The sequence below is a fragment of the Centroberyx affinis genome, unplaced genomic scaffold, assembly GCF_046629955.1.
Source record: "Centroberyx affinis isolate AG114_WGS23_722 - 3 ecotype Tasmania unplaced genomic scaffold, CSIRO-AGI_Caff_v1 ptg003188l_1, whole genome shotgun sequence".
Lineage (NCBI taxonomy): Eukaryota > Metazoa > Chordata > Actinopteri > Beryciformes > Berycidae > Centroberyx > Centroberyx affinis.
The window spans coordinates 102,253-224,841 of record NW_027281231.1 but is presented as its reverse complement, the minus strand read 5'-3'; the positions used below and the strand labels follow the sequence as shown (position 1 = coordinate 224,841).

At 42.2% G+C, this 122,589-nt stretch overlaps 8 protein-coding genes across 10 annotated transcripts in view; 4 read left to right on the top strand and 4 right to left on the bottom strand.

Moving 5' to 3' along the window:
• Positions 1-1,215: 1,215 nt before the first annotated feature.
• Positions 1,216-18,117, bottom strand: LOC139659997 (DNA ligase 1-like; the record flags this gene model as incomplete). Its single annotated transcript, XM_071538037.1, has 18 exons — positions 17,977-18,117; positions 17,258-17,323; positions 16,214-16,394; positions 14,846-14,848; positions 13,704-13,866; positions 11,831-11,968; positions 9,638-10,006; positions 9,359-9,485; positions 8,145-8,231; positions 6,729-6,785; positions 5,910-5,968; positions 5,250-5,363; positions 4,900-5,066; positions 4,450-4,526; positions 4,139-4,230; positions 2,591-2,690; positions 2,289-2,374; positions 1,216-1,331 (listed from the first exon to the last, which is right to left on the bottom strand). Coding segments are annotated over exons 1-18 (2,019 nt in total), but the record flags the coding sequence as incomplete, so codon positions are not given.
• Positions 18,118-35,390: 17,273 nt separating this feature from the next.
• pip4p1a (phosphatidylinositol-4,5-bisphosphate 4-phosphatase 1a) lies at positions 35,391-47,813 on the bottom strand. The gene is made up of 7 exons (XM_071538039.1): positions 47,696-47,813; positions 46,375-46,568; positions 43,429-43,535; positions 41,768-41,873; positions 39,787-39,839; positions 38,969-39,059; positions 35,391-35,534 (listed from the first exon to the last, which is right to left on the bottom strand). The coding sequence occupies exons 1-7, from the start codon at positions 47,811-47,813 to the stop codon at positions 35,391-35,393; spliced, it is 813 nt and encodes a 270-aa protein (XP_071394140.1).
• A 796-nt stretch (positions 47,814-48,609) lies between these two features.
• On the bottom strand, positions 48,610-51,302 carry dnaaf6 (dynein axonemal assembly factor 6). The gene is made up of 6 exons (XM_071538041.1): positions 51,207-51,302; positions 50,720-50,792; positions 50,496-50,601; positions 49,752-49,848; positions 48,984-49,069; positions 48,610-48,739 (listed from the first exon to the last, which is right to left on the bottom strand). The coding sequence occupies exons 1-6, from the start codon at positions 51,300-51,302 to the stop codon at positions 48,610-48,612; spliced, it is 588 nt and encodes a 195-aa protein (XP_071394142.1).
• A 724-nt stretch (positions 51,303-52,026) lies between these two features.
• LOC139659998 (MICOS complex subunit MIC26-like) lies at positions 52,027-53,000 on the top strand. Its single transcript, XM_071538038.1, has one exon. It carries the CDS (start codon positions 52,030-52,032, stop codon positions 52,609-52,611), a length of 582 nt encoding a protein of 193 aa, XP_071394139.1. The 5' UTR covers positions 52,027-52,029; the 3' UTR covers positions 52,612-53,000.
• A 261-nt stretch (positions 53,001-53,261) lies between these two features.
• On the bottom strand, positions 53,262-56,193 carry eif3f (eukaryotic translation initiation factor 3, subunit F). The gene is made up of 8 exons (XM_071538033.1): positions 56,053-56,193; positions 55,532-55,602; positions 55,141-55,220; positions 54,916-55,053; positions 54,728-54,819; positions 54,373-54,509; positions 53,931-54,044; positions 53,262-53,436 (listed from the first exon to the last, which is right to left on the bottom strand). Exons 1-8 carry the CDS (start codon positions 56,162-56,164, stop codon positions 53,359-53,361), a joined length of 822 nt encoding a protein of 273 aa, XP_071394134.1. The 5' UTR covers positions 56,165-56,193; the 3' UTR covers positions 53,262-53,358.
• Positions 56,194-58,243: 2,050 nt separating this feature from the next.
• Positions 58,244-73,716, top strand: kcnj9 (potassium inwardly rectifying channel subfamily J member 9). Of its 3 annotated transcripts, XM_071538032.1 has the most exons (8): positions 58,244-58,547; positions 59,345-59,357; positions 61,459-61,665; positions 62,843-63,044; positions 64,827-65,019; positions 65,855-66,052; positions 72,335-72,465; positions 73,450-73,716. In XM_071538032.1, exons 1-8 carry the CDS (start codon positions 58,244-58,246, stop codon positions 73,714-73,716), a joined length of 1,515 nt encoding a protein of 504 aa, XP_071394133.1. The 3 variants fall into 3 exon arrangements, with proteins under 3 accessions (XP_071394133.1, XP_071394131.1, XP_071394132.1); XM_071538030.1 differs by lacking the exon at positions 59,345-59,357 and having other exon boundaries at positions 61,452-61,665; XM_071538031.1 differs by lacking the exon at positions 59,345-59,357 and having other exon boundaries at positions 58,244-58,551.
• Positions 73,717-89,519: 15,803 nt separating this feature from the next.
• On the top strand, positions 89,520-97,538 carry LOC139659996 (junctional cadherin 5-associated protein). Its single transcript, XM_071538036.1, has 3 exons — positions 89,520-89,845; positions 92,444-96,336; positions 97,504-97,538. Exons 1-3 carry the CDS (start codon positions 89,520-89,522, stop codon positions 97,536-97,538), a joined length of 4,254 nt encoding a protein of 1,417 aa, XP_071394137.1.
• A 21,381-nt stretch (positions 97,539-118,919) lies between these two features.
• The window catches only part of svilb (supervillin b), a 54,591-nt gene continuing 50,921 nt past the window's right edge, over positions 118,920-122,589 (top strand). The window contains exons 1-2 of the mRNA XM_071538035.1: positions 118,920-118,980; positions 121,699-121,747. Of these exons, the coding sequence (XP_071394136.1) occupies positions 118,920-118,980; positions 121,699-121,747 (110 nt within the window). The remainder of the gene's footprint in view (positions 118,981-121,698; positions 121,748-122,589) is intronic.

The window sequence follows — 122,589 nt, the reverse complement described above, 5'->3', positions numbered from 1 at the left end:
TTCCATGCACACATTTACGCTTATGGTGGTTCATCAAATCCATGCACACACACAAGCTTGTGTATGGTTATCTGTCAAATCCAAACAACCACAGACACACAGTTTCCTTGTCCACTCCTCCATCCTTACACACACACACACACACAGAGGGAGTGCTTAATTGAGCAGTGTACCATGAGTCCCTCTGCTGGATGTTTAAGGTAATGTCCACTGCAGTGTGGGAGAGAGAGAGAGAGAGAGAGAGAAGAGAGAGAGAGAGAGAGAGAGAGAGAGAGAGAGAGAGAGAGAGAGAGAGAGAGAGAGAGAGAGAGAGAGAGAGAGAGAGAGAGAGAGAGAGAAGAGAGAGAGAGAGAGAGAGAGAGAGAGAGAGAGAGAGAGAGAGAGAGAGAGAGAGAGAGAGGACGTCATAGTGCTCGCTCGCTCTGTCTCCATGTCATTTTGTCTCTCTCTCTTTCTCCCTCTCTCTCTCTCTCTCTGTGTCGTTCTCTCTCTCTCTCTCTGTGTCGTTCTCTCTCTCTTGTTCCCTCTCTCTCTTTGCACGTCTCTCCCTCTCAATTCAGCTCAGTTCAAAGACACTTTATTGGCATGACTGTCCAAAATTAACAATACTGCTAGAGGGGTTTACATTACAAGCCGTCTCTTGCCGTGTCTCTTCATGTCTCTCTCTCTCTACATTCCCCTCTCCCCACTGCAGTCTCTCGCCCTTTGTTTCTGTCCCTCTCTCTCTCTCTATGTCTCGCCCTCGCTCTCATCTCTCTATCCATGCCTCTTTCTCTCTCTCTCTCCCTCCCCCCCCATCTCTCTCTCTCTCTCATCCCCAATGGGAGAGGTAGCTCGCTCTACCTACAGGCCTAGGGCAAAAGCAGCACTACTGTTTATCTTGAAAGAATAGGCAAAAACACACACACAGTGTAAAGAAACACACGCACACACACACAAATTCAAGCGGACACACACAGCGAGCAGAAAAAAAATCAAAAAACAAAAAACCCACACAACAGCAATACCTCACATACACAATGAACACAGCCAAAAGGTATATGCATACAAAATTCAGCAGGCATATGTTCAGTGCCAAACACGAGAAAAACAAACAATTGTACTCCATCGCATCATGGCATATGCACGCCTACTCACTCACTCGCTCACTCACACACACACACACACACACGCACACACACACACACACACACACACACACACACACACACACACCTGCGCTCGCTCCCCATCATATTTGTACTCGCAGGTGAACGCCGCCTCGTCGAATTTCTTCATCACCTCGCCGACGCCCTTGGTGGGATGGGCCAACATCGGTCTCAGCGGCACACCTGGGGAAAGACGAAGAACTGATGTGAGAACTGGAGAAAGTAAAACCGCTAAACGGAGGGTAGCAACAGCGAGACACCAAAGCAACCAACACAGAGACGCAGTCATGCATTTTTCATGAATCATAAATAGTTAAGAAACTAATGTAAGTTGGCCCAGGAGAAGTTTTCTTCACTTGGCACTTTTTTTTTGCACGTGTGAGTGCGTGTAGGGGGGGGGGGGGGGGGGGGGGGGCGCTGGTGCCAACAGGCCTCCGGGAAGAGAAAGTGAGACAGATCTGGGATCCGTTTTGCCTTTTCGCAAAACCCAGAGCTGTGAAATTAGCTTCGATGACACATTCCCACATGACACAACAGCATCACACCCACAACTGTTTCTGTGACAAACCTATAGTTCAAATGATTTGATTTGTGTTCTCATTTGGCCCCAATTTGAGAGTTCTCTGACTCAGTTCCCCTTGGGGCGCACTGCTAAGTTAAGCTTCAAAAGCAGCACGGAGGTTAAATAATGAAATATACCAATAAAAAGCCTCTAATTGTGATTACAGAGCATAGTGCCAATCATGGCAGGAGAGTAACGCTTTTGTCCCCTGGCCACATCAGCCACTTTCACTATCTTACTATCTTATCTCTCTCTTAGAATAGAACAGGCCTCTGAATAATAATTGTGGATCTGCCAAGACAGAAGGTAGACTCATCTAACTGACCAGCCAAAATTTACTAGAATTCAGATGGTGACTGGTATTAATTTCCCAACTTGGTGCCAAGGGTCCTTATCACAATAGCTTGACAACAGCGTAATTGGGAGCTAAATCCTAATTTTAGCAGCACCTTGTATCTTTAAGTGATAAATGATTCAACTAAAATAACCGACTCACCTCCACTGAATGGATCAATAAACACAGACCAATCACCATGTTGAATCGTATAGCGTTCCGGGCCTCCTGACTGGCTGTTTACCTGGGGTGAGCTTGCAGTGATTGGGCAGCTGGTCTATGCCCTCCTTCAGCAGAACCGGGATGATGACATCGTAATTGGGCATCTCGCTGGATGGGAGAGCGGGGGAGCGGGTGGGGAGACACGACCGCGTGTTTGGGGAAAAAGAGAAAAAATCAATATGATCCAAAATTAAAGTCAACAGAATGAGTGTGCCAGGGAATGAGGGGGAATGAGGCAGAGGGCTTAAGAGGGATGAAGCATTGTGGTGGCGCCGATGAGGGACTGCAAAGTGAAATGAGAGGGTTTGTTTAGGCTTCACTTACCAGTAAGTCTGTTTGAGAATTAGACTCTTCTCTTCGATCCAGGCCCTCTTGCTCTCGGTGCTCATCCCCTTCCCTGCGTCGATCACAGCGGGGGGAAATCTATAGGGGAAGGAAAAAAAAAAAAAAAATTAATCTCAAACCGTTCTGTCTAAGTGTTTGAACATTCATATGACCCAACATTTGCTGGATGAAGGTTCAAAGGCACTTCAAAGGCCATGAGATACACAAGAATTAGAGCTGCGCAATTAATTGTATATAGCTATCTCCATTTTAATTTCCACAATGAATAATTGTTGAATTTAGAGATACTGACACGTTTCATGTAATTTATAATTTCCACTGTGGTTGAAAATAGTAAAGATGTTGCAAGCAAAGACACAAACTATTTTGTTCCCCAGATCAAGACTAATAATCATGATCACATTATATTCTGAACTATTACTGAATACTAAATTATGAAATATATGGGTATCGTGGTAAAATAAAGGTTAATTAAAGGAAATATTTGAAATATAAATTATTAATTCTAATGATCCATTTCCGCCCTAAAAACAACTTGCTCTTATTTGACCTGCCTGATTAAATAATGGTTAAATAAATGAAGAAAACGTTAAGAAAAACATTTCCAGACTAGACCACGGATCAATGCAAATTTCCCACCAAGCCTCTGGTCTAATTGACCCTTATTAAAGCATACCTCGAGTCGTGAATAAGCCACGAATACTAATAAGTCACCGATGCATTTATTTCACTTAGGTGTCTGTGGTAATGTGGCTCTGATCAGTGCTGAGAGCAGCGATAGCAGAGGGCGAGGGGCGAGGATGTCAAAATTTCCTCCTGGAGGTGTTGTGGAACAAATTCAACAAAACATCGGTGAGGGGAGGCGCCGGATTAATACGCCCAGTGACATACCTTGTCACCGCTGTTTTAGTTATTCTGTTCATCTGCCCTTTTGTATTTAGCATGTTTTGTAGTGGCATGTTTGCTGGTATAGTGGCTTGGTTACCCTGGTTTGTTCGTACCCTAACCAAGGATCAAATCCCATCCTCACCCTTCACCTGTACACACACACACACTTGTATTTAGTCGTTTCATGTTTCAAGTTTTGATCTAAGACTTTGTATTGATCGTGAAGCACTTTGTAAAGCTACTTTCACAACTGCTCTATAAGTTTCAAGTTTGTTTCTTTCTATAGCCCTTTATCACATGCATGTCTCAGAGGGCTTTCCAGAGAATGAGCCTAATTAGATCCGACTGATCAACAATCAACAATAGAACAGAATAAAGAAACCATATAAATAAAGGTTGTTATTATTCTCTGCTCTCACACTTTCCTCCCCCTTTCGTCTCACATCCCAGCCAGGTTTCTATTTAAATAGCATAATTCCATCAGATCCGGTGTATTGGTATTTCTCGTTCATTCGACCATAAAAAAAACCATCAATTTTTCAAACCCCAATTTCAAGAGGCAAACTGAGCGAAACCCCCAGCTCTTCCCGAAGCCCTGTGTCGGGGCGAGGGTGTGACGATTTTAATATTCCAGGCTACCTTGTCCAGGCGGGGTCAGGCAGATGGCCTGGCTCAGCGCTGCCAGGACGCTCTGCTCCGCCAAGCCTATCCTCAGCTTCCCCGCCAGGGACCTGTCAATCAAAACCACAAGGCCAATAGCAGTCAACGTTCACGCCCAAGAGCACCTGATATCCATGACGACGGCTGTATGCTTGAACAGACAAACAGACCTGCGAGAAGAAAGGCGTTGTGATATGTCTGTGTGTATAGACATGCAGATTTGTGTGTATGCGTGTGGGCGCATAAGCAGCAGAGTCAGTGTGTGTGTGTGTGTGTGTGTGTTATTTTACCTGACTATGTAGCGGGCCTCCGAGAAGCGGCACGCCACAAAGAGGCCTTTGATGATGTCGATTTTCTTATTCATGGCCTGAGGCGGCCGAGAGGAAATTGAGATTCACAGAGGAAGAGCGAGAAGAGACAGAATGCAGAAAGAGGGAGGTCACCAGCGAGCACACTACTCCATGTTTAAGAAAAAAGAAATACCAAACAGAAAAAGGAAATAATTTTCTCGAGACATTCCAGCCATCTGACGACTTATTCAAAGGCTGAAAAATTACCCTATTATCTTTCCTCCGCAGTAGACAAATAAACTAACAATTCCCTTTTGAAAACACACACACACGCATTAACATTATCTTTCTTTTCCCTCCCCGACCCCAATTTTAAGAGGCAAATTGAGTGAAAACATTATTTTCCCCAAGTCCGTTTTCCTCTAATGAAAATGTTATTCTGCGGCTCACCGAGTTCCCACTCATGTTGGCAATTTCCTTCAATTTGCCAAACACGCCCCCTGCCGTCAGACTGGCGGGCTGGAACATCATGCGCTGGTTGCTACGGGAACTCTCCGCCACCAGGCCCAAATCCCCTTTCTCCTGCGCCTCTGCCTTGATTTTGTCCAATTGTCGCCCTGGCAACAAGACGGAGACGGTAAATACCAGCCACCTCGCCGGCTGATGAGCATAGAAAGGAAGGGTTGGCAATTAAGCTGGGTATGTGTGTGCAAGTGTTTGGGTGCAAAAGAATGCGTGTGTGAGAGTGTGTGTGTGTGTGTGTGTGTGTGAGAGTGTGTGTGTGTGTGAGTGTCCGTTACCAGTTGCTTGGGCAACAGCTTTCATCAGCACCGTCTCTCCCACCCCCAGCTCCATCCCCAGGTAGGCCGGACCCAGCTGGTTCAGACACAGGTACACACAGCACAGCAAGTCGTCTGGAGAGGGAACACACACACACACACACACACACACACAAATGCATACATGTTATTCCACACCACACAGATGCATGCACAGACACAAATAAACAGGAACAAACACACAGACAGACACACAGATGCAGACTCCAACAGGAACACACAGACAGAGACACACACACACACGAACACCGACAAAGACAAGCACACAGATACACACACACAAATACTAACGCAGACACACCCCGACACACACAAACACACACACAGACACCACCAAAAAACACATCAATACAAACACACAGACTCGCAGCAAAAGGCATCCCACAGGTACATGCATGCACACACCCACACACCAACAAAGACACACCGATGAACACTAACTAACACACACACACACACACACACACACACACACACACACACACATCAATGAACTGACTCATCCTCCCACTTTTATGTGCAACCTGGCTTCATCATCATCTCCTTGATAGAGTGGCAGGCAGCCAGCTGCCTGTGTAGGTACATCAGCATGCATTATGGGAGAGATAAAATACCATTTACCTGGAGAGAGCAGCAGCACGGAGCGAAGCAGGTTCGACAGCGTCTCGATGTTCCTCAGCCTAGGAAATGACAACGGGAACGCTTTGAGACAAGGGAGACGAGTTAAACGAATTTTAAAGCCACCCTGTAAATACTTTGCGGTCGGAAATGAGATTTGTCTGGAGGTTTTAATAGGAAGTGGAAGCAGGGGATGTAGACGAAGAGTTCATTTCTGAAACGCTGTATATCAATTAGGAGGGGGCGGGAGGGGGGGGGGGGCAAGTCATTACCCGGAAGTTTGTCATTCATCAGCTTCAATATATAGAAGATGCAGTGTGTTAAGGTGTATCCAATTTGCCAACCAGACGACACGTAAGTCACAAACTCATTCAAAACTTATGATCTGGGTTCCCATCGTGGCCCTGATGTAAAATTCCATGACTTTTTCATGACTTTCCATAACTAAGTCGGTGCGATTCCACGACCTAAAAATTATATTCCTTCCTTGTTGTTTTTCAGCCCAGAAAAGTTAACCAGACTGTAGTTCCATTACAGTTGGGCTTGCTGTGGAGAAAAACAGCTGAAAACCACCAGCTAATGCAATGAATGTGTGAAACAAGTTGTAAAAAAAAAACACCATTCTGGTATATTCCTGTAATGTGACCCATTTGTAAAGTTTCCTGACTTCCCCAGAGAATTTATCAAATTCCTTGACTGTCGCAGTATTGAATACACCTTTCTAAATTTCTTGATATTCCAGAAATACCCAGTGGGAAACCTGTATATTTTGTCTTAAACTTTTGCTGTATATCCTCATTTTCGGAATAAAACTCTTCTTACCTGCCAGAATCCTCTTCGATCTTCTCAAAGGTGCGAGCCACAGCCAAGTACGGCACTCTGGAGAGGTGATGAGCATGTAGTTAGGCGATACATCTACACAGACAGATTTGCATTTTAGGCATTTAGCCGACTCAGCTATCCAGAGCGAGTGGAGCAGCAATTAGTGCAACAGCAGAACACGCTTCGATTCCTACATCGTCAACATCACATGCAACCAATAGCGAGGAGGTAAAAGGTCAATTGCTGCAGTGGCCCGACAACAGATGGAGCGAATGTTCCTGTGTCCCTACAAAGACTTTAATAGAGATGTATCAAGTTGGACACTCAAAGAAAACAGAAACAACTATTAGCCACCATATGGTAATAAAGCACAGTATATACAGTAGGTCCGCTTCACAGAACTAAAATTACCATACAAGAATTTCTCTGTAGAGCCATGTTCAGATGGACCCTGGGATTTAAACACTTTGTAAAAATGCTGAACATTGCAGTCTTCCAAATGGATCTCCAGGTATCCCGGGAAAACAAGTCCTGCTGTATCTGATAACATTTTGGGCATGCTCAGTCAGTCCAGGGTCCAGGGAAATTGAAAAATTATTCTTAGCGTTTATTTTTTATCTTCTTGGAGTACCAGATGGGCACGGTTTGCCACATAGGAGAATATGAAGTCCAGAAAGTTTAGACAAGCACAGTAAAGTATTTCAGTGTTAATTCACTTTTTGGCGATTGACTAACCCTAACCTAACCCTAACCCCAACAATGTCCGCATGCAGTAAACTCAACCCATCTGGTTCTCCAAGCAGGTTACAAACCCAAAACAAACTCAAAGAATTATTTGCATAAAGTATTTGACCCTGGTCTGGGCCCAGGGTGGTCAGCAGGGTTCCCACTGTGGCCTTGATGTAAAACTCCATGATTTTTTCAATAACTTTATAGTCAGAGTGCTACTCTGCCCTGAAAATTTTATTCCTCCCTCGATGTTGTTTTTCAGCTCAGAAAAGTTAAAAAGGGGTACAAAGTCTTGACTCCCACTGCAGTTGGGCTTGCTGAAAAAGGGGTACAAAGTCTTGACTCCCACTGCAGTTGGGCTTGCTGAAGGCCATACAAAGTAGAAAAACCACCATTTGGTACCATAAATGTGTGAAACAAGTTGGAAAATACACGCTGGTATATTCCTGTCAAAAGACCCATTTCTTTCTCAACTTATGGATCTTCCCCAACTTCCCCAAAAAATCTATCAAATTCCCTGACTTACATCCTATTTCTGTGAATAAACCTCTCAATATTCCATGATATTCCAGAAATGCCATGACCAGTGGGAAACCTGGGTCAGGGTATGTATATTGAGACACTGGGATCACATTTCTGGTTGAGGTGAGAGGTGAACAGGCTGAGTGAAAGGTGGGTTGGGCTTACTTCTGGCCCCGCCCCCAGCAGGCGTGGTCCACAGGGTGGTAGTTGGGCCGGGACGGGTCGTAGTCCGTCTGTCCTGAGGACTTCTCACTGTGGAAGAAGACAAGAAGAAAGAGAATAACTGTGTGGCAGTGACTGCTGTTTTGGACACTGGCTGCAAGACAAATTTCTGAGTAAACACACAATAATGCACAATATTATCCCAAGAATGACACATTTCAAACTGTAAGCAGCGTTGGAGAAGCTACTTTGAAAGGACACATTGGAACATTGGAAGAAGTTTAACTACAGCAAAGTTAACCTCAAGGGAAATATAGTTTTGTTAACTAAAGGTATTTAGAGAAAGTAGTTCAAACTACTTTGTAAAAAATTATCTTATCTACTTTGCCAATGTTATATAATACAAAATCACACGGCTGGAACAAAATCCACTGATTAGGATGCTGAAAAAATTACTTTATTTGAAATAAAGTGCAAGGAATTTTCACTTTGTTTATAATCCCATACTGCAAGAAACTAGAGTCAGACCAAATAATACAATCTAGGTCACAGGAAGAAGTGCAAAGTCCCTCTCTCCTCTCCCTCTCAAAAGAGGCAGCAACAAAAAGGTACATAAATAAAAAGGATGGAAAAAATGCAATTCCTATTTCTGGCCAAAAATAGTTGGTAGTTGCAGTAGCTAACAAAGCCTCAAAATGGCAAAAAAAAAAAAAGTAATTAACTGCTACTATGAGTTCAATTGCATGTAATGAAACCAATATGTAATGAATGTAAGACAGCTTTTGAGATACTGGTGTGAAACTATAATAATAATAATAAACTGACAGACAAATGGGTTGTCAGAAAGAGGAGGGCAAATAGACTGCAGAGCCAGAAGGACGACCGCCATGTAAATATGCAAAACTGGCAAACAGATTCAAGGCAGAAAGATGGTGAAGTAGGAATTAGGCCTATAGAGCACTTCAAAACACCATAGTGATTCATTCAGTCATTAGAAATTCACATATTCCTCTAAAGGCACTCTTGTAAGTACGTTACTACAGGGGTCAGAGGTCAAGGGTGGACACAGAGATCGATTTCTGTTGCAGAGATCGAACCCGTTACCCTCTGGTTACAGGACGGTCTGCAGCCACCAAACCAGGCAGAGAGACAGGCTCGGCATCAGGCCCATCGAGCCCGAGCTCTTTTCAACTTTCTCTTGTACTTTGCCTTCTTACCCTTTCTTGTCTTTGCTCTCCTCCGCCGCATTCTTCTCCCCGTCCTTTCTCTTCTCCCCGCTCGTCTTTTTCTCTCCGTCGTTCTTCTCCTCTGGTTTCTCCATCTTCACAGCAGCCTTCCTGGGAGCTATTGAAAAAAAATAAATAAAGGGAGGTGAGGGTGGAGCAGGGTGTGGGGGGCAACATTTTGCCGTCTTTCCTAACTGATAAAAGCATAGCACATTTACGGACACATTTTTTTTTTTGTGCAAGCACAGAGCTATGCAAATTCCTCCTCACCAAAGAAACTGCTGATGGGGGCTTTCTTGGCCGACTGCTTATCTTTCTGCTCTTTTGCTTCTTTCTGCTCTTTTGCCGTTTGACTTTTCGGGCTCTCTCTTCCCTCTCGCGTGTCCTTTTCAACCACCTCCTCCTTGGCAACGGCGGGCCCTTTCTCATCATCATCATCCACCTTCTTCTTGTTCTTCGCTTCATTTTTCTTTTCCGCCCCCTCAGCTTTCTTTCCCTTCTCCACCCGCTCCTCCTCCTTGGCCTTCTCTCCATCCTCTTTCTTCTTCTCCTTCACCTCCTCCGGTCTGTCAGCTTCGGTCACTGCTTTTTCTACCCTTTCTTCCTTTGCTCCCTCCTCCATGGGTTCGTCGGTGTTCCCTACACAGGGGAGAGAGGGAAAGGAAGTGGAGTCATTGAAGAGATAAATGCCAGTTTATCCACAGAGGGCAACCCAGTTTTTTGTAAGACCATGTTTGAACATCGTTTTCAACATAACAGCATTGTTTGCTAAATGGAGCGGGTTATTTTTTTGAGGTTTTCTTTCCCCCCGAGAGAGTCAAGTAAGAGAGAAAAGCCTATTGACATGACTTGTAGCACTTGTATCATCGAGTGCCAACAGATAGAGCTTGGTCGTGATACTGGCTGGTGGATGAGAAGGTTGATTTCCAGTGTGGCCCCTATCTCAGTCAAAATGGCCCGGTGGATTCTAAAATGCCACAGTCACTTTTGGTATTTTATCAGCCGCATTGCATTTTAGAATAGACATGAGAATGGTTGTTTACTTGCCAAAGTGTCTGGTGGACTAGACAAACCTGCTGGAAATAAACACTGGAATTGCAGAGGTGACGACCACGGCAGACTACAACACTATCTTGAAGATAGGTTGCTGTACACACTCACTGCAAGTCAAGTTAACCAAATGTTCTTTTCAATTTCGCCCTGAAGGAGACCAAAATAAATCACTGATGCATCTTTTATCAGAGAACATGTTCTTACAGTTTCTATTTCAAAATCACACACTTTTCTCCCTGCAGCTCAATTTCTAGACTGAAACTCAGAATTTGGCTGGTTTTGGATGCGTGTGCTCATAGTGGCAACAACTAAAGATGGGCAATACGAGTGTCAACTAGGCCATGTCACTCTGTAATTGAAGATTATTCTTCATGCCAGCAAACATCACAGTTAGGCTACATACAATGTGCAGTCATATGACTGAACAATGATATTCTTCCATACTTTTTCATTTATTGTGCAATTTCCAAACTGTTCATGACCTGGAAATTATCAAATTCATTTTCCAGACTATCCAAACCTGCACAGAAACCCTGGGAAATAGCCTAAAGCAGTGATTCTCAACTTTTTTCATATCATGGACCCTTAATTTGGTACACTTTAGGGCCACAGACCCCCATTTGATGAGATTTTGTCTCGCAGACCCAAATCTGAGAATATTTTTATTGTTAGTTATGATTTTGTCCAGAATCCCATGACTATCTTTATTGTAGTTAGAGAGATAACAGTGAATCTATGATCAAATCAGTCATTCTTCTACATTCTCTAATTGTGTTAAATTCTGGTAAATGAAGTAATGGTGAAGTTTATCACTTCATCAATTTGCTGGGGACCCCCTGGAACCCTCTCAAGGACCCCTGGTGGTCCCCGGACACCAGCGGTTAGGATTCCTACATATTCCCCATTTCAAAATTCCTTTTTCCACGACCTAAATTTCTTCTGAAGATTCTGGTCTGTGTTGAATTTGATATGTGCTGATAGTAACATTATAGGCCCCAATACTCTACATGATGACATCATGATATGGGAACCCACAGCAGGTCTTCCAATTTCACCAAATGGAGGACTGCACAATTAATTTTGGTTAATGATAAATCTCAATTTCCACAATTAATAAATCACAGAATTCTGGCATAGAACATGTCCATTTAAAACACCCACTGCAGTTGAAAACAGATGTTGATACAATTAATTTTTCACCCAAATAATGAAGTCTAATAATCATGATGATAATAACAAGCAGAATAACCAGGATCATCATTGGAGCCACAGTTGTGCATCACTGGTATAATACTGTGCATTGTTTTTTGAGTTTTTTTTCTTCTTTTCCCATAAATTTTCCTTACTTCCATATTTTGCTATCCAGTCCTGCATAGGAACCCAGTTATTACAGCAGAGGTGAAGCCTTACCGGGGCTGCTGGCCCTGCTCTCCACGCGGGGCCGTTTGTTTTGTTGACCCTGCACCTCCTTGGGCTCGCCCTCCTCCTTCTGGCTTTCACTGCCGCTCCTGCTCTCATCCAGCTTCCTCTTGGGGAACATCTTCCTCGCTGCGCATGTCAGGACAGGCAACAAACCCCCCCCCAAAAAAAACAATAAATAAATAGTGAGAGGCATCCCAACTGAAATCATGTAGTCATCAAACAGAAAGAGACTCTGAAGATGAAAACAGGACGAGCTGCTCTCTTACTACAGATGTAGGGCAAAGAAAAAAGGAGAATCAGAGATACGTAGTTTGCTAACGAAAACACCAATTCCATCCTGAAAGATATTATGCAGCAAAAGCAGCTTAAGATTCCAGTGTAATTTCCCTTGTAATTTTATGCAGCAGTGATGCTCGGGGGTAATTCTGGTTTTGGTTCCACATCCGCCTCCATTTTGGTCCCAGTTATGGTTCTAGTACAGGTAGCAGCGCAGACGTTTTCTTCAGATATCGTAATGAAAGCATCAACTCCTGACATTAAGACTGCACTTTTTGGTCTCTGGAGTCTACAGTTATTTTAATGTGATGTTTTCTCTAGCAGCGGTGGAAGAGTTGCTGTGGTACCGCACCGCTGCCGAATGTAAACACTGCAGTCATCAGACACAAAGAGAATGGGATGATGAAAAGAGAATGAGCCATTTTCTTGTCGCAAAAGTAGGATGAAGGAAACAAAGTGAACACTTCCCTAATGAAAACAATACTGAAAAGTAGCTTATGTTCTCCTCTCAAACATTCTTCATTTCTGCTGTAACCTGCTCTGAAAGATACATTATACACAAAAATGTTAGGATTCACCTTCCCAGTATTGAGTTGGACTCCCCTTTGCCTGATTGATTCCTCATTTGTTTCAAGGTTTTAAAATAAAAAGCTTCTTTAACCTGTCTCTCCTCCTCTTTGTCTACATCTCCTCTTCAGGACTAAAGGGGTTTTGATAGGTGAAATCAATAAGGGTTTTCCACTGAAGTCAGTTTGGCCAATCTATTTCATGTACAGTGTAAGTCATTTTAATGTTTTGTACTCACATCAAATAAAAAAAGACGGTAAACTCATTGATAATGACATGCATGGTAGGGAAAATACAGCAGCACTTCAATACTCTTATTTTGCGCAGTAAAATGTTTAAGCAGTCGTGTACAAAGTGCAGTTATCAAATAATAATGACTACATTTGCTCAGTGCTTCTCTACAGAAAGTTACCAAGCGCTGTAAAACAAAGAGGGACAAAATAAACATTGACAATCAGCTATAATAATGTGAAGACTTGCACTGCTGGTTCCATTAAGCCCCAGTCAGCACAAACGAAACAGCACAAGACAAAGTAGCAATAATATTATCATCTCAACGCATAGAAAAATAATAATGTAGGCTTGAAAGTGTACTCAGTGGTTCAGCAGTTGAGCTATATGACAAATAGTGCAATTCAATCTAGTCTGGTGGTTCTCAATCTAGGGGTTGGGACCCTTCAGAGAGTCATGAGAATTTAAAGAGGGGAGTGTACTAATTATTTCTAGTATACACGTTTCTTATGTATTGAATCATTGTGATAAATGCTTTTTTTTTTTCTTGTGAAATAATGACTATTTGCAGCCACTAGTTTTCTGCTAATGATTAATCCAGTAAAACAGCCTGAGACGGAAAAATCATCAATCCTCATTTGGTGTCAAAGTTCAAAATGCTGCAGCTTTACTCCTGCAACACCGGGGCTGTGAGGAGACCTTGTTTTGTTTTGGGGACTGCGGGCAGAAAAGGTTGAGAACCACGGATCTAGATTAAGTCTACGGTAAAACGGAACCAGATACTCACCGGTCTTGCGTTTGGGGATCCCAGAGGGGGAGACGGAGGTGGGGGTGCTGGGGGTCCCAGGCGTACCCGAAGAGGCCGGGGTGGCCGGGGTGGCCGGGGTCACCGGGGTGGCCGGGGCAGGTGGAGGGGACACGGGGGTGGGAACGGCCTTGAACACATCGTCCTATTGGAGAAGACAGAGACAGAAGTAATGGTTATCATTCTGATGACAAGACACACATTCAAATCAGAAGCTAGTGCTGCACTATAATGGCTGAAATTACTACTAATCATGTTTGTTAATGTTTGAGGTTCAAAATTACTGTGACTTTTACAAATTATGTCGACATCTTGACCATTTTAATCTACCGCTGACACCCTAAATTAAATTAAGTGTCTCAATATTCTAAACTAATATTAATTTGATTATTAATTGTGTAAATTAAAATCACAATAAACAATTGATTATACTCAATGAATTGTGCAGCCCCATCAGACACTGAGCACAGAAAGAAAAGAAGAAAGAACAGTATAGAACAATCTAGAAATATAACAATGTTAATTCATAATTGGGGCAGGAGCAGAATAAAGGTTAGAGAAGGTTTGTGACCGGAAAAGTCATGGGCTTGAACCACAAATGGAAAGATTTGGGTGGGTAAAGTGAATGAAGACTTTCCTTTAACAACTGCTATCAAGTTTAGCAAGGCAATTAACCCCATTTGCTCTGGTGGAGCTGCTCAGTGGCCAACAGTAGGAGATTCTACTGGGCAGCTCCCAGGTGTAAATGTATGTAACCATATGAATATGAAGCAGGACCATGCTGAAAAAGATCATACGCTTTAACAAGCTCTTCCCCAGATGAATGAATAATGAATCATTTCCGACATGTTACCAGAAAAAGAGAAATAAGGTAAAGAGGAAGTATTCATCAAACAGCAGGTGGTTGAGCGGCAGCCACAGTCAGTAATGATTGGTTTTCATAATGTGCCTTATTGTAAAAAAAATCCATTCAACATTGTGATTCATCATACAATAAACGTGCCTTTGTACAACAGTGTTTCCTACCATTAAATGAACAATGAGCACCACTCTGCCTAGAGGAGCTCCAACATGCCTAACATCGTCATCTGGATTGGTTACAATGGAGATTTGTAATGTTTCACGGTCTACATGATGTTTCAGAGACTTTTCAAAGCATCTAGGGAAAACACCGTTGTATTGTTGTTTACACACAGAATACGCCCAGTGAGCAGCAGGCCTAAGGGCTAATTCATCTTTAACACTCATAATGTTGAACAAATATACCTCTGCTCCTGATCCTTTTACACTACGATGTCTTGTTCTTCTTATACTGTGTATGTGTGCGTGTACCAGTATACAGTGTCTGTGAATTGTCAATTTGTTTCTGCACCAGGAAGAATGTTACCAAGAAATGTTGGTGCATGTATAGCACTTAGTGATAAACTCTTTTTGGAGCCATTTTCTGCGGACAAGGCCAAAAATGACACCCAAAATAAAACGGTTATTGTTCTTGAACCTCTGTGACTACAGGCATAATCTGGGTCTTTCCTGAAAGGTAAGCCTTGTTTGTTCTCCAAGTGTCAGAATTACTCCAAGTACTACTGAAACAAACAAAGTAACAGAAGCTCAAACACAGTGGAAATTGAATTTTTTTTCTCGCCTAAAAGAAAAAACAAAAGAAATTTTCAGTGTGAACAGCTGCCTGTGGCTGTGCTATTTCAGCATAGAAACTCAATGGAGCCACAGGCCCGACCACATCCTGGATCAAGGTTGATGGCAACACCACAAAAAATGAGCATTTGGCAAATGGTTGTTCTAAGGTAATGTCTAGGCAGATTTCCAAAAAGGCCATTTGGAGACTCCAAAAGGACACTTGGTAACCAAATGACATTATGGGTCTTTAAAGCTACATATTTTTGTATATTTCAATAAAACCAGACCAAATACTCGGGCTGGGCGATATGGTTGAAATCAATATCATGATAATCATAAGGATTTTTCTCGATATCAATATATATCACCATATGGTTCATGTACGCAAAATCACGTTAAATAAATAATCAAATTAATGTTCATCTCATTGAACCAAATGGTAATGTTAGGTGTGATGTCAAACAAAACAGAAATATTCAAATAATATTCCTACCATACCTCATTTTATAAGAGTTTTTAAGTCAAATTTGCTTGTCATCATCAATTTAGTCCGCAGAAATGTGTGTCACAATATCAAAATATCTTCATATCATCACGATATGATTCCATGGAAAGACGATAAATGATAAAATTGAATTATCGCCCAGCCCTAAGGTGATGTCTAGGCAGATTTCCAAAAAGGCCATTTGGAGACTCCAAAAGGACACTTGATAACCAAATGACATTATGGGTCTTTAAAGCTACATATTACATTTCATTAAAACCAGACCAAATACTCACATAAATATGTTCCTTGTCACGTCTCTTAAAGTGATTCCTACTAATGACCCAATCAGGAAATGTAAAGTAGCTTTTACCTTTTCCTTTTTAGCTGGCACGTCTTTGTGTCCTTGTCCCTTGGCAGCGACTTGCTCTTTCACGACCGGTGCCTCGTCGTCATCGCTGTCCAGGATTTGACGACTGCGCTTGACAACCTTCTTGATGGGCGAATCGGCTTCCTGGACGCCATTCTGCACCTTGAGAGGGCTCTTGACTGGTCTGGGGAGCAGACACAAAGTTAAAACACCGTGCAATTCAAATGAATACAGTCATAATAATAACCTTTATAGCGCTTTCCAAAAGCACAGTTACAAGATGCTTTACCAAAGGATAAAAAAAAACCTCATAAAAATCAACAGCAAAAGCAATAAAAGCAAGTAAGAAATATAAAATCAAGGCAAGACTCATAAAAAAGGGAGGTCAAAACAATAATAAAAGGTCACTACATAAAAGCAAGTCTATAAAAGTGAGTTTTAAGATCTACAAGATGATACAGATTACAGATACTGAATACACAATTGTCAAAGCTATAAGCAGAGCTCAGACCTGCAGACAGCCCCCACAGATAACAGAGAAACAGAGGTTACGGTCTCTTTCCTCAGTGTCTTGTGATAATCAACACTGACCACAAGAATTTATTGTGCAACACAGAATTCACTGATTCACTAAGACTGTAAAATAACAGCATATACTAACAAAGTGACAACTGTTATTGGGGTTCCAAGACAAAAATCTGTTTCAAAACAGATTTTGAAACCCTAACAGCATGCAGTGGATTGAGGTCAATGTTCATTATCACCAGGGATTATGGGCATAGAGAAAAAGTGCTGCTATTTAAATAGAGAGGATTTTTTGTTGTTACAATTCTACACAGACAATTCTACACCTGTCTACCTGTAGGCAGACGGGTATACTAAATATAGCCAAATTCATCTAGTCTTTCATTGAGGAATATTTCAAAAATATTGCTGAAATTAAACCAAGATTTGATTCACTTTGGGAACCATGACATGACACCTGCCAGACAGCCAGACATGGCAGCCACCATCCTGTGTGAATTGAACCACAACAAGCTTACTTACTCTTTCACCGGTTCATCACTTTTCTTCTTGATAGCTTTGTCCTTGCTCTTGGGCGAAAAGAAGGATCTGATGGAAGGAGGTAAAGCAGTTAGAAAGCAGTAGGCACAAAGCAGTATGGGGGAACGTTAGCCAACATGCTAGTCCAAAGAGACTTTTAAAGTGTATTTAAAACTAAAGTTGATGTGGATCTTCTTGGCGAAGGAATTTGTCAAATAAGAAACAACACTGCTGAGTTGTGTGCAGTGCATTGAGGGGTTAAACTAAGAAGAGGAAATCACAGTTAGCTATCTTGAAGTTAGCTGACTCGTTTGGATCACCCAGAGGTTCCCAAACCTTTTTCGTGTCAGTGACTCCAAAATAAATATGATTTAGCTCACACACTCCCTGTTTGATAAAGGTTTTCTACCCGGAAGCTTCATCTAACAAGACTTGTCCTGTCTGTCTCTGCTGTAGGGGCAGGGAGTTAAACCTCTTATCAAAACAGTTATATCTGACTCTCTCCTAGTGCTAACTTCTAGTGAATGCAGTAACATTTAAATTCAACTAATCCTCATTTTGTTGGGGGCCCCTGGAGCCACATGTAGGACCAATGGAGGTCCCTGAACCTTTAAAAAGACACAGGTTAACTGTTACAGCTTTAGATGCAGCCGTCAGTAAGCTAATGCTAGTAACCTAGCAAACCAAACCGAAACAAACCCAGCTGTCACTTCGCTACTTACGCGATGCTTCGCTGCATGTTGTCTCCAAACTCTTCCTTGCGTTAACACTAAATTGAGAATAATAATGAATTTACAACCGCAAAGTCCAACATACAGACACACACACAACACACACTCCCGCGCTGCAGAGTGACAATATAGTTGGAATATTCGGCGCCAAAATGACATCTGAGTCAAAGATTGTGTATATAAAAGAGGAAACACTCAGTAGTGGAAAAACTGGACCGTCTTCCGGTTAGCCGTTAACTTTCAGGCACACGCTCTCCTGCAGTAGTTTTGACGGGTAGAAACCTCTTTTGACACAACTTGACACTTATTTTTTACAGTCTCTGCATAAACACAGCAACAGATACAAACCTTTTTCCAAATATAGATACTACTCATCACAACATAGTAAATTCTATCTCCTGACATTAAAAATATCTTCGGCTTGTGTGACATTTGACCCAAAATACAGCTAAGATGTTTTTAACGAAAAGAATACATGCAACAGTAGGCCATATCTGACAATTCTGGTCGTTTTTGGTACGGGGAAATGCCGACAGAGTGACAGCTCTTCGTATTTTCCACCTCTCAGACTTTCTCCCGGGAAAAAAAACAGTGTTGTGAAATGTTGGGCGAACGTCAAATGCGCGACCGCCACCTGCAGCGGCGGGGTTGTAACTGCAGATGCCAGAGCTGGTCCTGATGCTGCAAGACTTGGAACGACGCCTCATCCTCCTGTCATGAAAATTTTAACATGTATATATAAGATGAATATTTCATCCACCTCTTATTATTTTCATGATGCCTGAAATAGAGGGAGAAGGCAAGACAAACAGCTAAATAATGTAAGTTGAGTGCGCTGCTTTATTTACTCAAACACAAGTGCCATGTTGTTAATTGTTTACAAGTGCAATTCCCCACCGCAGAGTGCTGAAGAAAAAAAAGCTGATTTCTCAACATTTCTATCCACAAAAGACAACGTGGTCTAACTTAATAAATACAAAGTCTGTATATTCTGAATCACAGGCAGTGAATAATAAACTACTGTACACTGAGCTCAAAATAACACAACAAGAATGTGTATTTGCAAGATTGGAGGAGGGAAAGCAGTCCATCTGGTTTGTTTTCATTCCTTTACTCTCTATCCCCCATCTGTCCACCATCCCCCGCTCTCCTCTCCTCCCCTCCGGTTCCAGTCCCGCTTTCCTTCGCGGCGCCGAACAGGCTTCTCCTGCCGACGTGGTTCAGGTCCCAGGCCGCGGGGCTCTTGTGCGGCCAGCCGTCGGCGCTGACGTGGACGGCGGCGGCGGTGGCGAACGGGCCGGACGGCAGCTCCCTCAGGTGGCTCGTCGGGGCGGAGAGGAGGGGGAGGTGGCCCTGCAGAGCCTGGGGCATGGGGATGGGCTTAGGGAGGCAGTAGGGGAGCAGGAAGGGATGCACCGCCGGCTGCACCGCTGTCAATCAAGAGAATCACAGTCGCTTTAATCAGGGGGTAGGAGAAACAAACAGGTAGTTGGAGACAGAAGTAAGACCTATATATAATCTGTCTCTTACATACCTGCAGTACTTGGACCCACAGACAATATTGGCTCCAGAGTCAGCTGTCGGTTGAAACGGGAAGCTCTGTTGCCTCCTGCTGCTAACAGTGAGTCCAAATGGGGTTTGTCAGAATATCTCCAAAAAAGCCATTTGTGGCTCCATAGGAGAGTTGAGAGGAAGAAATCACAGAACTATTTTTCTCTGCCGCAGAACAGACTGTTGTGGGGTGAAAGTGCATTACTGGCGGAGTGATACGGTCAGGTCAGATTGTAAACAGTAGAGTTTGGTAGAAGACAATCTACTGAGTGGAAATGTGTCGGTCGGTCGCCATATCACTTTCACAGGCTGGCTTTTTCTCGAGATATTTTGACAAACCCCATTTGAAATCATTGTTAGCAGCTCGTCGTTTCAGCTGACACCTGAGTTGGGAGCCAATATTCTCTGTGGATCCAAGTACTACAGGTATGTAAGAGACAAATTATATATACAGTGCTGTGCATAAGTCTTAGGCACATGTAAAAAAAACATCCATAAAGCAAAGATGCTTTCAAAAATAATGAAATGAAAAGTTTCTCCATCCATATAAAAGAAATGTAGTATAAAGAGACACACTAATGCAGAAAACAAATAAACATCAAAGATACATTTCATATAAAAAAGCTAGGGTGCCCAAGACTTTTGTACAGTACTGTAGGTCCAAAATCGATGAATTTATCCTTTAAGAAAAAGTACTGAAATCCTTAGGTTTATGGGTGCTCACTGGGAACAGGATTTAAATCTGAGATACTAAGACTGAAAATCTCCAGTGAGGAAAAAAAAACAAAAACTCTTGAACTGTATACACAAAGTCCAACGCTCTCTTTATCCAGTAAAGACGGAAGAGACTAAAAGCTTTCAAAGTGACAGGAGTATAGCAGCTTGGTACAGCCGAGGAGTTTTGGTTGTTCACCCTGAAAAACCCATCTTCCTTTTCCTCCGACACCACGGTTGCATCATTTCTGGAATGCATTAATTTTTGAAGAATCTGAAATTCTTTGACAGCTCAAGATTATGTGCAAAGCATTTTTGAACTTTTGAACACTGTTCCAGCAAGGAATACATCGAACTACAAAAGCAAGACACCATCAAGATGTTTGTGGCTTTTCTTTGTGGACAGTTGAGTTGTGTGATGGCAAACAGAGTGAAGTATGTTATGATTAAGATGGAGAAGTGAAGTGATTCTTAATGGATGTGTGACAGTGTTTCCCCTTTATGTTTTGCAGCAGTGGTGGTAAAGAAGTATTCAGATTTTAGTTCCATGTTAGTGCAGGTTATACTACTATGATATACTACTATGATACTACTATATAGATGCTCTTACTGGATACTCAGGACATCTAAATCATAGCATAGACCCAATATCTATTTGGGTTTTGTGAGGTTCAAGTGAAGAGCAGATTATAAAATGGTACGAATTAATATCTTTGTAATGCACAAAAGGCCCGAAGTGAGACTGGTGGCAATGTTTTGGAGTTCTAGCTGGACCCTGTGGTCTTTATGGACCAACAGGGGAATCACTGATGTGTTTTCTTACCTCGGTCCATCACTGACCCCGCTCCTCCACACAGAGGAAGGCCGCTCTCCGAGGGGAGGAGGGGGAGGGGCAGAGGGCCGCTCTGGACCAGCTGCAGGGGGGGTGGAGGATGAGCATGAGATGGGACGGGTGATCAGAATGGGACAATTACAGAAGCCCATTAAGGACATGCATTCATACATGTTATTTATGCTGTTTTCCAGTGATAACAAGTTAATTTAACTTTGTTTTCTCAAGATAACGAGTTATTTATGTCGTTATCTGTTGAGATAACACATTTTGTTTTCCCGAGATAATGAATTAATTTATTTTGTTCCTGGAGATTTCTAACTTTACCGCATCACACTTGCCATGATGACATGCTGACTGCCTAAAGATGCTCCTGAACACTAACAGATAGGCCTACTTCCAACATTTGGGTTTTGAAAAATATGCTTTGCTTTAGGATGTTAGTTCTAAGCAGAAAATTATCTCATCATCTCGGGGAAGCAATTTTTGTTATCCCAAGATCTTGAGGTAATTTTCTCATTATCTCGGAAAAAACAAAGAAAATTTGCCTAACTCAGTAGCACAGGAAAACAAAAAATGTTTGAATATACTGTATGTCCTCAATGGGCCTCTGAAGAAAATGAATGTTTGAATACAATCTGATACTGGGTGCACAAAACATGAAGAACGCTTGCTCTTTCCCTGACTGGCCAGGTGAAAGCTTTGATCCTTTACTGATTTTACTTATTAAATATAGATGAAAGCAGATGCAGATGAAGGGGAGGAGAGACGTTAAAGAAGGCCTTGGGATGATGATTAATGATTAAGATGTTAAGGCTTTCCTGATGCTTTGTACACTGCTTGTCTCATTTAATAATGAAATGTTTTGAAAACCTCATTATGTGTTACAGTATATGCCATTAAGAGTTTTATTCCAAAATGAGATATCCACCATTTATGGTGTTTCTAAAGGATAGTAGGCAACTTAAATTCTTAGGAATAACACTTTTATACACTGGCTTCTCTCTTTTTTAGAGGATCAGTGAGTCAATTTTACATTAAATGATAAAGTACAGGTAATACTTTATATTAAAATCAATCAATTTTACAAGAAATCATAAACTTCAGGTAATGTTTTTTTTTTTCTTAAAATGGATATATAGTGTTTTGGAATAGAACTCTTCTTAAAGGACTAGACTGACATTTTGGGAAATTGGCCAGTTGGTCAACTTACTCTTTAAATGACAAGAGGATTGGCAGAAAAAAACTCTAAACTCTACTTAAAAGTCTATATTTTCTTACGTTAGACAATGCTAGTTACCTCCGCCAAGGAGGTTATGTTTTTGGTGCCGTTTGTTTGTCTGTCTGTCTGTTTGTCTGTTAGCAGGATTACGGAAAGGGTGTAGCATGGGCCAAGGAAGAACCCATTAAATCTTGCCTATGGGATCTTAACTGTACTTTATACTAGAGATATTTACCAGAGACACAAGAGATCATAAGTTGACCAACAAGCCCATTTCCCAAAAAAGTCACTGAAGTCTTTTAAGTTCTGGTGTGAGATGATCAGACATGGGGTGTATTGGTGAAGACCTGATGGCAGGGTGGATATCCTGGATAGTTGACCAGGATGAGTTTGCTGAAGTTGAACTTGTAGGTGAATCTTTTCCCTTTGGTCTTGTGCAGGATTCTTTTGTTGTAGTAGTATCTGGAAGGGGCAGCAACATGGTTTTGATGCAATACTAAGACTCTGAGTGTGTCTGTTTGTGTGTGTGTGTGTGTGTGTGTGTGTGTGTGTGCCATGCTGAAAGTGTATGCACTCATGGCACTGGAAGGCTCTTTTGTTAAAAGTGCCACCCAAGTGGCATATGTTGTGTCTGTGGGCATTTTAAATTTTAATTTACATACACAAGTTGTCTAGGAATACATTTTTATTCACAGCAACAGTCTGGCGGAGCAGCTGCACTGAGCGGGAGGATTGCATTTACACCTGGGAACTGCAGCCCATATGTGTGTGTGTTTGTCTGTGTGAGTGTGTGTGTGTGTGTGTGCGTGTGTGTGTGTGTGTGTGCGTACATCTCATCTCTGTGTGTGTGTGTTTGGATATGTCAGCTTCCATTCTGCATCCCGCCTTACCTGAGCGCCCGGCTGAGCTTGTCGTAGTTCATGTGCGGCTTGCCCTTCCTCTCCCCCCACAGCCTCGCCAGCCTCTCCGGGTCCCGGATGACAAACTCCCCCCACTCGCCCCCCCAGTTGATGGCCCCGCCCTCGCCCCGGCCCAGCAGCTCCAGCAGGAAGTGCCACAGCTGAACCTGTCTGGAGCCGGGCGACCAGGCCGGCTTGTAGGCCCAGTCAGGGAACAGCACTGCTGCAGAGACAGGGAGAGTGGTGAAGACAAGACTAGGGGGTCAGGGGAAGAGAGATAAGATACTTGTTGAAGATGTTGGTCCATATGACTGAAATGGGAGGTGGGTGGTGGCGGGGTGGGCGGGGTCAGGGAGAGGGGGAGTCAGTCTCCTTTCATTTATTAATTTGTTTGTCCCTCCATTGCATGCATATCTCAGACACCATATTTTATCTCTCTGGTGCCTTGAACAATGTACATGACATCCAACTTGATGGTCGATATAAAGTCACATGTACGCATTTAACTGTAACTGAAATCGTATGCATGTAATTTAAATATTTAAATAGTTAATACATTTATTCTAGGTAGACATTTTTAACAACTGGCTAACTAAGCTAACTGTGGCACATACAGTAATGTAAATTGTTTGTGCTCACACATTATATCACAGATATTACTTGTCAGATTTCGATGAAATCTGTGGGAATGATGCATCTCACCACTGTGTTTTTCCAAAATTACACTGATTGGCCCAAAGGGGGCGCTACATTGTTCGTTCATTTGTTCGTCCATGTGTCACATGGTGATATCTGATTTTGACGGCTGATCTGATTTTCTCACCACTGTGTTTTGACATTTTTAAAATGACACACTATTGTTGTTTCAGGAAAAAGATGCTGCATTGTTCATGGGGGGGCGACATGTTTACTGTTGCCTTGTGTTTCATATTATGTCACATTTCTGAATAGGTACATGCTACTGTGCTATGCTTATGCTGTTATGTAAAACTCTTACATAAATGCGTAGGTTTTCTCACACAAATGAGCACATGAGAACACAGACACACACACACACACACACACACACACACACATATACGGATGAGGTGAAGATGCATATGCACTAACACACTACACACACACAGCCACACACACTCTCAAAAGCACACACACTTACTTCTACTCCAGTAAGGTGATGAAAGGTGTCCTATTGAAGAACTACAGTTGCACTGCATCTGAAAATCACACCACAACATTAATAACTGAAAAACCAATAAGCATCTTCATCCCTGTGATCATCAACATACTGAAGTTAGATATGACAGAAAAAAAGACAAAGCTGCTTAAAAGAAATGTTTAATTAGATGTCATGTAATGTTAAATTAGCCATCAAAATAAAGCCAAGATCTAAATAATTATATCCGTTTCTGTTCTCAATATAAATTCTATATGAAATGATGATTAAACCTCATTTGTACCCATAAAAAAGAAAATGTCTTAGATTTACATCAATATGTATATGGTTTATACAGCAATGTCAGTTCATAATATACTCAAAATTGCATTTACAAATTCATTGGCACAAAAAATGCCTCATTTGAAATTGGCCTAATCAGCAACTCCAGTAAATAAGAAGATTATTCAGCAGATGAAATTGTGTGAAACGCATCATTTGCCTCGCTGGGAGCGTTCAGTGTTTCCTATACGGACTGGAAACTGACAAACACACACAGTCCACCCACTACCCGCCCACAGCCACAATGACCTTCCCGGGCCGGTCCGAGCAGCGGAGACACCCACCATCTTCCCTCGGAGGCTGAAAACTCATCTCCTCAAGAAGTGCTTCACATTAGCCGTTTCCCCGCTGAATGATGTCTCCTCTCCCATAAGCCCTCCTCCACTGGCTGTAATATCCTCTTATCTTGAAGCAACAAAAACTATGGCTCCCCTCAGCTCTTATTTTATTTCTTTTTCACAGCACTTCTCTCTTATATTGTCATTCTGGGGTCACAGGGATATTATCTGAGAACTATGGTTCTGTCCCTACTATTTGTTGGTTGTATTGGAATTGAAGCTTATTCAAGTGTTACACTCTGGATAAGAGCATCAGCTAAATGAAGTGTAACATGTAAATGTAAACCCACCATCAGTTTTATGATAGCCAGCAATCAGCATTATATTGAGTGGTACAATCAAAAATAATAAGTTTAAAATCATCATGCCATGCAAGCACAAAAGGTCAACAGAGTAGGGATTTTAAGAAGTAGATAACTTACATATCTAATTTAACAGCCCATTCACCATCATCACTTGTGTGTATTCTCCCTTCCAATCATTTCATTTACAAAGACTAAGCTAATTAAAGACTCCTAATTATAAGAAATGAATCGGTGCCGTTACCTTGATTGGCGGAGAAGTGGAATGGCGGAGCAGCGCTTCGTCAGATGAATAACAATGATCAGTTTGTCTCCCGGCCCACTGCGAGTCTGGGAGGGCTGGAGGATGGATGGACCGAATCTTAAACCCTCTATCTCATCTACCTAACCCCCCCACTCACCCCCTGCTCTCTCTCTCTCTCTCTCTCCCTTCTCTACCATCCAGCCCTCTCTCCCCCATCCCACGATAACTGAGACAAAAACTAAAACATCTCATATAACTGTCCATAGTTTGACAGTCATTGTTGATTGTATTGCATTATGTTGCATTAAGTGCATTATGTTAATGCCTTTTGAGAAAAAAAATCACAGATTATACAGGATTTTAAGTATCTCACCTCAAAACAAATCAAAATAAGATGAAAAAAAAGGCTGTTTGTCCAAAGAGTTACATGTAAGCATAGAGATGAGCTTCTACTAAAAAGATGAAGTAGGTATAGAATCAGATTTGTATTTTCATAATTTAGCTGAAGCTTGTATCCAAAGTGATTTACAATGACAGCAACAGTAGAATAAGCTTCCTAGATCATCATCAGTGAGCAACTAATATCCCTTTGACCTAGAAATATCATGAAAGAGAGAAGCACAAGGAAAATATATTAAATAAAAATGAAAGGAAAGTAGATAGGTGAAAGATATTTTTTAACCTCAAGATGGGGCGAGTAGGGGGGGGAGATATGGGAGAGTGGATGTGATTCAGAAGGTGACTCATATAGGTGATGAACTCAATACCAGAGCTTCACTTCACTCCTCTGCTGCCGACTGTCGCTCGTCACCGCTGACTTTGGCCAAGGACAACAAGCTGTTCAATACCAAGCAGGCAGCAGAGGAGCAGGAGAGCAGGCGGCACAGGTAGAAAGTCTGACTCAAGTAGAAGTAAGTAAAAACTACACCAGTAGAAGGGATGGTACAGACGTTAATAATACTGAGAAAAGCCATTCTCCTCTAAGTATCTATCCAAGTAAAGTAACTGTAGTCAGTATTACCTGTGATGGTTGTACACACTTAAGTCTGTGGAGAAAACCCAAGACACAATGTACAAGATCATTTAATGGCCCATTAATGCAGAATGTTTTCAAACTCTGAGTCTGGACCCAGGAAGCTTGAAATAGGTGTTTAAATCATTTTAGAGAAACGCTAAATAAAAAGCAAACAAAAAGTCCCTGAAAGGTACAAGATGCTGAGAAAATGTATCAGAGTAAATAAAGTATAAATAAATAAGAAAATTATATTATAAATGATGAATGAATGAATGAATGAATGAAGCTATTTAGAGAATAATAATAATATCAACTTTATTTACATAGCATCTTATCTAAAAGCAGAGTTTTAAATCTAAAAGTGCTTTACAGAATGACACAAAAACAAGAATATACATACAACATCATGAGGAGAAACACATTCAACAGAAAATAGGCTAGAAGAAGAATACATAGAGAAACAACACAAGATGAAAAAAAAAATCAGCAAGATTAGGAAAAACTATTACATAAAAGCAAGTGTATAAAAGTGTGTTTTACAAAGTTATTTCAGTGAGAAGAGATTTAAAAGCGGATACTGAAGTTCCTGAAGACAAAGTGTGAAAACCACTGGGCTTGTAGATGGATTAGCTGTAGTTTGATTTATTTTTTATTTCCAACAGAAAACAGAAAGAAAGAGAAACTACTGGCGATCCATCTACGCCTATTAGATCCATGCATCCTCCACACACACACACACACACACCTCGACCCCCCCCCCCCCCCCCCCCCCCCCCCCCTTCGTCCCTTAGATACGATAGCTGACACCGGAGGCTTTTAATTCCAGTGTAAATACAAATACTCTTCCAGACAGCTATCAATTATGCATGCCGCTAATTGAGTTGAATGTTGTGCTTTTAGCAGCCAAGGGACCCTGGGTCACATGCAGATAGCCCGAGAGCACACACACACACACACGCACACACACACACACACACACACACACTGAAAAACTCATTGACTCATTCACACATTCACTTATGTGCAGGTATTTGTACACAAACGACCAAATACACACTCGCTCATACATTCACTTATTCATGTACACACACACACACACACACACACACACACACACACACACATTGAAACACAGCACATGCACACTCATACACACACACACACACACACACACACACACACTGTCATTATTTACTTATACATGTTCTTGTAAATACTCTCAATACATGCATAAGCCTTTACACACACAGACACAGACACACACACACCCACACACACACACAAACACACACGCACACACACACACACACACACACACAGAGACAAAGAAGAAGCCTCACAGTGAGTATAAAAGCTGACAGTTTGGAAATTGAGCCTCTGGTCTGATGGAGCCGCCCAGGCAGCATGCAGAGCCAGACGACAGACAGAGAGATTTAAACAAAGCGGATGAATATTGAAGCGAACACTGTTGTCAGGAGACTATTACCGTAAAGATGTAATATAAACAGAATAGTAACCCCCCCCCCCCCCCCCCCTCCTCTGTCTTATTTACTTTCCAGTTGCTATGCACGATATTAGCCCAGTCCATCACCGACAGAAAAAAAAAAAAAAAAACCCACAAAGAACCTCAGCCTCAGTACAATAAGACTTCATATTCCCTAAGGGGCAATTTAGGTAGCGGCACACAAAAAAAAGGGGGAATTTGCTTTCCACTGAGATTCTCATCCTCTTCCCCTTCTCCTTCAGCAGCATTATCTCCTGTGTGACTAACTGTGTGTGTGTTTGTGTGCGTGTGTTTGTGTGTGTAATAGGGGGGGGGGGGGGCTGAATCGGGATTAGATCCCCGCTAAAAGGACTGTTTGTTTTACAGCTGACGACCCCGGAGTTTAATCTGGTGCTTAGCTGCCTGCTCAATCTCTTTCTCCCCTCCGTCTTTTCCTTGCATCCTCTCATCCTCCCTCTCTCTCTCTCTCTCTCTCTCTCGCTCAATCGTATCATCCTCTCACAGCGAGTTACACCCCCCCCCCCCACCCCCCTCAACCGCCACCACCACCATCCTCTCCCTCCATCCCTTGTCATCCCCTTATTTCTCTCCTCTTTTTTTGGTGTATAACGCCAGAAGAGGTTGCGCATATTTTACATTTAACTGGATCCATCAGGTTGTGTGTTATGCATACAATTAAATGGTGTTACATCAGACAGTACAGAGGGTATGTGCGTGTGTGTGTGTGTGTGTGTGTGTGTGTGTGTGTGTGTGGGTGGGAAGGGGGGGGTGATAGTTTCAGGCCCTTACAATCTGTTACTGAGTGTCATACTGTGTGTATGTGCAACGTTTGGCCGTACAATGTGTGTGTGTTTACGTAGTGTTGGGTCAATCTGTGTGTGTGTGTGGTGTGTCAGTGTGTGTGTGAGAGAGACAGGAGGACAATAGTGAGAGTGCATGTTAAACAGGATGATGGTATTGCAGCAGATGAGGGTCATGCTCCGGGTCTTACGGGTCAAATCCTGTTAGAAGTAAGAGGGGATCAAGGCTTTAGCCGGGCGCTGCCTTTTTTACTGCTGCAATACTCACTGACTCTGTGCAAGAGCAACTCAGAGTGAGTGTGTGTGTGTGTGTGTGCGTGGAGGGAGGGGGAGGGAGGGGGGGGGGGGGGCATGTTAGAACCGCTTAGTTTAGTTTAGTTTAGCTCAGTTACACACATAAACAATAAAACACAGAAAGAACAGAGGAACAAAAATGACAAATTGTGCAGGTGAGATCAAAAAAACCCAAGAAGTCCAAAATGGTAACACTTTCTATGAAGCCAGTGTCTATAATACATTATAATCATACTTATAACACATTATAATGCCATCATAATGCATTATAAGTATAGTTATAATCATGCATAGGCAGTTATAATGTTTTATAACATTACTCATAATCTGTTATAAAGCTTTGTCATTTAAATGGTAATGAAAAAGCTTTATAACAGATTGTAAGTAATGGGTTTATAATGTTATAAATCATTATAACTGTCTATGCATGATTATAACTATACTTATAATGCATTATGATGGCATTATAATGTGTTATAAGTATGATTATAATGTATTATAGACACTGGCTTCATAGAAAGTGTTATCGCACAGGGTATCAGTGACACTTAATTTGAAGTGTGTGCAGATTATAAGATGATTACAAGCATAGGTAAACTTTTCTTACAACATAATAATCAGACCAAACATCATCAAACCCAGAGCATTACATTCAATTTAATATCATGTCATTCATTGTCTAATCACCCCCTTACTTTTTGGCACATTGTGTTTATCGCAGTGTTTTGCTTTGACTCCATTTTCACACAGTGTTTCAAAGTGCAAAAACTCTTAATGCCAAAATTCTGCACTTTGAAATTTGGGCTCAAAACCACATATAGCATGCAAAATAAAAACAAGTTTGTCAAATTAGGTAGTGCAGCAAGCTAAAGGTTCATCCTACCATCAGAACACCATCATGTTCCTTGTTGAATTTTCATCATTGCTGCATTTTAAAATAAAATGTTCATTATCAAATCACGCCGTGAAAAACAAATATAATTCTCATCAAAACAGAGCATTTGCTAATATTTACATTACCCAAATAGCAATGAGCAAAAGGTTTCTCAGCTGTTATGAAGTACTTAGGAAATGATGTGCAGTAAGCATTCCCCGTGATAACAAAATCCCTTTTCCTAGCACATATTGTACAAAGCAAACTGAATGCAATGTGTTCATCAGGATGAAAGAAAGCCACAAAAAGAAAGACTGCATAATGTGTTCAAAACACCACAATTTATGCCAAATGAGATGAAATACCTGAAGGAAACGCACCTTATGGTGTCAATTTACTGTACATTCTCTGTTCTGCAACGATTATAGTAATTATCAAGCACTCACAATGTGTTTATACTACATTTATGATGCTTTATAATGCCATATGAGCACCACTTCAAATAAAGTGTTACCAATATATCTCACATCAAAGAAAAATGATCAAGATGGCAGAGACAAAACTGAAGTGGAAAACAGAAAGAGACAACAAATCCCCCAAGGAGAAAACGGTATAACACCAGCAAAACGTATGAATGACAAGGAAATAAAATAACATTAAAATGGCCCTGAGGTGTTGGAATGAAATCATAGGGAAAGTAAGAGTTTGGTAGTGATTGGGTGTGTGTGTGTGTGTGTGTGTGTGTGTGTGTGTGTCCAAACAGAGGGAAGGAGGGAGAGAGAGAGAGTGTGTGTGTGTGTTACAGAGGGATGGCAAGCTAATGCCCTCTGAGCTGAATCCACTTAAAACCAGAAGGTTATGGGACCAATTGCTTCTGTCTTTCCCATTCCCCGCCGCTGCCTCTCGCCTCTCAGCTCTGCCTGGTTCCTCGCTCTCTGGAGAGCTGTGGTTTCTGAAAGGTTTCTCCATGTCCTTAATCCCTCCATCTCTTTGTGTCCAGGCAAAAAATATATCCGCATGAAACTCAAGAGGCCGAGAGGGGCCAAGCCGTGTGAGAAAAACCAAGAGTTTCTTTCCAGCATTTGGGGGGGGGGGGGGGGGGGGGGGGGGGGGGGAATAGATTAAAATGAATGGTAGCACACGATAAAAACTAATTGGGATACTTTTTAAAGAACAGCAGAGTTTTAAATCGGTGGTGGGGTGCTTGAGGTTCAAGAGAGTCCTCATGCAGCAAAATGAGGAACGGCTTAATTTCACTGTAATTTAATTTACTAGAAAGTATCCCAATTAAAAGAATGAATGACTTCTAATCACAGGCTTCACTCTCAGCACCATCATCTCCCACCTACAGCGTAAACCGTTATACAATGCAGTAGTAAATTGATGACACAGATATATTAGTGTCTATGGCTCTAATGTGTGTCTATTTAAGGGAATGAAAACGTTTGCTGAGTCTTGCACTGACAAAACAATAAGACTTCTAGACTGGATCCTCTATATTTTAGAGATACTGAATGATGAACTTCAGGTAATGCTTTTTCTTCCACAAAAGCAGCTTAGTGTTTTTCAATGTGAGTGTATGAGTCAGATAACAGGTTGTTTTTGCATCTTTTGATGTCAAAAATAGCAAAAAGAACAACAGTGCAGGGATGGGACGATATGAAATTCAATATATCGCAATACAAAAGCAATGCGTATCGTGGGGCAGAAAAATGAATCGCGATATTAGCTCAATTTTATTCTGCTGTAGTAATCACAAATGAGACGCTTGTCCATCACAATTTCACAAGCTCTCCATGTAAATTACATTATTTGCACTTTGTAATTACATTTTTAAATTGTTTACATTCTAGTGAGCCAATGACATCGCAAGAAAGATTTGTGTCTCAGAAATAAACATAATTCTGCACAGTCAGACTTTGGTGTCATTGAACTTTATGACATCATATCATGATTATATCAAATTGTGAACCACATATCGCGTCCCATCCAAAGGTCAGCCGTCCCATCAGTCTGTTGTCTTTGGGAATGATGGTGAACTTGGAAATTATTGGGTGAAATGGATCAAATTCAATGAAACAATCAGATCCCGTGTATTGGTAAATGAACAGAAAACATGTCAACCTTTTTTTGTACATCATCATGTCTTTATTTGTGTGTAAACAAACTCTGAAAAGAGCATCAGCCAGGTTCTTGATTATTGGCGTTAACATGATCGATATTTTGTACAGTCATGAATAAAACATGATTAATACACTGCAAAAAAAAAGCATCCTGCTTTACAAGTCATTTGATCTTTTATTCAGTCCTGTAATCTTATTTTTCTGGATACAAATGGGAATCAGATCTGCCAATGGGGTGAGACATTTTTACTTGTTTCCAATGCAGTTTCACTTGTTAAAAAAAAAAAAAAAAAAAACTTGAATTAAGTGACAATAACTTGAAAATGGCAGATCACTGTACTTCAAAAAGAAAAAAAAAAGTCCATGGACCAATCTGGCGAAAAGTTAAATAATCTGTCCCCATCGGCAGACCGTTTTCATAAGTATTAGGCCTCAAGACAAATACGATTTTAGGATCTAATAAAAGACTGAAATAATTGTTAAAGCGGGCTTTTCTTGCAGCGTATATAATAAATAACATACTTCCATAAGAACTATCGCTGTCTGCTACCTCAGTTCAGTCAAGCAAGGTAACCTCATCTCATCTCATCTCACCGGGTGTATGCAGTGTTTCTCACTATAAGGTGCTGGGTGTCTGCATGTCTGTGTGTATGTGTGAGTGAGAGAGAGAGAAAGAGAGAGAGAGAGAGAGAGAGAGTGAGTGTGTGTGTGTGAGAGTGTGTGTGTGAGTAAGACAGAGAGAGAGAGAGAGAGAGAGAGAGAGAGAGAGAGAGAGAGGAGAGAGAGAGAGAGAGAGAGAGAGAGAGAGAGAGAGAGAGAGAGAGAGAGAGAGAGAGAGAGAGAGAAATGTCATCACTCCGGAATGTGATTAATGGTCGTAACATTTGAAATATGATGATGTTGATGATGTGTGTGTTTGTATGTGTGTGTGTGTGTGTGTGTGTGTTATGGTTAAGATTTGGACACGACCCAGTGTCCAGAGGCTTATTAGGTTAGTAGGTCATCAAATCATTAAATATGTAACAAGTGAAGAGTTGCAAAAATAACCCTCTTAAAAACGACAAATAAAACATCTTCAGCAATCACAGCAATAGTGTTAAGCACAGGAGTGCAACATAATTCGCTTAGTCATTTCCTTTACATCAACAACAAATATATTTACAATCCAACAAAAATACATAATTATAAAAAAAAAAAAAAAACTGTTACCACATTCAGAACCACAGACAAGTTGCTATAGCAGTTACATTGAGTGAGTTTGAAAATGTAACATGTAGTGTTTGTATGTGTGTGTTTACTTCACTGACCTCTTCTATTCTCTGTCAGGTGCGCTTGTTATACGCACGAGCTTGCCAGAGTGGGTGGAGCTTTCCCCATTCGCAAGTATTCCACTGGCTTCAAAGGTGAAAGCTCCACCCACCTGGGGTATCTATTGGATGCACAACAAGCATCACCACCGGTAACAAAGCCCAGGACCAGCCTCCATCTTCAACGACACATGAAGACCTGCAGTACAGTTTGATCAGCTTCTGCCTTATTTGGTCGACACTTTTATGAAAAGTGGATACATACAGACTTTAAGCAAAGACGGCACCAGTGGGAATCAAACCCCTGGCAGGGTTAGTGCCTTGCTCTACACTTTGAGTGTTACGGCGCGTTCACACCAAGCATGTTTGGAACGGTTTATTCAAACTGTGGAGCGTTTACTTCTTTAGTTTGGTTCATTTGGCCAGGTGAGAACGATGCTTCTGGAACTAGGGTGGCACCAAATAACCGAGACGCCTGAAAATGCGAGTCTCGGTGCTTTTCCAAACAAACTATGGTGCAGTTTGTCAGGAGTGAGAAGGTAATCCAACCAGCTACAGGAAACGACCCCAAAACGCAAGGGATTATGGGTATAAAGGAGATGGATGTTGACATCTGATAGCCAGCAATTCCTCATACTATCAAAACAAAATGAAACGAGGGCAAACCAAATACAAAAAAGCAACAAAGTAAATGTTTCAGCTATGGTTTGGACCAAAGAAGACAAACTGTTGGTGTGATCACACCCTCAGAGGAGGCCGATACAGCGACGCTCCATGCAAAGTGGCAGATGCATCTCACTTTCTCACTCACTGAATCAACAAGGACAACAATGATGTGGAGGATCTGTTGTGTGTGTCTGTCCTTGAAGAGAGAGGCTGGGGTGCCTTTGACAAATTGGTTCCTGAGCTGTACAACTCCAAAAGAGCATCCTCCTTTTGTTGTGTGCCTGTATGCACTCATGTATGTGTGTGTGTGTGTGTGTGTGTGTGTGTGTGTGTGTGTGTGTGTGTGTGTGTTGCAATCCTTCTCTCACACTCCTTCTCTTTTTTTTTTAAGGCTTCCAAGCTGCTTTGGATCAAAGTCAGTCCCAAGGGATAATTCAGCATAAATACCGAGTTTAAAAACATCATAGCCTACCTTCACATATTGCTGACTTCGTTTTTCAGACACGTTTCAACACCTACTTGATCATTTGTTTTCAAAAAAGGAGGCCCACGTCCCTCCAGCCACTCATCTTCTACTGGCATCAATTTGTTAGCTTCGTCTGACTTCATCACTGCTTTCACAAAATAGTTTGTTTCTCAGTTAATAATAAATGTCAAATGCCCAAATACTAAACCTAATGAAAAATTAGGATTGAAAAAGGGAGTGTTCCCCCCAAAAAACAAGGGCTTTATTATCATCTAAGACTTACTGCTGAGCCCTCGTCTTAGAAGTGGCTAGAGTGCAATGGATGTGCCACAGACTAAAGCAAGAATTTATAAACAGCGCGGGGGGGGGGTAGAGAGAAAGAAAGAGTGTTAAAAATGTTAAAATGAACCCCACACTGGCCACGAGATTAGAATAGATATATAGTAGGCTATACGCATCATCATAATCATCGATAGATATGTAGCAGTCAAAGCCACTGCCTCGTTTGGTAGCCATCCAGTTTTAGAAACACATTTCGACTAAAAGGGCAAGGAGAGGAGGAGGAGGAGGAAGAGGAGGGGGAGAACTTGTTTTACTTTCTGGGATTGGATTTAAATAAATATTCTTTTTTGTTGTTTTGTTTTTTTAAAGCCGTCTTTCCTCCTGCCTGGCGGGTTGGGAAGAAGGTGCGGTTGGGTCAGAAGGCGGAGGGAGGATGGTGTTGGTGGTGGTGGTGGTGGTGAGGTGGGGGAGGGTCTATGTGAAGTTCTGGAGGGGCTGGCTGACCCTCATGCAGGCCCAGTAGAAGGCCCGGCCCAAGGTGAGCAGAACCAGGAGGAGCAGCACGGCCCAGGAGGCGTAGATGCCCTGGTAGGTCTGAGCCTTCACCCACGTCCCGGCCTGGAGGGGGAGACACAGAGAGACGACAAGTTTCAGAGAAGAAGAAGAAGAAGAATGGGGAGAGCTGCTGGGATACACACAGGTTTAAAATCAATGATAGAAAGGTGCTCTTTGGTGGTGGCAGGGTTCCTACACATTTTCAATTAAAAAATTCCATACTTTTTCCAGACCTTGATTTGTTTTGAAGATTTTGTCTGGTGTTCAATATGATTTACGCAGATGGACATCCTGCCCCTGCTAACTAGCTCATATCACTGTATAGATGAAGATTGTTCTTCACAGCGACAAATATCAGAATATGTGAGATGATTGGCAGGGTTCCTACACGGTTTCCATTTTAAAATTCCATATTTTTCCCAGACCCTATGTTCTTGACTGGATTTGATTTTGGTCGGTATTTGATATAATGCATGCTGACAGCGGCTGGGTAATAAGAGAATCCCACTATCTGAACATTATTCTTCACATCAACAAAAACTGTGGACTCTACAACGACATAAAAGCTATAATTATGTGTGTATCGGACCTGAACCATAACATTTTCCATACTATTCCAGACATTTGTTCAAAAAATCCAGTAGAATCAGTAGAGGCAGTAGGCAAAGGCATGTGGCTGAAACGCATTGGAGTTCTTCTTTACTGTTCAAGAGAACCATGCTATATCAATAAAACCATTTTTAATCTAAAGAAAGAATGCCTTGGTCTTTCTGCTTTTTTGGGCTTGAAATGTTGCTCACAAAGCCTTAAAAAAAAAAAAAAAAAAAGGCATTGTAAGCACATTATGAGCGCAGTGTGGTTATTGTAATGATCACAAGTCAAGTCAGGTTAAATTGATTTACCACCACCCTTCAAATCAATATTTCACAACATGAACAGCAAATCTCCAAAAGCAAGAAGCTAGAGTGCTAACGCCGCAGTCACACCTGCATTCATGTTGTATGCATTTACTGTATAATGCATTTACGTTGCTGCAAACTGTGCAGAATTTCACGTGAGGATCCTGCGGTTCGGACAGATTAAGATGAACAAGTGCGGTTATTGATTGTACTATTACAGCATAAATTTTCATTCCAACTTTAATGCCCTGGTGGAATGTTTTCATCACGGCCGGCCAAAGCACGGGCTAAAACAACATTTAGTTTAGTTTATGCATCTATAGTCAATGCATAGGAAGGATTAATCCAACTGCAACAGACTGATACAGCGGTGATGAATTCTCCCACTTCAAATTAACACATTTCTACGGGAAAGCAACACATTCAATGGATTAAGTGTGACTGAGGGGTACGAGTGGAAATTGTTATGCCATCAGGTATAAAGTCTGGAGCTGCTCAATAGAGAATGGATTCGTAAAGATGGCAAAAGTGAGAACCAAGAGGGATTTTCTGGGAACATGGGAATATGATTTTCTGGTTCAGAACTCACAAAACTATGACAGAATAAAGCTAATATGGGTATAAAAACTCAAACATTATCCAAACTCACTGATGCCAGGTTTTGGGGAGAGACTTATTCATGTTCAAAATTTAGTTGGACTGTCCTCAACCACAGGAATAACATGAATTCTTGTAATGAGTGGTGTTCTTCTTTTTGATTCCCAGAGATCTACTTTATTATATAATCCCCCTGGGTTATACAGATGATTAATGGTATCTACAATAAACCAAGCATGTTCACACCCAGGCTTTTCAAATACAAAAGGCTGGAGCTAGATAAGGTCTTGTGTATTACAGTTCGGGGTGTGTGTGGTCTGCCATGCCTACACTTCCACCCATATTTTGTTTCACTTCATTCCAGCGCTGTAGCAGCGCCAGGAGAAAAGTCTGGCAGATGCTGTTTATCAAAAAGCATTAAAAGAGAGCTGGAGGTGGGAGACAGTGCCGCTACCTTGCTATAAGGTAATCAAAACAGTTCATACTGGCCAAAAAAATTCACTCAAATGTGCTTACTAGAAATGTGGGCCCTAAACAGCCTCAAATGAGTTTTTTTTCCTTCACTACTCCTGTAAATGATCTGTGAAGTTTTGATAATTCCCTCTGCTCTTAGGGGCAAAACATTTTCACCGGCACTTCTCAGTAAGCTTATGGTGCCGAGAGGGGGACACACCATGACTCCAGAAAGTTACAGCTGTTACGGTGATGAAATCTGCTTAACTACACATTTGAAAATCACTGCTTTCCTTTTTTTTCTTAATTATCATGTCCTTAAAACACAGTGGGATAGGTTACTTGTCTTGGCCTGCTGCCTAGCAAAGTTACTGATGCAATGTATGCACGCCTCCACACCTCAACTGTCAAAACCCCCAGTGACTCCTATACTTTTTTGCTTAATTAAGACCACTTTTCATGATTTTGAGTTATGCCATTTAATGCCACTAAACCAGCACTGTGTATAAGCATCCAATGTCTGCAGCATATATATGGAAAAGCACTCCGTCATCTTAAAGTACTGCATGTTGTCAGGCTTGTATGTGTTCTATGTGCTTTTATTATTCGATGCCATTTGCATGACCTGCTCATCTTGCACCCTCTGCTGTTTACACACTACAGTGACTGTTCGGTTATTGTTATTCGTTCAGTTATTGTTGTGTGTTCGGTTATTGTTATGCGTTTGGTTAGTGTTCATGTGTTCAGTTATTGTTATGTGTCCATGTAGTAAAGCTATCTCATTCCATTTCTGTGTCATGGGATCATAATTTTATGTTGAGGCACAAAATGTGTGTGTGTTTGAAGGGCAGGCATGCTGTTGTGTATTGTGTGTACTGTTTGGATCCTTGCACTCCTTTCACTTACTACTCATTGCCTATAATATTGCTGATGTAATAATTTGAAGCTTATTCTACTGTTGCACTCCTTGCAAGTCGCTTTAAATAAGAGCACCGGCTTAACACCTAAAATGTAAATTGAATGCATTGTGAGCCAGCGTTAGCTTGTACCCACAAGGAGCAGAGAGGAAAAAAGAAACAAGGCAAAACAGAAAAGTCAAAACCAACGGGGAGTTATCTGTTCTCCAGCCCTGCAGTAGGTGTAAAATTGCCATTGCGACCTGAACACTGCTTACAGTTAAACTAGGTTGTTCGTACTATATCTGACTGACAAATGGAGGCCTGTCACAGGGCGTCTGGAGAGCGGCTGCAAGGCGCCCGCTGCAGGAGTGACAACAAAAGCAGACACGGGAACCTTATCGCTCCTTCCTCCCTGAGAAAACAAAGCAAATGTTTTCTGTGCAATCGCAGGGTGTCGAAATTACACGGTAAAAAGGGGGAGGACAAGATCAGAAATGAGGAGGCAACAGTTTCACAATCCCTTCTGTCGCTCTCCGTCCACCAAAATGCTACCGTCTGCCTTGTAGCCATTTATAACCTCTTTTCAATATTCCACAGCAGGCCTCTATTCATCTGGATGACAGCTTAGTGGATGATGGTGTCCACTCACCATCAGCCCGGCGGTGGAGATGCTGAATAGCAAGCACAGTAGAAAACACCACAAGCTCCGCCTCCGAGGATACCTCTGACCAATGGAGGAGCTGCAGGACAAACACAGGGGAAGAGTGAAGAAATTAACCTTATTAGGAAATGAACTGCATTATACAACTGTATTATATGTTTGTGTGTGTGAGGATGTGATTACAACATCATACCACTCTGTGACACAATGATATGACTCTGTGTTTCTTTGAACTATTTAATACCTGGGGACTTGTACTGAAAACATTATCTGTCCTACCCAAGCGAAGACAAAATTCTGTCCCAAAAACAAACTGTTGTGTAACAGTAACTGAGTAAACTCCCACAAACTGCGTGTGCCGAGTTAAGAAGCTTATCCTGATGTGATCATTTCACAAAGGAGCTAATGATACAGGAATGTGGTTTGCAGCATAGTTCAAAGAAAATCCAGAGGCACAAAACATGCATGGAGCAAAATCCCAGGGATCATAAACCTCATGATGTTACGAAACACATGTAAACACTCATACTGAGGCTGGTGGGGGAACTGTACTGCAGCAGTTGTGGCCTACAGTATTGGTTAGAGAGACTGTCATGAAACCAGGAGGTCACAGGTTTGATTCCCAGCAAAAACCACTACATGTCCTGTCCTTGAGCGAGACCCTGAACCCACCACCTGCTCACTCTTTGCAAGTTTCTCTCAGTACAAGCGTCGGCTAAACGCCTAAAGACGTAAATGTAAACTGTAAACGTACTGGACAGTGAGAGCGGATCGGTGTAATGGATGAATTGCTTATGGCTACTTACACTTTCCTGCAGTGTGGGCACCTGGCCAGTGTCCGGTCCGTGAACTCTGTCCACTGAAATTACAAAGAGAAACACGTTCAGCCAATAAGTAAGATACAGTATTTGTCAATTCATCAATCATGACGACAGAGCTTCAAGCTGGGAGATGAAGTGAATGTCACGTCCAGTTTAATTCTGACAGACCTCTATTCTAATATACGGTGCCAACGTTTGTCTTAAAGGTCCAGAGCTACCAACTGTCTCATCTACCTGTGAACGTATCAAATGGATAATGTGTGGTGTCTCTTTTCAGAGCATTGAAGAAAGCATGTAGCTGAAATGTTTGCTCCCCATTTCTTTTTTCACTTGCACCTTTAAGTTGGGCACATTATTTTTTTAACTACACTTTTTTTGTCTTTTATTTGCAGTGTGCAGAATTACTTTCCTATTTTTGTAATTTAACAAAAAGGACCTGTTAATGTAAAGTTACCCAAACTATTAGAACTGTCCGCATTGTGGAAATTTGACTAAGGCCCTTTGAAAAACTCTCCCACTCTGATTGTCAACAGAATCAAACATTTAGAATTTCAATATACATACTTCTTAGTGTAAATGATGTCACCTACACCCAGGTTTTAATGAATGCTCTGATTGGTTGACAGTATGCATAGTTAATCAGGTGACAATAGCCAGCCAGCTGCTTGCCAAACTAGCCAAAATCTGTGCCTCCATTGTTGCCGGGTGCTGAAGGTCCAACACTGGGTATTTGTTCCCCAAAAATAGAAATATTGGGCTGCAATGGTTCGGCTCTCACTCAGTCCTACAAGCTTTGTACCATCTAACCATCAAAAACTGAAAATGAAAATGATGCTCATTGTGTTAGAAATCAACATCAAACTTTTCCTGACGGAGTTGAAATCACTTCACTGGATCTTTAAAGTTTCCTACTTGGTTTTGAATGAGGAAGATTATGTCTTGCTTATTACTGTATCTGCTCATGCCATAACCCTGAATGTAATGGGAATCTGCACTGACATGGCTGATGTTTGGACTAGGACTACATATCAGGTACTAGTAAGTCATTAAATCTGACTTGAAGATACTCAAATGTCTTTCTCCATTACAGAAGCCCTTATTCAGACAGATTTGCTGCATAGAAACCATATAGTAAGTAACTAAAATACAAACATCCCACCTCAACAACAGGTGCTGGACGGCACCCAAAAAATACGAAGAAGAAAAATAGAGTGTTCTCTCAGGGTGTAAAAATTTATTCTCCTCCTAACGTTGGGGTGTGATAAATTTGTAAACCTTGAGAGCAGCATACAGTGTGCGGTCTCTACATCCTTCTTGTTCAGATAGAAACACTCTGTATGGGAAACAGAGAGAACATTATCACTAGATCTGCGACAAAAAAAGGATCACTGCCACACCACCCAAGGCAAAGATTTGTATTTTCATTCAGCCATCCTGTCTTTTCAGCAGGTAGGGGCGGCCTGACAGAATATTAAACGGCCTATACCATCTATCTCTACCAGTCTCTACACCTCTACTCCTCTCTCTTTCTGTTCCTCTGCCGTCCTCCACCTCCCCCTCTCTTTCCCCGTCCTTACCTATCCCACACTTTCTTAAAAGCGCAAAAATGACAATTTTTGTTGTCCCATAGTACAAAATGACCATAGTGTACTGTATCTGCGGGGGGGGTTGACGGGGTTATTGATCAATACCAGTGACTCAGAGATTATTTGCTGACATTTCAGGCTTTCAAAAACTGACTTTCCAGCTTGTACTTTTAGAACAAAAACTCCCCAGAGTTTCAAGGCATAGATTACCGTTTTTTAGCCATAACTATGAAACTAACAGATAGACACTTGAGTCCAAATCCTAAAGGTATGTTTGCAGGTCTTTGGGTGTAACATCAAGTTGGAAAAAACTGTGCAGAGGTTTGTGTTTTTGTTTGTTTTTTAAGCAGGGAGATGAACGGAGAAGGAGAGTCTCGTACCAGGAAGGTGTTGCTGCAGTGTCCGCAGGAGACCCGGGCCCCGGCGGGCTGGGGGTCAGGACTGGCCGGACCGGGGTGGACTGGGCCCAGGTTGATTATCCTCTTACTGGGAAGACACACACACAGAAATCAACCTACTCGTCATTACCAGGTATTCACACAACAAGCAACACAAGATACAAGTCCGCATAAGTCCATTCATTTTTGTACATCCAGAGAAACGTTGCCTGATATTGAGCACAGCCGTCTTGGACTGAACAAGATTCCTTGTTTTTTTCTGAGGCATAAAATGTGCAAAAACTTCTAATCAAATGTTCTGGTTAAAGGGTAAATGAAGGAATATTTTTGTGTGAGACATGAGGACATTTTTGGCTCATTGACATTTCATTTAGTATGAAAAGTGCATTGTTCTCACCCATTTAATTCATCACAACATTGGCGAAACAATAAAGCATGCAAGCCACAATCAGCCTTCAGCCTTAATTTGTGACTTGCATTAGAACTGACGGTCTGAGCGCAGGCATCTGCTGTTTGAAAGAGGAGTTAGGCATTTCCTTCAGATCTTCGTGACAAGAGATTTTGTGATGAGCACTTTAAAACAATACATGTTTACATAGTAGCGGAAAATGTACCAAAAAAAGACACTGCTAAAAATGTCGCTCTTGCACATTTTACGCCTTAGGCGTAAACAAGGAATCTTATCTTTCTTACCAATTATGTTAGGCTACATGAGCGTGATGTCAGATGAGTTGCCAAAGCCCTGCAGTTTCAGTGACTGACAACGGCCTTATGTGATTTACCATAAAAATCTCTATGCATTGCGCTCTCCTTGACCTGCTAAACTGCTGTAAGTGCTAAAAGAGTTCTGTTGCTTTTGCTTTAGCTGTTTTCATGACAGACGGCAACTGAAACTTTGCCAGATTGTCTTTACACTTTCAGCAGCCTTGTCACTGTTTTCCTTATGCACTGTAAAATCAAAACATTGCCACACATATGATTCAGAACTCGATGGAACGTCTTCCAGTTTACTTTCACCTGCGTGTGTTTTCGCTGCGCGTCACACGGCCTCAACCAGAACCTCTCTAATTGGCTTGAGTGCCAATTCTGCCCTCTGATGTTCAAACTGTGTGAATGAATTTGCAGAGAGTGCATTTGATTATAAGGTATTTGGCAGAAATTTAGTACATAATTAAAGTAAATAAATGCTGTTGGACCTCGCAAACTACTTTTTTATTTTTTTAGCTCCAAGCTGCAGATCGTAACGTTTTCTGTTTGGCAAAATTTCATCACACCTGTGCACAGTTCTCATTCCTGAATAAAGCAGGGCCTAAAATAACATTCACAATGCAAACATAATACCAATAAGCCAGACACCCCACCCCATAATACAGAAGGCACACAGTAGTAAAACACATGGTGTGGCTGTTTTAATGAGGCTGTTATTTCCTCATCCGGCTCCCTGAGAACTGCATGTAAACTGTGCTCAGGGCAGAGCCTTAATTGAGGGACCGTCTGCTCCCATTGCACCTTGTTTCCTCCGCTTCACTTCTTTCTCACACACAGCACACTTTTCTCTCTCTCTCACAGTGACACACAGACACACACACACACACACACACACAGACACACAAACACACACACACAGAGAAAGAGTGTCTCACCAGTATGGCCGGGGACAGGCGATCCTCTGGGAAGTGACTTTGCAGATGAGCAGACAGTTGCAGGGGCAGCGAACGTACTTCTTCCCCGCTGGAGCATTCTTAATGGGCTGCAGAGGGAGACAGAGGCACACAGGGGGGGCAGATAGGCAGAGAACAGAACAGTATATTAGAGGTGGAGTAGATAACAAGCCAATTACTCTCGATGGGCGAGAATTAAGCAATACTAGGCAAGAGGGAGAGCTATTCGGTGAGATATTGGAAGTGGCGGTGCTGCAGTCGCAGGCACCGGGCCAAAGGCCAGCATTATGGCACGGTGATCCGGTTGGCGCTCGGTGCTTAAGCGCGCCTAACGGGACGGGAGGGGTTTGTTGCAGTTCAGATGACTTATCAGACATAAGTATATACAGCCGATGTGGAATTTGAATATGTAAGCTGAGATTTGAACTGAAACACACACCAGGCGCTCACTCTGCACAGCCAAAAGCATATTGATGGTGAGGAGGAAACGGGGCCAAGCGGAGGCCTTCTGCTAAGAAATATGATTTCTCCAGCGCTGCTTCTCGGTATTGTAACTGCAATATAGAAGGTTACTCTGAAATGTCTGCATGTGACGGACCCCCACATAGACGCACATTAGGCCACAGACCCCATTTGATAGGATTCTGTCCCATATTTGAGGATTTTTGTTGATTTATTATTGAAGTGTATAATTGTCTAGTCTGTAGATAGGGAGATAATGGTGGGGAGTGAAACCCATGATTAGAAGTCATTCCCCTCTTCTCTAATTGGAGTCATTTCTAGTGAATTAAATTACTGTCAAATTAAAGCTGTGCTAGGCAAAATTTTAATGTCAAAATGCACCTGTCTTATCAGTCTAAATCACAAAGTGGGGCTGCGACAGAGAAGAGCGATCCATTACCCCTAATTGAAACCCTGTAGATTCACCTCATTTACTCAAATTAAATTCTGGTGTCATGGTCACTGCTTTGCCTAGTGATGAATCGAAAGTTAAGAGCAAAATCCAAACTCTTCACAGCAGTGAGCAGCGCTCTGTCCAGAGAAAGCTGGACTCACCGCCGTTAGATCTTTTCCCCTCACTCGTCCCTTTGGTTTCCTTTGGTTTGAAGCATCACAGACTGGCCGGGTTGGTAAACATGAGTGTGTTGTGTGCAGGGAGCAGTACTGACAACATGTTGCATTATTTATGGGTATTGAAGTTCACATTTTTCAAACAGTTACCACTCTCTGCCATTTGGAGCTGCCAACATGCAAAGTTGTTTAGTTCAGCCTCAAGCTATTCCTCATTTTGCTAGGGACCCTCTGGAACCCCCTGAAGGACTCCTTGGGGTACCCACACCCCACTGATAACCCTCAACATAGATTATATTATAAAGAGTTGTCAACCAGCAGTTCTGCTTTGCATCCATGCACATCTCTTGTACCTATTCCTGTACGTATGTCTGCATATGAAACAGAACATATTTATGAGCTCATCTCTATATGAGGCTTCTTCCATCTGTAAATGCTAACGATGCACACTTGCTCACCCAGATTTATTTCTGTGTAAATGTTACCTCATCTGCATGCTCTGGATATATTTCTGTACATATTGCTGTTGTCGGTGTGAAAACCTTGTATCTCCAAAATGTCAACTTTTCAGCAACTAAGAAAACCAGTGTTATAGCTTGATGACCAAGCATTTTTGAGTTAATCTGAGTGGTTTTGAGACATTTCATAAACCCAAAGGTTGTAGAATTTTCTCAACCCATAGACGAGCATGAAATCCTTAAACTGACATTAAAACATGAAAATCACCCAGACTGGCATTATGAGGTTTTCACCCGACAGAGACGGTATGTTCCCTCCATCTGTAAATAGCTTACAATGCATGTTTGTACATCTGGACAAATTTGTGTGTTATTTATTCGCCCATCTGTACACCGATTTGAATAGCAAACGATGCAAACGTGCGGAACCGCTTCAATCTGTAAATCTGTCAATGATGACGCTGTATCTTTATTTATTTGCTTTATTACTTTCAGTATATTTGGTTGTTGACATTACATGCTGTATAATCTTCAGTACACTCCAACTGTCTTATTCTCGTCTAGATCCTATTCTCTGGTGTTGCAACGGCCCAATTACCTCACAGGGATGATTAAAGCTTCTTCTAATCTAATATAATCTGAACAGCTGATCAGAGGTGGGATAAAGTAAAAGTGCAGCTGTGTATCTGTATTTGTTATTGTGTCTACAGCACACCACACTGGACCATTTACTTTCTTGTGTTAAAGATGCTACATGGAGCACTTTTACACATCAACATATATCATTGTCAAATTAATTGTGATACCTTGGTATAACTGAAAAATAAACATAACATTAACAAATGGTCGAGACAATTGGTAGGCTCTATCTCATGCCAATGGTATCATTAGTGCTAATGTCCCCTCAAAATTAAGGCCACATTTCCCGTAAACCCTGTTGCTTCCCATCACAAAAGAGGATGTTGCTGCTGGTCCCCCCCCTCCCTCTCCCTGGTGTCACTCTGTGTGTGTTTGCGTTCTCTTTCACTTTTCAGATGAGGTTAAACAAGTTGCAAGTCATTTTTCCCATCAGCCTTCACTCCTTCCACTATCTTCCATTGACAGAAACTCTTAAAGCTTTAGCTCTCTTTATCGCTGAAACAACAGCACCCTCTTCCTGTTTTGTGCCATAAAGCAAATCCAACCCGGTGGCACACAATATAAATGTACAGTGTAGAAAGTGGTATGAGATGCTGATCTTCTTGACGGTGGTCTCGTATATTTACGGTGATTATATTAATGTCTTCAAAAGAATGAGGTTAGAATTTATTGGTGTTAAAATGGTACACGTAACACCTTTAATACAGTATACTGGACGCCTAACAAGTGGGTGCATTTACAGATTCCTTCAGGTACCTACCGTAGCTTCATTGCAGACCCCGCACTTTACCACGTGCTGGTGGATCTTGCCCTCCACGGAGATCAGGCTCTGACACACCCTGCAGCTGATGACAGGGGCGCTGCCGCTCTCTGGGGAGGTGAGAGGGGAGTAGGGCGGAGGGTCCTCCCCTAGGAGCACCGAGGGCTGGGTGGGGCTGGGGAACGGAGGGAAGCCTGGACGGGGAGGAACACAAGGCGGGGTAAGGACGATGAAGACAAAGTAATGAGACCAATGACCTATGAATGGATTCTTGAGGGAGCCACGAGTCACGAGAGTTGCACACTGGGCCGCAAAAGGCTCAATTCCCATGACAAGTAACCTCTTAAGTTACGATTAACAAGATAATGAGATTTGGTCTCGAGTTCAACTGAAAGGAGCTTTATAAAAAAAACAGTACTGGAATGCAGAGCGGGGCCTATTTCAATGAATGACAGTGTATATGTGTTAGAGAGAGAGAGAGAGAGAGAGAGACAGGCAGACAGGAGAGAGAGAGAGAGAGAGACAGAGAGACAGAGAGAGAGAGAGACAGAGTGAGTGACTAGAAGGGACAGAATTACAAGAAGTAATCTCATGCAACATACCACCTGTTCTGAACAAGCTATTTCTACCAAGCAGCAAGACAAAGTGTTTAGAGCAGTTACTGGGAGCAAAACACTAATTAGAAGCCACATCTCATGCCTTTTCTATTAATGTATTTGGCACTACAGTCCCTCCCTATCTGAGCTGTCATTGGTCGCAGGCTATCTTGCAGCATTCCTCAGGAACTTCCGTAATGGCTGTATCACATGCCAATCAAATCAGGTGTTTCTCGGTTGCTAGCTAGGCGGTTGTTATCTAGCTAGCGAGTACAGTAGGCGTCATACAGCTGCCCACTGAAATGCATGCAACTTTTCACGTTTAGAACTGTCAATAAAATCTATTTAATGATATCAAAGATGCGCTGCAAACCTGGAGCATCACGAAAGTGGCTAACCGGTACGCTTTAGCTTAGTAGCTAACTAATAATGCCTAACGGTATCTAGGTTAGGTTAGCTAGCACAACCATCTTCCCCCTCTGCCTCTGTTCCACATCACGTCCACAATAACCATACTTCACCCCCTGCAGATATTAAAAAGAAATACTCTCTATTGAAGCCTTGTGTCATATCCTGCACAAACAGTGAAACGACAGGCCGATTCTTTGTCACTGTCACAGCTGAGCTAGCAAGCTAGCCGGGATGCCCAGTCAGTGGAGGCTAGGCTAGGCTAGGCTAACGTTAGGCTGGAGTCGGGTGGAGGAGAGAGCACCATGGATACTCACTTTGTGGTTTGTTGGGCACACTGTAGGGCGCTGCACCGGGAGACACCCCGCCGTTACCGCTGCCAAGAGCACCATCTCCCAGATCTGATAGTAACGGGGACCTCTCGCCGTCCGCCATACCGAGAGCAAGGCGTGGGGGGGAGTGGGACCGTGAATGCCGACCGATACGGTGTTGTATTGTTGTGTCGGAAATGCAGGCGTCACATGATCACACCACCGCTGCTGCGGTAACGATGCACGGAGGTGTGGCACTATACTCCGAGGAGACTTCTGACACAGTCGATAGGTGATACTGAACATGGATTACATGTCAATAACATGGTAGTGAATCTAAATTACATGTGAGTTATGTTTTTGGCCAACAACAATGAGGAATCGATTCAACTTTACAGTGAGTGGGAAATTTTGTCAATTTTTTTTGTATAAAAGAAAAAAATTGCAGTGAAATTTCCAGAAATCAGCATCAGTTTGATATTCATTATTATGTGTATTATGAATATACCTTAAGTCATCAAGATGTATGTAAGCCCGAAAAGTTGAGTAAAATCTATTCCTTTAATAAAAAAAAAAAGTGGATAAACTGAGCTTGACATACTGTAGGTGGGTTTACCCTCCACTGCATCCCTGATTATCCAACAATAAGGCAGTCACATAATAAGAAACAAACATTTATTAGAAATCCATGCATATTTTAACACTCATCAGGAAATCAATGGTGACACATGTAATAGCAGCATGTATTCAAAATTCACCAAACTTGCATAACAGAAATCACATTTACACACCCTGGCAATCTGCTCTCTCTCTTTAGCCTATAAGCAAAGATGTGGCAGTGTGTAAATTCCCCCTGTACATCAGTGTCAGACCAGTTCTCTGTCCTTTGAACACTTGAGGACTGTTGTCGTTCTTTATTTTTATTGCAGGTTGATGGAGTCCATGGGGCGGTTCATCAGCAGAGTCACCTCCAGTTCCTCTCTCTCACTGAAGAACTGGGCCTTCCCCTCCTGGCTGTGGACCGAGTGAGGGAGATGAAGACCTAGTTTACTAAGGAGAGGAGAGAAGATGGAGAGAGAGAAAAAAGGAGTGTGTGTGTGTGTGTGTGTGTGTGAGGGAGAGAGAGAGATGTTAAAGACCCCATGAAACAGAAATCAAAGCTTAGATCATGATGTGTAGCTCTGATTAAAAGGAAATGCCTGGAAATGGAAGCTTTTGACTCTGGATTGAGTTGCTCCTGCTCCGTGTCGAGGGAATAAAAATAAAAGAGAGCGTTTTCAAAGTGTCCCCTTACTATTTTGGCGTCCGCAGATCAAGGAACTTCTCCCTCACATCCAGGGCCACATCTGTTGCTTTAGTGTCTGGCAGTTTGATTTTCACCTGAGAGGGGGAGAAAGTTAAGATCATTAATGTTGTATACTGTGCACATATGAAATAGTGCTCACTTTAATCTTTACTTTAATATAATTCTAAGAGAATATTAATTATCAGATGGGATGATTATACCAGGGGTGTCGTTTTTTCAGGATTTTGGACATACAACTTCTATTCACTCCTAATGCAGGGTATCTGGGAGTTCTTAAAAAGTCTGAAAAAGTTTTAAAATATCTATATTTAATGCTGTAAAAGTTATTAGAATTACAAATAAAGTTATTAGAAGTCTTATTTTTTCACCATGACAGGGTTCTTTTTGCTTGCATTGGATTTATGCAAAAACATATCTATATTATTTTTTTTCATCATATCTGCTTTACTAAACATGGTTGAACTTTGTGTCCCCTACCAATTCATTTACTGTTGTCCTTTTTCTTATACATTTCTAGTTTCAGAACTTTCATTAGCTGACTTCAATCTGAAAATTTAAGGTCTTAAAAAGTCTTAAATTTGACTCTGAAATGTGCTGACACCCTGTAATGGGAGGTAACTGTTGTCTTGCCTGGTTTTGTGCTACTTTGTGTTCCTGATCACATCCTCACTTAATTCTTCAGTGTCAAACACAAGTTTTGATGAACTACAGTCTATTTAGAGAACTGGTGAGGTTCTGAGGTGGTTGTGTAGTTACCAGCATGGCTTCACAACACATGGAGGACGGGTCCTTTCTGCTCAAGCCCAAGAACAGATCCTCCGTCCCCACACTCTGCTTCAATATTATTTCATACCTGCACACACAAAGGCACATAAACACACCCATACTCAATATTCATCTCATTGTAATATCAGCAAACATCCACCCTGAATCCCTGCCAGCTCCAACGGGTGATGCTCTGACTTAATTGGAGGGGGGCAAGTGAAAAGTAAATCTACCTTTACGCATAAATAAAGTATGAGATTGTTATTAAATGGTACAGGTTGCTTCACATGAATGTTTTAAAGTGGATTATCATAGCTGATGTAGCTGTGACACAAAGGGACATAAGGGTTAAAACTGGACATTATAAACCAGAATGAGGCGTATAGTGTAGATACTGTCGTCATAAGAATCAGAAATTGGGTAAATAGCGCATATACAGAGAGAAGTTTTACTGATGCTCAACTGCTGCAACTTGTTTCTCTTTGGTTCACTTGGCTTTGTTTGGTTTTCTCTCTCTTCTCTTATTATTTCCTATTCTCTTGTAATTTTTGTTTTTAAAGATTCATCCCAAGGGGTTTATCCTGTCAAAACATACATACATTTTCACAATGCAATCCCAATTAAGGGAGTGGGTATACAATGCTACAGCGGTGACATCCGAATTCCCCAGCATTTTACCCCGATACACATCAATGACTCTGTTGTTGTGTGTTCCTTCTAGACATGTTGTCTTACTCAGGCTGCGGTCGTGGGTCAGAAAGATCATCGTACTGGGAGCCTTCTGCCACCTCCTCCTCGCTCCAGATATCTTTGCTGTTCTTCTTCATATAGGCAGTTGACACTGTATGAAAATAAACATATACACACACACACATTTGGTTTCCACCTCTCATCTGGTGTGCCTTCTGTGTAGGCTACCAAATACTTATGACTTATGTGCAAGAAATACAAAGCGTTACCCTCTTTATCTTTACTGGTTTTGGGTGGGGGGCCAATCTGTCCAGGACCCAGCTGTGCACAGGCTGCCACATTCTGTTGAGATTAATTGTTGTTGTAAATCAGCTTGCCTTAACAGCTTTAGAGAACAGGGCTTGTAGTTATATAGGCTATATATGTATATATATACTGTATACAGAGTGATGTGGTAAATAAAAAGGTGGGCAAACTATGGTGTCCAGTTGATCAGTGTGTCATCATTATCAGGCAAACAACCACCAATATAAACAAAAATCAATTATATTTTCAGAAAAGCATTAATTTATGCTTTTTCCTTACAAAAAAACCCTAATCTCATATACTTACATCAGTTTGACACTACTTACCATGTTGTATACCATTCATTTACATCATTAAGACTTATGTGAGCCTAAAAAGGAGGGTAAATTATATTCTGAAATTATAAAAGGCAGGTAAACTGAGGTGGGTTCAGCACCAATCTTCTCTTACTTTACAGTCTTCATCATCCTCATCCTCCTGCTGAGTGGATAACAAGGCAGACAGAGCCTGCAAGCTCTGGATAGAAGACACTCCAAGACCTTCCATTCAGAAGAGCACAAGCTTCTACCAAAGTAAAATTAGTTTTATTCACAAAAAACGTACTACCACCAAACTGCAATAATAGAACCTGTGAACTGAACGCAAAATAATCCAGTAAACACGAAAGACTCCCAAATCCAAGGTAGCGTTAGCTTGTTAGCCAAATTTCTGTTTATTGCTAATTCCCCATGGATGAGGGTGGACTGTTGTTGCCACTTTGCGTTTCCCTGGAGACAACAAGCCTTCCAGGCTGCCATGGAAACCAAACTGACGTCACTGACGGAAAAGACCAAAGATTTTACGTAAGAAAGAGACGTTCAGACCTATATTGATAAATACATGGAAAAAATGCCATAGGTTTAGTTTGAAAGCAATAACTATACGTCGAATACAGGAGTACAGCTAATGACATTAAGGGGAAAATTAACTTATGTCCATTAAACAATAATAATAAATATTAAGGAATATGGGAAAGGTGTCGTAAATATTACGCTATTGTTTAAACAGTTAGTACTCCAAATTCCCAATAAAAACTTTTAAAAGCTACTATCGAGCGTTACCAGTAAGTAAGTACTAGTTCCTAAAATTATAAGCGTAAAACCTATCCAATATACTTTGAAATGCTTGCCAGTGTAAAAAGTCGTTACAGTGCAGAGTGGCGACATTATCGCTTTGAGCTAAGCAGGTGTGTCCCTGCTCGCACACCGTACTTAATGCATGGCCCGCAGGGATCATGTTGAAGGTGACAGGCAGTGCCATGCCGGGAGCTCCGAGCCTGATGTCTTTCACTGTCTTTGCCGCCGGCGAGGAGGACGAGCCGACCGTCCCGTTAAACCGAGATGACCTCTCTCTGTACACGACTCCCCAGCAGAAGTTTCAGTACGTGGAGCCTGAGGCGGGCCAGCTGGAGCAGAGTGTCGCCACCCTCAGGAAAACGCTGGAGCCTTACACACTCTGGTGTCAGGACGTCTACGGTAACATTAAACCCAAAGTTCAGAGTGTCATCCAGCGTGGGAATGACACCTACGCCTATCTGCAAGACCCTCCGAAGGGTTTCTACCCCCGGGCGGGAGTTATTGGTGCCACCGGTGTCCTTGGACTGTTTCTCGCCAGACGCTCCAGGATTAAAAGGGTGATCTACCCGGCGGGCCTGATGACCGCCTGCGCCTCGCTCTACTACCCCGAGAAAGCCGCAGCTGTGGCCAAGTCAGCCGGAGACTCGGTGTATGACTGGGCGCTGCAGAGCTACCTGGCCGTCGAGAAGACGCTGAAGCCCGACAAGAAGGCAGAGAAAGCTTCAGAAGATAAACCCTGATCACAGCGTGGCTCTGCACCAGCACCAACTCAGCAATACACAACATCAGCAGCCTTTCTTAGATGTAGATTCAAATTTCCAACCAAACGGGCTCTAATCTGAGTGACTTTCTCATGCCCAGTTTTTGCACTAGCTTCCAATTGTAACTCAGGCCGGGCATAGCCTGTCACAGGGGTTTTTAAACGTGAAATGATTTACCTTTGCTTCCGATTTGAATGTATATTTATCGAGAGACCTAATAAAATTATATTATCTTGCATATCTTATGATCTTAAAAGGCACTTTGTCCCACTGGTTTTCTACATGTATCAGTGTTCCATGTGTGATAATTGTACGCCACTGATGTTCTTCAATCATGTCAACAGCAAAACATAAAGAATGTGAATCAACATCATCATACTCCTGAATCTTGTGTCATACATTCCTCATCATAAAGCTGGATTCTGCACCACAAGGGCTTAATGGTAAAAGTGAATTACTGTGTAGTGTGTGGATCGTAAACATTTAGGTCTTAAAGCCAGATTGCATTAACAGTCTAACCCTCTAAACCAATTCTCCTGATGTTCATTGGCTTTCCAAGGAGAAAGCAAATTACATTGTTTACAATTACAATGTAACCTTGCCTCAACCTAAAGGGAACGAACAATGTGTGACTGTTTAACATCTTTATTCATTTCAGCCAAAAAAAAAAAAAGTGTACAAAATTAAATATCAACCACTTCAAAGAACTTCCTTGTCCTCAAAGACTCAGAGCAGCACCAGCTTCTCGTTTAGGGCAATCTGAGCTTGGGTGAGGTTAGACAGGTAGGTCACCATCAGCAGGTCCTGCAACAGGCAAACATACAGCATTTACATTTGATTTGTTAGGCATTTATCTGAAAATCTTATCTAGAGTGACTCAGAATGAGTCCAATAGGCTTTACATTCCTACTTCAACATTACAAGCAAACGATAGTAAGGGGTGCGACAACAGATGTAACAACTATTCTGTTTAGTTTCTGGGATGATTGTGTACGTTAGACAAGTCCTAGGTTAAGAAATAACAGACAAAAGAAAAGGCAAAAAGGTTTTTCCTGGTACCCAGAAGAGCGCCAATTAACAAAAGGAAGCAAAGTCTAATTAAATGCTTTCTATGATTAGTGGGAGTGAGCAAATGTGCAAAACACAAGCCTGAAAGTAGCTGACTAATAAAGGATGGAAATGCAAAAGGGACGCACTGAACCCAAGAGGGAAAACAACACGGGCAGAGACTATCAATCTTAACTTGGATATGAGAAATTAATGCATATCTAATTTTGTAGCTGGTGAGGAGCACTTACGTTGATATTGGAATTGAGCATGGTCTCAAAGTCCTCGGCTGAGATGGTCGGCACCTTGTTGACCAGATCCATCAGGAAACGGCCCACGCTGTTGTCTGCCGTCACCTTGCCAGACTGAGACAGACACAAACAACATTACTTAGTTATAATCATGTCTTATTTAATTGCTTCCCAGTGGGCCTCTAAAACCAAAAGTACAAAGGAGTAATAAATTCCAGTTTTCAGGGAAGTGAGCAAGACAAAAAAATGAAAGGAAAAGGCAGGAAGCAATACCCTTCCATTAAATGTGTATGAAAACCTCAAACCCTGAGGGGGAAAAATGAAAAATTACATCCCCTCTTTCTCATATCTAGGTCTAACAAGTCTTCCCACTGGTGAACTCTAAAGCCTAGTCCCTTGTCGACTTCTATTCATTTGATTCGAGTCACTTTATCATTCTCACCAGCACATCCTCGATGTATGTGAGCACAGTGGCCAGCATGTCCTGTACTCTGGCCGCAGAGCCGGCCACCTGGGACAGGTCAGAGGTCAGGCCCTTGGTGCGACTGGGAGTGACACGTGTCCTCTGGAGAAGGTCCACTGAAATACACAGAGTGAGTGTTACAGCAGAGGAATACAAGAAAACACAAAGGGGTAGCATCTAAACGTCTGCATATGTTTCTGTTTCTCAGTTGCCTGGATGGTTAACTAACCAAATGTTAGCAGTTGGTAAAAGGAGGAATTTCAGGATCACATATTTGGTGAGGAAGCATTTGTTTTCCCCATCAGTCATTTTCACTGCTTCTTTGGATACTTACCGCCTATCCGCTCGGTGTCATAGTAGATATACTTGACACTCAGGGGGGTGAACATCACGCCGACTGTCTTTCCCGGCACGCCCATCTGTGCACTGTGTGGGAGGGACACACAAAGACATTCAGACACACTATCTCCAGTTGGCCATACACTAAAAAAAGGGAGTGACCGACAAGGCAGATGAGCCAACCTGACGTAGGCGCGGATATTCATCTTGCCGCTCTGCAGGGCCGTGTCCACAGTGAGGTGGATGGGGTTGGTGGCCTCGCGGCTGTAATACTCGTGGATCAGCACAGAGTGTTCTGTGATGTCAAAGCCTGTGGCGTACCTGTTAGAAAAGAGGGAGAACTGGTGAGAAGTATTGCCCTCTAATTTTAATTTAAAATGTCAAATATCATTGGGACTATTGATGTACCATCCAATGATGACCTCACTGGGCGACACCCGCTTGTGGAGCTCGTACATGTTCTTGGCGAACTCCATGTCCACAGCAACCTGTTGTCAGGGAGGAGAGTTGTGTCTTACGGCCAAAACATGCTTTCCCTTAGAGAATGTAATGTGTGGCAACTAGGTCTGTACTAGACTGTAATAAATGATTATCAAGGTACAGACAAACCTCTAGAGACAAAAAGGCAGTGAATTGTTGCTATTACAATTTTTTTTTATCTACATCTTACTTGGTGCAATGACCCAATATCCCCCCAGGGATCAATAAAGCCCATCTCAATAACTTTAATTCAACTAGCAACCCCAAATGCGCAAAGACTACACGTATTGTATAATGATCGATGTGTTTCACAACGCACCTCGTCTTCTGACTCATTGTGGGGGACAGAGAAGCAGTTGGTGACCTCAACAGAGTGCTTGTCAATGGTACCTGAGGAGGACAGATGTTACATGACAATGTTATTTTAGCTATCCTCGCCTTGTTAACGTTAGCTGGCTAGCTGGCATCCGGTTGCAAGTGGCTAACACTGGCTAAAACTGGAAGGATCTAACGTATGGTTACGGTTAACGCTAATCAAACTACGTTCGTCATCCTGATAGCTAGGTTATATAACATAACAATACATTCACCAAAAGTATCTGTATGACTCAGCAGATAGTCAAGTTATGCGCTGAGGGCCAGCTGTTACAAGTGATGCTGCTGGCTATCTGTTTTGGCTAGCTAGCGGCTACTGTTAGCTTAATTTGCCAGCCAGATGCATTGGGCTGAACCTGCGAACATGCGTTAGCAGGCAGGCTAACGTTAGCTAGCTAACCATCACTTTCTTTGACAGCTGGCAGTCCATCCGGCGGAGGACAAATTAGTGAAATCTCTGTTTACCCAGTAGGGTCCCGATCACACGACTTGCTCCTTCATTTCTCCGCTCGTAGGAGTCGCCGATAGAGGCGAGAACGACAGGGTGAATTTTCACCACTGGCCCGTACACCGACATCTTGAAAAAGGAGGACTGGCCGTGCTGAGTGTTTTCATTGGAGAGAGAAGTACGGTGGAGGGCCAGACTGCCGCCTACAGGCTGGCGGGCGAACAGCGGCTAATGAATCCAACAATGAATCAAGTTACTGATACCAATGATGATACAGTGCGGTGAGGTAGCGGCTATATCTGATATCAGCAGGACAGGATTCAGTACGCTATATACTGTAGCAGGCTCTACCGATTTGATGCCACAGGTTCAGAAGAGCTTTAATAATATGTTGCTTTTGAAAGTGCCACAAATTAGAACTACACAAATACATTTGCATAAAAGAAAACAATTTATTTCCATAAGTTCGTAGTCCATAGCGTTATAGCTATAGGCTATATCATAGGCAGTTAAGCAACATTAAGCAGGCCTAGCTACGTGTTATTCATAATTTTGTTGCATTTTAATTGCAAAACAAAAAGGCCTCCGCATTTCCTTATTTCTGAGCCGTATAGGCTACAGAGGATCTGTGTAAAAGCCAGCCAAGTGGATGGAGATGAATTTCCGTCTGTTGTGGAAATGAAAAGCGTGTCGGCAGGGTTGAGAGGGGCTGGGTTGATGACAGCATCCTCAACACCTGACTGACTCCATCAGATGCACAGATGATGGAGCTCTCCGCGCTGCCGGGTTATCCTGTTGCCACCATTTCACACGTTCACAGCCCGACACATGCAATACCAATGCCGTAAGAATTTTACATGAATGTTTTTGCCGGGGTGTGTGTGTTTTTTTCTTCCGCTTGTTCATTTCGTGGTGGATTTTCAGACATTTGTTGTAAATGCGGACTGGTCGGATCGGGGTGGTCTTTGTTTTCCTGGAAAAGCGAACAGGAGTGGACTGATGCTGCGTCGCTGGTAAACACCAGAAATGGGTGTCATCGAACCAGAGGTGGCAATCCCGGTTCGTTCTTGGACCAGATTTAGTGTTTTATTATGATAAAACATCAGCCAAAGCCAAGCCTTACATCAACAAGGTGCTACGCTGAACAGGTAAGATATTTTGCTTCTTTTTCACTGTCTGACAATAATCCCCAAGCTTAGCCTATTGTGTTTTGTAGCCAATTGGCTGGCTGACAAGCCACAGTGTATTAAAGGCTATTTCTGATCCATCCATCATGCGTAATGCGTCATCTTGATTGTCACCATCAGTCTCCTCTTGCGTTCATCCGCTGGCTTGTCCAGATGGGTTCATAACATCCAAGGCTGCGGGACTCCATTTTACTGTGCACATCTTTGAGAGTGACACCGCGGCTAATTGCTCAAATACACACCTAACTCAGTTCTTTAGACTTATATGGGACTTATGTAAGAGCAGCCTGATCTCAGTAGGCCTGTGACATAAATCCACCAAATCTAACAAGACGGATAGAAAGAAAGTGCACTTAAACACACACACACACACACACACACACACACACACTCTTACCCCAAGGCGCTTTATGAAACATGTAACACACTGAAAGTGGCTTTAATGTGCATATAACACACTGTGCTCCAGGATTATCTCTTCAAAGAAAAGTAGCCCACATCTTTTTTGCCCTTCTTGACTCATTCCAAAGACAAAAGGAAATTGACAAATATTAACTGAGACATGGTAATTCCTTTCCTGCTTTTTTCGCCCGTTCTCTCTTCATGTTGCATGAAATGAATGAGATGAGGGAAGCAGATACTGGTGGTCAAAACAAGAAGGTAAACAACACAGGATTTAGTAGGCCTTATTGTTAATGTATCTGAAAAAGACAAATAGTAACTGAGCAAAATGCTGAATAAACCATTCTAGGCAGCTTAAGAGAATTTAAAGGGACAGGAGCAGAAAAACACACGTAATCTTTAAAAATAATTTGTTGGTCAATCACAGCAACAGCTAATCACTTCCATGATGTCATGTGACCATTGTGCTCTTTCTCTATATTCCAGGCTCTCAGTCAAGGAAACAAATGGTACAATCAATAGCCACTGGACAGAGTCTGCCATAGGGAGGATATCAATAACACACTAATACACTTCCCACACACACACACACACACACACACACACACACACACACGGCATGGCGCTGGAGAACTCGGTCTTCCCCTCCCGCCCGGACTCCCTCTCCCTGCCGGTTGAGGAGAAGGGGGAAGGGGGAGAAGAAGAGGTGGAGGTGGCCACCGAGGCCACCGCCTCCACGGGGGTCTTCAACCTATCGGAGGAGCTGGGCCACGTCGTTACCACGGAGACGGCGCCGCCCCCTCCCACCGCGCCCAAGGTCAAGAGGTCGTTCCAGTCCAAGCTGGCCGAGCGGGAGGCCACCGCCAATCAGCACAGGAAGAAGACGCCGGGGGCGGAGAAGGAGAGGGGGCGGTTCGGCTGGGGTGAGTGATGCTGCGTGTCACTTCCTGATGACTTTCTGTTTGATGGCGGCTTAATAAAGATAGTGAGTTTATGTACTGATAACGTATTCAAAACGTTGGGAAAACATAATCATGACTGGGTTCGATTCACTTGGGTCAACATTTGGACTGCGGCCGAAGCTGCGTGAAGGTTAGGCGCAGGTCTATCGACTCCTGTGGTATCTATCTGTTTGACTTCCCCAGAGACATTGGGCTATTGTCTGACTGTAGATCTATGTCTTCTCTCTCCATCCTCCACACACACACACACACACACACACACTGTGTATTGACTGGACTTGTGCACTTCATTCCCCTCCACTAGTCCTCCTGCAATAGTTGTGAATCCTGTCTGACTAATGTGGACCATGCTGCAGTGCTTCACCCCTCAGTGGTTTGAACAGTCTTGCACATTTCTTTTCATTACTCCTCTCCCTTAGTTCTTCTTCTTCTCTTTGTTTGCTGTTGTTTCTGGCCCCCTTCATCCCTAAAACTTTCACACTGTTAAAAACAACTAATGGCGGTGTAGATTCCTGGCTCATTTTGTTGTTTGGCGATGTATTTCTCTTATTCCTGTGGATAACCGGCCAAACATAGATGACACATCACAGCGAGATATATCCAGCGCGGCTACAATGCAGTTTTAATAGCAGAAGATTTTTCGACTATTTAAAACATCAACTGTAAACGTCAGGTTTTAGTGTCAGTCCCCCAGAATCAAAGAGCGAGGGCTTCTTTCAAGAGCCGCCATTTTGCACTGAGGTTTAACAATCACACAGGGAGAAATCAATCGTAGAACAGGAGAGAGGCCAATTTCTCCACTTAACAGCAGCCTCAATAGACCAGAATGCAATGCAGCCGCAAGACATGTTGCGTTTTGAGTAAGGGGGTACGACTCGCTTCTCCTCGACTGGAAAAAATCTTGTTGCCTTGCTCTTACTATGCTATTACTATTGCTATCGCTCTCTCCACCTACATGTATAACCCACAGCTGAAGGCAACAGATTCACACCTCTTCTCTGGGGGTTGTTGAAAGTAATTTTGGGAAACGTAGGAAATCACTAACTGGCAGGTTGAGGGAAAGTGGGTAGTGGGTACACCAAAAAAAAAAGTACATTCTAACACTTCTTCTTCTTCTTCTCCCACCGGCCACAGTGGATTCCAAAAATCCACCAACAACTTTCACTGTTCAACTCCAGACTTTCAGAAGAGATGAGAACATCCAGTCAAAACGTGTCTTACCTGCCAAAGTAGCCGATAGAGTCGACTGACTTAACAACAAAATTTTAGCATAATTCAGCTGTTGTTCATTTCAGTCCCTGCCCATAACTCTTCTTCACCTCCTCTAGTATCTCACAGCTCTGTCTGTATACTCTGCTGTAGAAGGAAGAGCCAGGAGGGGGATGATATTGGATGTTAATCAATAACAAGACTTCCAATACATGCTTGATATTTGGAGGTTGCAGGTAGGGCTGAACAATTAATCGAAATTTTATCGAAATCGCAATATGGCCTATTGCAATTTTCAAATCGCAGGAGGCGCAATATTTGTTAAAGGTGAAATGTGTGTCAAAATACCATTTTAAATTAAATATTGTCGTGCTGCAGAGATGTCATATTCTACAGACTTAAGAAAACATCTTTGTTTGGTACAGATCCTCGCAAAAATCACACCATAATCATTTTAATACGTTTTTCAATGAAAATGAGAATAATGATGTAAAAATTATCATTCCCTCTAATATCGCAAATCATATCGCAATTGCAATATCAGTCAAAATAATCACAATTAGATATTTTTTCAAAATCGTTCAGCCCTAGTTGCAGGATAACAATCTGAAACTTTAGCAGTTTTCTAGCAGTCCGTGACGTTGTGTTGTTTTCAGGTTGTACATAGGCCTTTAGATACGACTCCACAAGGATAAATACATAAATAAATACATATTGTTGTTGCCAGTCGAAAGGACAAAACCAGACTGCACAGTTTCTCTTATTGTGCCTGTGTCTTAATCTCAATTCTGACTGGGTGTGCCCTCAGAAAAACAACACAACATTGTATCCCTTGCTGTACAGTTGCTACAAGTCCAATGTTGTAGCTTTTCTTCTCGGAGTGTTTTATGATATTACCCCCTCCTTCTTCTCCATACTAGATCATTCCTCTCTCTTCTCCTCAGCTGTCTGTTTTTATTTGTCTTCTCCCTTTTTCACCAGCCTGGCTTTCTTCTGAGCCAGACCGCATCTCTCTGAGTAGCTTTGTCCCCTGGCACCTTTTTCTCCATTTATCCTCCAATCTCTCTACATGCCTACATTCATCTCTTATCCTTTGCTGCAGCAGTCAGCCTTGTATCTTCAAAAAAAAACCCCAAAAAAAACAACTCAACTCAAATTTAGAAAAGCAGCCTTATTTTCAGACCAACAGTCTTGCATTTTTGAAGTTTTCTAATGGGTTCTGAATGGGTTTCATGGACCGTTTCATGGACCCGAGGGTTATGAAACTTGCACTACCCATAAAGAATCATGTTAACCTTCATTTCAAGTAAAAGCATAAAAAATCACCAAAATTGAGGCCGCAAGGCTTTTCCGCAACAGCAGGGTCTTGCTCATCATCTCCCCCTCCTCCAGCCTTAATTCACACCTTTCTAACCCCAGCTACTGACCACATGGGGCCTCCTCTCCTCTCTCCCTCCCCTCCTCCTCTCCTCTCTCCCTCCTCTCCTCTCCTCTCCTCTCTCCCTCTCCTCTCTCTCCCTCCCCTCCCCTTCTCTCCTCTCTCCCTCCTCCTCTCCTCTCTCCCTCCACTCCTCCTCCTCTCCTCTCTCCCCTCCTCTCCTCTCCTCTCCTCTCTCCCTCCACTCCTCCTCCTCCTCTCCTCCATCCCCTCGTCAGCCCGGAGCCGGCGTAAAAGGCAGCGCTACGTGGAGAAGAACGGCCGCTGCAACGTGCAGCACGGCAACATGCGGGAGACCTACCGCTACCTGACGGACATCTTCACCACGCTGGTGGACCTCAACTGGCGCTGCTCGCTCTTCGTCTTCGTCATGGCCTACGCTGTCACATGGCTGTTCTTCGGGGCCATCTGGTACCTCATAGCCTACTGCAGGTGAGGAGGTGATAGTGGGGGTGGCGGGGTGGAGCAATGTTGCCTCTAAGTCAGCCATGGAAGAGTAAGTTTTCATTCCAACCAAACACTACAGCAGCTAATTTCCCGGAGAAATAAGTACGATTTTTACTATCCTATAGCACAAAATGACCATCATATTTGGTTTGATAGGGTTGTTGATCAATTTCAAAGACTCAACAATCACTCCACTGGGTGATTTCTGGCTTTCAAAACTCACTTACAGGTGTTGTACCAGAATTTGTATCCCCATCCTCCTCGTCCTCGTTTTGTCTTCAGTGTGTATTGGTCTTTTGCCACTGCACAAAGAAAATATCATGCGCCTTTCAGCTGTTCAGCAATGGAGGACGGTGCTACAAGCAAGTGATCAGCTACAAAGGCTAAAAAGCCTCGTTCTCAAGCCAAAAAACAAAAACAAATGACAAATTAGTATTATTATTACAGTATTTTTCGTTAGTGTATTACCTCTTCACTATACGTTTCTGTTTCATCTCTGTTGTAAAATTGTGACTTATTTATGTCAGTTGCAGGCCACCGTAAGCTGTGTCAGAGACCTGTTGATGTTGATGTTGATGTTGTTGTTGTTGTTGTTGTCGATGTTGTTGCAATTCCTTGGTCGCTGACAGAGGTCGCTATAATAACTATCAATAATTAGTTCTCCGTCTCTGGTTGAATGTGCGCTAATAATCACTGTAGTGTTTGGTTGGAATGAAAACCTGCAGACTCTTCCATGGCTCAGGACTGGACAGCAGGCTGATACAGTGAAGTTATATTTTGTTATCTGATGGAAAAAGTAGCTTTTTGCCAGGTCAGGAGAGAATTGAGGAAGTACAAGTGATGCATTACATCTCGGGGAAATTCATCATTATGGGCAGATATGGGGAATAGGATTATTTAATGGAATTATTGATGGAATGTACAGTATGTAGTAAAGGAATTAGAGATGATTATTCAAAATGTTTTGACTTCATGAAAGGAGATAGACTTTTTTTAAATTTAAATGGGAGAGATGAATCACCATACTGTATAATTCTGCACCTCCATTCTAAATATATACATCTTCATGCCTTCTGTCTATTTTTCACTCTTGACGCCCACTTTGTCACCCCCCCCCCCCCTCCCCCCCCTTCCTCACACATCCGCCCTCCTCCCTCCCCAGGGGCGATCTGGACCATCTGGAGGACGAGACGTGGACGCCGTGCGTCAACAACGTCAACGGCTTCATCTCTGCCTTCCTCTTCTCCATCGAGACGGAGACCACCATCGGCTACGGCCACCGCGTCATCACTGACCAGTGTCCCGTCGGCACCATGCTGCTGCTGCTGCAGGCCATACTGGGATCCATGGTCAACGCCTTCATGGTGAGCAGCTGGGCTCACAGTTCAAGTTCACAGTTCAAAATGACTGAGATGGGGAAATGGTACCTAGATTTTGGGCAATCAGAGCTGCACAATGACAGCTAAAATGATAATCCACATTATTTTGGTAGATATTGTGATTATGATAATCAATCACAATGATTAGTTTTGATGATTTGAGGAACAAAATCACTTAATACTAGTGGTACTTACTATACTTACTGTAATATATTGAAATTCAATATATTGCAATACAAAAATGTGACAATACGTATCGTGTTGCAGAAAAACAAATCGCGATATTAGCTACATCTTATTCTGCTGTAGTAATCACAAATGAGGCGGCTTGCCCATCACGTTTTCATAAATTCTCTATCAAAAATATATTGAACTTTTATTTATTACATTGTATCGTGGTTGTATCAAATCGCGAACCCCATATCGCGTATCGAATCATATTGTGACATCATCCCATCCCTACTCTTTATGCATTTTATATCAACACCTTGACTGTTTTCACCAGCATTGGACATTCCAAATGAAATTAAATGTTTCAGTATTGCCAATATGCCAACATTCTATTATTATTGTGGAATCTAAAATAAATAATTACACATCATTAATAGTGCAGCCTTATTGACAACTCAAATAAACTTCAAAATAATTGGAACGGAAGATAATAATGATGAAACTCACAAAATAATGTGTGAGTCTGCATTCTCAGTCATTTCTCAGATATGCCTTTTTTTGGCCTTATTATGGCAAAAGACATCCAGGTTTTAAATCAGTTGAATTCTTACACATGTTGCGTTCTCAATACAGAATGTATGTGGTTCAGAGCTAGGTCAAATTTGCATAATAATTCATAGTGTTTGTTCAACCTGCATGGAGTACCAGATGGGTGGAGCTTACCGCATCGGGACGAGCTAGGTCAGCTCAAGCAGGCAGGTAATCACAGAAAAGCATACTAAATTGGCTTTCAAGTACTTCCCTGTGATTGTCAAATCTCTCTGGCACTCACATTATGTATTCTGGCACTCATGTGGCAAACTCCACCCTTCAGACAGGCAGGTAAGTAGGCTAAGACAAACCATAAAAAGGATATGCAAATACTATTTGACCCAGGTCTGTTTTGATTAGAGTTAGACCTCCTGTCATTTCAGCTAAATCAAAACAAAAAAATGAAAATATTGATTTCTCCGAGCCTTGAGAGGAGAGCAAATGTGTGAATATGGCGCTGAAGAAATGACACTAATTCAGTGCAGATGGCTTGCATCCTGAAGAAGAGAATATTCACTTTGAAAGTGCTGATGGGGCTACATTTTTCGCAGGAAGTAAGCAGTCTTTTGATGAGGATGTGAATGGATCCACACTCGGCTGTCCAAGCAGATTCATGTTTATGCATGTTCCTGAGCTGGAAACATGCCATGTTATCAACTGATGGAAACGTGGGGTGTTCCACTATGCATATTAAACAAACCGTTTGAGTCAGAGGTTAATTCTGCTCTCGCTACTATGTTTTTAAAGATTGAAAACTGGAAATAGCCAGCAGTCTTGAAAAATGAACACACTGTCTATATTCAGCAATAACAATGATGCAATGTTTCTGCATCAGCCTCAGTGCTGTTTAGCTGACACCCTGAATACAGAATAAAGAGACAGCTCGTTGATTTTTCAATAACGCTGGCTATTTTTCCAGCAAATGTGTTTGTCTTTTCCACTCCACTTTGTCTGTCTTTGAGTTTAGAGTTGAGCTCTGTTTCCCCCCCTCTCCTGTCCGTCCAGGTGGGCTGTATGTTTGTAAAGATCTCGCAGCCCAACAAGCGAGCGGAGACGCTGGTGTTCTCCAAACACGCCGTCATCTCTCTGAGAGACGACAAGCTGTGTCTGATGTTCAGGGTGGGCGACCTGCGCAGCTCCCACATCGTAGGAGCCAACATGAGGGCCAAGCTTATCAAGTCCAAACAGACCCAGGAGGGTGAGACTGGACACTACTACTACTACTACTATTACTACTACTGCTACTACTACTACTGCTACTGCTACTGCTACTGCTACTACTGCTACTGCTACTGCTACTACTACTAATTATAATAATAATGATAATAATACTGCTGCTACTACTATTACTACTACTACTACTAATAATAATGATACTACTATTGTTATTACTACTAATAATATTGATACTACTACTACTATCAATGTTACTAATAATAATAATAATTATGATACTACTACTGTTAGGCTACTACTACTACTCATAATAATAATGATACTACTGCTACTATTACTACTAAAAATAATAATGATACTGCTACTACTGTTATTACTACTAATGATAATAATGATACTACTGCTACTATTACTACTAATAATAATATAATGATACTGCTACTACTACTACTAGTACTACTACTACTAATAATAATAATGATGATGATAATAATAATTCTGACACCACTACTATTACTACTGCTACTACTATTACTACTGATAATAATGATGATGATAATAATAGTAATACTGACACTACTGTTATTACTGCTACTACAAATACTAATGCTACTACTGCTATGACTACTATGTTGACTACCTCCATTTAAGTATCTTTTTAATAGGCTGATATTGATAACTCTCACCATCTCATTTCATCTCCTCTTATCTCATCTCCTTCTCCTTCTCCCTCCCCTCCATCTCTCCTACTCCCCTCTCCTCCCCTCCCCTCCCTCTCTCCTCTCCTCTCTTCATCTCTCCTCTCCTCTCCTCCCCTCTCCTCTCCTCCCCCTCTCCTGTCCTTCATCTCCCTCCAGGTGAGTTCATCCCCCTGGACCAGACAGACATCAGCGTGGGCTTCGAGACGGGAGACGACCGCCTCTTCCTGGTCTCTCCGCTGGTCATCTCCCACGAGATTGACATCCGCTCACCCTTCTGGGACATGTCGCAGGCCCAGCTGGAGAAGGAGGACTTTGAGATCGTAGTCATCCTGGAGGGCATGGTGGAGGCCACTGGTGAGGAATGGCTTCAACTTTAACCTTTAACCTTTAACCTTTAACCTTTAACCTTTAACCGTTAAAGGAATACACCACGTTTTGGGGAGATTGGTCCCTTGGTCAGCTTATTCATTAAGTGACAAGAACATTGACACCATCATTCATGTGTCCCTGGTAGATCATTTGTCCTAGGAGGCTAGTATTATCTCAAAAGTGGGAAAACGAGAACTTGCAGCAGCGCTAAAGCTAATTGGTCAGTAATCTTAAATGATATGCAAATATGTCTGTCAGTTTTGTGTAGGAGATTGGTAAAATAATCATAAAATATGAGACAAAAGTAACACACTGTTTTGAACTACCAGGGACTACTTTCCCTGTTTACATAGGAAACTAGAAGGGCACTCAGAGAGTGCAGACCTCCGCCAAGGTTCGTGCTATTATTGCTTGTTCATGAGTCGGATCCGGATCCGCTCCAAAATTGAATGGGTTCTTCCTTGGTCCATGCTACACCCTTCCACGAAGTTTCATGAAAATCGGGCCAGTAGTTTTTCCGTAATCCTGCTAACAGACAAACAAACAGACAAACAGACAAACAGACAAACAATCAAACGGCACCGAAAACAGAACCTCCTTGGCGGAGGTAATGAAGGTGGTGGGCGTTGGGAAACTGTGTACGGCTAAAAATCACTCCACAGCGGATGAATATGTGGTTGTTTACCTGAAATTGTTCTAAAAATAAACCTGGCTACATCGAGTTGTTCATTTTTTAAATTCTCACAGGCCACATAATGATTACTTTGACTTACTTTGGATAATGCTAACACTATAATACAATAACTCAACTTGAATGATCTACCAGGAACACATGGATAATTGTGGTGTCTTTGTTCTCATCACTAAACAGGGTCAAAACGCCCAAATTGGTGTATTCCTTTGAAGGAGAAGGTTAAAGTGTACTCTATTCTTATTTGGGCATCAGGGCAGCCTAATGGTTAGAGAGAATGTCCATAACCAAACCCATCCCCACAACAGCCAATGCATGTCCATGAATATATGCCTTTAAGCAAGGCATTGACCCCTTATCTGCTCACTCACTGTAAGTCGCTCTGGATAAAGCATCAGCTAACTGCCTAAAATGTACACTTGCTTACTGCGAATAAACTCTGGCTTGGGATTCAAAGATATTTTTTCAGTCATCCATTTCATCCAAGCCCAAGCTCTCTCCACTCCCAAGAGGTTCAATTTCGCAGATCTCTACAAGGTTTAGATTTATATTGATTGGGACAGAAAGACGGGGCTAAGCAGGAAAATCACACCAGCTGGGCAAAACATTATACCATAGCTCATACATTCCCATTCAAACCACACAGTTTTAGATCGCCAGTGAACCAAATCTAAACATCTGTGTTATGTTTTTGCCAGTCTGTCATGATCATGGCTATATCGACTATTACAAGTACACGGATGGGCCATGTTTATCTCTTTTTCTTTATACCGTCTCATATTGCCTTATGTCAAATGCACTCTGAGATGATAATATACTGAACTGTCTCACAGTTTGGCAAGAATTCAGTGTATCAGAACTATTCATGAGGTAAAGGTGGCCTCTCTGCCTACTCCAAATATTGATTCCCTTAGTCAGAGTGTTGTGGAGAGTTTGTGTGTGTGTGTGTGTGTGTGTGTGTGTGTGTGTGTGTGTGTGTGAATCCTCTTACATATCACAAGGGCCTAAACACATGTTGTGAAGCATAACTGCTAACATACACATATGCAGAGGTGGAATGTAACAAAGTAAAAATACTTAATTACTGTACTTAAGTACGATTTTCAAGTATATGTACTTTACAGTACTGTACATTTTTCTTTCACTGAAGACTTTTTACTTTCTACTCACTACATTTTCAAAACTCGTTACTCTTGGGAAATCATCAACTGATTTTCAAATTTTTTTTTATTTTCCACATCAGACAGCTTCCATCCCGGAAGCTGCTGATCAAGAGCCAGATGTGACTGGCTGCTTGTTCAGCAAAGCGACACCAAAAAGGAAGGAAAGGGACAGAGAGAGAAGCAACATGAAGAAGAGAGAAGCAACAAGAGAGAGAGAATTAACGTTAGTGAATTCAGCTGCAAGAATTAACGTTTGTGATTTGAGCTGCAGACTCTTTCTCATCTGTGATTCAGAGGAAAGCTCAACAGAGAACCAATTTAGAACATTAGAAATTAATTTTGGAGAATGACTTTTACTTTAATACTTTCAGTAAATTTAAGACCATGTACTTTTATACTTTGACTTGAGTAAAGGATTTGAAACGGTACTTCAACTTCTACCAGAGTATATTTTTAGATGAGTATTTGCACTTTTACTTGAGTAAGGAATTTGTGTCCTTCTTCCACCTCTGTGTGTAGATGACATTAGTTAGATGACATAGTGCAGTGTTTTTTTCACTTAACTGAACCTAGACACAAAAAAATCAAATCAAATAAAAACACAGAATCTTTGACAGTCCTGTCAATCAAGGGGAACTTGGAATCTTACTAACTTCATACATTGTGGTGTCACAACGGGGGCAGTGAATGCAGTGTGAGGTTAGAATTCCAAGTGCACAGAGCACAGAGGCATTTCACTTTTTGGCACAATGGAGGCGACACACAAGACAAAAAGAGAGAGAAAGAAACACAAGAGAAATAAATACATGGAGATCCAGCACAACAAGGCGCCGGAGGATGCCCAGGTAAGCCCCGCCCACATTACTGCGCGGCAGATCTACCTGGAATTCCCTGTGCAGAGGAAGACTGGGCTCCTGGACCCAGTCTCCAGCAGCGAGGAACATCTGCTGCTGATAGAGGCAGAAAAACAGTTGAAGCTGATTCTGGGCCTGGACTCTTCGGTCCAGAATGAGGAACAGACCCAGACCCAGACGAAATTGAGCAGGCAGGACTATAAGACGATGAGGGACGCAGATGAATATGTCAGGAAGATTCTGGACCTTGACTCTTCTGACCACACCCAGGTCCAGTTCATGTTCCTGGGCCTGGCCGAACAGGTCCAGGTCCAGGAACAGGTCCAGAGGAAATGGAGCAGCCAGGAGCATCTGATGATGATAGAGGCAGAAGAATATTTTAAGCTGGCTCTGGGTCTGGACTCTTCTGTTGAAAAGCAGCAACAGACCCAGAGGAAATGGACCAGCCAGGAATACCAGACTATGAGGGAGGCAGATGAACATCTTAAGGAGATTCTGGACCTGGACTCTTCTGCCCATACCCAGGTCCAGTTCATGTTCCTAGGCTTGGCTGAACAGGCCCAAGTACAGGTTCAGGCTCAGAAAAAGGCCCAGGAACAGGCCCAGGAAAAGGTCCAGGCCCAGGAAAAGGTCCAGGCCCAGGAAAAGGCCAAAGTCGAGGCCCAGGAACAGGTCCAGGTCCAGGCCCAGGTCCATGCCCAGGAACAGGTCCAGGTCCAGGTCCAGGTCCAGGTCCAGGTCCAGGTCCAGGTCCAGGCCCAGGTCCATGCCCAGGAAAAGGCCCAGGAAAAGGCCAAGGAAAAGGCCCAGGAACAAGCCAAGGGACAGGTCCAGGAAAAGGCACAGGTCCAGGCCCAGGCCCAGGTCCATTCCCAGGAAAAGGGCCAGGAACAGTTCCAGGCCCAGGAAAAGGCCCAAGTTGAGGCCCAGGAACAGGTCCACGCCCAGGAAAAGGCCGAGGAACAGGCCCAAAAACAGGCCAAGGAACAGGTCCAGGCCCAGGAAAAGGCCCAAGTCGAGGCCCAGGAACAGGCCCATGAACAGGCCCAGGAAAAGGCCCAGGCCCAGGCCCAGGAAAAGGTCCAGGCCCAGGAAAAGGCCCAAGTCGAGGCCCAGGAACAGGTCCATGCCCAGGAAAAGGCCCAGGAAAAGCCACAGGCCCAGGCCCAGGTCCATGTCCAGGAAAAGGCCCAGGAAGAGGTCCAGGCCCAGGAAAAGGCCAAAGTCGAGGCCCAGGAACAGGCCCATGAACAGGCCCAGGAAAAGGGCCTGGACCAGGAACAGGCCAAGGAAAAGGCCCACGAACAGGCCAAGGTCCAGGTCCAGGTCCATGCCCAGGAAAAGGCCCAGGAACAGGCCAAGGTCCAGGTCCAGGCCCAGGTCCATGCCCAGGAAAAGGCCCAGGAACAGGCCCAAGTCCAGGCCCAGGAACAGGCCCGGGAAAAGGCCCAGGAAAAGGCCCAAGAACAGGTCCAGGAAAAGGCCCAGGTCCAGGCCCAGGAACTGGCTCAGGCCCAGGCTGAAACCAGAATCGCGGCTGCTCTGAAGCACACTGAGCAGAAGCTAGAGAGCTGCCTCCTCCAGCAGCAGGAGGAGAGGGCCGGTCTCCTCAGGGCCAAAATTGACAACGAGCAGGCCCTGGAGGAGAAAGAGCGAGAGTGGGCAAAGAGAAAAGCCTTCATGGCAGATAAGCTTGCTGTTCTGGAGAGGGACCTCAATGAACTTTTGGAGAAGAAGAAGAAAAAGAAGCGTAGCTTGCTGCGTAGAATCGCTGATGCCCTTACTCCGAAGCGTAAGGAGAAAAAGAAGAAGAACAAGGAGGACAAGATGGAGTCAACTTTCAACTCAGACTCTAACAAATCCTCCAATTCTTCAATGTGAGCACATTAACACCTGTGCTCACACACCCAACCCCCCTCCATCCATTTCCAACCTCCCCCCCCTTACATCCCCCAAATTCCCACAAACCCTTTACTTTACTTTGTCTTGCATTTCTTCTCAGTAAATGATATCAACAACGATATCAAAAAAAAAATGCTGCCTGTATGGTTTTATTTCTGTAGAGATTGTAAGTTCCACTACAGTCAATAGTGTATGTGTGTAACTAGACTATTGTTGTTTGTTTGTGTGGTTTTGCTATTTAAATGCTGTTACAGAGCCATCTCTTCTCTCTCTCCTAAACGATCAAACTCAGAAATGGAAGTGGAGCTTCCTGTTACTCTACATTTATCTCAACCTGGAGTCACATTGTGACCTTGGAATTTTAACGTTCCAGTTGACATTTTAGTCCAAAATAATTTACTCATATAATGCAGCTCTAAAAGAAGTCTTAATATATTGCTGAAGTTTGATATAGATGGGTATATTAACTTTGCAGTAGGGGGGGTGAAGTTCAAAAATGTGACTCTGACACAGCCTTTAGTCACAACCAATAGAAAATAATGAGAAAAAATAGGGAGGAAACTTAAATTCTTAAATTGCCAACATTATAAGCAACTAAATATTGAGGTTAAGGGTCAGAACCACCCTGCGATCCCAGAATGATCATGTATTATTAAATGGCCCGTTGTAATCATGAAGAAGAAGAAGAAGAAGAAGAAGAAGATGGTGGTGATGATGATGAATACTCTTGCCTTATAAAAATGTCAGCTTAATTTGCATTAGCCTTCATTCCAAGTTTTTTCTTCCTCTCTGACAGCCAAAGCAATGCAACTTTTCACTTTTCACCGCAATTCACCAACTTTTCTTTCCACCAGTTCCATGACAGAGCCGCTGTCTCTTCTGTGATTGGCTGTTCTTCTGCTACTGTATTCAGGAAGTTCATTGTCATACAAAGGCCTCTTCTATCAGTTCAGTCCATTCATCATTATTCAAATACAAAAGAAAAATAGACTACAAAGGCTGAACTTGAACACTTTCATCAACTATCAGCCGTCTGATTTCATTACCAAAAAATAAAAATGAAAATTCACTGCAGGCGAAGATTGAATAGCCTATCATAAATTATTATTACTTACATTTTGCATTCTATGTGCTCAGCAATTTACAATTAGGCAGAGGTGGAAAGTAACTTAAGTACATTTCCTTAAGTACTGTACTTCAGTAGGTTTTCCATTTTATGAGACATTTCAGAGGGAAATATTGTACTTTTTCCTCCACTACATTTATCTGACAGCTGTAGTTACTACTTACTCTGCAGAGTATGGTTTTACATGCAAAACATACAATAAGCTCATAAAATATGTTGCATTGTTAGAGTTTAAACTCCCCAACAGTATATGGAGCAGTTTGACCCACAACATTAAAATACTTCTTACAGGTTAAGGCATCAATTTAACACTCTGAAAGAATGAGTATTTTTACTTTTCATACTTCAGTACATTTTACTGCTTATACTTTTACCGAAGTAAACTTTTGAATGCAGAACTTTTACTTTTACTGGAGTATTTTTCCATTATGGTTTTGATACTTTTACTTGAGTAAAGGATTTGAGTACTTTTTCCACCACTGCACATATGCATTCATGTATTCATCACTGTGTGTGTGTGTGTGTGTGCAGGGATGACATGCCAGGCGAGGAGCTCCTACCTAGCGGAGGAGGTGCAGTGGGGTCACAGGTTCAGTCCGATGATGTCACTGGCCGAGGGCTTCTTTGACATCGACTACGGAGCCTTCCATCACACCTTCGAGGTAACTTCTTTCTAAGGTGGCGTGATACAGGCTAACTAAAGGTCTTATAATGGGTGCGTTTGATTCGGCGGCCTAGGTAAGCTGTCTGATAGGAAGTATTATTTTCTGACTGACTTCAGTAGCTGTATCCCAAATGTTTTATTATCTGTGTCACTAAGTGTCTGTATCACCTATGCTCTCGGTCAAGTTAACTACAGAGCAATCTTAATCTTTGAGAAAGCAGCTCAGAACATGTCAGACCCCAATATGACCCAGATTTCTTCATTTCTGTGCAATGTTTCTTTTCTAAAGGAAAACTCCACTTACTCCACAAACCGCTATTAGCAAAGTATCTTGCATTCCTGGGTCCATTTTGTTATTTGGTGGTGGATGTTTCTTATTCACATGGATAACTGTCCAAAAGCAGACAGCGTGACGTCACGTTGAGATATTTGCAGCACAACTACAATGGAGTTTAATCACAGGATGTCAGGTTTTGGTGTCAGTCTCTCAGAATCAAAGAACGAGGGCTTCTTTCTAGACTCACCATTTTGCACAAACAATCATACAGGGAGAAATCCATCATAGAAGAAGCAGAGAGACCCATTTCTCCACTGACAGTAGCCTCAATAGACCAGAATGCAGTGCAGCTACAAGACATGTTGTGTTTTGAGTGAGGGACGCAACTCTCGCTTTTTCTTGACTGGAAAACTCTCACTCCACTATAGCTATTGCTCTCTCCACCTACATGTAGGCTATAACCCAAAGCTGAATACAAGTACTGGCCCGTTCTCTGGGGGTTGTCAAAAGGCATTCTGGGAAACGTAGGAACTCACTAACTGCAGTTGAAGTAGACGAGGCAGGTTGAGGGAAAGTGGGTACAGCAAAAACAGTAAATTACACTTAAAATAATTCCTGGAAAGCATTGAACATCACAGGTTGATGATACCCAACAGTGTGAGAGGATCTGAGAGTGAACGCAGCTCTTCTGTTTCTCCTTCCCAGGTGGACACGCCCTCCTGCTCAGCGCGAGAGCTCTCATTGGCCACGGCCCGGCTCGAGGCTCACCTGTACTGGTCCATCTCCAGCCGGCTGGACGAGGAGCCCACCCTGGCCAACCAGGCGGCGAAGCAGCCGGACGGCGGCTCGGCCAACGGCAAGGGAGGCGGGCCGACCTTCATCGTCGGAGAGATGACCGAGATCCAGGAGCAATCGGGACTGGGCGAGCTGAACGGCAGCGTCACCACCGACCAATCAGAATCAGAGGCCTAGATCAGAGAATGTTTACAAAAGACGAGGACCTACAGTATATCATCACCACATGATAGTCAGTGTGTTTGGAAATCTTTTCTTTAGAGGGGAAATGAGTGGTTTGATTAGGCTCAGTTCTACAGTGTACGCCATATCTTACGTTACCATACACTGGACATTGATTTCTTGATATTTTGTACTTTTATTTCCCTGTTGATCTTCGTTCTGAGTGTATGTGTGCTATCTCTTTCTGTTCCGTTGTATTAGCTCCAATCACCCTTGCCTATATCTACATTTAAAACGACAATACTATGCTTTGGCTGGGGTCAACGAAACAGCATAACCTGCGGACCAAGACAGTATGTTCAACGGGGAAGAAGTCATTTGTCTTGAGAATGTAAAGCTATGTAACGGAAGTGTGCGCGGTTGGGCAGAAGGCCGTCTCCAAGGTGGTTTGGTTGTGTGTATAGAATCAACTGTATGGATCGTTCACGTTTAGATAGGCACCGTGCATAGACGCTTTATTTTCACCTGCGCATGAATATCACTAGATGATATTGAGGAATAGAACGGTAGTAACCTTGAATTTCTTTAGAAGCAAAGATTGTTCTAAGATTTATTGTCCATTAAAGCAGGTGTAAACAGGGTGGGAAATTAACACCAGCCCCCAGCCGCTGGTTTGTCTACTCTACAAAAACGCTATGGTCGCCGACGAACCATCATTTGGTGCTAGAAATCTGCTCTAAAAATCTATTCGGCTGATAAAAACGATGCAGGTGAATTTCGGGGATCTACCGACCTGCCGCTGTGGCCAGTGGACAAAAAAAGTTAGTTTCCTGCCCTGGGTGTAAACAATTTGTTATTTTCCCGGAGATACGGAGTATTATGTTTGTTATTGTTCTTAACACTAATGTGGATTTGCTGACATTCCTAACTGCACTCACACACTATGGTGAATAGAGTATCAGTCTAAAACCTTTAACTTAGAGACAAGTTGACTCACTTGAGTGTTTCTGTGGCGTTTTTCCACATAATGACGTGTGTAGCACAAGGAATATCTATTTTTTTTTTTCTTTCCCCAGCCAAGTAGAAATTAAAAGCACAACAGCGTCCTGCTCAGTTCAGCCCAATCTCCTGCTTCTGCTGCTGTGTACATATGTGAGCATTTTTACTTGATGTTTTTAATATTTAATATAACACATCAACTAGAATTAATAAACTACAGTATATTCCAGACAAACTGTCTCAGATTTATGTTTCCATTAAATATTCTGTATGATGGCATCCTGAAAACGAGGTACGTGCAGGAAACACATAAAAGCCTGTACTTACATACCAAAGCATTGAAACAGCTGGCCATAAATTTCCCTTTAATTGAGTTGAGTGAGACTGCATGTTTGATTACCTTGCACAGCAAACAGATGAGACAAGCACCTAACTTTGGTGTCATTTTTTCAGACTATAATCCACTGAAAGATCTGATGTGAAAAATGTGCCAAGATGCAGAAAATCAAAAATACAGCGAATACTTTTCAGTGGCACTGTATATGCATGCAACACAGCATACAGTGTAAATCATCTGAAAACCTATATCAGTATTATACTCTGCTACATGTTGTTGGGTACTTGGAGGGAAGATGTAGCTTCTTGATTAAGTTTTATTGAAGTTGCATAGAGTCTCAGCAGCAAATTAAAATAAAGAGTTCTGTCCAACATTTTGAACAGTTTTGAAAAGTGACGATTGATAGCACACAATTTAAACAAATTATGGTACTTTTAAGTGGATAGTATTGCAGCTAACCTGAGCCCTTGGTTGACGGATGATGACACTTGTACAGACTGGATCCTCTATATTTTAGAAACATTAAATGTTGAACTTTAGGACATTTTCAGGTTGAATATGTAGCATTTTCAAACAATTTTAAACCGTAGCTGGCTGGCAGGTTTGGGAGGTTATAAATCATCTGTTACAGAATACTGACTACCACTTTAGAATTAGAAACAGTAACAATGCATTGGACAAGAAGTTTAAGTTGTGTTTGTGTCTAAAATCTGGCAAACATGTTAAAGAGTGATCCACCAAGTCTGCATTGTTCAAACTCAGGGGTCCCACACCTTTTCATGTCAAGGACCCCTAAATAGATGTGTGTTAAGCCAGAGACCCCCAACTGAGGAGAGTTTTATGGTTTTATTGTCAGATATGACAGAACGTATCCTGTAGGTGGAGAACTGCTCAGAATAGCCACTACTAGTCATTCTTTTGGGAACCGCTTTTGTGAATAATCAGAGTTTTTTCAAAGATGTCTCAGATCCGATAATGTATTTTTACCTGCAAAGGATTAGTTACGTGTTTTTTTATTCCATTATATGCAATCCACCAACTACAATCAGCAACAGAGAAGCTTATACTTGATTATGAGCTTCTCTGTTATTGATTGTAGTTGGTGGATCAAGTATCTATCTATCTATCTATCTATCTACCTATCTACCTACCTACCTACCTACCTACCTATCTATCCACCCAAAAACATGTGGTCAAGCATCCTATCCCAAAACATTATGTCCATTTTAGAGAAAGACTATCATTACCTGAAGTATACCATTTAATATCTCTTTAATCATCAATACATCAAAAATATCAACGATCCAGTGTGTAAAAGCGTTATCATTTGCTCACCACTGAACTCAAGTTACCTACTGGCCTTTAAAATCTTGTGCAATTAATCATTTTGTAAGAGTACAGATCACTTATTTCCCAAATAGTAGATAATCTCATTCATGAACAGAACTCTTCGTCTTTGTCTTGTCTAACTCCTCATCACAGTGCGGTGTGTCTCATTAGATATACAGGCCGGATCTCAGCTCTATAGGAGAAGTCAGCATATTGGGTTACCAGGCAGAATCCTGGCTCAGAAATCTCCTTTGTTGTGTCTTTCTCTCTTTCGGCTGCTAGATGGCGATAAAGATCCCACTCTCCCTCCTCCAGCCAGTCACAGCCCTATTGGTCTATAATGAGAGGGGTCCCCATCTCAGCTGTCTCCTAGGCAACCGGGGCTGGGGACAGGGAGAGGGCAGAGTGTGTGTGTGTGTGTGTGTGTGTGTGTGTGTGTGTAGGGGGGGGGATAAGCTGGACCTCCACACCTGATAAGGGAGTTTACGAGGATTGTAAAGGAGCGAATACGATGCTGTAGTTTCATTTCTGTGTATAAAGACGATGATGATGCACAGCAGTGACGTTCAGATGGAAAAAAAAATAAATGCCCTTGACATTGAAAAAGAGGTTATGATTGATTTTGACATGTTTTCATATTGTTTACCTGTCAAAATGAAGCTAAATGTAATGTCATATGAGATTACAATTATTTAGTGTACACATTTTTTTTTGGATAAGACAGAATGGACCATCAAAGTGTGTTTGCCAAAGTTAGTAAAACTCAATCTGGTGATGGAAACATAAAGCTTCAGCAGAATTAACGAGGCTTTCAGCTTTCACGCCACGTCAGATGAGATGTCAAAACCAGGATCAGACCCATTTTGTTTGGGAGTGAAAGGCCAAAGTGCCGGTTTCATAGTTTCCAGTGATTTCCGGTCCGCCCCAGAGTTGAACCCCATGTGCCGTTTCCAAGTCCTAATTATGATTTTAATGAGAGGCTGTTTTGCATGAACCCTGCCGAGCCAAAATCGATGTTTCTCTTGATGGAAAGGAGACATGAGAGTCTCGTTTGAGTCGAGGCAGACAGCGGATGATAGGAGAATTAGAAAATAGAAAGCAGGAACAGGATATACCCAGAAGAAGGCCATGAGGTCGAAACACAAACTGTGCAGTTTTGAACTCACAATTATGACTTAAAGAGATTTTTGGAGAGCCTTGGATCTCTCTTTTTCCACACAATTACCAAAGGACTATTTTTATTCCCACAATATTAAACGTTTGAGGCTAAGAAGCATTGCAGCATCGTATCTGTTTTTGAAGAAATAAAATAACTTAATATAAAATTCAAACTATAACAAGGTGGATTTAAGTGGCAATGACAGTGTTTCTCAAATGGTGTGTTGGGGCACAAAAGTGGGTCGCAAGATGGCTTTAGGAAACTTAAAAGAGGATAGGAGAATAGTATATTATTTAAGATACTGTGTGGTGACTTTTGGGTCAAGGTAAATATTTGGGTCCCAATTCAAAACCAACTGAGAATCACAATAATAATGCGCTTTATGGCTGTTGATGAAACATGTTTTGGCATAACATTACCAATTAAAGTTCAGTTGTGTTGTCATATGCACAGAAGAACCATAAAATATTGACTTCCATGCAGGGCTGGGTAGGGTACTTTGAAAATGTATTACATTATGAATTACTACTTACCCTGTCACAACTGAAATCAGTAACATATTCCAAAGGATTGATTTATACAAAGATTAATGTGTCACCTTTTAAAAAGACATAGCACACCTGCCACTATTTAAAAGTCATTCTGAGTTTCTCACTTTCAATTTAAAAGCATTACCAGAAGTAATTCTCACATTTTTCACAAGTAGCTGTAATCCAATATGGTTTTAGGTAATATAATGGAACACAGTCACATTTTATAACACTGTTACTAATATTCTGTCACTACCCAGCCCTACGTCCATGTCATTCTACACAGAAAATCCTTCTGTAATGTGATATATTCCCTGTTGAAACAGGGTGTTGGGGCGGGGCACAACACAGGAAGTCATCCAAAAGTGTAAACCAATGGGATATCAGTTAGGGAGAGAAAGGCAGTTGTATTTGATGGGAGGGGCGGAGGGGCAGGATTGTTCAAAAATCTGTGATGGTTTTATAGGTTGGAATTTTCATGTAACCTGGTCACCAGCTTGCGTTGCTAACCTAAACTACTGCTGTCATCTCTTGACATCAGTACCTTCTAGGAACAAGCATGGATTCATGTTTGTTTTCTCTGACATGCCAACTAACTACAGCAGCTTAGCATTCCCTCCCTATCTCCCTGTCCAGTGTTTTTTTTATCAAGGAATTTCAGTCCACAGATCCCACTGAGAGAAGTGGAGCAGTAGGAGGAGAGATTTATCATGGTCATTTTGTGCTACGGGGCAGTAAAAATCTTACTTATTGCCCCTTTAAGAGGCGGTGGGGTAGCCAAGCGGTTAGAGAGACCATCTTGTAACCTAAATCTCACAGGTAGGATCCTCGTAACAGACATGTGTCCTGTTGAAGTGTCCCTGGGCAAGACACTGAAGCTTTGTTTCCTATTGTGAGTTATAGTTTTGCAAATGCATGTTATTGGTCTGATAACATATAATATAACATATACTGCTGAGAAGAGGGGTTTATACTGTATATAGTGATCCCACCACTCTATATTTCAAGGGTAATGAAGCTGATAGGTGTGTATACTCTGACGCATATTCTCTCCAATTCACTAGTGAGACTATGTTTTGCTGGTTTGAACCCCTAACACACAGATTTGACGAGCGCTATATATACAACAGGTGTGAAACACTATGTGTTGATTGGAGGTATGGGAGAGCAGTATAGAGTTTTCATTTTAGTTTTAATTAATCAGGTTTACCAGTTAGCTAACTTGCTCTCTGATTGGTTATTTGGCTCCATCCATTGAGGTTTAATTCAACCAATGAGATTATTTCTGCTTCCAGAGCAGCTCTGCCTCCAAGAAATGATTGTAGAACTAAAACTCTAATCTGCTATGGAAGATGTTTTGGTTTTACCTTTTCTCCCGTCTCTTTTTTTTTGTTACATCTGTTGTCTGTGGCTGTTACGCTCCTTAGTATTGGTATGTGGTTTGTAGTGCTGATGAAATAGGACTTTTACCAACATATAGTTTTGGGTTTTCTGGATGGAGCACCTCAGTAAGAGCTGGGCTGGGTGTGTTGGTCAGTGCTGGTGGAGTGTGGGTGCATCTGTGAGGATGTTCACACAGGGTTATCTCCAATGAGATGATAGATGATAGACGCTAGATAGATTGGATCATGAGAGCATATGTACAGTATATTTACTGTTGCTCAATGCTACTCCAATAATGCATACCCTCAATTGCCTAAAAATCACTTGTCCTATATGCACATAAGCCATCTTCAAATGAACACATAAAGATTAAACAAGATTATATTAGACAAGTTCAAATCACAGGAAAGTATTTGTAAGACAATTTTGTATACTTTTCTGTGATTTACCTGACAGTAAACCGCAGTAAACCCCACCCGCCTGGTACTGTAAGCAGATTAAAATGAACATTGAGAATTATTTGCAAGTACTATTTGAACCAGGTCTGGAAATTATTACATGTAATAGTGACTTCCGTAAGAGCAAAAACGTTTTTGATGCCCACAGTATTTGACTGATTATTTTTCCTGCTGCTTTTCATCCACAGTTCATGACTGTTTCCTTATAAGATGAACCACAAGGCTCAACTATAATTCTCTAACGCTTGGAAAAAAAAGCAGAGCAGTCACCCCTCTCAAACAGCTCGGTCAGGTCTCTGTTCCTGCTGTATCTCTAATGGGAAAAACACGCAGCAACACCTCATGAACATGCAAAGGGTTTCATTCCAAAGTGAGATATCCACCATATGAATAAAGTAACAGCTACTCTCAGAAAAAGAACGACAGCACACAATTAAAATAAATGATGGTTCTTTTTGACAATGAAGGAGGTAACTTAAGTCCTTGGTTGACAAAATGAAAATACCTTTACAAACTAGAGATAATGAGTATCAAACCTTATTATTTTTCTCAAAAGGAATAAAGAGCATTTCAAGTACAACCCTTCCACCTTTGCTTTGTAGAAGTTTTCAAAAGGCAAACACCTCAGATCACAACACTAATTCAAGATGACGGTAAAAGAGGCCTCCCTCACTTCCAGATTGGTCTTATGGCTTTTCCTTTGACATATCTGTCTTCCCATGAAGCCCTTCAGTCGAGTATTCAAAGGCAGTAAATTAGAACCAAAGGCCTCCACTCCACTAAACGTCTGCCTGCTTTGTGAAGTAGAACTGATATGGTTTTATTGGGGTGTTAGACCACCCACCGTTAGCATGCAGCAGTCCACGTGACGGGCGATGGAAATGGCAAAGTAATTTCCCTTCTGTCAAATGACGTGTGTCTATATTCCTCTGTGGCCATGCAGGGAAACACTTCTGTCAGTTCTGGCAAGACCAAGTCCTATCAAGTTTGAGTCAAGATCGGGTCCAAACGGGGTTCAAGACCGAGTCAAGACCAAGACCAGAGCAAATCAAGTCATATTCAAGGTGAAGACCAAAACAGGCAATAAACAGTCTTTCTACATACAAAAAATAACAGTTAAGGAGTTTCTTAAGGATCAACAGAGATGTAGATCTATCTGCAGGAGTTCTGCACTGTACCCTTCAACATCTATCTCAATGGTTCTCAATGCGTGGTCCGGGGACCACCAGGGGTCCTTGAGTGGGTTCCAGGGTGAAGTGTTAAACTTCAGCATTATTTCATTTACAAGAAGTTAACACAATTAGAGAATGTAGAAGAATGAATGTTTGATCATAGTTTCACTGTTATCTCTCTACCTGCAATACAGTCATGGAATTCTGGACAAAATCATATCTAACAATAAAAATATTCTCAGATTTGGGTCAGAGAGACAAAATCTCATCAAATGGGGGTCCGTGGCCCTAATGTGTAGCCTACTAAATTAGGGGTCCTTGATATGAAAAAGGTTGAGAATCACTGATCTAAGTAACCAATGTATAGGAAGTGAGTAGAGCAGTTTTAAGGCCCATTACATACGGGTTTCTACAGGTGAAAACCCTTAAATTGTCTGCAGTGCTGGGGAGAAAATAATAATTACAGAGATTTAGATGCGCAGGAAAAAGTGAAGTCAACATTCAATGGAGGCTGAGACCAAGAAATGTTTTTTCAAGACTGGACTTGAGTACCACAGCGCTGCCAGGGTGAAACAGTACTTGATATCCCTTAAAATAAGTTGACAATTAGTGTAGTATATTGCTAACTGAGCAGCAGTTTTTCAGTAATTCATGGCAGCAAGCTCCGTCTCTCTCAGGTGAATTATTCTACAACTAATCACCAATAATGACCCTTCCTATGGTTATGCCAGGGTTAGGGTTAGTTCACCACCACCCATTCTAAAAAAAAAAAGATGCACCCACATTACTGTAAGGCACACTGGATAAAAGCGTCCACCAAATGGCATATGTTATGTTACCATAGAGATGGCTATCACTGGCAGCGCCTTGTTGGTGTGGCAGGCAGCAGCAGGAGAGCTGATACACTGGTCTGTGTTCAGCTGGTACTCCTGGCTGGCAGCACTGGTAATATGGCCAGACGTCCAACACAAGGCCAGTCAGATTATTGTGTTCAAGGGGTGGAAACGCCAAGATGAACACCTAGAAGCAGTGGGAGTGTGTTGATATGGAAAATGTAGAATGGAGGGGTTTTGTTTTTCGAAAGTACTTCACTTGCTGTATCACACACACCGTAATTAATAATTTATTCCTTAAGGCATCTTTCTGAGGCAAACCTACATTAATGCATGTGACCAGAGGGGTGAGAGTGCAGAGGAAACCAGGAAGAAGGAACACATTAACTGTTGGAAACTGAATCTGTGACCTTCCAATTAACACTAGAAAGGCCAGTGGATTTTCGGGGTGTAAGAGAAGATGACCAGACTATCAGCTGAAAGGGGTAAATAAATCTAACAACACTGATTTGCACAGAAAGCAGGTCCAGGAAAAGTCAGGGAGGGACCTTTTGAAATCTAAGACATTTCAGCTGTAATATTCATAACAGCCGTCAGTTGATGGCGGCCTTGGCCTTTCTAGTGTTTAGGGACGCTCTCTCTAACCATAACAAAGGCTGTGACTGTTCACTCAGCAATAATTTACTTACTTACTTATTCACTTATTCCATGTTCACGTCACATCGGATTTACCATAAGAGCTGCCGACTGGGAAAAAGTGTTCCCGTCAAATGTCCTACTTACAAGTAGGACGTGTGACTCCGAAATCTCCCATTTGGCTTCATGAATTGTGGAAGTTTGTCGACACAGGCAGCAAACATGGCAGCGAATCCATCCATGCCAGCAGTCCAAGATGATAAAAATCTAAATTATTACTTATATTCACACTAATACAATCAACTCTACTTGCGAAAAGCGAGCAGTATCCCTTACAGTTTGTTTACAGTTTATTGGTTAAGCTTTCGGTACAAGACCTTAACCAATAAGCTGGTGTTTTTTGCATAGTGGTCTTGCATGGATCTTTTCTTCTGACATTTAGGGATTTTTTCCTCTATTGCACCGGCGCTACATATTTTGGTGTGCAGATTCCCCTTTCTTGAAATTGAAATGGTCAAAATGGTTTTGGATGTGGCTGTTCTAACGAGTTAAACGTGTACACACTTCCAAGTTGTAGCAACAAGATATCATCATATTCTTCCGTTTCTTCACATATGATATTACACAAAGCCACACCCTCACACACACACAACACACACATGCACACAAACACAGATCCACACTTAACCCAGCTGTTTTTGTCTTCGTGACAAGTGGGTTTGGCAGTAGCCTAAAGGTTAGAGAGGTGGACTTATAATCGGGCGGCGGTTGGTTCGCCCCACTGGACTGTCTGTGAAAATAAATGAGTAATGCTCTATGCTTGAGCAAGGCAGAAGACTGGCTGTACTGGGCCGCTCCCAGGTGTGAACATGAAAATCAGAGCATGCATGCCCAGTAAAACCCTCTCCCTGGATAAGTAATGTTTAAACAATTAAGGCAAACTCTTGACTCTCTTTTCGCATCGAGGCCATCGAGGATAGACTACAACACTTCTTCAGCAGTTAGTGGATCTTTGGGACGCGGCGTTGCTCCGTCTCTGCGATGGAGGGATCCCTCAGAGTGCAGCATGTCACAGTTGGCACAGGAAGGCCTGAGCCCAGCACATTTAATTAGCCAAGCTGTCTTGGCATTGGATGGGAGGGGGGACACACACAGTGACGAGTCATCAACATCACCAAGGGCGCGGTGCTGCTTGCTGCCGTACTGTACATCTGAAAGTTAACTGTATGGGAAATGCTGTGTGGCGACAAAGACTTGCTTATATAGAAATTTATCATGGAGAACTAGAGAATTTATCACTGAGAACTAGAGTTTATATTGACAATTCAGTTCAATAATGCTATGAATCTGAGCAGAAGTGATGGCTGACCTGTCTTGTAGAAATGGGGTCCTGTTAGGTTTAATATACTGTATGTGTGGGGTGCATGCATGTGTGTGTGCATGCATGCATGTGAGTGTGCGTGTGTGAGAGAGAGGGAGAGGCCTAACCACTCTACATGTATGCAGTTATCATTCAAGTCAGTAGGCCAGAATCAATGAAAAAACTGACTGTTGCTATGAAAAAAAAGCAAACTTGTGAGGAACAGTTTGGAAGAAACCATTTCGACATCCCTCTCGCTAGCTGCTCATATGAGGAGCCCACCCCGCCTCAGCTGTGGTGAGGAGAGCCCAGTCCAGGCAGCCAGCAACCAGCGCGTCTCTGCCTACCAATAGGCATGCTCGGCTCCGGCTCTGTGCAGTGCTCTCAGTCTCAGCAGCTGAAGCTGGGCGCAGGGGAACTGCGACGGCCGCGCCAAGCATCTTCCCAGGTATGCGTCTCTCTGTCACTACGCCCTTATAACCGTTTTGCAATGTTATGGCATCCTTGCTGCAAGATTTTTCCCCCTCAGCCGACAGCGGGTTATTTCTAGGGAGGGGTTGATTGTTTTTCTTTTTTTTTTTTTTTTTTTTGCCTCACGTAGCCTCCACGGTAGCGCAGGGCAGCGGGTCTTGGTAAACACACATAGTCAGCGAAGACGCATCTGCAAAACCTTATCATTAACCGCGCTTCAACTTGCACACACCTCAAAATGTTCGCCCTTCGACAGATCAACGCCGCGCCGCTGTTTGTGGCGAGGCGGGCAATGCGTGTTCGCCGATGTGATGCGTGCATTTCTCGGGGAAGATGTCAAATTGCAACGGGGTTATGATTTGGCCAAGCAGCTTTCGTCAAAACATGACCGCTGACTATATTTTCAACTTACAGTGCGTGCAGGTATAGAGATTTTTTTTTTCCTAGGCGCTGGACTTGCGGCACTGGGCGAAGCAGGGAAGATGGTATTGGGAGCAAAGCTGATTTGAAAAATCATTTCATAGCAGTCAATTTTATGTAGGCTGTGCCATATAACACTGCAGTATAGCAAGGCTATAGTAGGTCATACCACATACTGTATCCATGCATACACTGCTATTCTAACAACAATGATATATTATTGATAGCCATATGCTATGATATAATAGGATCTATTTCACATCATTATTCATTCATACAACGTGTTATCATCCAGGGGAAATGATGATGAGGAAGATGTTTTTCAGAGAATTAGATGGACTTAGTTAACACAAAGTCCTTTTAATTATAAACGTGCTGAACTTGTGCTTTTAATTAGTTGAGATAAGCAGTTTTTTATGATTAGCCTGATGTGTGGCGCTCTGTTTTCCCTGTCACTAGGTAAGACGTAGGTACACTCCCTTAGCAGTTAGGGTGGTGCTGCCTGCTAGTGCTGATGTGTTACAGTGGCCACTACCTGTGCATGCAGACTGCTAGGCCTGGCTGTACATTGGGGGCCTCCCTCCCTCAGCACAGGGAGGGGGGAGGAGGAGGGGGCGCGGGCAGGTCAATAGAAGCAAGTTTAAAGTGAATTCAGACTCAATCCACAACTTGAAATTGTATTTGTAGCGTTGCACGGGGAAGTTATCAATGAGAACACTGCATATAAAAATTGATCCATGCTTCCAAAAGCAGAATTGGGCTCAGCTCTTAACAGCAATAATTATTATCTTACGAATGACCTCAACAGCGACTTTTACAACAATTGATGTTATTGATAGTTTTCCATTGTATTCTGCTCTGAGTCTATAATGTGCATGCAGAAAACTAGTTGTGTTGTAATTAATAATGGCAGTTCTGTTGTTGCTATGCAAAAAGGCTCATGTGCCCAAGTTCCCCTGCCATCATTTCCAGTCATGACCTTGTCAGAATAAGAGGCACTGTCTGTTTGGTTCGGCTCCCTCTGATGAAACTTAAAGTCCAGGCTACTTTTCTTGACTTGTCACGCCTGCTTCTGGATTTGACTAATTCAAGAAGCCCTTGAGTTGATTTTTGCTGCATTTACCACAGTAGCTATTTGCTCCACTTGAAGAGCCATGAATAGTTGGAGGACTTGTACAGCAGAGGCTCTGATTTCAGGATGCTGATTTTTGGATGAAGCTTAAACTCTTCCTAGCCTCGTCTATAGCCTTGAAGTTGCAGTGACATTTGTGATTGGCTAATCCATTTTCACATGTGTTGTCCTTGAAAAGATAGTTACACCCAGGCTGGCTGTGATGTGGAGATTTTCTGCTGAGCTTTATACATCTGGATAGCATTAATTATCTTCAGGCTATAGACTGATCTGTAGGTTTTCAGTGAATCATACGGTATTAAATAATCTCCTGGACCAGAGGAAACTCCTAACTGCAAAGTGGACAAAGTTATGGAGCCATGAATGTTAAGGTCACCTTAAGGTCAAGAGAAGAGGAGGGAGTTTTTAAAGCTCATTTAATGGAAGTGTTTGATTTATAATAGATATTTTGCTTCTTTGATGAAAATGGGGCAAAGACAGAATTTGCTGACAGATTTGGTGGCTTAGTCCAACTTTTTTTTTAACGCTGTTTTCATGTTTATGTAATAAGGCTACAATTAATATATTCTATTGATGTAACAGTTAAGCATTTGCATGTTAATTTATTGATACATTGTGCTGTAGGTCTGCTGCATAAAATCCAATTTGTATCACATCAATACTTATCATCGCAGCAAAATAATATCTGGAATTAGTTTACCTGAAAAATCATAGTGTTCCAAAAAGACTATGTTAGAATTATATATTGTGTTATTATAATGTATTAATAATTAATTTACTGCATTGATCCAACTAGAAAAGAGCTGCAAATTCCTATTTAGGAGCTTTTCAGGCAAAACAAGGCGTGTCAATTACATAAAAAGGTAGAGGGAAGTCCTGTAAAGGCTCATATAGGCCAACTGATTTGTTATTAAGATCATTGCCGTTGTTCAAACAGTAAACTAACCATGTTAAACCAATGCGTAGTATTTTGTTCATACACACACACACACACACACACACACACACACACACACACACACACACACATACAAACACAATGCACTGCATTGACAACAGGTACTACAAATTGTCTTGGGAAACTTCCAGAACAGCCTGGTAGACTTGGAGTTAATAATGTATAGTTTTTTCAGTCTGTATGATGTTTTGTATGAGATATTGAGCTGTTTCTATGGTCAAGTGTCCAATTTATCCACCATGCAATCACATGCAAATAATTCTCAATTCTGTCACACTTCTTCTCCCCTGTTTCCTGTTACACTCTGATGTATCCATGAAAAATAATATTGATGAAGTGCTGCAGATTCACTGACAAAAGGAAAGCAAATTAAAATAGTTTGTTTGCCCTGATCACTTTTTGTAAAAACATCACCATAACTGAATGTGGCTAGTGGTATGCAAGTCTACTTCGCATCTTTGATTCAACACCATACTTGTCCTTTAAGTGACAACTTTCTAATGGAAAGTGAATAGTGAGCCACTATTCAAGTCCAAACCTGATTAGCCAAAATGCTAATGTGTGCAAAGCCTTTGATCACAGCATTACTGTTTTATAAGCCATCCACTGTCATCTCCAGGCAGGACAGACTGTGATAGCCACTAATTAATATATCAGACAGGCTGGGCTGGTTAAACATGCATGCACGTATGCACATCCCGACACACACACACACACACACACACACACACACACACACACACGCACACACACACACACACACACACACACACACACACACAAACAGTACAGGAACTATAAATTCTTGATATTGAATTTAAAACTGATTTTTATAGGTCTGTGTTCATGCAGCCGTACTGCAAAATGTCTCTGTTTTTAGCTACTTGTTGCATTATTTTTCAAGAATACAGTATTGGCAGCCTCGGTAAAACAACTTTAACTTCTTTAAAGATAAATGACATTGTGACCACGGTTAGAGAGAAGTGCTGAAAACATAAACGTAGTTTGGACACTTTGTTGTTGAACAATATCTGCTGGTCTGGAATGGAGTGATTTTGGCTTGCAAAGTCTTTGTTGTGCTAAAAATAAGTAAGGAAATTAATACAATATGGTTCTTCCACTAATCATCATGTAAAGACACAATAAATCTTTTCAGAGATATCAAATGAAATATGACATATACACATTTCTTTCACATATTACATATCATTATATTAGTAGAAAGAGTTGAGTAGGAAAAATGACATGAAAATGTAACTAAAACTAGAAATAATTTTGATTATTTTTATTTTGGTTAGTTTTGGTTATTAGTTTAAGTTTAATTTCAGCTTTTCCATTATCTTTAGCTTTGTTTTTTTATTCAATTTTTTCCAAAATGTCTCTTTTCACATCTAGTTTTAGTATTCATTTCAGGTTTTACAAGTTAGATTTCAACTTTGAATTGGGTTTTGAGAATCAGAACCAGAATCATTTTAATTGCCAAGTGCAATGGTGGAATTGGTACAGAGAAATACTGACAACTTACAGAGTTTCATATACATATTTACACATGATACAGGGACAAAGGTCATGATATATAATGGTCATATATCACTCACATTCTGAACATTCAATTTCAATTTTCAATAGCCATGGGTGTTCAGTGTGGCATACAGTATGGTTGTAGCTGTAGAAGAATGGTGGTGAGTGACCAGAAGAGCAGTAGTATGGTGCAAACTCTATAGGTAGACATTACCTTCAGAGTATCTGACGCAGACCAGTGAGCTGGTGAGGTATGTAAAAGAGTTTTTACTTATGATGTTATCAATGTTGAAGCATTTAAGGCACTATGGGGTCTGTTCTCCTTCCTTTGCAAAGTGAAGCTACTGGAAGTATGTGATTGAATTGGCACAGGCCTGGTTTAGTGCATCTGCCCAGACGCTGCTCTGAATGTCCCTGGAGAACAATAAGAGTGATTATATTGACTGATGAACTTTCTACCCTCCGAGAACCTACTTGTGTTGGGGTCGACCGCTTTTCCCCTGTATTTATCCCAAACAAAGGACCACAAAGGCATTAGGCAGGCAGAGGTTTAATACAAGTGAACACCACTCAATTTAACAATTCCTATATTAGACAATGAATTGGGAAGATGGTAAAGATGAGGAAGCACCCAAGGCTATGGCTGATATCATAAATCTTACTTTTCTGGTTTCTGGATTTGGCAAAGAGTTGTTCACATTGACAAATATAAATCAGACTGCCCTAGACCATAGGAATATCATATATGAATTCTTAAATTCTGTGGTGTTTCCCTTTAAAACCGCTTAAAAAAAAATTTCAACACATCCATTTGTTCAATTTAGGACACCACTCATATTGAGCTTTCAGCATAGCATTAAGACACACATAAAGATATCTTGAAAAGTAACACAAATATGTGTTTTTTGACACCAGACACACTGATGTGTTGAAAATGACACACCCGTTTTAAGAGAGCATGAAGAAATAATCTGTCCAAATGTTACCTGTTCCCTCCCCTGTGCTCCCCTCAGTGATGGCCTCTGCTGAGCAACCGTGCTCCAGCCTCCACCAGCAGCACTGCGCATAAGGCAACACACACACCTTTGCCCTCCTGCCCAGAAGCGAGAGAGACACCACCATGTACAGCGTGGAGGACCTCCTGATTTCGCATGGATATAAACTGCCCAAGAGCGGCCCTCCGTCTGCCACGCCTTATGACAAGCGCCCCGCTGATTGCCAGCGCGAACTCGTGGACAACAGGGCCGGCCGCGGGACGCTGAACGGGTACGAGGCGGACCGGGGGACATCTATCACCGGCATCTACGGCAGCAGGCAGGCTCTGGTGAAGGGCTACCCCGCCACAGACAACGAGAGCGGGGAAAGGAACCAAAGGAGAAAAGAAGCCGGCAGCGGTAACCTAGGTGACGCTCAGCCCTTGGGTGATTCTCTCGCCACAGATAGTGGGTGAGTTTTTTTCCCTCTCTTTTGCGATCCCCCACACCCCATACCTTCCCTTTTTTTCCTCTCCCCCCACCCCTCCCTCACTGGGGCCCTTCGGTATTGCATGCAAAGCCGAGTCTGCACTGCGCAGGGTTTTTTTTTTTTCCTCCTCTTCCCTTTCCCCTCCTTCCAGAGCTGCAGAACACCGTGGCTGCAGCAGCACCACTGCCTTATCTTATGTTGGGATATGAGGAATTATGAAAGGTGCCTTTGCGCACATTTGGCTTGTTTACATGCCTGTACCGAAAGGTGGCTCGTCTCTCTGTGGAGCCCACCCTTGCAGCAGTATCGTCTCTACAGCCTCCACCAGGCAGGCAGGCAGATGTAAACAGCAGCACTAGACAGCGAGCGAGCTGAGGAGGACTGAACATGCCTCAAGACAGGCGCGTAATCACTCCACTGTAAACACTGGCACACTGAATCACGCCCAGCACGTGCTCTGTGATGTAAGCATGTTGCTGGGCAAGTGTGCACAGCGCGGCTCCCCTCAGCCATACAGTAGCATATGCTGCTGAGGATGATCCATTGACTTCGCTGCTTAAATGAATGAGTCCAGTGACTAACGCACTGATTTTGCCAGTTCAGTTCAGTGCAGATATGAGTGGATCATTTGAAAGGTTAACTGTAATTGATTCATTTTTGATTTCTTCTTCTTTTATTTTTTAAATTGGACTGCATATTTTGTTCATTTTGATTATTATTTCTGTTTTTTCTGTCAGGGAAGGGACCGCTAACTGCATATCACCAACCTTGGATGGCAGTTTCATAAATATGAATCATGCCTTGAGAAAATACCACAATTAATTTCTTTTTTCTTATTTGAAAGATCTGAAGGTTGCATTTTGTAAATGATAATTTCATGAATTCTAACCAGGATTTGAAAGCCACGCCCCCTCACTCCATTGCAATGGCGTCCATCACTGCCTGTCATCAGGGCAACTTAAAACACGCCTGGATGTGACTGACGACCTGGAGATATTCAGGGGCATCGCAATGTTTCCTCTGGATTCACTCAGCAGTGCTGCTCCACCACTGCAAGAAAATTACCACCACTACTCAAGCAAATGAGAAAATTTAAATTACAGTGTAATTTAACAAAATTCCCCTCTTGAACACAAAGACGTGAAGCTCTGATGTTTAGACTTAATGTTTCTATTACGATTAAGTATCCTAAGAAAATAATTTTTAGCTTTATCTTGGACCTAAACAGAGACAAATGTGGAACCAAAACTAAAATTACCCCCAGGCTTCACAGCTACATGACATTACAGCGGAACCACTGGCATGAACATGCCAGGAGTCACACGTCACACAGTTGGCATCTGATGTTAGTTTCAAATTATTTCAGTATTTTAGATATCACATATCTGCTTTAGCAGGGCAATCAACAAGACCCTCTAGGCTTTTAATGCTCAATTTTGTCTTGAAAATTCCTCTTGAAATATGTTTTTTTCTTATATACTGAAGACGACTACTTTGATGGTTTATAATTTATAGCTAGGTTATAGTTCTTAAAAGACTTCATGTAGAGATTGATCTTTCTAATTCAGTTATGAGATAAATTAAACAGAGGGCATTGGAAAGAACTCGTTCTTCTGTTGCGTCACTTTACTTAATGGGAAGTCAAACTTGTAAACAAAGCCAATTTTTGCTTAGACTTTAAGAGCCACCGCCGCTGTCCAGATGACCAGCTTTCAGAATAAGGTCAGCACAATTTAATATGCAGATCATATTGCAGTAGCCGCACAATTTCATGGTGTCTTCAAGGGACTTGGGAGCCGCTGACTTAAGCACTTCCGTCTCATATGTGCTGGCCCGCCTCTATTAGGTTGTGTTGGAAAGACTAATTCCTCTATATACTCAAAACACAGGCTTTATACTGGGACAGACATACCACTTCTAAAATGTCACAATTATCAATATCAATATCATCAAACCTCAATACGGCATTGCTGGTTTTATATTATCAGAGAAATATGAGATTAATATGAGATGATGAATATGAAAAATGAGATAATGCTCACTCACTTTTTCATTCATTTTATTTTGTTTTGAGGATTCAGATATTTAGTCTTACATAAACAATCTGTTAATTGCAGATTGTTTAATATATTACAAGCTTAAAGATTATCACACAAGATACCCTAAATACAGTGTGGCTATTCAGGACATCTGCACAAAACCCATTCACTAATTACCTCTCCAGCTTTTTGTATTGAAACTTGTTTGATTGTATTTAAAAATAGAAACATTTAAAAATATATATATATATGATTGAGAATACATTATTGTGTCTACCAGACCTGGATCAAATAGTATTTGCAAATAATTCTCAGTGTTTGTTTTAACCTATATGGAGTACCAGTGAGCTATCAAAAGTGTATGAAATTGACTTTCAAATTCTCTCCTGTGTTTGTGTAAACCTTCTGATGATGGCAACTAAGTAGACTCAAACAAACAATAAAAAGTGTTTGCAAGTGCTTGTTAACATAGCTCTAGAGTCCACCTCATTCTCCCTCTTTATGACTCTGTTGGTAACACTGAGCTTTTCTGTCCTCCTAGGTTCTACGATGTTCCTAGTTTGACTTATTCAGAGCCGCTGAGCCATGAAGAAAGGGACGTCTCCTACTGGAGGAGGCGAGGCCAGGACTTCAGCGTCCTCCTGGACTATGCTGATGGCAGGGAGCTGAGGGCCTCTGCTGGCGCATGGAGGCCGCAGGCCCTAATTGCAGCAGAAGAACACAGGGCAGAGAGGCAAGCGCAGCAGCTATGGGAGGACATTTCCTGGCTGAGGGACCCGGATGCGGGCCCTGGTCAGCTAAGGGTGACCGGGGAGAGGAAGTGCCAGAGCCTGGGCACAGAGGAGTGGAAGCCTGCTGTGGGCCTGGGAAGGCAGCTGTCTGACGGGGAAGGGGACAGGTGGGCTCTGGATCAGCACCGCCTGAGGACTCCTGAGGGCTCTTTCCACCCCAGAACTAAAGCAAAGTCCCAGTCTCTCCCCCGAGTTTTGTCGCCTGATGGAACTGAACGCAAAGATGTACTTCCATCCAGGCCAAGCTTACCCGATAGACAGAGAGTGAGCAGCACTGTCTTCTCTGGGCCTTATAGTAGGTATATCTATAGCGGTGGCAGGGACCGGTGGGGCAGGAACGCCTGGCCAAGCAGCCATGTTGCACTTTTACCAAAGCCCAGGTTCAGCAGGCCTTTAAAGCCTCCGTCATATGAGATTCACCAGCAGACTAGGGGTAGCGCAGAAATGCTCGCTATAGACCAGGGTGCCAAACAAAAAGACAGGCCTATCTATTATCCAAGGGGTGGGGATCTGAGACAAGACTATTTCGCACAACACTCTGCCATCTTTGGTATGGAGCCCCCTGGCTACATCCCACCCCCATCTTATAGAAGAGCCCCACCCCCAAGAGTAGTTCCAATCAACCGCAATGAAATGGCAAACTTAAGATGGAGGGCGGAGACTCTGCATATTCCCAGCTCAGACGCTGGAAGGTGGTTTTGTAGACAGGCAGGTTCATGGCTGGAACATTATGGAGATCGAGCTGCGTCCTATCGGAAACAGGTACATTCTGGATACGAAGAACATCCAGGTCATGCCCGTTATTTACCTATTGAAGACCCAAGAGTGAGACAAATCTCAGGAGGGCCTGGCGGAAATTCTCTCACTGACTCGGACAAGATCATCATCAACAAAGAGATTCCCTGCGCTAAGGTTTTAGGACAATCTACACATGATAGTGCCTTTCCCCCCCAACAGGGGCTAGCTCTCAATACCGACAGCCGCAAAACATCTCTCAATGACAACGACAGCAGTAATCGATGGTCCAACAGGGGAATAAACAAAGGAAGTGACAGTGTAGCTCCTGAACAAAGCCGTAGTCAGTTTTTTCCTTCATCTATTCTGGGTAAACCACCTCCTCCCCCATGCAAGCCGGCTGAACAGGGTGTGTCTGAAACTGTGACAGAAGTAAAAAAGGTGGAGCAGCCTGAACCACCAGAGAAAGACAAATCCAAGAATCTAAAAAAGAAACTTAGTGAGACAATATTTTGTTTGGTGTCTGTCCCTGTTACTCCGCAGCTCAGTGGGACATCACGTGACCAGAATAATAATAATGAGAAGCCACCAGACCGAGCGGACAGTCCTAGTGAGAACAAAACTGGCCACTTAACAAACCAAAGTCTCCAAAGCACATCTTCAGCTGAGGCTGAGCTGCAAGCACTAACCGGTAGCATAGCGAGCAGCAAAACAAGCAGCAGAGCGAGCAGCAAAGTGGTGAGAAAATTACCCTGTAGACCCCCTAAGATAAACCATTACAAGGAGCTGAAATTGTCGGGATCCTGGCCTGCAAACCAGTATCGAGACCAGGAGACACAAACTAGCCCAGAGGCCCGAAAACCTGCCCCTCCGGGGCCTGAAAACAAGGAAGCACAACAAGACCCTGTCCCCCAAGGCACTGATGTCCCCCCCGATGGCAGCGGTGTGGTAAATACTGCCTTCAGTTTTCCTATAAAGGGGGTGAAGAGCCTGAAACTGTCCAGCAACAGCGCCTTCTCCCTGACCGCCACTTTCTCCAACCAGCTGAACAAGAGCACAGCTCAGCCGCCAGCAGCACCACCCTCAGGAAATGTGGAGGAGGCCAAACCAGCAGCAAGCAGTGGACAGGAGGCATTTGGACAGTTCCTGCTGAAACCGGCCAGCCAGCGACCGTGGGATGCTGTCAAAGAGCTGGAGACCATCAACAAAGAACTCCAGGATCAGCAGCAGCAGAGCAGCAAACAGCCCAGCGTTGACAAGTGCATCGAGGACCTCAACGAGGCCTACAAAGACATCTTGGAGCTAGGCACTGCCAGCAATAAAGTCCCCAATGGTTCTGTGCAAATCCCTGAGCGTATCAAGATCCGATTGACGTCAGAACCCCTCAACAAGCCCAGCAGCCTTAGGCGCAGTGCAGTAAGCTGGTCTGTTGACCCAGAGTACAGGGAGGTTAAGAGCGCCTTCTCCAGACCTGCAACTAAGTCGGTAACTTTCAGCAAGCAGCTTAGGGAGGAGCTCCCCGTCCCACCTCGGGAGACGGGCTTCAGAGAATACAGGGTTGTCTCGCATCTTTCGCGCAGGCGGAGCAGCGATGGCAGGACAGTCAAACTAGACCTGCCCGATGAGCCTATCGAGACACCAATTTGTGACTTTAGCCCAACAACGCACACCACAGCAGCTGAGGTGCCCTGGGCAGATAGGCAGCCCATGCAGGACGCCTCCACACTTACCAGTCCTCCTGATTATGAGGACATATGCCAGACTTTGCGTCAGTCTAGAGACTCAACGGATGTCAATAAAGTGTCCGCAGGCAATTCCAAACCTAATGACGCAGAGCCTCCTCAAGATCTCGGTGTTGAATCAGAGGAGGAGTGCCCCATTTGTAAACGAGAGCTCGAGAATCAGATGAGACAGGGTCCATTGCCTCCACTCCACGAGGAGAACAGCTCGGACAGCTCGGCCAATCAGAACGGCAGTCCACCACAATGTGCTGGGTTGGAAAGCCCAGCCGAGGATACAAAAACGGAGCCCAATGAGTCTGGTTTGAATCAGTCAGGGTCTGACCTGTGTGCTGAAATGAGGGAGCAGCATTCATTGACAGAGGACAATGTGGAAGGGGGTGAGAAAACAGACAATGCTCAGGCAGAAGACCTAAACAATCCATGTGCGATTAAGCCTGCTGAGAGCATAGCAGAGAATGACTCTACAGAGAATGGGGCAGCCAGTATATTAGCGATTGACGTGCCTGCAGACTCCCAAGTCACAGGGGAACAGAGTGTTAGTGAACCAGTAACCAAGAAAGTGGAAGCAGGAGATAGGGAAGCCATTACAGGAGATACACCTGAAGGCAGTGCAGACAAACAGACAGCTGAAGTGAAAGATGAGTGTGAGGGACAAGACTCCCAGTGTACGACGCCTGACAATAGGCAGGAGCAAGAGAAGAAGCCATTTGCCGTCCCAGAGCATAGAGTTGTTCTGCGGACCCATCTGGGGCGAGACCACCCAGCGTTACCGGAGTTTCCGCCAGATAGACTGCCGCTTTCAGTTCCCCCAAACCCAGACCGCAGGCTGTCTCTTAGCTTGGAGGGGGAGAGGAGGAGCAGGGGCCCCTCCCACCGCATAGAAGCCCTGCAGGACAAGCTGGCTGCCTCACCAAGCCGGGTGGCAATTGAGCGCCTGGCACGGATGAAAGAGGTGGACGTTGTGTCTCGTATAAGGCGCCTCAGCCTCAGGAGTACTGACTCTGGGGATGGGGAGGCAGAGGTAGAGGGGGAGGCCAAGGGTGGGCAGGCGGAGGAGCCCCCTCCTGCTCCCCAGGGAGGAAAGGAGGAGGATCAAGAGGTCACCCAATCTCAGCAGGTCTCTGAAGAGACAGTGTTGCAAGATGAGGAGGCATCATCTGTCTCAGGTAAGAGAAGATAAAATAACGCAGGATGAAACTTTAATGATCCCCATGGGAAAACTGGTTAACAGTGTTAGTCTAGTTTATAGGACAATGTTTAAAGCATTAAAAAAATAGCTGCATCTCAAGTCCTTTGAGACATGCTTTTGATAAAGGGCTATATAAATAAATGAACTTGACTTGACTCAAAATGATCCAGGATAGCATTAAAAGTAAAGGACTTATTCCCTTGTGCTTCTTGGTCTTAAGGACCACAAAGATTGAGTAGTCAAAAAGAAAAAATGAGATTAAAATAATTTAAAATAATTGTTTATTGCATCCAATAATTTGTTTTTCCCTATCCACAAGTTTACTGTGCATGCTTCACTATGACTACACATTAAACTATGAGTGAATGTGACAATGCCATTTAAATGCTGACAAATCTCAAAAACTCAAATTTGAACTAATTGCTGGGTTTGGAAAACACAACATTTATAAACTTATGAAATGACAGATATGAAATGACAGACAAGGCTTCCTTGGTAAATTGATTGACTCTCTCATAGTATATATGGGGGAATTCCACCAAAATTTAGCTTTAGGTTGTTATTCTGCAAAGGAGACATCAAATTGCATTGCCAGAAATGGCTGGAACAATATTTTATGGACAGTCACTTTATTTATCTTATATTAAACATTTAAAATTCTGAAAAAAGTTGTAGTTTAATATAGCTACAGGTGCAAAACTATACATAAAATTGTCTTTATAGGATTGCATTTTTCCTTTATCTTGAGAGCTCATAACTCACAACTCATCAAAACTGAGAGAAACTGTTATCAGTAGTCCTTGCTTTTAACGATTTCTCCACAAGATGGTGTCATTGCCCAAAGATAGAACAAGCCTCCACCCTCCTCAGTGAACTGAAAATGCATTGAATATATCATTGATATTTGTTTTACAGGACTAGCAAATAAAAAAGAATGGGCAGCACTGAAAAATGAATTAACTCTTTATTCAGCTGTCACAATTCAATAATTTTTTGATATACCTCGATGACCTCAACCTGCCTTTATTTGGCTTATGATTTGAGTACATCAAGCCTCTATTTGTAGAGCTAATTTATTACCGTAATAGATAAAGATTTAGAAGCCGCTTTCTCTGAATGAATGTTTTTCCTCTTTATGTCCCAGAACCCTATGACCCCAGCCGAGTGGAGAAAGTGTAGAAAGACTGCGTCCATCATCTCCATCTGAGGTTTTTAGCTCCAACACTGTGACCTGGCTGCCTACTAGAATGCCTTCATCTCATCCTGACACTGAAATGGCCTTCTTGTCCGACAAGAGCATTGTGTACACCCTCACCCTCGGCGCCGCGTTGACTACTAAGAGTGCTGTTCCACTGCCAAAGGGAGGTGCCCCGTCAACTTGGGGGGCAACTTCCACCCCACGACCCCCTCCCCCAACCCCAACCCCCCCACCCCACCCCGCCAAACCGGCTTCCCACCACCCCATTTGCCCCATTCCCCCCATTCCCCAAACCCATCCTCTTATAGGGTTTCTACTAGTTAGTCTTCTTGTAGCGGCTTGTCCTTTCTATTCTATCCTCCCTATGCTTTTCTCATTGGCAGACATTATGCAATTCTGTCGTGCATACTAGAACTTCTAAAAATGTCCATAGTGAATACAGTCGAGTCATTCTCCGCATACCGAGCGAATCTGTTTGTTTACGGGCGAGCTGTTAAGGATATGAATGTAAGCGCTTATGTTTTACTTAACGTAGACATAGGAGAGTTATTGTCGCAAAGCTGTTCTGTTGCATTCAAACTACACCAAAATTAACTGCGTTTTTGATTGTCGTGGTGAGGCGACAGCTGTTTTCGAACTGGACATCACTGTCTCTGGCTCAAGAACTGTTTTGATTTTCAGACCAGATCAATCAGCTTGTTCTTTTTTTTAATTTTATGACATCATGCCCTGTCTCATTGCTTTCCAACACACTGTAACCATAAACCCATGGAGCTCTTCAATGAAGAGTGACTCTATACCGTATGACATGATAGATCAATGACGTATTCTACGACACATTGGTTCTACGTGGGAGAGGGAGAGTTGCCTTCTGCATCCAGATGTGTGTGTCTCGGTTGGATCAGGTTAAGTCTCTGGTTAGTCCACTGATCAATCCGATGTATAGCTCCCATTTCCAGGTAATTTCAGGAAGCAATAATGGCACGGTTTAAGTTGAAGTGGAGGTTGACAAATTTGAAAACAAACAAAAAAAAAGAGGGTTATATGGATATAGAACAAAAAAAGATAGAGCAATATTGTTGTACAAACAGCTCAGTGGTGTAGTGGAGCTACCTGTAGGAACCATTGTCAGGAGTTTTAATGTGAACGTGTCATTCAAATCATATTACAGGGATATGGAATCGTGTCAGGGTATATGGGCGTGGGGTGGGTGCTTACTTCATGATAGATATCTATGTTCATACATCTGTATCGAAAAGAGACGGCATTTCACGGAATATTTATTTTTGTTATCATTGAATTGTTAATCAGTTTGCATAATGTACAAAATAAAGTATATTTTAAATATTTTAAGAGATATTTTGTATTTAACCATGAAATTTTATTTCTCCACTTATATCAAGCTGAAAGTATCATATGTCTGTATAGTATCATATTGAGAGTATACATAATTTTTCTAGTGCTTTAAAAACTAAAAGAGTGATATAAGAAGGGATGGCCCTGCGGTGTGCCTTGATCACACGATTTGGTTTAGTGAGCGATAGGGTTCATCACAGCGAGTCTTGACTTGATGGAAAATTTTTGATTGTGCCATGATTTCCTATTTGATAGTGCTTTTTCATAATGCTAACAGAAGAGTTGATGTTGGACGCTCCTTGTGATATTTGATACATCAATCCATCTCAGCTGTATTTCCTATGTTGGTGGTCAGACATGGCCTGTGTCTTATTTTTGTCTTTGTATGTCTTCCAAGCCAAATCATGTACTGTTTTGTTGTTGGTTCATAGCAACATGTTTAGAAATAAAATTGGGAAAATACATTGTTTTATCCATGCAGCCAAAATTTTCTTTCTTTCTCTTCCTTCCTTCCCCTCTCCTTCCTCCCTTCCTTCCTTCCTTCCCTCCTTCCTTTCTGTCTTTCTGTCTTTCTCTCTTTCTACAGCGTGTTCATTTTGTGTAAACTGCTCTGCTGTCAGTAACACTTCTTGCCAGTAAAAGGATACAATGCATTATGCTATTTTCGGACAAAAACCACGTATTTGCGTGTAAAGTATGAAGAAAAGAATGCTGATCCCCGTGTATTTTTGAAATAATACAGTGGGGTTGAAACAGATTTCAAAGCTCAAGGGTCATGAAACTCACTCAACAACATAAATGACCATGGAAACTTTCAATTCAAGTGGAAAAACAGAAACAACAAAACTGCAGTTACGTGGTTTTTCCGCAACAGCAGTGTTGCATTAGTGTAACGCATCAACAACCAATCTAATCCCTCATTGTTCAATCATCGATCAAATTTCACTTAATTGTTATGTAGCATTTTACAGTTGTAGCATTTTATCGACTCAGAACTTTGTCTTAGTATTTCTAACTGACATATTTCCTGTAAATTTGGAATAATCATGTCGCCTTATTATGTGTGCATTACATTATACTCCAGGCAATGCCAAATATTAACTTACTAAGCACTGTTTCATATCTTAGGTTTTTACAAACAACTTACTGTTCTGCCATTCCTCAAGCTGGAGAGGTACAGTAGCATTGTGGATAGTGTCTGCTCTTCATGCTGTTTATCTGTAGGAACATTGAATCAAAACTGTGAACTTCAAACGATACTAAAAGCGTAAATTTACTGACTACAGGATAAGATTCAGTGTTTCAAAACAAGCCCATAGTCAGCATCACAGGGAGGACAAGCTGGCACGCCCATAATTACTAACACATTTCATTTTCAATTCATTTTGAAGACTGACAGGCTTTGCCTCAGTCTTGTATGTAAACTGCCCCTGACTACACTAAAATGGCTATTTCGGTACATTCGCCCCCCACTAATTGGCATGTCAGGTACACTTGAACATGGTGTCATTTGACTTTTTGTACTGCAGGTTATGTGCAACATGAAGTAATTATGCACACTTGTAATATTTTCTATTTTCATATGAGATTTAAGTGCTTTTTGTACTCACTGACATCTTTTTTTCTTCCTTGCATGAAATGCAAGAGAGAGGAGGAAAAAAAATGTTTTTCATAAACTATATTTGCATTTGGTACTCCGATAGTAAAACCACTGGGCAAAACATTATGTTTCATAATTTGATTTACAAAACTATGCCAAGTATTTAAAAGCTATTTTTAGAGTAAATCAAAAGAGAACTCATTCATTTTTTTCCTTTAAGACATACCTTTACCTTTGTATCTATAAATATGAGCATAATCCATAGTCATATGATTGTGCTACTGTTGTATGATACTGCAGTCTGATTCATAAATAAACTCTTTGCATGAAAAATTGTGTTTGTGATCAATTGCCCAACATGAATGGTTTCATTTAAAAACGTTACATATCCACTGGGGAAAATAATCAATCTGCTGTTTGTCTCAGAGTATTTAGAAAACAACAACAACAACAACTTATGTCTTCTAATATTATGTTTCTATTTTTGTAAGGGAAGGGCTCAATATAGCTAAGAACATCAACCATAGTCAGTAGTGTGTTTTACCTTTTTTTCAGCAATAATTTTGTAAGAATTGGTGTCACATTTTTAAAATTGTGGATATTTAATTTTCAAATGAAACTCCAGTTAGAGTTTTGTTGACTCCTATCTCCAGAAGTAATATTATGGCTACAATCATTCTGGAGAGAGACAGAGAGAGAGAGAGAGAGAGAGAGACAGAGAGAGGGAGAGAGAGAGACAGAGGGAGGGAGGGAGAGAGAGAGAGACAGAGGGAAGGAGAGAGAGTATGTGCAAGTGTGTGTGTGTATGCGTGTGTGTGTGCCTTTTCACACATGTATACTTGTGTATTGGCAATTTCAGCCCAATTACCCTGCCAGACTGTCACACTGAGCTCTGCTTGTTGGATCAAAGCGTTGGCAAGACAATACTTGAGCTGAACCTTGTAAAAACCTCCCAGCATGCTCTCTGAGGCTTGGAGGACATCCATCCGTATACTAGTCACTGCTCAAATTCCTCTGTCTGCCATCTTTTTTTTTTTTTTTAAACCAGAGTGGGCAGTCCAATGAGTATTTCCTCTGTATTTTATTATGATGTGATGCATGTACAGGTAAACTTTCCTTCCGCTTTGCCCAAGGACACTTCGGCAGAGCAGAAAGTAAAACTGAATTATGACCATTGGCATAGGCCCTTTTCATGTTGTCACGGTAACAGCTTCCCTATTGACAAACCGGTACATCACAACTTCCTGTGGCAAATTTCTTTTTGCGACTTATTGACAAACCGATCCAACAAAGACAACAAAAACAGCAAAACTGTAATGGTTAACTAGCACTAGATACATAATGTAATAACATTATGCAAATGAGGTGATGACTGCCAAGAGATGACATCAGACAAGGAGAAACTGAAGCTAAAACTGCAAGTTCATAATCAAACTTGTAGCCTTTCTCTAGTTTAGATCCAGGAGTAAGCTACAATAAATCTTTGTACTTCACCAATGTTAATTTTGGGCAGGTTGTGGAATGATTTAGTGTAGGCCAGAGCTGGCAACAGGAAGTTGTAATGCACCTGTTTCTCAATGTGAGTTACCATGACGATGTGAAAAGGGCCTACTGGCAGGGATGCATAGGCCGAAGGATGTGGGACTTAAAGGTTCCATCAATTCCTATCATTTCACTGTCAAAACAGCCTTAACGAAGGGCAGAGTAACAAAAACACGACTGGAAATAAGTAATCAGCAAGTGGCGTAATCTGAGTTCACCTCTGATCTCATTATGATAAATCTGCAAAGACAAAGTCCAACTGGATAGCAAGGCCTTGAGGACAGCAACTAGTCTCCTCTTCTTTTTTTTTTTGCTGAGAATGCATGTTAATTTCCAGCAACACCCCGCCTCACATTCACACAGTTACACACATTAACACCTGGGAGCTGACCAGTACAACCCCTGTGTTTGTGGATGAAGTGCCATGGTCAAGGTGATATGCTGGCCCAGTTCTCCAGTTCTCTAACATTGAAGTTACTGCTGCTCCAGGTCTTTATTGTGATTTGCTTTTGTAGACTAAATCTATGGCTCCCAAATTGTTTCCTCTTTCCAAATCAGTCAAACACACCTGTGAGGCTATAGCCTACCTAATAATAGCCTAATATTATAATATATTATATAATATATACACCCGTGACCACATAACAGCCAATTTTATATTAATTATATAATATTATATAGACACTGTGACCACAAAACAGTTAATTTCATATTAATAATATAACAATACACACCTGTGTCCACGTAGGGTTCAGTTAAATGTGCATGTGTAAAGCGAAAATCACCATTTTATGTGTCACTTAGCAACGACGATTAGCTGCTGTTAAAGAACTATATGGGCTTAATAATAACATTAATATCGATTAAAAGTAGGTTAAAAAAAATTTCAACACTTGTGTTTTTTCTTCCTTCAACACAGTGATGTTCACCGCCTTTTAGCTGTTCAAAATAACCGTAAAGCACGGCGTCGAACGTGAACTACAGTGGAAATCCTACAGGTGCTGCTAATCAACCGGTAGGCTACGAGCTTAATGGGTGAAGAACTGAAATAAAAGAAAACCAGCTGGGTCTTTCTAACGAACCTACTAAAACTTTCCAACTAGCCAAAGTAAAACAGTAAGTATTGTAACAGTTGCACTATTGTAACACTTGGAAAGGGTGAGTGGTTTTCTTATTGACTGTAGGAAACCTATACAGCGGTGTGGAGCCTTCAGTATTATGCTAGCCTCTTCTGCTTCTTCAACTATTAGCCTACTAGCTAGTATTACTGCTACTGCTACTACTGCCACTACTTAACGTTACTTCAATTACCACTGCGAGTACTATTAGTATTGCTCTTACTTCTACTACTAGACTACTACTACTAACGTTAGGCCTACTGCTGCTATTACTATTGTTAGGCTACTACTATTATGACTACTACTAGACTACTACTGCTACTAGGCTACTACTACAGCTACTACTACCACCTACAATTATTACTGGTACTTCAACTACTACTAATTCAACTAGTAGGTAGGCTACTATTACTTATACTGCAACTACTCTACTACTACTGCTACTTCAACTTCAACTTCAACTACACTATTACTACTACAGTACTACAACTACTGCTATTACTGAGATTTCAGATTTTATTGATCACCTATACTAACTTCACTCAACCTCAGCCTACACAGAAATTCACGTTTCATTTGAAAAATAAAATACTGACCATTTGAATATTTCACATTTATTGCCAGAGTGAAACTAAAACTCATTATAAAAATATTGAAGTTATTACCAGTCTGAGCACATTTGCTTGCAAAATAGTAACACTTGAAAGGATATAATCATCTGTGTGTTTCAAATATCTAGAAATGAAATTCAGTTAACGTGTTTTCTTTCCAGCGTGGACATGTGGCATTTTCAGATGAAACTTTGTAGTTGGACGCTGTATTGCTTGGACTTCATGGGCGTCTGTCCCTCCAGTTGGCCCTCCATCACAGCTGCCTCAGTCTCCCAGCCAGCAGTCGGTAAGCAAACTACATATCTGTTATTACTGTACACCTGTCAAGCCGGCTTGCCTCCTGGGACTTGGGGAATAAGTAATTCCATTAATGGCACAGTGACAGTTGTCCTCCTTCTCCTCCACTCCTCATTTGTTACATACAGACTGCATTGTGGATTGTGCCACACCCCAAAAATGAAGAGAGGACATTAAGAGAAGATGAATATCCTAGTGAGGAAACTGGGTCGTTGCAGCAGCAGACAGTAATGGGATACAGTAAAGAAAAATTGAATATAAATATGAATGGAGCAAATGAGGAGTATTAAACATAAAGCAGCCGACAATTACAATGCTTGAACGTATTATATAGAGCTATAAAAATGAAATATATGCATGCAGGGTGTGTAAAATATTAGCATAGAGCATAATGAGACAAAGAAATGAATGAAAAATATGTATGAAATGAAAATCAAGAAAAAAAAGAATATATTTAATATGAAAATAAATGAAAAATTATAAAAATATCAAGTTATATGCAATATATTACAGATGATAAAAACAAACATGAATTTACAGCATATAGGCTATACAAGATGTGCAAAATATGCCTCCTGCTTACAGTACCAGGTCTGCAAAAGGCAATAGATATGTATGGAAAGTGTCTAGGCATTCAGTCATGCATTGTCAGTAGGGCTGGGCGATATGGACCAAAAATCATATCTCGGTATTTTTAGGCTGAATGGCGATACACGATATATATCTCGGTATTTTCTACGAAGTGGGCTAAATGTTCAGTTGTAAGTAGGGCTGGGCGATATGGACAAAATCACATATCACAATATTTTTTACCAAATACCTCAATATCAATATTGCGACAATATTGTAGGGATGACTATTAGTGCTTTCACAAAATATTTACACAATGAGATTTGATAAATAATCATCAGTAATGTGGATATAATGACTAAGTGGGTAAAGGCAAATGATAGAACAGCTAGAACAGTCTGGTAAGTTCAGAAAATGACATCATTTTACTGTAACGCAGCCTTTAAAACCAGGAAAAGACAACACTTATGCCATATCACGATATTACGATATCCGAAATCTAAGACGATATCTAGTCTCATATCACGATATCGATATAATATCGATATATTGCCCAGCCCTAATTGTCAGCTTGTCAGTATATTCACTTCACACCTGTAAAATCACCCATGTACAGCACCCGTACAGGACATGCAGATTTGAATATGTGCATTACATTACAAGTTGTCTATCTTATCAAAAACACTAGATTGAGGTCTAAAGGGGATGTGCAAATTATAATTTTTTTCAAGATACTTCACTCCCCTCTGCCTGTTTTCTTTAGTGAGGCAGACAGTAGGAAAGCCGAGAAGGAGACAGAGTAGGGGAGACAGGAAAGAAGATTGTGGTGAGATTATGGAGTCCCATGCAGATTTTCTACTAACTGTAGAAGAAAGTAAGACATCAGGGACAGTAGCTTAGTTCCCAGTCTGTTTTATGATGTGTGGAAATATTTTGCTAGTAAAGTTAGATTGCTTTTTACATTTAAATTAAAGGTTGTCATACAGATTTTCTTTAGCAGCAAGTGAGACACGGGGGACTGCATATCTTGCAATAGCAATCCAATGTCCACAAGATGGCGACAAACTTTAACAAACCAACAAACGCACTCCATGCACAGTCCAGGAGCTTTAAACCCTGAACCTGACCCTCCTTCTTTTCCACCAGATGACTTGGAAGCAGCGGATACCTTTGCCTGTTTATTCTAACCTGTTTATTCTTCCCCAAAGACGGACTGGTGAAGCAGAGGTTCTTCCTGTCTTGATTTGGTACCACATCTCCTGTCCTGCAATGACTTTCACATACCTACACACACAAACAGTTTACACACTCTCTCCTGCACACATACATGCAGGTTACTGCACCAGCATGCATCCATCCAAACATACTCACACACGTGTACACACATGAACAGTGCAAAGTGTCAGGAGTTACAGCATACTGACAATATAACTTATATAACAGTATAAACAACTGATATTTACAATGACCTGGGTATCGCACAATTCCAAACATGTTTCAGTTGCAACAGCTGAGATTTTGACGCATACCTTCGATTTGCAGTGAGTTTAAAGTTTACAGTGTAAAGCTGTATAATTTAAAGGTTTTGTTGACTGCATTGCCCCTACATTACTGCATTTTCTTTTCTTTCTTTGCATAAACAGTGTAGGAAAACAAAGTGTAAAACATTATTTGCATGCCGTGCTCCCTTCCCATACCCATTTTAGGAGATAAAAACAATTGTTATGACTTCAAAACCTTTCATAAATATTTACATAGCGTGTGTCTGATGAGCACTCCGACATCAACAACACTGAAGAGATCCTGTCATGTGCTTCTCACATAATGCAGCGGCCATGTAATACTTTTTAATACTTTGGCCAGGTGACTGGTCATGACACACATTAAAACTTCAGCGGGGATAGATAGAGGCACAACTCCTAGATTTTATGTTCAATTAAATCACTGTTTAAGGATAAGAGATCAATAAAACAATGGTGCTGTGGTGTTGACCTTTTGCACTCATTACAATTTGGTGTTTGTAATATTGATGAAGTAGGAATTTAAGCTTATTCCACTGTTACATGCATTGTAAGCTGCTCAGGACAAGAGTATGAGAAATGGCAAAAATGTAAGCTTGAAAAATGTAATACCAATGTGCTAATAACCCATGCAGCACTACCAAAAGCTTTAACATGATTTTGGGTCCTGCAGGTCTGGCCCTGTCCTGTACGGCCCCAGTGTTGTGGTTCAGGAGCCCCCGCAGAGACTGGAGCACACTTCGCTGCTGGACTGTGGTTTTAACAGCTGATTCGATCCCCCTGCGCTGGGAGCCTGGCGTTCCCTGGCTATTTATGGCAGATGCCCCTCTATCAAGCCTGCTCTCTTCAGCCCATACATGGTTGCTGCGGGATGAGGTTACCACGCCGATTTTGGCCCGCGCTCCCCGAGCCCCGTGGAGGCAGCGTCGCGCGCCTCTCACTGTCACTCTCAACTGTCAGCCTGGTTTACAAGAATGGACATTTTAAGAACCACAGCGGCACAGAGCTGAATAGAGGAATCACTTTTTAGAGTCAAACCCATGAACTTGACTTTTGGAATAGTTTGAAGAGCTACTTGGAGTATCGTTCTGTTTTAGCGCCCCTGTTGTGTATATTTTCTCAACCTCACCCCTCCATTCCCTTCAATCCCTCTCTCCCTCCCTCACCCCTCTCTCTCTCTCCTCTCTCCCTCTCCTCTCTCTTCTGTGCTCTTCTGCTCCTGGGCTGATTTATTTGGCCCGGTGCAGCACAGCTAGTGGGAAAGCACCAGGCTATATTTGTCGGCTGCTGAGGTTGGATGTGCTTCACGGTGGATGACTTTGGATCCTCGGTTTTGGGTTTACCTTCTCGCACCTGCAACCTCCCGTCTCCTCAGCACCGGCTGCACTCTGAATAAGGGACGACGAGTAAGACCCTTTGTTGTCGTGGTTTCAAAGCCTTGAACTTTTCTGTCAGGATAAATGGACTTCACCTGTGAAGCGTTGCACCCAGTCACCTGTTGAGCCTGTCGGTTGAATTGGAACTAAGGCAGAGTAAGTATTGTTTCCTCTGTTTCCTGGTTCACTCATTCAACTCATTCATGGCATGTGATGTATTTCTTAGTAGCCTAATTAGTTCTTTTGTGAGGAATCCAACACTCATTCATGATGCTTGGACTAGTTTTGCAATGAAATTACAAGCCCTTCACATGATTCCCAGTCCTTACAGAAGGACACAAGAGCTTGTTTGGTCATGATGTTGGGTTATGAGAGAGTCTGCACAGTTTTATTTACTTTAATCCTAAAGTAGCTTTCACATGTTCTGTATGTCATCTGGATTTAGGCAGAGTGATGACATCATCCTTTACTGAAAGATAAGGGATTTAAATGCCCTTACATTGCCTCTCACCTCATTTGTTTGACTTCACTTGGCATTATGCAAAGTCAGTATGCTGGTAAGTTTGCGACCTCTCAGTTTGTTTGTAGATTCTTTTCACCATTCATTAATTTGTCTGGTAAAATGTTGAAAGTTGCTGGTGAATTTTGGAGATGACCAGGCCACTTAAAAGAAAAAATGAAGCTTAAATCCATTGCTTGGTATGTTGTCGTTCAAGTCCCTCGGTGCAGCAGCAGAGATTTTATATTTTCTGTGATTTCATCACACTCCACAATCTCTTGAAATATGGCTGTTTGCCAGTGATAATCAGAAACAAAATCAGAATCACTATTATTGCAAAGTGCAATAGCCTACATGTAATTTGACTCAGTGATATTGGTGCAGAGACATATTGACAACTTGGATTAATAGTCAAAGCAGAACAATGTCATGTGTATGAATGGTAATCCAGAATGAGATCATAGAACTGATGAGTCAATACATTGATAAATGAATAAGTGAATGAATAACAGTCAAACTGGCTAGTGGATTCTAAAATTTAACAGTCAGTATCATTACTTTACCTACCAAACTGCTTTCCACATTAGGAAAGAGACCCACTGTTTACCTGCCAAAGTATCTGGTACAGTAGCCAAAACAAAAATTCACCAGTACTTGACTAGTGTCTGGTATTAGTTAACCCCCCTGGAGGACTGAGGCAGAGTCCCAGCCTTGCCTCCCTCTTGTTGCTTTGCACAGTCTCAAGTGACCACAGCGGTATTAGCATGCCAAGCTCCAGATTATGGCTGTATGGTGGTATGTGTGTGCAGCTGATAGATATCGGGTATGTGTTTGGCTAGGGTGTTGTTCTGACGCGGGCCAGCCGTCATTTCTCCACAGTTTTGTTTTTATAGAAAGTGTGTGCGTGCGTGTGTGTGTGTGTGTGTGTGTGTGTGAGGCTCCATGCTGCAGCTGCTTGGTGTCCTGCACCTGCTGCCTCCATCAAAATAAACGGACAGGTTTACTGACTCTCTGCCACAGGACTCTCCATCTATAATATAAGCACAGACTTGCACAGAGCTCGGTGTTGATCTCCAAGTAAGACACATGCATCTATTGTCAGCCAGCAGTGATACATACGTACATGTGCTCAAATTCAACTTACCCTGTTAAAAGAGGGTATTGTGCACATGCGTATATGCTCCAGTACTTCTTGTTGGTAAGACTGTTATTACTACTTTGTTGGCCAGTGAGTCTACACTATAAGAAAAGAAGTTGCTTCAAGCGCCTTTACCTCTTAGAAAAAAATACAGAGTCTTGAAATTTGGAAACTGCAGAAGTCAATATTGAAATTTTTATTTTGTTTCTTTTTTAGATAAATTGTGCATCTCTATGCCAAAGATAATTTTGCAGTATAAGAACACTAACAGAATGTCAGAGATTGTACAAGAGCAGTGGTTCGAGTAACTTTCCTGTAACTGAAGGACACAGGTTCAATCCCCACAACTTTTGAACCTCTACTTGGTCGCTCATTGTAAGAGGCTGTGATCAAGACTGTCACCTAAAACATGGTAATGTAAGTGTAAAAATGGATTATAAGAAGAGTCATTCCAGTCATCAGCGTCTTTTACTGCGTTTTTTCATTCTGCGGCTATTTTAAAGGAGCATGTTTCAGACTGGGTGGTCTGGTCACCTCTCGCCCTTTGCCCTGTCCAGCACTTGATGAATGGAATTAACTTCTAAAAGATTTCTCAGTCCCATTCATATTGGACACAACTGACTCCAGCTGACCGACTTTCACCCATCACACAGCTGCTGAGTTTGGTCTCATCCACCAATTATCCTTGGAGCTTGTACTCAGCAGCGTCTCTGATTGTCCTCGCTGTCTACTGTTACCATCAGCACCCAGTATGTCAGAGGGCAGAGAGCTTTCGGCTCCCAGTGGCCTGCTGGACTGGAAACAAGCCAGCCTCCCTCAGAATGTACGGACTGCTGTTTGGGTTTCATGCGACATGGATGGGATGATGGTCATTAGATTGGCTCTTATTCAGGTCCTGTATTCTAGCATGTTCCCAGTTACTTCTGTGTTTATTCTGGTGTTGTGTTATCCTTAAAGTTCCCATGAAATGAACTCCCATTTCGTTTACTCCCAGGAAATCAGTGTATCTTTAATGGTGACCTCATGCTGCACCAGTCGGCGTAAATAAAAATTCCAACCATTAAAACCATCACAGATTTTTATAACAATCCCGCCCCTCGACCCCTCCCATCAAATAAAAATGCCTCCATGACTGATATTCCATTGATTTACACTTTTAAAGGATTTCACTGCGTTATGTCCCGCCTCAACATCCTGTTGTTTCATGGGGTCTTTAAGGTGCACAGCATGGGTTCTAATCTGACCCATGCATGGCTTTTGTTGCATCTCTCTCCAATCCTTTCCTTCAGTTGACTTTCAATTCAATCCAAGGTGCTTTATTGGCATGAAATCCAAAAGTACTTATTGCCAAAGCAAAGTCGACAAATTCAAATGCAAATGACAGTAATCAAACTTGACCACATGACAATGACAATGAACGATAAATATACGATTGATACGTCATCAAATTAGTAAATACAACAATTAATTAACAGTCAACCATTTTCTTGCATGCTCAAACAGTGTTGGTCACACAATGTTTTTTTTTAAAATTGTAAATGGTTCTCCTGTCTGAGACTATGACGCTCCTTTTTTTCCTTCTAGAATGTATTGGAGTTTTTAATTTGTTGGAAGGTTTTGGGGAGGTAAAGATCTGATTCCTGCATAATTTGTGCAGGACATTCCTTTCTCTGTCCAATGGAAAAGCCATAGAAATGACCCTGTGACAATACTGATACATACTGTATATTATACTATACATATACTACATCATATTGAACACTAAACCATGAATCGATCTGACATACTCAGCTCACTAGCTATACCATAAAGTTACCTCATCGTTACATAATGCAAAGATGTTCCTGCATGGACGATGTAGCTTTAAAGCAGGACAGCCAAGCCGTCAAGTAACCATTTCTGGTATGAAATCCTCCTCTTCCTCCGTCTCTCTCTCTCTCTCTCTCTCTCTCTCTCTCTCTCTCTCTCTCTCTCTCTCTCTTCCTCTCACTCTGCTAATGACTTGCAGAACTTCTTGAGTGTGTCTCTTCAGCATCGGGCCTTGCGCTCATCGATACCCATATAAGAGCAGAGCAGGCAGTTTTCTGTGCCGAGTGTCAGGCAGAGTTGATGCAAGGCAGCAGAGAGGAACGCAGATCTGGATCTGGAGAGGGGATGCCAGAGTAAATGTTTAAGGAAGGAGGCTGGACAGAGGTTTCAGCTCAGTTGCCTCAGGCTCTCACTTGACCTGTGTGTGTGTGTGTGTGAGAGAGAGAGAGAAAGCGAGAGAGAGAGAGAGTTTGCAGAGAGTGTGTGTACTTGTGCATGTGTGTGCATGTGTTTGTATTTGTGCATGTGTCTATGCACATGTGTCTGTGTCTGTGTCTGAGTGTACATTAGTGCGTTTGTGCAGACTAACCTAAACAGAGAGAGTGTCTCCTAATAAAGGCAGGTCAGAGGAGCGGCTTGGAGAACAGTGCTGCTGCTTAAATTTGGAGCTTGCATTTTCTAGACTTAATAATCTACAACGTTTTCATATACATAATTGTCTATTTTGCTACTCTCTTTCATAGATTAATATAATACAATAGTTATTCAATCTATAACCAGTTCATGAAAGCTTTTCCATTTGCTGTTCTTAACAGCCGGTGTCTGGCAGCTCTTTCCTGGGAAAAGTCACACATAGTGATGCGTATTATGTTTCTGACAGTAGCAGCAGCGGTTTGTTTAGAATAAATAGAAGAACTGGGTATTTATCATGAGCAGTGATATCCACCATGGCTGAACAGACAAAGGAAAGAGCGCCACCTGCATAAACTCAAACTGCGTCAACAGAAAATCCAAGGAGAAAGACGTCACAGTCCCGCCCACACTGTTTGATTGACAGGTGATCTCTGGGAAGAGCAGTGCAGAAATATCACAGCAATGACTTGCACTTAGCTTAGCACCAAAGATGCTACCATAAATAAATGAATAAGATCTTGTGATTTACCGCTTAAACCTGGTAACACTTTACTTGAAACCTGATTTATAATACATTCATGCTACCTTTAAGATCAAGACTGAACTATAAAAGCAGACTTTGACATATTAATGAATATGACTATTACTTCCACTTTAGCAAAGCTGTTACCAAGTATTACCAACTTCCATAATCTCTGTGAAATGAAGGAAATCCAGTAATTTTGTTTGTTGTTTTGAGTTATTGAAAACATCGAACATCAAAAGTCGTAGGTTTGATCCTAGTCATGTGTCCATTGCAAGTGTCCTTCATCTTCCCTAACTCAATGATTTTAAGTCATCAGATCCTCATCGTGATCCTCAGATTAGCGTCACATAAACGCCTAAAACAAAAAAAACAAAACAAAAAAAAAACCTAATGTGCCATAAATGGCAGACCCGTTTTTACCTGCCAAAATGGATGTTTTTAACGCAATAGATTTTCCATAGAATACAAGCTTAAAAGCCATCAGCCAAAGGTAACTACTGGTGTTAATTTCCCACCCTGGACTTATAGACGAGCTTGAATTGGTCGTAGATACCAACCTCAGGCAGTGACATTTTTCTACTGCATGCTCACAGCATCATTCATCATGTTCACACTGAATGAACTGTCTCATAGAGTATCCTGCATGAAAACACTGCAAGGCCACAAGGCTCTTTTTCTGAACAAGCAATCAGTAGCCAACAGCAGTGGGAGCATTGTAGACCTTGTACAAAAAGTTGACAGTTCAGTTAACATTGTAGAGGTCAAGAGTGCTAAGTGTAGTCTTTCTCTACTGTATGCCTCCTGTTGTCTTTGTAACATTTATCAGTACTGTGATACAATGGAAATAATTTTTCTCTGCCCCGATGCCTCCGGGACAAATGTCTGTCGATTTATTTTACTTGACCAATAAAGTGGCTGGCAGAAGTAGCTAAAATATCTTACAGTACTAAATTTATTAGCATTTGGCTGTCGGCTAGTGTTAATTTGCCGCTCTGACGATGGTCCCAGCCCAGGGAGTTGATGGCTTGTGTTTGGCTCTGTGAGCTCATGCCATGGTTTTAGCTCAGCAGAAGGCCGGGCTAGATGCCAGTCAGTCATAATGTACACACAGCATTAAGCGCAGTAAAGCTCGGTGTGTATGAAGACGGACTGGAACAAAGGATCGTATGGCTTCGGCTTCCATAGAACGCCAGCCTTGGCCTATACACCGTATGTGCCAGCATGCTACTGAGCTTCACAGCTCAACTTTGATTAGCTGAAAGATGCTTTGATGTTGTGTTGACAAGAGTCACGCAATGCTTTGATGAGGTACCTCGCCCTGCAGTGTTTAAATGTGCTGTGTGTTGCGTTTTATTCATGTGTAAGACGTGGTTTGCCTTGTGCAATCAATTTTGTGCAATCAAGTGTGTTTCTTAAATTGAGGCTCACATTAATTTGTCTTGGACCCAAGGGAGAATTAAAATCAGAGCCTGGTGTCCCAGGTCTTTGCTTCATAAAGTTGGTGCAGGTTTGGCCAAACTTTGTTTTGCAGCTGACCACATGTTGAGGCCAGAAAATCCTGTGAACAGTCAACACATGAAAATATTGTTTTCATCATAGTTATTACACATTGCACCAAATGTTTCAACCCTCTGGGAGGCAAAAGTTCAGGAAATTCAGCTGCTCCTGTGAACTGGTCAGTGATAGACGGCTGCAGGGCTTTCACAGTGGCTTCTGTGCAGGTGAGAAAAAGTAGTTGGCAGTAGTTTTCAATTTGACAATGACAATGAAATACTCTTAAACTCATTTTAGATAAAGATCTTTTTGATAAAGATTTTTTCTAGGGACATGCCATGGAGGGGAAAGCCTGAGATTCACAGACATACATACTGCCATTCAAACATTTAGAGTTTAGAGCTGATTTATTGTACATAAAAAATAAAAAACAGAACAGAGAAAACAGCAGATTGTGCAAGTGAGATATGAAAACCCCAAGGGGCTTTTAAAACCACCCCCCCTCAAAATGAGTGAGCTAAACATTTGTCAACAAATCGATAACGAATTCTGCCAAACAAGTCGTCAGTTCTAAGTAATGGCCTGGGTCATGATGTACGTGGTCACGAGCTCCCACGTTGTCATCGTCCAGCACACAGTCCCCCTCGACTTGTTTACTGCAGCGGTCTTGAGGGAGGAAAGCAGCCCGGGTGACTTTAGTATGGCTTATTTATAAGAAGAACCTTTGTGAATGACGTGAGGCCTGTTTTGAAATTGTAAATTTGTATGCAGGCGGGGAAACAGAGAGTAGGGGGTAGTATCATGTTTGTTGCTGTGGAAGCTGCCAGCAAGATGGGGGGGGGGAGGGAGGGGACTGGGGGGTAAAATAACAAGATCAGAAATGGAACGGAGAGAGAAAGATGAAGAAGGAAGTAGAGAGACATGAAGAGATGAAACAATGACAGATGAGGAATGCAGGAAGGAGAGGAGGAGTGAGCGGGAGAGAGAGAGAGATGAGGAATGAGAGGGAGTCGAGTGGGCGAGCGAGCGAGACGGACGGGGAAGGATGAGAAATGTGGGAAATGAAAGGGAGAAAGAGTCAGAAAGAGAAGAAGGCAGATCAGAGAGCGGGCGTGGAGCCGGTGGCCTGGTAAACACCGGCCCGCCGGCTGACAGGGTGACCTCTCCCCCAGGCAGCCACTCACAACACATGTTGCCTTATTAGGGGCGTCTACAGGGAGCGGAGGCAGACCAGGGGAGGGTGGTGGTGGGGTGGGGGGGGTGAGTTTGTGTGTGAGAGGGCGAGAAACAGCATCACAGATTGTGTAAGGGAGAGAGAGAGAGTGTGTGAGTGTGCAAGAGTAAGAAAGAGTGAAAGAGAGTGTGTGAAAGAGTAAGTCTTCATTATTCAGCTCCCCTATTTCCTATATCTTAAATTTATATTAAAAGCAAGCAAGTAGTATCAAACTGATGTAAGTTATATGAGGTTAGGGTCTTTAAGGGGGTTTTTAAGGATGAGAAAAAGCATCAGAGATTGTGTAAGGGAGAGAGAGAGTAAGCCAGTGAGTGTGTGAGTGAGCAGTGACAGTATACGTCAATGTAAGTAGTATCAAGCTGATGTAAGTTGTATGAGGATAGTCTTTTAAGGGAGAGCTTTTCTGTAAATTTTGTTCATATTGGTCACTGAGTGGAGGTCATAGTTTACCCACCTCTATATTTGCCAATATCACTGGTTACTGGTAAATATTAGGGAGTGTGTGAGCGAGAAAGAGTGAGAGAGACTGGTAGACCGAGTGAGTGAGAGACAAAGACAGACAGGCTGTTGATTGAGGGGGGAAGCAGATTCAATTTACTGTAAACACTGCAGTCAAACCTCATTCAGCAGCAACAAAATCTAGTATCTTAAGAAAGCTGTAAAACTTGATTCTTCTCTCAAAATCTCATCATAACAGAAAAATGTATTTCCTGTCTTCTATCCATGTATTCTATCCATCCTATCCACTGTGAATGTTGTTAACTTGTGAATACACTGCTGTGTATGATGCACAATGTGTTTTCTGTGCTGGAGTTGGCAAACTGATTTTCCTTCTGGGATGATAAAAGGCACCAATTGCATCGTACAGTCTGGTCTAGCCAGTGTAGAGCATCACATTACCTTTTTAGCACAACACACCGCCTATCAGTGAAACTGTCAAAGCATCTCATCTCCAAGCTATTAGTGTTACATGTTCAACAAAATACTACTGCGAGCAAAACACCATGTGGTCTACCATTAACCCTCTGTCCTGTGTAGCTCAATGGGTAAAGCATTGCAAAACCAAAAAGCATATGATCTGTACTGAAGTCTGTACTGAACTCCCTGTATTTGCTGTCATTCTCTACTTGTGGGTTAACTGCAAGTGAGTGTCTTTTTATTGCTGCATAACTTTTTTACCGATATTCATGCTGTGTGACTGACAGTAAACTAGGCTCCATGGGTAAGTAAGATGATCTTTTGGCTTGCGTTATCTTTGTGATTCAAGCTCTCCCTCTCTTTGTTTTTTTTTACTAGGAGAGTGGGAAGTCCTTCTGCTGTTTTTATTTATTTAGACAGTTGAAAAGTTGAGAGGGTCATGGAGTAAGGGAGACACGGAAGAGAAAGCTCTGACTGGCCAGTGAAGACACACATGGGACTTGAAGGAAAATCCTCACTTAAAAAAAAACAGCAGTTGGCGATGTAACTTGCATTTCTGGGCCCATTTTGTTATTCTGTAGTGTATTCTGTAGTGTATTTTTTTCTTATTCCTGCAAATAATTAGCAAGTAGACAATGTCAAGTCACATCAAGATATTAAGGAGGACAACATAAATGTTTCAGCGATTTAAAACATCAACGGTAAACATCAGGTTTTGGTGTCAGTCCCTCAGAATCAAAGAGTGAGGGTTTCTTTCTAGAGCCGCCGTTTTGCACCGACGTTCAACAGTCATACAGGGAGAAATCCATCATAGAAGAGGAGAGAGACCAATTTCTCCACCAACTGTAGCCTCAATAGACCAGAATGCAATGCAGCCACAAGACTATCACTATCATTACTGCTATCGCTCTCTCCACTGAATGCAACAAGTTCAGGCACACTCTCTGGGGGTCGTCGAAGGGCAATAACAAACTAAAGTAGAAGTAGACGAAGCAGGCAAAAAAAGTAAACTACAATACTCCACATCACAGATTGGTGATAAATAACAGTGTAAGAGTACCTGAGGGTGGATTTTTCCTTTAACCACTCCAGTATCTCTGGGCACAAACTCCTGTTTTCTAATCTTTCAAATTTGGGTTACAGGGAAGGAAAGTCATCATGTCGCCCCCTGCTGTTTGCATTAAAAACTGGCCATCAAAATAAATTTGATGGTTTGCACGTTTCATATTACACAAGGTGAGGTGTGATTACACCTCTTTCCTGGGAAATCTTGATTGCTCACTCTTGTCTTAGAGATGTGACGCAATTATACAATGCAGAAGCAAGGCTGTGGCTGTAGTTCCTTTGTGGAAGTATCTGTACACTGTTATGCCATCTCATTCACAGCTGATGTAACTTAGTGTCGCAACATGTCTGATATATGAAAGTTCAAGTTGTTGCTAATTTGTAATCAATTACTAAAAATCCCCCGATGGGAAAATGATTGATGATGGGGTTTTTTTCTTTGAATGCAACCAGTAGATGGCACAAGTTGACACTTTATTTTCCTATTCAGAGAGGAAAAAGGATGATAGCTGTTGTTCCTCCAAACAGATATTTAGATATTTCACCAGAGGGATCCAAGTGCTGGACATTAGACAGAGATAGACACAATTGGCTGTAGTGAGGGTTGAACCTGTGACCATCTGGGTACAGGACAATCTCTCTCTGCCTCCCTGTCCGACTCGAACCCCAGTCTCACTCTCACTGTGATGACTTAGACAAGTGGGTTTGGTCATCCATTAGAGGAGACTGTGTCTGCACCTCCTCTATGTGATGCACTGCTGAAACCAGGCCAACTTGTGGCGGTGAGTTAGAGCGCATGGAAATAATGCGCTGTGTGTGTCTGTGTGAGAGAGAGAGAGAGAGCGAGGGAGAGAGAGAGAGTATAGGAAGACAGGGTGACAGTAAAGGGAAAGGGATAGTAATTTCTTTAATTTTCTGCCCTAACCCTCATCCTTCCCCATCAATTAGCTTGAGTCTTTTTTGTTACACTCCAATTCCTTAACAAGATCAACAGCTCAGTATAAATTATGAAATTTCAACACTGTATTAAAGGTGAACACCAGTGCAGTGACTCTGCATTAAGGGAAGAGGAGCAGAACATCTGATTTTGTACCATGCTGGATAATATAAATACTATATATACTATATAGAATGTGACAGCTTAATAAAGCCTCTTTTACTAGCTACTAGACATCAAGACTATCAATAAAGGCCATGATTGGACTGGTATACAGTATGTTATACTGGTAGATGTTAAGGTACTGATACATGGGAAAATGGACGATAGTCCCAATGGCAGACACATATTATTGTGATGGATTGTGTGATCTGGTGGACTCCAACTGTGTTTAAAAACAGAATTAGGGAAGACTTCACAGGGTGCAGGCAATTAGCTGCCGTGTTAATAATAATAATTCATATTAATGCAATTACTGGCTGACTGAAACTGGTTTGGCAGTTGGCCATTTTGGCTGAAGCAAGGCTAGTGTGTGTGTGTGTTAAGGGCAGGCTACCATCTGATTTCCAGTAGCCCCAGACCCATACCCCCCCCCACCCCCCTCCCCCCTACTGGCACCCTCCTCCAATCCTGTTCCAGAGTTTTTATCATCAAGGCTAATTTCTGCCTGTAATCTGATTAGGGGCTCTGAGCTGCTTTAGCACCCTGCTGCGCTGCTCTCTCTCTCTCTCTCTCTCTCTCTCTCTCTCTCTCTCTCTCTCTCTCTCTCTCTCTCTCTCTCTCTCTCTCCTTGGCAGCTCCCTCGCGTGCACACACACACACACACCCTGACTCTCTCTCTCTCTCACACACACACACACCCCAGCAAGTCTGTCTGGGCTGCAGCTTGCTGTGTAACTGGGGTATTCACTCTGCTGTCTGCTGTGTGTATGTGTGTGTGTGAGACCCGTGGCCGGACCTGAGTGCTGTCTCTCAGTGTGTGTGTGTGTCTGTGTGTGTGTGGTCGTGTCACCACGTCCATCCCTGCCTGTCTGCCTGCTGGTAGCACCACCACTACTGCTCCTGCTGACCGGAGGGAGTCGAGCAGCAGGGCCTGTCTTCCTCCCTCTCCTCCTAAACATGTTTCGAAACCCATGGATCTCTAGTTACCATGTGAACCATGTGCAGCACTGTGGCCCAGGTAAGGCCTCTGGAGAGGGAACGGGACGCTGGGTCTGGCTATAGCTTAACTCACTTGAATACCTTTATCCATAGTGGAACCGAGGGCGAGCTGAATGCTATAGACTAACTCGCTTGAGTGACTTGGCTAATGCAATTTCATTCCCTTGCGTGGCTGATGGCGAGCACTTACTGAATCGGTAGGCAGGGGGATTCGGCTTGGCTAGGCCTCCTTGGTTGATTTCTTACTTTAAATTTACTTACCTTTGCTGTGTTGGACCGGTTGGATGAGGATTCAAGGCAATGTAAGAGTTACCCGCTCTGATCGTCCCTGTGTCATGCTGTGAGGGATTTAAAAGGCACCAGTGCATTGGAACTTAATGAGTAAGGACAGTATAGTATGAGTTTATGTGTTTTTATCTATTTTGTTAGCATATAGGCGACTATAGGCTATATGTGGAGTGTGTAGTTATTTTTTATTTATATTATTTTTTTCAGGCTTTCTTTACTATCTAAAAAGTGTGGTATATTCAACAGGTGTGTGCAGCTGTGTGGTATCCGTTATGCTTTTTCTTTTCACTGCTTTCTCATTGGAGATATTATACCTTGTCAGTGTCTCTGTATGCGCTTTGCAATGCCCTTTACAGCGTCACAAGGTGTATCACTGCCTGCTGAGGTGGAAGAGGACTGTTTCTCACTGTCTGCTTTCCACAGATTGCATGTGGGCGAGGGGCAGTTTAGTCAGGGAGTCTATTTTGCACCTCGTCCTTCCCTCTGAGTATTTATAGAAAATCCGTCTCTTCTCCATGCTCACTTTGGGACAGTCAGCACCCTAAGCTGCTCTCTGGCACTGCCAGCCTTCTGCTGCCCACAGCGCACATCTCTTGTTTTGTTGACAACCTGCAGGCCGCTCTAAAGAAAGAAAGCCTGACTGACTTCTGCACACGGGGTTTCCACTGATGGAGGCATGTGTGTAAACATACAAAACCACAGACAGACAAACACAGACAGATGCACGCACACACACACACACCTCCGCAGCCTTCCCACAGGCCTTAAAAGGCTTTGGAAATGAATGGATGGCATTGAAAGCAGCCTACTTGATTTTTTATTAAAATATAGCACCCAGATCCTTCAAAATGCCTCAGCTCTCCGGACCTTTCTCCATCCTCAGATCAACACTTCATATCCAGGGGAAAACCCTGTGATGGAGATTTGTGTTGATACAGCAGCAGTGTTTTAAAATTAAGGATTTCAACATGATTTCTTGATTTGGCAAGATAATAAGTAAAAAAATTAGGCCTCAAAACGTGCCAATTTTGAGTCCTTGAATTTCACCAAACAAGTCTTTGAAAGTCACTGAAATGTCCTAGAACTTGATGTTGATGTGAATGTCCTCCTCCACCACATCTTCCCACTTCCACAATCTCGCCACACAGTCTTTGAGGGCCAAAATATGCAGGGGATGTTCTGGAGCCGTCTGGAGCGGTAACATGATCTGTCTCCTATACTGGGATACAACTTTACAACAGGCTGCTGCTGCTGTGACATGAGAGAGAGAGAGAGGAGAGAGAGAGAAAGAGAGAGAGAGAGAGAGAGAGAGAGGGTCAGCTATGAAGTAGGAACTTAGATATTGATGTGAACTTTCTGACTAACCTTTGCTTTGACATGTGGCTCACACTGAGGCTGGACGTGATATTGTTAATGTTTACTCTGAGTGCAAAAAACAACTTTTCACTCCTCAGTAGGATAAAAATCAAGTTTCCTTTGTCAGCTTGTTAGTGGTGGGCATTGTATTTTTTAATTCCAAAACAACAATCGTTTGCTAAAAGAACATCTCCTAGAGAAAATATGTGGGCTAGCTGAAAGCAGGTGGAAGTGCGCTTGCTTCAGCTTGAAAGGTTAAAATGTTGAATTGACATTATTACATTACAGTGATTCCTGACTAAAGACTGGCTGTACTGAACTAGTTGTGAATATGTATAACGGTGATGAATGTGAGTGTGATGAAGGAAATTGCTGGGAAAAAGCATACATGCTCAATCAGTCTTCTTTGGATAAAATAAGGTTAAAAAAGCATTTTATTATGAAGATTTCTAGGGACTTTTCATATCAGGAGGGCTGGGGATCTAGACTTTAAGGTTTGGCAAGCCTATACTAGAGGCTATAACTTTACATTAGCTGTGCATATGTTACACTGTAAAAGCTTTTTTAATCCTGTTCCAAATATGGTTGCTGATCTTAAAATGTAACACCTGCCGTTTGGTGGACACTTTAATCCAAAGGACCATGCAGTATCTTGATTGTATGACATTTTTGGCACATGTGGCCCCAGTAGGAATCAAACCCCCAACCCTGGCAGTGTTAGTGCCTTGCTCTACCCATCAGGGACTGATAGTAGACCACAGGATCAATGCTTTGCTTGGTATTGTTGTTGTTACACATGATGCTGTTAGACTGGACATTAGATTCTGTGTTGAGAGCTACACTGAAAGACTCTATGTGGAGTTGTGGCACAAAACCAGGGGTGAGCAACATAACGTGACTCTTTTTCCTGACAGGAACAACATGTTCTGACACTCTCCATGTTTTATTATGATACTCTCCAACATGTTCAGCAGCTGTTTTGAGTCATGAGCTGAGATACTGAATACTGTGGATGAAGTGTGGATTTCTTTTTCTTTGTGTCTAAAGTTCTTGACTGAGTCTTGATTTCTCTCGTCAGGATTTGGATCTAAAGCTCCTGCCAAACTTTGCAGCTCAGCCTCTTTGCCAACTGAAACCTTAAGGTGAGGGAGGAGGAAGCCATTTTGTATGTGATTACCACACAGCAGACCTGGGTCAAATGGTATGATAAAGAAAACAAATCAAATCAAATAAATCTTAGCGTTTGGTAACAGATGGGTAGGGTTTAATGCATGATGACAATCAGATAAAACTATCCTAAACTAACTTTCTTAATGTTTTGCTACTTAATGTATCATCCTGTTCACCAAACCCCACCCATCTGGTACTCTGAGCAGGATAAAACAAGGATAAAACAAGTGCTAGACCCAGGTCTGACATACTCGCATGCACACACACACACACACACACACACACACACACACACACACACACACACACAAAGCTTTGTCCCAAAATGGGCTGTCAACATGCTAACATAGGTAATAGATGCAAAAGAAAAAGAAAAAGATAGGAATCATTTACGTTCATGGTTGACAGAATGATAACACTTTTACAGATCAGATGATCAATATTTTAAAGACGCTGAGTGATGAAGTGATGAATAATATGTATTTTTCCAAATGGATATATAACATTTTGTAAGAGTGTTCTTTACAATCCCTACATTTTGCCTTGTCATCAAGATAAGGATATGTATGGATATAGGTTTAACAAAGTGCTTTAGTCTATCATGCCTAGTAAGCATTAAAAAGCTGGAGATGGCCGGAGCAGCTTATCCTAAGATACTTTGTTCACATGGCAATAAGAGCCATAATCCAGGAACTCTTTGCACCAGGCTCCGTTTTGCATTAGTTTACAGTGTTTCCTCTTTGTTCGTTCAACAAGAAAATTACCATCAAAGCTGTGCATGTGAGTGTAATTCACCCATTTATTTATTTATTTT

Coding starts and splice junctions, on each gene's coding strand:
- kcnj9 (XM_071538032.1), top strand. CDS start 58,244: ATGGCGCTGGAGAACTCGGTCTTCCCCTCCCGCCCGGACTCCCTCTCC. Junction 65,020..65,854: donor GTCCAAACAGACCCAGGAGG/GTGAGACTGGAC, acceptor ATCTCCCTCCAG/GTGAGTTCATCCCCCTGGAC. Junction 66,053..72,334: donor GGGCATGGTGGAGGCCACTG/GTGAGGAATGGC, acceptor GTGTGTGTGCAG/GGATGACATGCCAGGCGAGG.
- LOC139659998 (XM_071538038.1), top strand. CDS start 52,030: ATGTTGAAGGTGACAGGCAGTGCCATGCCGGGAGCTCCGAGCCTGATG.
- pip4p1a (XM_071538039.1), bottom strand. CDS start 47,813: ATGGCGGACGGCGAGAGGTCCCCGTTACTATCAGATCTGGGAGATGGT. Junction 46,569..47,695: donor TGTGCCCAACAAACCACAAA/GTGAGTATCCAT, acceptor CTCCCCGTCCAG/GCTTCCCTCCGTTCCCCAGC. Junction 43,536..46,374: donor GGGTCTGCAATGAAGCTACG/GTAGGTACCTGA, acceptor CTCCCTCTGCAG/CCCATTAAGAATGCTCCAGC.
- eif3f (XM_071538033.1), bottom strand. CDS start 56,164: ATGTCGGTGTACGGGCCAGTGGTGAAAATTCACCCTGTCGTTCTCGCC. Junction 55,221..55,531: donor ACAATGAGTCAGAAGACGAG/GTGCGTTGTGAA, acceptor CCCTGACAACAG/GTTGCTGTGGACATGGAGTT. Junction 54,820..54,915: donor AATATCCGCGCCTACGTCAG/GTTGGCTCATCT, acceptor CCTCCCACACAG/TGCACAGATGGGCGTGCCGG.
- LOC139659996 (XM_071538036.1), top strand. CDS start 89,520: ATGTACAGCGTGGAGGACCTCCTGATTTCGCATGGATATAAACTGCCC. Junction 89,846..92,443: donor TCTCTCGCCACAGATAGTGG/GTGAGTTTTTTT, acceptor CTGTCCTCCTAG/GTTCTACGATGTTCCTAGTT. Junction 96,337..97,503: donor GGAGGCATCATCTGTCTCAG/GTAAGAGAAGAT, acceptor TTTATGTCCCAG/AACCCTATGACCCCAGCCGA.
- dnaaf6 (XM_071538041.1), bottom strand. CDS start 51,302: ATGGAAGGTCTTGGAGTGTCTTCTATCCAGAGCTTGCAGGCTCTGTCT. Junction 49,849..50,495: donor GACCCACGACCGCAGCCTGA/GTAAGACAACAT, acceptor TTGTGTGTGCAG/GTATGAAATAATATTGAAGC. Junction 49,070..49,751: donor TGTGTTGTGAAGCCATGCTG/GTAACTACACAA, acceptor TCCCCCTCTCAG/GTGAAAATCAAACTGCCAGA.